We start from the raw sequence: 129465 nt of genomic DNA on the forward strand, positions 1-129465 counted from the left end.
CGAAGGCCTCTTGGCATTCCTTGGCCTATTAGAAGTTTTTCGAAGGCTTCAGGGCCTTGAAGAATGGGAGGCAACACTCTTCCGATTTGGAGATAAATCTCGCAAGTGTAGCTATCCAACCAGTCAAGCCTTGGACTTTCTTGGCAATCCTTGGTGGCTACATCTCTTGCACTGCTTGGATCTTCTCCGACTTTGCCTCGATTCCCCGTTGCATCACCATGAATCCTAAAAATTTTTCTAAGGTGACTCCGAAGGCACTTCATCAGGCTGAGCTTCATCTAGTACTTCTTGAGGATCACGAAGGTCTCTTTCAGGTCAGTATGTGCTGCCTCTCTGCTCGGCTATTCACGAGCATATCATCCACATACTTCTCCATATTTCAACTGATTTGCTTCTTGAAAATTTTGTTGAAAAGGCGTTGGTAAGTCGCCCCTACATTTTTTAACCCAAAGGGCATTATCTTGTAGCAGTAAAGGCCCTTGTTAATAAGAAAGATAGTTTTTTCCTCGTCCTCGAACACTATTTGGATCTGGTTGTACCCGAAGAATGCATCCATGAAGGTTAGTAGCTGATTTTTTGGGGTCCTATTTATGAGCTGGTCAATCGTCGAGAGTGGGAAGCTATCTTTTGGGTAGGCCTTGTTCAAGTCGATGAAGTCGATGCAGATTCGCTACTTTTCATTAGCTCTTTTAACAAGCACAACATTGGCCAGCCAATTAGGGTAGTGTATCTTGCGGACGAAGCCAGCCTCCAAGAGTTTGTCAACCTCTTGGTCTATGACTTGTTGCCTTTTCATGACGAAGTTTCTTTTTTTATGCCGCACAGGTTGGAGAGCTGGGTCCATGTTGATCTTGTGAACCATCAACTCGGGGCTGATATTTGGTATATCGGCAGTCAACCAAGCGAAGACATAGGCATTGGCATAGAGAAAGCCGAACATCTTGGCCCAATTTTCTTCATCTAGGCTCTAGTCAATTTGCATAGTTCGGTCAGGCTCATTTTTTCTTAGAGGGACTGCACTAGCTCCTCGGTCAGTTCTCCTCACTGCTCTTTGAGCTCGTCCCTTGTGTCCATCCCTTCAATTGGAAGAGTCTTCATCGACTTCTTTCCTTTGAGGGTGGCCATGTAATATTGGTGAGCCATCATCTGGTCATCTCAGATTTCTCCGACTCTGCTTCTTATGGGGAACCAGACAAGTGAATGGTAAGTAGACAGCCAGCTTGGAAGGCATTGAGGCCAAGTCGGCCCAAGATCACATTATAGGTTGTGGGGACCTAGACCACCAAGAAGTCTAGCCTCAAAGTGTTGTTTCGGGGTCCTTGTCCTACGGTGACTGGCAAATTGATCCTGCCTTCCAAAGGACAGAGTCTCTCGAGAGGCAAACCAGGGGTGCACTAACCTTCTGGACTTGTTCGATAGGTAGCTTCATATGTTGGAAAGTATCGTAGAACAACACATCGGCCGAACTTTCATTATCAACAAGATTCTTTTTACATCTTATTTTGCAATTGTAAGACAAATGACTACAGCATCATTATGAGGAGTCTGCACTCCTTCTAGCTCAGCATCGAAGAAAGAAATGACGTCTTCCATACGCTCTCTTCAAGATAGCCTCAGCCGCATGAGGAGCTTGGTTGCCCAAAGCATTTGAAACCTCAGCAGGTTCGCTAGCAATGGTGTTGATGATACCTGTTGTCAGATGATTGTCGATTGGCTCCAGGGGTGGCGGACTAGAGGCCGAAGCAGAAGCTTCTCAATCATGCCGAGCACATACATATCAATCCAGCTGCCCATGTTAGATGAGTGCCTTGATTTTGTCCATGAGTTGGATGCACTCCTCGGTGTCGTGGGCATGGTCACAATGGAAGCAACAATACTTCTTCTTGTCTCTTTTGATCATTGGGGCCTTCATCCGATATGGAGGGCGCAAGTAGCCTCGACCTTCAATTTTTATTAGGATCTAAGTCCTAGAAGCAGTGAGAGAAGTGTACCTTTTAAATTTTTGAAGAGGCCTCTTGGATTGTCGTGGCCCCTTTCATGCGAGGTGAAACACTCCTCCGCTCCCTTCGCCCCTCGCACCCCCTCTTGCCTCCTCATGGGGGTCCCCCACTAGAGCCTCGCGATAGAAGGCCATGGCTTCCTCCGCATTGGCAAACTTTTCTGCTCATGCCAACATTTTGGCGAAGTCTGCGGAAAATCGCTTCTCCAAGAAGAAGAGGAAGAGAGATGACTGTAAGCTGCTCTTCATTGCTGACATCGTGACCGACCATTCCAGGTTGCAGACTTCCAGTATCGCCGCATTGAAGAAGCTAATATAGTTCATAAGGGAGTCTTTCTTCTTCTGCTTGATGTCAAGTAGTGCATCCGAACCATGATGTCGCCATCGACTGGAGATGAAGTGCACCACAAAGAGGCGAGCGAGCTACTCGAAGGAGTGGATGGATTCGGGTCGAAGCCCTAAGAACCAAAATCAAGCTGCCTTTGCACTTGATCTTTGGTACACTTGGGGCCCTTCTTCTAGCACCAATTTGTTGCCGCTGAATCTCGAATCGAGGTCAGAGCACAGTTAGATGACCCTGAGATTGGTAGGAGCCAAGCTGAACTGGTTGGCCGAGGTGTGAAAAATTGATCTCCTTAAAAAATGGCATGCAACAAGTCTGCCTGTCGGAGAGTTTCTGGCGAGGAACTTTTCGATACCTAAGTTAGGATAGAAAAGCAACAATATGAAAGGGAGAGATTTCAACAGACTTGAGTTCTCTCTAAACGATATCGCATACCTGAGGTCCTTCGGACTATCCCTTTATATAGAAGAGTCTATTTTGTTAGTTACCTGGGTTGGTGCGACGTGCATGAGTCGCCAAGCAACGGCCAATCATACGTTTACGATGTGGACATCATTTCACGTGGGCGGTGTACGGTACTAACTACGCATCGAATGCAGATCGAGTTGCCACAACTACCGGTTGGTGGAATTATCGTTCTTATCGGCATGTGTTAATTAGCTCCTCGGCTGGGACCAAAGTCGCTCATCTCGGTTTATATCCGAAGTTAAGGAGGTCGGTCCAGTCCAAAGATGAGGTATTCAATATTTCCCCATCACAACATAGTGTGTTTTCTTTATTCTTTATGAACAAAAACAAGATGAGACCTCACCTTTTTATTCAAAACAAAGAAGGAAAAAAAATTACAATCTACAATAAGTTAAGAGAAAAACTAAACAAGAAGAGGCTGAGACAAATTTCCCCTGTAGCAGAAAATTCAACAAACTGTTTGATAAAGTTGAAGGAAGTTGCTGCTGGAGGGGAGTCCTTGGATGTTCTCTACACGCTTAAGAACTATTGGTTGACTGTAGTTGATGGAGAGGTCAATGAGAGATGGAAAGAAGGCTAAAGATCGAAAAGGACTTGATAAAATAAAGGTAATAAACAAATTCTAATATTCGATCTAGCTTTATAAATCTTTCATCCACTGCATGATCGAAAACACCAACAAAAAACGATGAAGGAGTGGCCGTGGCGTCGAGGGCTAAAAGGATTCCGTGGTGTCGAGGTTGCCGAACCCCGTGATGCTGGAGAGCTTGTTCGGCCAGTTTTGTTGTCATCGAAGCGGGAGAGGAGCAAGACGACATCACGAGCCGGACCGCGGCTGGCGAGCGAGGGGACATCCCAGGTTCCCATGCCATCCACCTTGTGGGACCCATGCACGTTGGTACGTTATGATTAGGTTTTGGGTGCCAGGTCTGGGCCTTTGCTCAATTCCATGATGACACGGTTGCAAGTATTTCTCAAAGGTCCCTATCTGACACCCCTACTTTAGTTTTCTCTTTTTGTACTCCTATCATTTTCTGATACATATTTGAAACTATTCTAACTCTGGTACATATTTGAAATTATTCTACCTCTTTAAATAGTTAGGTAGAGAGAGAGAGAGAGAGAAAGAGAGTGTGTGGGGGTAGAGGGGAGTGCTATCATTGGAGATGGCATTGGGGTGAAAGAGCCTAAAGGCATTACAAATTTGATGGGGTCCCTTGTAAGTTCCTTGTTATCATCAGATTTGATTGGTTTATCTTAAAAAAGGGAGGTAGATTAATACATGTTGTGAAGATAGATAGGTTGATTGGTTGTTGGACCTTCAACAGTTATGATTATGATCATTAATGATGATTTTCAAAGTGCCATCAGTTATAGCTGACATTAGTCTAGGTTTAGTTCGCACCACGCTATGGTGTAGTCGACGACTTGTTATTGAGCACAAAGTAGGGACATGTAGGCTGGTTTTCCATCCTTCTTGTTGTGGCTAAGAGGTCCATAAATTAATGCTTCTTGATCATGCCCTAGTAGGTGAATGACTAAATTTTGGCTTACATCTAGGCAAAGAAGAAAACAAAAGAATATGATTATTTGTATTAATTTTTCAAGAGGTTTTGGAAGTATTTTAGCCATAATTGTTGATCAAGAAAGTATATATATATATATATATATTGTTAGTAAATAGAATATGAATGACATACGAGTAGAGAGAGAGAGAGAGGAACATTAGTAGTAGTCCTATTGGAAGGTAGAGGACATGAGTTAATCATTGACCTCCAGTGGATAATGTGTAACCAATTTATAGAGTCGGATCGTCGATGTGGAACCTCCTTTTCCGATCAAAATCTGATTGAATTTTTGATTGAATTTTAATAGAGATCTACTTGAGTGCAATCAAATCAAATACACACGCAAACACAAATAAACATACATACATAAAAGCACGCATATATACATAAGACACACACATGTATGTATGTGTATGTATCAATGTATGTACGTGCATATGCGTTAAAATGTATGAGTCTATATGTGTAGATATGTGTATATATGGGTGTGTATATATATGTATAAGGGAATGGATAGATATACGAATGTATATATGCATGTATATATAAATATATGCGTGTGCATATTCACAAACACAGACATTTTGTCACAATAAATGCATTTGCATGAGAAACCATAAAACACATCATATGAAAATGCATTACACTAACATGCAGCTCTCTCTTTTTATATCCTATTAGTGATCAGTATATAATGACGGCCATGGTCGTAATATAGTTTGATTTCCAGCTAATAGGAAATAATTGAAATGATAAGAATTGAAATGAGCATACTTCAGACTCTATACTCGACTAGCCTAAGGTCCGAGGCAAACGAGGATCAAGGAATGCCACTATGCTTCGACCTGGTAGCTGGTGTTTTAAAAACATCTACATGTACGACTTTGATTCATGATTCCATACTCTATAAAAGCATTTCACCTCTCTCGTGCTGTGAACATTAATAAGACTCTCACTTAGCCTGTCAAATGGCCTAACATATGGTATAAAAAATTGTCTACGTAGGCTATATGCCTCCAGCCCACGGCTACCCACTAGCTTCAGAGCTGTGCAAAGGTGAGTATGGGTTGGCACAAGGACGCTTTCAGTAGTGATCATAGGAGAACATACTGAAATGGTGTAAAAATTAATCCCTAGGTGGCTTTCCTATTGGCATATAATTAATGCATCAGGGGGGATCCTAGCAGCTGGTGTCAAGAAGTAAACCAGTATACCTTGACACAAAGCACCATACACCTCACTGTAGTTTTTGCCGCCTAGTTAGAGTTTATGGCCCTATTCCATGCAGCCCTATCGCAGGAAAGGCTCGATGACTAATTGCTTCATTCTTTAGCCAAGCCCCAGCAATTTCGGGTCGACCTAATGTTGATACATGGATGAGAGCAGGACGACCAATTATATCATTTTAGAGGTAGCGCTTAACTAGCCTGACTAGGGCTCAGACTCTATCCTATTTTTCAACTTCGAGGTGGCGCTTCACCCTATCCATACAAAGCTAAGTTCATCAGTTCTTTGGACCTACCCTAAGGACTTAGATGTTAGCATATGTTAATTGTACATCTTGGTTTAACCGCATACCAGAAAGTTCATCAGTTCCGACAAACCACCGCTGTCGTTGAATTAGGTGTAAACACTACTGTTAGCTTGTTCGGACTGAAATGATTTACTGTAAACAATAACAACAGGCTTGTTTAGGTGTGAAAAGGCTATAGATACAGTTGCAGAGCCAAGTTCCCCAATTTACTGCCCTTGATAGCATTCCCGAGCATCAGCATACCCCCAAGCTCCTAATTTTCATACACCATATTGACATTTCCCAAGCTTCCCACCTTAGTCACAGTATTTATTCTCAAAGTAATTGGAAAAAATGACCAATTGATACAGGCAATATAGTTTCCAATTGCGCAAGGAAACTAAGATACAAGTATACAATTTCTTGAATTCATGTTGGTCTGTCTGCACTGAAACCATATAGTTATTTTCCCAATTTCCCGGCGATGTAGGTATGTGCAGAATTTGATGTCCCAAATTATCATAATTGGCAGCGCAACTAGGAAGCTCTTGTGATAGGTTTTCAGAGATTTCTTAATAACCATTTATTGAGACTGAGTTAAGTGGCTAGGTGTAAGGTTCATGCATGCTTCTATTGTTTCAATGTTGCAGGCTGTAGGAGAATATGAATGCAAATGGACCAGATCACAGGGCAAAATTTATATGGAAATTTAAGCAGATCCTGAGCCCAGGATGTACACCCATTTCCATATCTACAGAGCAAGCCACAGGATAAGCAGATCATGATGAATTGTTTGGAACAATGGCAGATCTGATCTCCATAAGATATTAGTGAAGACTGCAATTTTTGGGCTACATGATTCCTTTTCCCTGACATCTTTTTACAAAATGATGAACTCAAAATTATCATTTGAGTTCCCAGCATACTGATAAAGATGGTGAACGACCAGTAATAGGAATAAGCATTATTGCGATTGAAGGACCGTGTCGCCTTCTAGTTAGTCTCAAACAAAAAAAAAAGTGCTATTAGGACTATTAGTTTGTGAAACCATGTGTTTAGCCATGTGCCAATGAAATCTTCAGATGCCTACAAGATCCAATCATAACATGATGGTAAAATGGCAGATATCTGAGCAATCTGAATCTAGAAAACCAAACTAAGAGAAGGAAAAAAAGATTTTATACAGTACACTGCCAGCCATTTCGCTAGCCAGAGGAAAATTTGATCCGAGTCTGTATTTCTGCAGCTCAACCGTATTGTGAATCCAAAAACTCAATTCATATGAGCAAAGGGATAATCAGCTCGAATAAGAAAAACGCAGTGATGCTATCAGACTCTCAGGCCAAAGTTCTGTTGAGGAAACTCCCCAAGTCAGTAATACATCCATAATGGAAAAGTCTAGCAGTCAGGTACCCAGGCAGACTGACCGATCTAGTAGAAATTCACCTTAGAATCACTTGAAATAACCAAGTTTGCTTCGACCTGTGATTCGAATGAGCATAGAAGATCTCATCACAGAGCACATTCAGCAGGCCTGGCATCATGCAGATTCAAGGCTTGCTGCGGACCTGTGGTTGGAGAGCAGACTCTACCAAGTCATCAACACAGGACAAAAGAAATCATTCAGAGAACTAGAATTCTCTAATTTGAACAGCATTTGATGCAAACCATGTTAAATAGTTCATCACCTGGGTATCTTTAAGGAAATAGCAACACTCACTTTATCAGAGTTATGGTATCTTATCTGTAATACCTCATACCTGACCACCATCTTTGCAACATATCAGTTGCTAGATCAGTTGACAACTAATTTTCTGTTACTTGACAGTTTCCAGAGTGCTCACCGCAACTTTAGTAAATTAAAGTAGATCAGACAATAAGGGGAGATCAGAAGCCTTTATCGGTGTAGTTGTCATGACGTACTTTTCGAGTATGTCGGAAAAATTATGGAGAGTCAAAAACATACAGAAAAACAGGGACAAGGGACATGCTTCAGAGAGACCTTAAAGAATAAATCAGAGAAATATACAGTATACACCATCCTTTCAGGCACCAGAAGCCTTTCCACCTACCCCATATATCTTGAGGCCCTTCTTATGCTACAGATCCTAGTATATCATCAAAGTCGATAATGTGCAAAGCTGCCAAGCATCTTTTGCTGAAACTTCAGGAGACTCAGCTACTGCCGGACAAGGGTGAAAAATGCAAACCGAAGAACATCATGTTAGGTCTGACTGAATTTGCTAAGATAAATCACCAGTCACTGAGATGGAAGGCATAAGCAGAATGCATCAGTAGGGATGCACCATCGCCCTTCAATTCCGTTGCAGTAATACTAAGTTGCAACATGCATGTCTTTATGATGGTACATTCATAAATCCGAATTGGGTTTGGATAGCAAGAACCTGGCAACTGCCTGATAAAGTTGCTGTTCTTCAAAGGGCTTGGAGACATAATCATCCATTCCACATTTCATGCATTCCTCATATGTTGCCTGAATGACATCAGCAGTCATAGCCAGAATTGGCAGGTGCCACTCAGCCCTTTCAGAACCTTCGTCAGCTTCTCCACATTTATTTTGCTCATTTGCTTTGCTCTCCATTAGCCGAATTTGTCGAGTTGCTTCAAATCTGTGACAAAGGGGAAACCTTGTAATCTACATATCGTGCTCCTATTTTACCTAAATATTTTGATGTTTTGTTAGCAACTTAAAACGAATAGAATTAGCTAATCGGGGATCTCAATCAGTATTAATGGCTTCTCTTTAAGAAATTGTCAGCAACAGCTGAAAAAAGTACACCAGTTCACTGGTTAACAAAAAAGGGGATATACAGAATCACTTAAAAAAAAATCTTATAATTAAATTCCGAAGGTATTTGCAAAACTCTCAGAATTTAGACCGTAATGTTCAGTCAATATTTCTGATCATTTAAGTTTTGATTTAGAAGCCTCTGTGGCTGAGCCTACAAGTAATCAAGTAACCAAGTATTACTCACCATCTGTTTCCCACAAAAACAGACTAGTTATTTGGTACCTGATTGAAACCCATCCTCTATAATATGTGCAAAGCTTGCTGTTAGGGGTGTCAAAAACACATGTTGGATTCATGCTGGTTTTGGCTAGTGGCTAATATCCATCCATAAACACAAATTATATGAGCCAATCCAAGTCAAGGCTGTCACAAACAACCACGTAGGCGCCTGGGTAACCCCACTCCAAGGTGTCTGATGCTTTCCATGTTTCCAGGTGAGGTGGCTACCAAGGTTGGCTGGCACCTAGGCGGGTGCCTGACCATCTATAAGCTGTGTTTCTACAAGGCAGGCACCTATTTATGATATTATTGATCACTTTAAGTTCCAGCCTTCTTTCTTTGTATATTTTATACACTATCTCATAAGTTTGGGATGATATTTTATGAGTCTTGAATGTATTTACATCATAGCCATCCATATTTGGTGTCCCCTCAGGCATCTAATAATAGTCTTCCATCTAGACCTCCATCGATCTGCCTTAACTATTTTTGGTGTTTTTAACATGCTCTCAAAGATATTGCTTGATGCAAGATCATATTATGATTAAAAGTAATTACCTACCTATCATTTATGAAATGATGTTCTCGTAAGTGTTTGTATGAACCAAATATATCTTTTGTGACAATTTGATTATAGAAGACTATCATCTTAATTTTATTATTCTTTTCAAAGATTTCTCAACTCCTAGCCCCACCTAAGACTGCCTAGGTAATTTGAGAACCTTGATCCAAACCCAAATGGAAGCCAGCTTTATACTTTACACCCATATCAATACTTGTAACAACCCAGAACCTCACCCAAAATGGCTAGTCAGAAGTTATTATTTGGGTTCCTTGATCCTGTATAAGTACCCAAGATCTACCCAGCAAATAACCGATGTGGGACTAAACGCACACCCGCACGGGTCCGCATATACTCCCTCTGTTCAAGCCCTAACGTCCTCATCAAACTAAGGGTTCAAATCCATTCAAAGCTAATCACAAACACCATGATCGGCCTATGGTCAGCCCCAATAGCTACGTGTTGCAGTGTCCCCTAGTCCTAATAGTTTATGTGCCAGGTCTGCTCTGATACCATTTGTAACAACCCAAAATCTCACTTAAAATGGCTAGCCGGAAGTTATTATTTGAATTTCTTAATCCTGTATAAGTACCCAAGATCTACCCAGCAAATAACCGATGTGGGACTAAACACACGCCCGCACGGGTCCTCACAATACTAAACCCAACAATAACCATGTAGGGTTTCAGGGTCCTTATTGGATATCAATTAGTCTAATTCAGGCTTTGTTTGCCATTATTAGGTGAGGTAAAAGGCTAGTTTAAGGGTAGACCAGCCAAGAGATGAGGAAGAGAGTCATCATTCTGCTGTTTTTTCATTTATTGCATAAATGCTCAATAAATAGCTGTTGATCCTTTCACCATGAGGAAAGAAGAATCTGAGGATACGCTAGAGTGGGAAAGATAAATAACATTTTCTTTTTATTGACATGAGAAAATAGAAAAGAAACACTAAAACTATTATACATGAGGACACATATTATATGATCAGGTCAGCTTTTGGGTATGGTTCAGCATATATCCAAACCCAACACAATAAGTCAGATTCTGAGACCCAAAGCCAAGTAAATAGCCTACCAGGCCTACTCTTCATATTCAATCCCTATATTTCTGGTTGGTTAGTAGATATTTGCCCCCATTGACACCCTAATTTGCTGTATATTTGGAATGAAAATTTGTTTTTTTTTTTCTCTTTGATTAAGTGTTAGTTTTGAGTCAACGATTAAAGAGCCTATATACTGTGCCAGCAAATTGTCAACAAGGTACAGGGTACACAGCTTTGTGCCTTGTGTGCTAGTCTATGTATGTACCAAGGGGCTGTTTGGTTGCCTACAATTGGCAGGTTGCAGTTGCAGTTGGCAGAAATTGAATTGTAGGCATCCAAATCAAGTGTTTGGATCCCTGCAATTGCAATTTCAGGCTACAGTGCCCTAAAATTCATAAATTGGGTTGGAGCCAAAATTCGTCACATCAGCTACAAGGAATCTTGTAATTGAGAAAGCCCTTTGGAAGGGGTCTCCTCGCTCCTGTAACTATTCCCTTTCTACTCCATGATATCCTTGTAAACTAAACTAATTCTGTAATGTTATAATAATATTACTATAAATAGCAATGTTATAAGAATATTATAGTATTATAAATTTATAATAATATTAAAATATTATTATCATATTATATAGTGAGTATTCTATTATTATAAATATAGGAATATCATCATAATAATAGTCATATTATATTATACTACTATTATATTATAGTAGTAACAATATGATATTATGAAAATGCTATTATTATTAGAATACCATAATATTATTATAAGCAAGGTCCGTCGTACCGGTACCGGTCGGCGTACCGGTGGCAGCCCGGACCGGTACGTACTGGTTCCGAACCGGTCCCGTACTGGTTCTTCAACAATAAACTATCGGTACCGAATTCCACGCTGATCCGGTACCGGTCTCAGGCCGGACCGGTACATACCGACCTGTACCGGCCGGTATGGCAGACCATGATTATAAGTAATATTGCTACTATAATACTATATTATGATTATAATATTACAATCTATATATAATAATATAATAATATAATAATACATAATAATTAGAAGTTATTATAGTGCATATGGTAGATAATATGTCTAACTATTATAGTATCAAAATATTTTATAGTCATTATTTTTATATTGATCAAATGATAATTTACCAGCAATATTATTTTTCTATTATAATTACAAATCATATGATAAATATTATACTCTAATAGAAAATTGAACAATTCAATGTAACAATATTTCTTTCCACATCAAACAACCTAACAACTATAACCATGTTTGCAAGTTTTCAATTACTGACAACCAAATAAGGCACCTTTCTGCAACTACAATTCCAATTGCAAGCAATTGAACTGTAGCCTGAGCTGCATGCAATTCTACTGCAGACAACCAAATGGCCCCTAACTTGTATTTATGTTATCAGTTCTAATATGAATTTAGATAAGCTGATACATAGTGGTACAGGCTTCTACCTTGGCTTCTTGTTTTAAACATGCACCTAACCATCCTGGCACCTTCTATTTCTACTCTAGGTCGTCACGAGCTCTTCCCTACTAAATTTTCCTTTTCTTTATTCATAAAGATGTGAAAAGGCCAACAGTACATAGTAATGATAAGGATTCATCATAGCTTATTGAAGTAAAGGTTAGAAATGACCATAGCTTAGAAGTTAGTCATATTATTATTAGTATTTGAGCTTCCCAATAGCACTAACATGTCTGAAATACCTAAGTTATAAATATGTCAAAATAGTTAGTTGTTCTCCTATAATTTTTATCACAAATTTTTAGTCTATCTGTAACACACAAGCAAAATAATTGCACAGTGTTACTTTGCATTAAAATTGCTTGAATTTATAGAATGTGCATGGTAAGCAACAATCAGCACATATAGCGACTTATGATCCTAGATTTCCATAATTAGTTTAAACTGTATTTATTCAAAATGTCCATATATGAGTACAAGACAATCATAACCTATCTGTGTTTGGGAAGTTACGAATCCTTTCATATACTTCCGTTACAATGTGTGCAAGTGTCATCATGATATGATATGCATACCATGTGGGCCTATAACCAGCAGAAACATGATAAGCAGCAATTCGACCCATAGGATAATTAATATGTGCTGGTGGTTACTTATGATGCTTGTAGTTTGCATGTGAAATGTTGTTTGCATTTTTGTATTTCCCTCAAAATGCATGCACCAAGTCCATTTGAACTTGGATCTTACAAAACATCAACCCCTTCAAGTTAGATATGGCCAGGCATCCTATTTTCGTCTAACATCGTGTTCCTCCTATCCATAATCATCCCTCATAGGCCTCCCAGAATCTAATATAGAACTGTACAGAATAATAATTCCACTAGTGCCATAAATCCCAGATTTCAAGGCAACTATACCCCACAAGTGAGCGAGCAGAGAGTATGTGAAAAACATAAAGCAATAATAGAATGCTTGACTCTGACTTTCTATAGAAGAATCATGATGTAAAAACACAATCGCTGAAACCATTCACTTCAAATCTGATTTTAAATCAACACAACAATCATGCTCCAAAACATTAACATAGCTTAAATCTTAAAATAATTGTGTTCAAAAATGTTTCTCTGAAAACTAGTATACCGGCTGTTTAAACAGTAAAAGGAACAGCTAAAATTTTTTGAAGCTGAGGAAACCTGATCTGTGAAACATGCTGAACAGATTAGAGATGGCATTATATAGATGAGAAAAAGGTGCACACCAGATTTATGTACATGGCAACACAATCTAAATAAAAAACCAACAATATATAACTCATCTCAATAGCAAAAAAACTTTATCATACATACCCATCCATTTCTGGCATCTGGACATCCATGAAGCAGGCATCAAACTTGTGTGGCAGTTGGAGGAGGGAGAGAGCATCTTTCCCACTTTCAGCACATTCCACCTTTGCCCCATACTTTTTGAGAGCACCTGCAGCAACTCTGAGATTTACTTTGTTATCATCAACCACCAGTATATTTTTTCCCGCTAGTAGGCTGTGAAGAAAAGCTGGTCCATTAGGCATTTCTTTCCTCCCTTGCTTCCCCATTCCTAATGCATGTTGAAGGCATGCTGCCACTGTGCTTGCTCTTAAGGGCTTCATGATCACTGTATCAACAAAAGACCCAACCTTTGCCTTATCAGATTCAGAGGTCACCAAAAGGATGACCTTGGGCACTTCAGGAATCTGACCACACTGTTTCCACTCCAATAGCTGATCATGTAAGTAGACATCCATTCCAGGAGTCCAGGAGTCTTTCTCAATTAACAGTATGTATGGATGCTTTCTGCATATGCCATTAAAAAAATACATATAAAGTAAAATAAGAATGATACTAAAAAAATCCCCAACAGCTCTTAAGGAATTTTCGATCTGTTGGATTGGATTAAAGAACAAGGAGCTGCTCAGTTCGATATGTGCATCTTCCCAATCATTTATGAAATATTAGATTTTTTTTGTTTAAGTAATAAAAATGAACATACAATCATTGATATAGATGCAAGAACAACTGACTCGATGGTTTCAAGGTCACAAATTTATTAAAAAAATGGTGGTCACACAAACAAAGTCCACAGCAAAAAGATGGAACTGACAATTCTCAATATTATCTTGGAGAACTTGTGAGATGCAAAGAAAAGGATCGTAAACACATATCGGAATGCTTACCCAGATCTTAAACAACCATTTTGTTCAGATAATGCATTAAGTGTCATCTTGATAGTACTTGCAACTTCAACAGTTATTCCTAATCTCTGTAGATGGTATCTTGTTACAGCACTTCTGACCGGTCGAGCATCAACAAGAAGTGCTTTCATTCCTTTAGTAGGTAAAGACTCAGAAAGAGTTCTCTTTGGATCGCCACCTGCAATTTTCTTGCATCGTTGGAAAACGGCAGTAAACGTGAATGTGCTTCCAACATTAGGGCGGCTAATGAAGTTTATCTGCCCACCCATAAGTTCAACCAGACATTTACTGATACTCAAGCCAATACCAGTTCCACCATAATTCCTAGATGTTGAACTATCAGCCTGCATAAAAGGTGTGAATACCCGATCCTGGGCTTGCAATGGGATGCCAATCCCAGTATCCTCAACACTTACCATCAGAGTTACATTACTAGAATCCTTACTGCAGGGCATCCCACTTTTGCATTTGTCTGACTGGGGCATCTCATCGGAAAGTAGCAGCTTAAAATTTTCCCAACTGTTCCTTCTATCAGCAGCTTCTAGACCACTTAAAGTGTTGAATGTGCCATCAGATGGAACCATCATATCACTTAAACATCCATTCAAATCTGTATCAACTTTTGCATCCATCACCTTATTTGAATTCTCAATCAAATGAACTTGAACAAAAATGTGGCCATGTTCAGTAAACTGTGACAAGTCACAAATGAATAAATAAGTGTACAATTGGATGAAAGAATTGATCACAAGACATTTTTTCCTTGATAGCTAACTGATGCCAAGTAAAAAAGTATAGTTCAATTTTTTTGTATTTTCCAAAACTTTTAGTTAGGTAATTTTTAGAATTGGATTTAGGGTACTATTTTAAGTCAAATTGGTTTAAAAGAATCTTATATTACGTATATGTTGGGTTAGATGGTCATGATATCATTATTTGATTTTTGATTGGTTTAAAAGAATCTTATATTAGGTATACGTTGGGTTAGACGGTCATGATATCATTAGGATTTGATTTTTGATTGTTTTAGGTGTCGTTCTATATAAGGTTATGTGCTATTTGAATTTGTTCTTTTAGGAAATATTTTAGAGATTAGTTACCTGTCTATCAAGAGTCTTAGTTTGTGGAAACCAAGTCATAGGGTTTATTAGGGTTGAATGAAAAGGTATTATATGTGATTTATTTCGAATGATAAAGGATTTCGTTAGGCTAGGATTGGCCTTCTTATATTTCTCTCTTTCTATCTGTTTTCTCTTCTCTATTTCTTTATTATTCTTCTTCTCTTATTCCTTCACTTTATTTTTCCTTCCTTTCTACTATTCTCTTTTATTTTTGCTGCTATTCTTCTTCTTCACTGGTTCTTGGCAATGCAGATTGAATTTCCGGGATACTAAATCAGATCTATGCTAGAATAAACTATTTTAACCCTCGGTTGTCCTATGTCAATCTAGTATTAGAGCTAAAGGGTCCTACTTCATTCTTGTAGTCCTTTTTCTTGATCCCTTTCTATTTTCTTCTATTCTTTTCCCTTTTCTTGTGTTATAAAATGAGGACTTGAGTTTCAAAATTGATTATCTTCATAAGCATGTCAAATATGAGAAGATATTTGCCCAATGGATAATAGGTTGACATTTATCAATAATGATATGATGTCAACGACTGTTTTACTACAAAAAACTACAACAGCTTTAGGCATCGAAAGCTCTCTAAGGATGAACTATCGATCAAGAATCAGGAGAATGAAAAAGCTAAACCAACACTTCATGAAGAGCTTACAATCAATGCTTCTCAATGTGAAAAGCATACGATTAAACTCCCATCACACAAGATGATGCAATTGAAGATATTTTAATTGTGGATACTGCAAATGATGATCTATTTGGTATTTTGAAGGTAGAAGATTGCAATGATGAAGACTTTATGAAGAGCACTCATGATGAGATCAAGTCACAATCCTAAAGGCAATGTCAGAGATAGAACAATACGAAGATCCATTCCTTACTGATTTGTTGGATTCAATGAAGATCCCCATCAGAAGTATTATCCAAAGCTTGTTAATTGTCAAGCAATGGACACCAAACCAACCAATGAATGGTGGATCACACTTATGAGTGACATCTTGAAGATTTCAAGGTAATGATCCATACAGTGGAAGCAAATGATGAAGAATTTTAAAAAAAAGTGTTGTTCAATTTTTTGTAATTTTTTGAAACTTTTATTTTGGTAATACTTAGAATTGATTTTTGAGTCCTATTTTAAGAGAATTGGCATAAATGGTCTTTAGATTAGGTATATGCTGGGTTGGATAAGTCATGAAACCATTCGGATTTGATTTTTGGTTGTTTTAGGTGTCTTTCTACATAGGCTAATGTGCTATTTGAAATTTGTTTTAGGAAATATTTTGCTGAGTATTTATTTGCTATCAAGAGGGCAAGCCTTGGTGCAATAGTAAGATTGCTCCATTGATACCTCGATGTCATAGGTTCGAAATGTAGAAACAGCCTATGCACATACAAGGGTAAGACCGCATACATTTGACCCTCTCTAGACCCCATAGTGACAAGAGACTTGTGCATTACGATACCCTGTTAGTTACTTGCCTATCAAAAGTTCTAGTTTGGTCTATAGAAAGGTCTATTAGGGTTCGATGAGAGAGTAGTATAAGTGATTTATTTTGAATGAGTGAAGGGATTTATTTAAATCAGATTTGACCCTTCTTATCTTTCTATCTCTATTCACTTCTCTATTTCTTTCTTCTTCTTCTTTTATTACTTTTTCTTTACTTCTTCTCTACTCCCTACTATCCTCTCTTATTTCTGCTACTAGTCTTCTTTCTCACTAAATTGTTGATATTATAGATTGATTTTCTGAAGGATATTAAATCAGATCTATGTTGAAATTAGCTTTCAACTATTTGAACCCCTTGCTGTTCTACATCACCAACACATCTAGTCCAATGTTTTGTTTATTTCAAGTTGAATTCCTATATCCACAGCATCCAACACAAGAATACAGATCTCGGTATACAACAACAGATTTTAAGTGACAAGGCAAAATAGCAGCAAACGATGTCACTGAGCCAAAGGGACTACTTTAACTGAATTTCCAACAAGATTTCAAAAAGGACTACTTACTTTAACTGAATTTCCGACAAGATTTGTAATTATCTGTCTAAATCTCCCTGGATCACCCGTGACAATCTCCGGAACTTTATGTGATACAAATACAGCAAGCTGTAATTTGCCAGTACAGAAGTCACAGTGAGAAGGTTGAAGTGTATGAAAGCAAAGTCAGTTAGTGCATTAGGTATAGCATGTACATCAGCATCTCATAAAGCAGTATGGCAAAGAATGTAAAGTATAATAAATTGGAGAACTATGTCGGCTGATCAACTCACAGTTCAATAAGTGCTAAGGGAACGTGAAACTCACCTCAATACCCTTCTCTCTTGACTTTGAAGAAAATAAAGAGAGAACATCATCTAGGATGGATCGCAGTTCAAATGGCACTGCTTCAATCTCTAGCTTCCCAGCTTCAATTTTTGCCCGGTCAAGCACTTCATTAATCAATGCTATCAATGCTTTTCCACATATTTGGGCAGTTTGTGCATAATCCTTTTGAGTTAAATTCAGATCTGTATCTAAAAGCATGTCCAGCATTCCTAGCATAGACAAATAGCAAAGTATCATTTAGACACAGATCTCAATTATAAATGACAGTGAAGTAATTATAAACAGAGAGTTAAGGATACCAAGGACGCCATTCATGGGTGTTCTTATCTCATGTGAAACAGTAGCAAGAAACTGCCAAGAAAGAAACAAGAGTACATTCAAGTCAAAAACATACAACCAGCCCATATAAGTGTGAGCTTAGATGAGATTCCAGACCTGAGATTTAGCAACATCTGCAGCCTCTGCTTGGACCTTTAGCTCTTCCATCTTTCGACAATCCTCCCTGACATTGTCATAGCGAGTCCAAGCAGCATACAGTATATACCCTGCTAGCATACAGATTACAAAGACACCAGATGGGGTAGTAATGGCTGACAATGGAATGGGAGGCTTCTGACTGTACCTGTGCAGGACCATCAAGTAGTTACAAAGCAAATTAATCATATAAAAATGTTGAAGGCAGCAAGAATTAATTATTTTCATCTGCTTACCTGCACACCATTTGATGCTTCCTGAACGGATCCCCAAAATCAAGCATGCTGACATGCGAAAGTGGCATAAATCCATCTGGATTTTGGGGCCCGTACATGATCAAGGGCTCTGAAATGTTAGTGACATCATACACATTCACCATTATATCTTGATTACCAGCAAGTTGCCTCAGCAAATTTTCCACAAGTGACTCAACATCAAAGGCGCCACCAAGATATCTGCTAAGCATCAATACATTAAGCTAGTAAAAGAAGAAAGGAAATACTTGCTGAACATAGAGATATACTCAACAAAAGAATTAGAGTAAGAAAATTCTTTTTGCAGTACTCGTTTAGCGGAGAATACACTAAAGAGGGTACAAGGGAATGACCTTTTCTTTTCTTTTCTTTTCTTTTCTTTTCTTCTTCATTTTTTTTTTTTTTTTTTTTTTTACGTTGCTGTTTAGCTGAGAGTACACTAAAGAGGGTACAAGGGAATGATCTTTTTTTTTTTTTAAACAACATTGAATTTTTCATCTAAATTACTAAAATTTAGCATTCTCAAAATAGAAACAACTACAAAGCCTCTCCCATATTGAAATTAGTAAAGCAACTATGGAAAGAAAAGAAAGAAAAGAAAGAAAAGAATTGATACATGAAGACTAGTATCACCTGAACATGTAGTTTTCATGTTTAACCACAGAAGATTGAGTAATGTATTAATAATGTAAATAATTTGAATTAAATCTTCTACCAACAAAGAGAATAATTTGAGTTAAATCCAATTAAATCCTAAAACTATGTTATACGCAACGTCGGCGGTTTCACACCAAATAGCCTGGTTCGGGGCGTGTCGAGCCATACCGGCGGCGGACCAGGACGATTTTGACCTTCAAAAAGACAAACCGGCAAAGGAGGAGAAGAGGGAGAAGGAAAGAGAGGAAAAAAGAGAGAAGGGGAGAGAGGGAGGGAGGGAGGAAGAGAGAGGGAGGGTGGCGGACGGCCGGTAGAGACAGGTGGAGGAGGGGCTCCACCCTCCGGTTCCCCTATTTCATTCAAAATAGAGGTCCCAAAGGGAGACCCCTTTTAATTTCGAAGAGTTTAAGTGAAGTCGGCAACTCCCTTGCCGACTTCACTTAAAACTCTTCGAAATAAAAAAGGAACCCCGACTTCACATAAATTCTTCAAAATAAAAAAAGGGACTCCCCTTCAGGACCCTTATTTTGAACAAAACAACGGAACCAAAGGTTGAAGCCCCTTCTCCGCCCCTCCTTGGCCCTCCACCAGCCATTTGCCATCCGCCACCTTCCATCTTTCTCTCCCTCCCTCCCTCTCCATCTCCATCTCCCTCCCTCTCCCTCTCTCTCTCTCTCTGTTCCTCTCTCCTGCTTTCCCTCTACGGCTCTACCCCACCTTCTCTATCATGTCGGGCCGCGCTTCCCCTTCTTCCTCTCTCCCTCCCTTCCTCCCTCTCCCCTCTCTCTCTTTCTCTCTCCCGTTCTCCCTCTCCCCCACCCTCTGCTGTGTCGGTACAGACTTGGCACGAAATGGCACGGGGCGCACCAAACCATCCCGTTGTGCAACCGATACAGGCCTCGGTAATGGCGCAATGATCTTTGGTTTTAACTATTGTTCAATAAACATCAATAACAATATTTACACTGACCCAGGAAAGGATTGTAGTCACAAAAAGTAAACACTAATAATAATTTATTCCCTTTTTCCTCCTCCTCCAATGCTTGTCTTTTCCTTCCTCCAATTCCTTTTCCAATTAATGGCATACGTGTTAAATGCCAATAAGAAGCAACCTCAGATCACTAACCACCACCCCACGTATCATGCGAGAGGATCACAAGCTTTATCAAAATATTATTTTTCAATATATCAAAAAAAACACCTCTATTTAACACATTCGAATTTGCTAGCTTGCTAGCATCTGCCAAATCTTGCCAGATGATGTGCTTTCTTCAATCGCCCTTACACAACAGAACAACACTTATGCCACCAAAAAGCCATACAACGCCAAAAAAAAGCGGAATGATGGGATGGAATGACAAGAAAGTCTGACCTAGCAGGTTCTTGCGACAAATGGCAGATACAAGGGGAAGACAAAAGAAATATGATTCAAAATGTGGAAGAGGAAAAGATCATGTATAATCTCTAGCATCGTATAGAACATGAACTTGCGGACATACATGCAAGCAAATTCTCTCAGAACAATAATTGAATTATAGCAAGAGGCCAATAGAAAGTTCTTTCTTGGACTTGTGTTAATTAAATTCTACCATGTTAATTATATACTACCCCACCAATACATGCAACAACTTGAAAATTAGGAGCTTTCCTAGAGTCCAATTACTTCTTTATCTGGAGTAAAGATGGTTATGGATTAGAATAAGTACCAGATCCTATAGGGGAAACCCATGATTTATACAAGAAAATAACAAATAAGGAAACAACTCTTGAAAAGTAACAAAAACTAACTGATATTAGAAAAATAAAACAAGTGAAACATATATGACAACCTTTACAAAGGAACTATTTACCAGCACAACTTAAACTTAGAACTTTTCACCTGTAATAACAACACTTAACCAATAATACAGAGATTAGAGACAATCTCGAGTAATGTGCAATTAGGAAGACTGAATGATAAAGTGGATGTAAGAACAGTATCTCCTCAGAATCTGATATTCTGCATATATGTAGTCTCAAAAAATGTAAGGCAAGGTATAAAAAAATGCAAAATTTGATAAGTTTCTAATTCTAGAGAAAGTAAAATGGATCATACTAACAAAACATAAAGTGCAGATATCAACTCATGTCCAGTATATTCCTGGGAATGTCTTAATTTCTTTTTCTTTGGCGAAGGGCAATTTTCAACCCAAATAATTGCAGTTAATGAAGTGATTAACATTTATTTCAGCATTATGGTGTCTCATATTTCCAAAATATGCTCTGCCTTTTTGCACTTTTGGTATTATCATCATGTTGACTTATCAATCCTTTCTTTCTATCTATTGTATTTGATGAAGTATCTATATTGAAAAAAGTGTTAAGTAATAACTAAACATGTTCTTTGGATGTTTCAGAGAGCAGTATATATTATCAATGATGCTATAGATGTAAAATTGCTATCTACTGCCGCTTATAGAATACAAGAAAAGATAATAATGCTTACAAAATTGGTAGGATCCTTCATCCATCCATAATGATCATATTACTAACTAACTTGTGTATAAAGTTTGCCTATAAGAGGTTTTTAGCTGCATATACTCTGCATAAGCCACATTCCTCTCGAAGGAAATAAATTCTACAAAGGTTTTATACAACGATCATCGAACTAACCCGAATTGAGTAGTTTGGCCTGTACGGAACTGAACCAACACCAAGTTAGAATAGTTCAGCAAGTCAGATTGGTTTGATTTATGATCCTCCCACTCACTCCACTCACTCACTACACTCAGTGGTTCAAGAGCCTTTGAGGGCTCTCTCATTGCTTTACTGCCAGTTAGCACTCGTTTCCCCCTCTTCGATGCCGGATATTACCGGTAAGCCTCCCCCCCTCTCTTTCTTCCCCTACCATCTTTTTCTCTCCTCAACCTCGAAGACAAGGAGAATGAGAGCGAAATCCTAGAATTTCTCATTTCTTTCTCTTCTCTAACAGCTCCCTATAATGGTGCTTATTGCCTTGAGGTGCCAACAGAAGGCTCCCTCTTCTTGAAAGGTTCCCTCTTGAATGGAGACCGCCATCGTTGGAAGGCTCGCCGTCTTCACCGCCCTCCTCATGGCCTACCAACCTTCACCGGTAAGCTCCCTCTCTCTCTCTCCCTCCCTTCCTCTCTCCCTCCCTCTTCCTCACCCTCCCTCTCCCACTTCCTCTCTCTCTCCCTCTCTCTCCTACTTCCTCTCCACATCCCTCTTTCTGTTTTGGTACATTCCGCAATGGCATGGTATGGGCCCATACCAAACTGGTCACCGGCCGGTCCAAGGCCCAGTACCGGTTTAGCAGATGTTGGTCTTATGATGCAAGTGTTAGGAAAAAATAAATGATTCTGCAGCAGAACTGTAGCTTAGCATAAAACGGAAAGGATATTAAACAAAGCTCAGTAAAAGCTGAGAAAAGCAATCAAGCAACTGTTGACAGGTTTATGGTTCATTACTGCATCAACTTACTTACATTCCATCTTATTATATATCCCAAGTCAACAATCAACTAGCTACTAAATTTGGTCCTCACTTAGCACCATCTTATTAATTGCTGAAGTGAAGATCTAGTACGCCTGAAGAAGATAAATGGCATTAAAAGGGCAGGTAAACAATAAAAAACCAAATTTCAGCAAGTTATCCCACCCTGCAGTTGCTTTTACACGTTGTTCTACAGTTGCATCTGCAGGAAGACCCGCATGGTACACAGGAAATGTCAGAACCACACCCAGATGGTTGGACCCAAGCAGCCTAAATGGGTTTGTAAGAACAGCCTTGCCGGTAGCCCTAGCCCGTAAGATATTTTCTCGGTCCTCCTATACAGAAAACATAACGAAATGAACAGTCAATAGCCAATAAAATAAGAAGAGCAGCTTTGAGAAGTAACGCAAACCTCTCCAGACATCATATCGAGGGCCTCAATATAGGAGACAGTCTCCTGAGAGAATATCACAGGGGCATACTCATCTTGCACTGGTGATGGCTCCTGTTTCATGGTCTTGATTGTCCACCCTTGCTGACTCTCAAACTTTCCTCTCTCAGAATGAACAACCCGCTGGGCGTATGCCACCCCATTCAACAACGGCCGCTCGAATGCTGTCTTGGCTGTGTAAAAGGCAAATGTCTCCTGAAACCAAAATTCAAAATTAAGAAAGAACAACCCAATAGACAAAATAATCCAACTGCATGCATTTCAGATTATCCACAGTCAAATGAATAAAATCCAAATCCCCCCCCCCCCGGAAGTATGAAACCAACCAACATCGATAACAATAAAACTAGCAGGTGCTATCAATATCGACCTTTAAATTTCCCGGGAAATCAAGGAAATCTATGAAAACCTCAACGAAAATTGCACCCAAACAACCAAAAAACGGAAAAAGAAAAACAAATCATAAAACATAAAGACAAAGAAAGAATCTTTCTATCCTTCACTTCTCCCCGACAATTTCAAAATATAAAGAAAGAATGCAAACCCAAAAAATACTATATAAGAGAGAACTCCACAATGAGTAATATCCATCGGTGATGCTATTGACTTCTGCATATGAATTTCTATGGAAAATCCAGACCAGGAAAGCAGTAGAACGAGAATAACAGCAGTCCATGGGAGAAACTAAAGGGAAGATATCCTTGTATCATCCCTGACTAACTTAAAAATGGAGAAAACAAACTCAACAACAGTATATAATAATAGAAAAATATAGAGAGAATATATGAAGTAGACCTGATCAATGGCAGATGGCTGCTTCCGGTAGTGGAAGGTGGAGACGAGGATCGCGAGAGCATGAACATGGTTGACGCTCACGGCGAACTGGTCCTGCAGCATCCTTGCCCGCTCTTCGCACATGCTCTCCAGCGCCTCCTCAGCCTTCCTCATGCTCACCGTCCGGATATACCAATGGAGCCCCACCCAGATCCCCACCGACACCACAACCCACACCACCACCATCGCCGTCCGGTTCAGCCACCACCTCCTCCTCCCCCCAGCCGCCGCCATTCCCGCAACCATGTCAACCCAATCCCAGCTTCACTCTCTTCCTCCTTCCTCTCAAACCAACCTCGCTCCACAGAAAATCCCAACTTTTAAGAGCCTTCACTCCTTTGCACTGCACCAAGGGGAGACCTGTAGCATTCTATGCTCCTGTTACTGCTACCACAACAACTGCTATCATTCGGTCATTGATCTGCGAGCTGTGCGATAAAGAAAATTAAAGAAGGAAAGATGGTGGAGTGGGATTCTTACTCCTAGTTCGAAGGCGTGGTCTGAGGCCTTCTCAAAAGAAGAGAAGGGAATGAGACACCCCCGTTCTTCTCTTCTCTCCCTTGGAATAAAAAACTCGGCCGATCTCGGGCATGTCCGGTTGGGAACCGCGCTGCCGTTGGGGATTGGGGACAAAACCAGAGCACGCTCTCCTGCTCTCGGATTAAAAAAAAGACCAAGCGAGCGAAGCCGAGGGGGTGCGACGAAAGAGAGAATATAGCAGAGAAATCTCTCTCTCAAATTCTCTCCTCATGGGATTGCAGCGCATGGAGGGGAGCAAATATTCGAGACATCGCCCTTTTCCGAAGCAGGCAACCAGCTGAATACAATTCATTAGATATCTCCAGATACGCTGCAATACGCTGCAATTATTAAAAAAAAAACTTGCTTCCTCTTGCTCTAATATAATACTTTCCTTTCCCTTCTCGCTTCCTCTTGCTTTTCTCGCTCCCGCCCTGGAACCAACCGAACCGGAGAAAACCGCAGTACTTTGGGGTTTTGGCCTCCTCCGAGCTCGGATGGACTGCAAAGACGCCGGATTTCAAAGTTCTCGGAAGCGATCTTGGGTCCGCTCTCAAATGCCGCTGGTTGCCGAGGCCTCGGAGTCAAGTTGGGAGATTCTTCGAGCCAGTCCGTGTTCAGAGCCTCCTTTTCTTCGCATTTTCCGCCATTGTTGCAGCTCTTTGGTTCTACTCTCTTTCTCCTACAGAGAGATCACAAGGCGGAGATTGGAGCTTGAATACTTCCTTCTGCGCTCCAACTCGCATGCTGCACTGCGGTCAAAAAGAAGAGATGCTTCGGTCCGTACTCGGCTCAGCTTTAATGGCGGGAGGGATCGAGGGAGCGCCAGAGCTAGGTTTAGGGGTTATATATATATATATATATATATATATATATATATCGAGTTAGGGCTCTTCGCTTCTTTTGCTCGCGAGCAGAAGGGCCCAAAAGAATCGGGGTTGGAGATCTCCACGACAGCGACGCCTGACACTGGGAGAAGAAAGGGAAGGGACCGTCACGTGATCTCCTGAGGTCAGAATTACCAAAATGCTCCCATTCCAACTTCTCTTGGCTTTACCATGGAGGGTATTTTCGTCAATGTGGAGATGAGGAGTTCACCCCTTGGGGAGTTAGGCCGAGTTGGAGAGGAGCGCGGTGACATGAGAGCAGGTCAGAATGACTAAATTGCCCTCGTACTTTCTTGCACTGAAGCGTGGGCCGACAGTGTTCGGGCTACGAGGTAGCGTTGGGTTGACGAGTAATAAAGTGGGACTGATTTGTCATTAAGGTAAAAACTGATAGGAAATGGGCCCATTTGTAATAAATATGGTCTTGCTCGCGGGTGAGCATGAGGCGAACTGCGCCAACGAGGTTTCGCCATATGGCCACACAAGCCATGTCAGCATAAGTCAAGAGAAGAGTTCACCCTCGGCCCCTCCAACCATTGCCCCGGCTGCCACCTCCCTTGCCAACCTCGAGGGCGGAGGGCGGCGTCCTGCCGCTACTCGCCGTCCTCCACGCCAATGTCGCCTTCCTCATCATCGCAAGCCTCGCTGACGCCCCAATGCACCTTTACAACTGTCTCGCCGCCCTCGTCGCATGGATGGCCGCCCATGACCCCATTGCCAAAGAGGCGCTCGCCGGCGAGAATGCCATCCGCCCCCTCGTCTCCCTCCTTGATGCCTTCTCAATTCCAAGAAGGCTAGGGTTTTCTCATCAGGAAGAGCGGAGCAAGCAGAGCGCTAATGTTGTTCGCTTGGCTTTGTGGCAAAATCTCACTGGCATGGTGCAAGGTATAATTTGGATGGCTATCATAATAGCCAATTTAATTTTAAAATTTTTTGCATGAATACCTTTCTAAATATCAAATTTTGTATGAATATTCTTCTAAAATTGATATTTACATGTATACCCTCGTAAAACTCTGTTATTGTACAAATGTCCGTAATATAACGATTATTCTAATGGTATTACGAAAAATCATATTTATATTAATTAAAAATAAAATAAAATTTTAAAATTACACTATTGTCCTTGTCTTCTTTTCTTGCTATCGGGATCACGATCTATTTGTATATCTATTCATTAAGGGTATTTTAGTTATTTTATTTTGAAATTGTTAATTTTTTAATGTCGTTAGATAGTATGGGTACATATGCAAAAACAAAAATAAAAAAAATAATAGAATGATAAAACAAGTGTTTTACGAAAGTATGCATGCAAATATCAATTTTGAAAAAATATTTATGTAAAATCTTATTTTTAGAATGGTATTCATGCAAAAAAAAAAACTCTTAAATTTATGTTTTATTAAGAAAGATGACCAAGAGACAAGTAGGGCCTTAAAAAGGTCAAGTCGGACCATATATGCTTGACTCTGATCCAATTTTATGTTCAAGCCATGATTTTAGACCGTACCCATTCCATCAACTAATTAGGTTAAGTATGCTTTGGTCCATGGAAAAGATTTTAGATCAGATTAATCATTTGGATCAAGCATGAACCACATCCAACTTGAAATGTTCAGAGTCATGTGATACCGAGTTGGATCAAGTTTGCAGTTTGAGTCAAAACTTCTAATTATTCTTTTATAACTAAAATATAATAACTAATAATTCAATATAAAAGTACTAAAATTTTAAATAAAATAAAAAAATCAACTAAAACTTGAACTTTCATTCAAAATTTTTTAATTTTATCAAAGTAATTAATCATTCTAAAGTTTATGAACTATGATTTTTTTAAAATATATAGTGATATGCTTGGGAGCATTATAAATAAGAAATCACCAAAGCAAATAATAAAATTTGAATGTTTAAGTATAATTAAATGGGAATAAATGAGAGAAGATGTGGTTGTTGAAATGAAAAAGGGAAATTAGTTAAATAAGAATTCATTTGATGCATTAGAAAAAATATTTGGATCAGGTGGAATTGAGTTCGAGTTCGAATCAGGTTGAAAAAGACAAGATCCATACTTAGTCTGGTCAAACTTTTGAACTCGACCCAACCCATGAGTATTCAAATACAGATCGGGTCAGGGCCAAATTGGGGACTCGACCCATTTGTAACTCTAGAGACAAGCATAATGTCTGAGTTATCGTTATGAGGCAAGTGGATAGCTATGATTGTCCACTTATTTGAAGCATTATTTGATTTAGCTATTCAAAGCTTCTCCTACGATCTAGGATTTGTTTGGAGTAGCCATCTTGTAAATTGCTAGATATTTAAATAACTATGTAAGATTTATACGTAAGGATCTAGTTTAATGATGGGAAATGATTATAAGTGCACCCCTAGGGAAGAAAGAAAGTGGGGAGATAGATGGCAAAGATTAGGAGAGGTAAAAGTTTTCCTATGACTTCTCAAATTCTAACCTAATCCTAAGAGATTTTTTCTATGATTTCTTATCTGAATTTTGGAATAGAGAAGGAGGTATTTATAGGGAGAGATGAGGGATCGTAGGGTTAGGATTAGATGAGAGGTAAGGCTGTCCTAAATCTTAAGTCTAGGAACCTAAGGCTAGTAGTAAAGAAATGATATAAGAGAATCACCAGACTCGATGTGGACCATTTTAACTACTACGGATAGGGCTGGACAGATTTTAGGAGTAAGATCCACCATATCAGAAAGCCAAATCGCGTATTAAAATTTTGAAGGATATAACATAGTCATAAGATGCCCAATTGAGGTTTTCTTTTTTTTATTGAATAACTTTTCATGATCTACGATGCAGCACCAATCTCTAAAAGAGATTAAAATGGGTTGAAATTCCATCATCTGAGTCTCGAAATGGGTTTGTTAAACCAAAATTTTTTTTTTTAGAAAAGATCTTGATCGAGCATATCTCCTAACTCGAGAAGAATTAGGTAGAGTAATAGAAGGCAAAGTTGATATAGGAGTCGAGATATACCTCTTGTAGAATTTTAGTTTTTTTATGTTTATTTTTACTAGTCATATTTATTTTTAGAAAGTTAGTTCTATTTGAACTAAGACAAGAATCCGATTCGAATTGTACGACGATAGACCTTACTACTATTATTAATTGTACCTAAATTTTGATTTATTAATTGAATCATCAATTAATCAATAAAAAAAGAGCATCTAAACTCTCTTTTCATGAATTTTTTATTTTTTTATTATTTTTTTTGCGAGATTTGAGTTGAGTATGTTGATAGAATTCTTTCTTGTTTCTAATCAAATTAAACTAGTATTAGAGCCTCGGTCCTTTACATCTATGGAAGTCTTAGTTTGTAGTCTAGATGCACGAGCAATTGTAGATGGGAGAATGGATATCAATGCTTGAAGTATGTTGAAGGATAAAGACAAATCTAGCTCTTAGTTCTACTTCAAAGGATGATGAAATAAAGAGATGTTGCATACATTTAGAAGAGAAAATTGCCTACTATGAGATCATATCTCGATTGGTGATGCCTTCAACATAAACACTAGCAGGTCCTATAGTGAAATTGTCTCTTACATCTGGGGATGAGAATTTACAATCTAACAAAGAAAAGCAAGGCCAAAAACCATCCTCAAGTAAAACTAAATAGTTTAGTTGTGAGGTAGGAAAGTAAGCATTATCCCACCTACAATTTTGATTTAGCAGAATCTAAGTCTCCTAAATATGAGGAGTCCTAATCTAGGAGATTCATCAAATTTGATATGGTTTACTTTGGCTACTATAGGTAGGGTTGGACAGAATTTTGGAGGAAGATTCATCATATCGGAAAGTTGAATTGTATGCCAAAATTTCAGAGGCATAACTTAGTCATATGATATCTGATTAAGATATTTTTTTTTCACATTGGATAACCTTTCGAGATCTATGGCATAGTACCAACATCTAAAAACAATTGAGATGAGCTGAAATTCTATGATTTGGGCTTCAAAACGAGTCGGCCAAAATAAATATTTCTTTTTTAAAAAAATTCTATTTGTAGGAAAGTCTTTAAGTGTATCTTCCAATTCAAGAGAAATTGGTCAGAGCAACAATAGAAAAAGTTAATGTAGGAGTCGAGATTTACTTTCTATTAGATTTTAGTTTTTTTTAATATTTATTTCTACTACTCATATTTATATTTGAAAAGTTAGTTTTATTTGAACTAGAAGAAAAATCTGATCTAAATTGTGTAAGAGTGGACCATACTACTATTGTAAATAGAGGCCATGTACCTCATTTTTGATTCATCAATTGATCAATAAAAGAAAAGGTAACATAAACTCTACTTTCGTCAATTTTTTATATTTTTTAATTTTTTTTGAGAGATTTAAGCTCAGTGGGTTGACAAAAATTCTTTCTTCTCTCTAATTGGATCAAAGATTAAGTGACTTAATCTTATTAGCTAAAAAGTTTGAAGGGAGATTGGTGAGATGGCATAAATGTGGGTTGAGATGACAGAAGATTATTCTTTAGGAGGGCTAGGATTGTCTAGAGTGGGAAGAGATTAGTTGAAGGGCTAAGATTCAATCCTTAAGTGTTTAAGGGTTATGATGAATTTAAGATGGCAAGATTCTATTGGCTAGAGAATATGAAGTGAGGATTGAAGATGTAGATGATAGATATTTGAGGAGGGTGTATTTGTGTGATTCTATTTTTTGTAAGGCTGGGATTAAAAGAAAGAAGAGAGGGCTAGCATTAAGGGAGAGATTTTGATCTAAGGGTGATGAGGGAAGCTAGATAGAGAAATTTGATTGGATCTTCTCCTATGCACATGTGTAGGCTCACTCTGAATGGGATAGAAAGCAACAACAAATAGATGGTTTGTTATGGTGAAGTATTTATTAAAGTTGGAAGTTTTGTTTATTCTCTCCTTGATACTAACAATAATTATCAATCCAAAATGTTGTTGAGACATATTCAAAGTACATCAACCAACAAATATTTATTATTTTAGGCTTAGTATAAATAATGGAGTCTTGTTTGGTAATGTGTACCTTGGATTGGTAATACATGTGTTTATACCTCATCTCAATAATCTAGCTTATGTTCCTAAGCAAGTGCCATGCATATTAAGTTCAATCGAATGAAAGCAGGTGAGAATCATGTAACTTTTGCTAAGTCTAGATAAAGTTCGGCTATGAAAATTATGGAAAGGAAAAAACCTAGGCAGAATGATAGAATATAGTCATAATTATGAGGATAAGCAAATCGAAAGATCAAGTCCTGACCATGAAAGATGGCCAATAGAAGACCGAGACGATCACACCGATCCTAGATTTCTAAGAATAGAGGATTATATTGTAGGTTGAATAAGAGAGATAGCCAACATATGCTATGTAAGGATAAGTTAAACACTGATATAGCATTACTATTGGTCTAGTAGTTACAGAATGATCGTGCTTGTATGCATACATGGTAAGAAGATAGTTGGTAGAAATTACTAGAATATGGAAAGCAACTGTTGGAGTAGACAATTATTATATTTGAGAGTAGCTCTTATGTATTAGTATAATAAGTATAATTATACTGTATAAAATTTTTTTTGACAATAAGTCCAATCAATTTATTTTATCTTTATCTTTAGCTTAGTCTTTTATTCTAGGCATAACCTAGATTATCTATTGTAGCTCAATGCAACACCCTTGCCTTGCACCCCTATTCATTTCTATCTCTTTTGAACGATGGTATGACAGTGATAAAAGTTTTTGAAAATCAATGTATGTAGATTTGTTCTATACTATCCTCCTTTCGACCTATATCTTTTCGATTAGGCCAATGGTGGTGCACTCATCCTGACCTTGCCAAGGCTAGCTTGATGATCCATCCTCTGCCTTGAAAAATTGAATTTTCTAGGGATCAAAATCTCGGAACTAGATGGAAAGGGTGGCGACATGGTAGCACACTTCCAAGAAAAAAATCATATAATAGTGGTAACATCTTGAATATGTAGAAACCATTATACTACAACGATTGTATATTTTAGGCTGGTATAAAATTTGTAAATTGTTGCAAATACGAATATGCTCCATTTGCTTTTGATTATAGAACTATCCTTTTTCTTGTGCACCATTCTTTTATCTTACAGAATAAACTTACTCTCAAAGAGTTAATCTTGGATCATATGTATACATGGACTGAGGTTGCTTTCAGTATTTTATACATTTCTCTGTAGCACCATTGGCTATTTTTGGATGATTTTAATTGTTGGTGATACAAATGTCAAAAAAATTATAAAATTTAAACAAGAATACTAGGCTATTTGGAGAGGCCACAATTTGAATTTGAGTTCAATTTGAGCTTATTTGCTATAATTCTAGAAATAGCTAGATTAATTGACATCATGAAGAGGTGATATTGGAGGTCAAATAGAGAAAAATTGGCTTGGGTTAGTGAACTAACCTAAATGAACTGAATTAGACAAACCAATTCAAGTGAAATTAGCAGAGTTAGCGAAATTGTGCTTAATTGAACCCAAAATTGATCAATTGGGATTGGTATTATGTTGGAGAGCAGATGAATTGTGTTTAGAATGAAGCATAATAAGAGAATTAAATTGGAAGATGGTGATGTGCATCCCAGTTAGGGGAAACCACTCTATTGATGCAGTTGAGTGCAATTTGGTTCGATCAAGTATGCAATTGATTAAATAAAGGCAAGGTATTTACCAATTTGAAGCTAAATTGAAGGGGAGAAAGGTAAGTTAGTGAGATGAAGATTCATTGAAATCAAGAAATTTTGTTCAAATTCCTTCTCACTAGTTTTTGAGCCTAAAAGTTTTAAAAGAAATGTTCGGTGGTATCTATGATAAAAACATTTTAATCTATAAAATCGACAACTTCAACTCACAAAAAAATCATCGTGATATTTCAAACTTCCATAAATGCACTCTAAAATAGTTTGCAAATATTTAGTATGTACTTGTTGTCCACATAAATATTTTTTTATAAGTAATTTTGATGCCAAGCATATGAAAGAAAAGATCGTTATCTTATTATGGCTTTTAGCAATTGGATCCTAGGAGAGGTAGACCGGGGACAAATTTATAGCCCTAGCTTTTTTTTTTTTCTATACACTAAATTATAGCCCTTTATGTTAAAAATATTTATGACAATATAATCCGGTTGACAAATCATGAAATCTTTGCAAATAACCAATTGATTTGCCCTGTCATTTTCCCTTTCCTTAAAATTTCCTTATAAATTTATTTAAAAAAGAGTATTCAAATATAACAAAATCAAATGAGTAATACTGCGGGGAGTTGCTTATAGGATTTCTATGAACCATGTACCAAACGTCAAAGCGTCTCCAAGTCAAATCCCAAGCGTCAAAATAGCTTTCTTATCATGAAAGGTAAGTATATTGACATGCATATCCTGCCCCTTTTTTAATTCATTGAATGGTGATACAGTAGAAGGTATGAGATATATAAGGCAAAAGGAACGTCGAAATAATTACCAGAATAGGACACGCTCGCTGCGGCCTTGCCACCTTCCTTTCCTTAAACCCCTCCCCTCCGAATTCCCGAAGGTCTCCTCGGCTCTGTCCGTCGATCGCATTCGAAACCCTAAATTCCCCTCCCCTCCCAAATCCATCTCCGTTCCCGTCACCTCCCTTCCTCCTTCCTACGATGGAGGTGCAGCCTCACTTTCTCCGCCGCCACCAGCACCACAACCACCCCTCCGTTCTAATCGTTCTCATCGCCGCCGTCCTCCTCTCCGCCGGCCGCTTGGCGGCGGCCCAAACCGACGCCGGCGACGCGGCCACAATGCGGACCCTCGCCAAGGCTCTTGATCCGTCCGGAAAGCTCAACTGGTCGGCCTCCTCCGACCCCTGCACCAGCTGGGGCGGCGTCCGCTGCACCAGCGGCCGCGTCACCGGCGTCCTAGTCAGCAACAGTGGCATCTCCGGCTCCCTCCCGCCGGACGTCCGCAACCTCTCCGCCCTCACCCGCCTCGAGCTCATGATCAACAAACTGTCCGGTCCTCTCCCCTCGCTCGCCGGCCTCGGCGCTCTTACCACCCTCTTCCTGGCCAACAATAGCTTCTCCTCCATCCCGGAAGACTTCTTCTCCGGCCTCAACTCCCTCACCAACGTCTACCTCGACACCAACCCCCTCGCCTCCTGGACGATCCCATCATCACTCCGCACCGCCTCCGGCCTTGTCAACTTCTCCGCCAACGGCGTCAACCTCACCGGCACCATACCGGACTTCCTCGGCACCGGCTTCCCGAGTTTTTACCACCTGGCCCTCGCCGGCAATAACCTCACAGGCCCGATTCCGTCGAGCTTCGGCGCCTCCCCGCTCAACTCCCTGTGGCTCAACAACCAGAAGGGAAGCGGCCTCTCGGGCCGCATCGATGTCATCCAGAACATGACAAATCTCAAGCTGCTCTATCTTATGTCCAATTCCTTCTCCGGCCCGATTCCCGATCTCTCCCGCCTCGAAAACCTCTATGATTTGGATCTCCGGGACAACCAGCTCACCGGCCCCGTGCCGAGCTCGCTGACTTCGCTCAAATCTCTTAAGAGAGTCGTCTTGACCAATAATCTTCTTCAAGGGCAGGTGCCTGTCTTCCCCAATACGGTGGAGGTGGAACTGGATGCAGATACTGAGAGATTCTGCCTCACGAACGGCACCGCCTGCGATCCCCGGGTGAATGTTTTGCTCTCCATTGCCAAGTCCTTTTACTATCCAACGTACCTGGCCAACCAGTGGAAAGGGAATGATCCGTGCAATGGTTTTACGGGCATTACGTGCGATCCGAGTGGTAACATCACCTCCGTCGTATTGCAGAAATTGGCTTTCAACGGTACGATCTCGCCGGATTTTCAGTTGCTGCCTAAGCTGCAGAAGCTGATTCTCTCCGGTAATAATCTAACCGGCACTATTCCATCGGAGCTTACCAATTTGAAGTATCTCCAGTTATTGGATGTTTCTAATAATGCCCTGTGGGGGAAGGTTCCAAGTTTTGGTGGAAATGTTTCGGTGAACACGGATGGGAACCCGAATATCGGAAAGGATACTGGGAATGGTGGCACTCCAGGTACGAATTCTCCAAATTCTGGGAATTCTGGTGATGGTGGAAGAAAGAAGTCCACAGGAGTTATCATGGGCTCCATCGTTGCCGCAGTATGTGGTGCTCTCTTCATCGGGTTTTTAGGATTTTGGTGTTGGAAGAGAAAGAAGCACATTAAAGTTCAGAAGACTAATGATATGGTGATAGACCTAAAGCATTCCGGTTCCGATACCCAGTTGTCGAAGGTCGACAGTGGACTGATTATAGCTGAGCCAGGGAGCATGGTTGTTTCAATACAATTACTAAGGGAGGTTACAAACAACTTCAGTGAGGTTAATATCTTAGGTCGTGGAGGGTTCGGGACAGTCTATAAGGGGGAGCTCCATGATGGCTCCATGATCGCAGTGAAGCGAATGGAGACTGGAGTGATGGGGTCGAAGGGTCTGAATGAGTTCAAGTCAGAAATTTCGGTCCTTACCAAGGTCCGGCATCGGAATCTGGTCTCCCTTCTTGGCTACTGCTTGGAAGAAAACGAGAGGATTTTGGTTTATGAGCACATGCCTCAGGGTACGCTCAGTCACCATCTTTTTGATTGGATGGAATTGGAATTGAAGCCGTTGGAATGGAAAAAGAGATTGACCATTGCTTTGGATGTTGCACGCGGTGTTGAGTATCTACACAGTCTGGCTAATCAGACCTTCATACACAGGGATTTGAAGCCCTCCAACATTCTGCTTGGAGATAATATGAGAGCTAAGGTTGCTGATTTTGGGTTAGTTCGACTTGCACCGGAAGATAACCGTTCCATTGAAACAAGGCTTGCGGGAACTTTTGGGTACCTTGCACCAGAGTATGCAGGTATGTTTTCATTGTACTACTTGTTTATATCTTATTTTTTTTGGTGCTTAATGATTGAATAGAAGTATCTTAATTCTCCATTAAAGACAATTATGTTAATTTTGGTGTTTCGACCTTCCATTCAGCTTTTAGAAAATGGTTTACTATTTGCTTAGTACCACATTGATGCATGTTGCAGAGGAACATTCTTACGTGCCCTGCACCTCTAATGGATGATTTGTTGAAGTGAAATGCTTATTAAAGTTGAAGGTTTGTTTATTTGATCAATGATATCGACAATATATTATCAACCCATATTGTTGTTGTAATCCCATCTCAAGTGCATCAACAAGCAACTGCATATTGTTTTAAGTTCAGTTTAAACAATTGTGTCCTGTTCATGACTATGTTCCTTAGGGTGGAGATACAGGGCAACCCAATTTGAAGGAAAAATCTTTTTACAGTGATAACATCTTCGACATTTAGAAATTATTACGCTATTATGACAGTAAATCACCAACTGATGAATATGTCTGCAAAGTGAACAAAAAACTAGGAAAGGTATGAGAATTTGATAAATTGTTACAGATATGAATCTAGTTCATTTGGTTTTGACCATAGAAGATACATCTTCATTTTTCTTTTGTATTTTGTGCACAGCTTGCAGTTGTATCTGATTATGTAACATACTTGCTGTGAGAAAGTGTATGTCTCAGATTGTGTGTATGAATGAAATGACGATGCTTGAGTGTTCTATCTATCTGTTTATGGCATAGTTCTTCCTAGAGCAATGGTTGACTGTGAAAAATGGACTAAACAACTATGCCATCGTAGGATAAAAGTGACTTGAAGTTCTGAATCATGTAACTTTTATGTAATCTTCCATCTCAATTGATTTTGTTGCTTATGCATTCTTGCCTTCGAGTTTTAATAGTTAATAACAACCAGCTCTTACGTTTTTCATCCTAAACCATAAATTAACTTGACCGGTTTGAAGTTGTGGCCTGTAATATTGGTTTATAGGTTTAATTCATGAATGGATTAGGTGTCTAAACCAAATTTTGAAAAGTTTCCTCACTATTCTTGCTTCTATATATATATATATATTTTATTTTATTTTTTCAAATGTGAAAATTTGTTTAATGTGAGTCGCAATGCCAATTGACGGTCTCATCTTCTGATCAGTGATGGGGCGTGTAACCACCAAAGCTGATGTTTTTAGCTTCGGAGTGATACTCATGGAGCTGATCACGAGTAGGAAAGCAATTGTCACTACCCAGCCAGAGGAGAGCATGCATTTGGCGACTTGGTTCCGGAGGATGCACCTCAACAAAGATGCCTTCCAGAAGGCCATTGACCCAAATATCATTCTTGACGAGGAGACCTTGGAGAGCATAAAGACAGTTGCTAACTTGGCTGGCCACTGCACTATGAGAGAACCCTATCAGAGGCCTGACATGGCATATGCTGTCAATGTCCTGTCCTCGCTTGCTGAAATCTGGAAGCCAACCGATGCTTACTCTGATGATGGTTATGGAATCGACCTTGAAACTCCATTACCAGAGGTGCTTAAGAAGTGGCAGGAATCCACAGAAAGTAGCCAAATGGATGGCACCATGCCATTGCCATATATTCCTAGTTCTGAGAACTCCCAGAGTAGCTTTGCAGGAACCTTAACCTCAGCAAATGCAAGATAGTTTAATAAAAGAGGATGTAGTTGAAAAGCCTGTTGTGTGGCTTGTTCATTTCCTATCCTAGCTTGAGTTTGGAAGTCTCGTTTCTTCTTTTCCTTTATACAGTCTCTGATCTTAGTTTTACCTTTTAGTTTTTACTCCTTAATAAGCTTGATTCCTTTTCTTATTTTTCTTTTTGCAAGTTTAGTTAATGGAAAAAAAGCTTTACTTTAAAAAACTGTGGTTTCCTACTTCATGATTTCGGTTTGTTGATATCCAAATGATTCCACCGCATTGTTTGGTAAATATCATTTCCTGCATGTGTTCAGGTATTTGTTTGAAGTTTGGTAAATATATTTTTAACATTTTTTTGATAATATAGCTTGATCTATATATTGATGAGGAAAAGTCACTACTCTTTTTTTTTTCATCATCGACGTGATTGAGACAAACTATGAAATATCTTAACATATATCTGCATCTTCCTTTGATGAATGTTTTTAGACTGATCATTAACAGGTGGGACTAGCACTTCGGACAGGGCCTTTGCTGAAGCATTAGGTGGATAAGTTTAATGAGGGGTGGACATGCATTTAGGACTTACTGTTTGCATCACAACAGCTGGTCATATGCACACCTGACATTTTACCCCCTATAGTTAGATACATATTTTACTTGCTATAATCAAAACTTTCTTTTTCTTTTGTTGATTTATCTTTCTTTACATCCTGCTCGAAACTTTGGTAATGAATGAACTTCTCTATCTGTGCTCTTGAAAGCAAGTTTAACCATTTTCTTTTGAGACAGAGCTCCATTTATGGGATCTCGTCAAAACAAATTTCAAGCCATCAAAGTGTCTTCATACTAAAACACCTTTTATCTACACCCTTGTTCTACTGTACTATATAATGTGTCACAACTTCTCTGGCAAAAGCAGCGATCTGCATGTGATGCACACACAACTAAGGAAGCTACATCAATTCTAAAACAAGCATGATGCCTCAAATATCACATTAGGGATGTGTGGAATGGTGCCTCTGCTATCAGAAGTAGCATGTGGTTCACCTCATTGGGTTATTCAAGTGGCAGGGTGATGTGCAGAGGGGTTTCCTGATGAAGAGAATAGCAGCACTGGGAATTTATTATTGGCTTCTTTGGAAGTGGTAATGGTGAGAAGAAAGGGAAGTCATTGAGTATTCAGCTTAAAAGCATATTGTTACATATTGAAAGCATTGGACTGAAAAAAGAGAAGTCTCTACTCTCTACCAGCTCTTGGTATGGCCCACGCAAGTTGTGGTTGAACCTCATTTAGGGATAATTGATGAACATAATGCCTGGTGATCCAAGAAGATCATCGAACATGTTTTGGACCAGTTCAGCCATATTGGGCTGGTCTAGGCAAGGTTTGGAAGCAAGCTCCACCAAATACAAGATTGAATTGCAAACATGAACTTCTGAGGACCGTGGCTTTCCCATTTGACATCCAATTAAGGTACTTTCTTCTTCAAATGGGTAATTTTTCGAGTGATCGCCCCAAGGAGTTCATTGCATACTGTTGATGTAGAGTTTTCATGATATATAGATCTCTAAAAGGGATATCAATGTTTCTATTTTGGATAACATTTTGATCTGGCATACCTTCCAATCTCGGAGGAACTAAGCAATGTGAAAGAAAAAAGCAAAATTAATGTTGAACTCGAGATCCAGTTCTAGGATGATTTTATTCTTAACATGATTTTTTAATTAGTCAGGTTATTATTTCAGAAAATTTTATCCTCTTTTGACTAGAAAAGGAATTCATCTTGGATTTAGGAGACATGAATCTCATTAGTATAAATAGAAGCATTTCAACATAGTTTTATTATTAACATTAATGAAAGGGCTAAGAACCTTTTTTTCAAATATCACTAATGAAAGGGCTAAGAACCTTATTTTATAATATCTTAATATTCTTACTTATTTTACTATAAGAGATTTGAGTTAAAGGGGGTTATAAAAAAAAAATTCTCGCTACTCTTGATTAGATCGCTTGAATGTATATTTAGATAGTTATAGAAGCTGCAATGAAAGGAAAAATGCTTATCACATACAAACTGGCATCTAATAAATAGGTGATCAGATAACTATAAAATAGAAGCAGCAAAGAGAATTAGCCATCTAATATGCTGAAGTAGCCTCAGATAACTCAATTGTCCCTCTAATCTGCCTTCATTTTCTGAACTGTGGTTAGCCAGCTGGTAAGCAACCTGATTGGGTTCCTGGTTGGAGCTAGGGGAAAGCTTCAGCTATGCAAGTGAACATGCACAACTTAACATGTCAGGAAGTGGTTGATGTTGACTATTGGTTATTGTGCCAACATTGATGCAACATATATGTCTGTCATCGAGTCACATTTAGGGCTGGATGTCAATTGAATTGACTCAATTCCAATCCGAAACCAATCTGAAATAATTTGGTCCAATTTGAATTGAAATTATTTGGATTAGGCCTGGATTTAGAAACATGACCTATTTCTGATTTGGATTCTTATATTCCCAGTGAAATTGAACAAAATTGATTCAAAATTAGTGATATTACATATTTCAAAACCTTCCTTGGATATGAGAAAAAAGTCTTCTTTCTATAATATAATTTGTTAATAATTTAAATTGTTGATTATAATTATGTGCAGTTATCAATCAAATCTTATATAGAATATTTTTTTTTATTATAATGTTAACATGTTGCTTGCTATTATTTTATTACATAATATGTTTGTGTTATAATTAGATAAGCAACTAATATATGTTTACCATGTTTGGTTATGAAATTAATATCAAGTCCGATCAAGATCCAGCCGGAAGAGAATTGGCTTAGGTATGGATTCAATTTTTGACCTCATTTAATTATAAATTGGATGTTGGTTGTGCCCATCCCAAATCCAAGCTGACCGAAATAGCTACCTAGAGTTAACTTTGGTCCTTTTTGGTAATTCTTATGTTTTCTAGTTATGTGAAAAATCCAAGGAGAACAATGAACTAGATGAGATGCACCATGAAACTCTTCTGTTTTTTTTATTAAAGTCAATTGTAAAATATTTAGCACTTTTGGAAGCAAAATTTTATTGCCTTCAAAAATTAGTAAAGATAAAAGCAAGGGATAGAAAAAAATTTGTAAGGATGTTTTTTTCAACATGAAGCTCCATGTGATAATTTTACTAATATGTACATAAATGAAAACACAAAAAGAACAATGGCTGCAAGCCCTTAGCAAATGGAATGAGAAAGTATACTTGAAATGTCAAGTGTATGGGTTTACTGGCATTAACATACCCCTTACTTTTGTACGTTGCTCCATCCAAATGAGTAGATGAATTCATGTTGCCAATAAAATTGACTTTGAGGTTATGGAGGGGAGGGATGATCCAGAAGGATCACCAAACTTATTCTGGAGCATTTTGGCAACTTCAAACAGATATAGACAGGATTCAAGAGCAAAATACACTATATTAGATAACAATTCATGCATCAAAACTTCCACAAGGCATAACACTCAAATATTGGTCCGCTTTTGGTGGTTCTTTGTTTTTTTTTTTAAAAAAATGGGTAATTTCAAGATCTAGATGTAGTGACTAGCTATGAGTGCATCAAGCTCTAGATGATTTCGTTTCTCTAAAATACCCGATCAAACGAAATTTTATGTTTCTAGTAATCTTTAGCCTAGTCATATCATCCAATCAAGGAGGGATTAGGTGATGTAATAATAGATAAAATTGATATATGAGTCTAGTTCTAGCTCCAAGGTGATTTTTCCTACTAGTTACTCTTTTAAGAAACCTCTAATTTCTTTTAACTAGAAGAAGAATTCAAGCAGGATTTGGGGAATTAAATCTCACTAGTAAAAATTAGTGGAATTGTAATAAGTTCGATAATTCAATAATGGAAAAAGAATGGTTAGAGCGCTCTACTTTCACAATTTTATTAACTGTATATTATTTTTTGTAAAAGCTTTGCAATGAGCGGATAGGACTTGCTTCCCACTCTATCCGAATGGATCAATTTTGTATGGATATTCCTATCTGTGGAATTTGAGATTATAGACTCATGGGAAACACAAAAAACAGGGAAGAAGAGCTCCCAATTATCAAAATTAATCGAAGGACGGAGACGAGGATGGCTTCCATCTCCATGGTAGATGATGATGTGAATAGATTTTAGATGTCTTCACAATCTAAAGGAGAAGATCAATTAACTCATAGAGATCGTGATTTAATTGATGCATTCAACTCTGCCACCACAATTCCTATCACAAGATTGTCTTGAACATTGTTGATGATCAATTATTTAATAAAGCAAAGGATCAACATGTAAGTACCCGAAATCCTCCTCTTCAACCTTTCAGAATGTGCCCATAAAGAAAGAGAAGAGTGATTTTTTTATCATTTCATATACAATACAAAATATTTTATCTAGTTATAAATTATAAAATATATTTGATTAGATAAGTTCATATTTTTTCTTTTTCCTCTTACATAAATACAATATTATATCTAATGGAAACTTTCAAGATTGATCATAACTATTCATCAAACAACCCTTCTTGAAATAAATCACTTGTACTTGATGGACGATCACATAATTCATGCTCCCCCTCATCTGCATTACAAGTGCATGAGATTTTTTTTGTTTAAAATAAATACTTATTCTAATATTTTTGAAATTTAAGAAATATTATCATTATTGAATATTAGGACCATGTTATTTCCAATATCCGAAATTTTTTTTAACAAACAAATCCATAAATGCAATAAATATTTTAAATATTTAATTTATATAAAGTAATATATATATCTTTATAATTTATGCAAAATACCCTGACCCTTTTCTCAACTGGATAATTGGTCATACTCCTTTGTTCCTACTTAAAACCAATCTTCTACTTTTATGGTAATAAATTTTGCATAAACCCAATTTGGTACCAGTTTTTTCCTATTTTTATTTTTAAAAGTAAAAAATATGAAATCCGATGAGTAAAAGCTCGGCAGAAGTTCAAGATATAATCCACTACAGTTCCTTCAGATAAATACAATCAATATTAAGTGAAGTTCAAGGCCATGGAATACCTCATCCATTGCATAGTATAACTTGCCCAAACATCATACTTTTTGACTTTCAAAAATTTAAATCTTTTATAGAGAATTGTTGGAGTTTTAATTTAAAAAAGATTTAAATTTTAAAAATAAACCAACATTATCCCTTAAAATTTTAGTTGGTTTAAATATTTTAAAATACCTTCTATTTTTTTTAGTCCCACATCGGATATGTGAAAATAAGACCTCTTGCTTAAATGGAAATCGGACTTTGAGCAGGAACCCGAATGTAGAGGTGAATCATGTTCTTAGGAAAATGCACCTCATACACTTTGATCTAGGCAAGATCTTTTTAATTTTTTTAAGTTTTTGCTTTATAATATTTTCTTTTATAATATTGCTTTTGGAAAATATAAATTAATATACAAATTAGCAACAGTAATTTCTAGATGTAAATTCCGCCGACAATAAATCCCATATGGTAGGACCTATCTCTCCATCACATGGTCCTTCTTAATTGAGGTTAGTTGTTAAACCGGTTATTAACTAGTCGTCTTATCCTCCATTAAAACATTAGAGAAATACAGAGTTTGCTTGTATGCAGCAAGCACTCCAAACCATTCTCCTTTTAACAAGGGAATTTGACAGCCAGTCTTCAAGTTTCAGCTGTTAATCCCTCACTCCAGAGTCCAGCCACAGCAGTGTCAGCCAGCCGGGCATTCCTTCCACCTGATAATAATCTTGAGCTGGATCCGTGGGCAAAAGAACACCAAATGGCGTCAGATGCAATCCCTTGGAGTTGAACAAGTCCTCTCCTGACTCAGTTGGTTCCCAGTCCATAGTTAGCTGTTGAATGAGGAAGGAATCAGGCGCCGTCCTTTGTGGTGCTGACTAAGCCAAATACCGACCGAACGCGTTGACCACTGCTTGCTGTCTTACTGTGGTTCCAACCGACCACGTAAAACTTGCTTAGATGTAACATGTTAGAAGTTCAACATTTGAATTGGTCATATATTTGTAATCACATACATTGTTTCAAACTTCGACTATCTTAGCAAAGGTACAAGGACGACCAGAATGCTGAAAGAGACTGGTGTTATACAAGAAATTATAGTGCAAAATTAGGAGTAGCTATCATTTTTCATTGTAAGGAGCATGGTGTAGAAGAACCAGAATTTGATTAAATTTATGAAATGATAACAAGGAGGTGAAGGGGATAACCTCAGAGGAATTCAATTGAAAGCAGAAAAAGAAGCAAGGAAAGAAAATATAAAGAAAAATATTTTGGACTAGTTATATATCAATTTGTTTGTTGGTTTTAATATTAATAAGTTTCCAAAAAATCTATAATAATAAGAGAGAGAAGAAAAAAGTGCCAAGAAAATATTAGCTAAGATCTGGAAGCCATATCTGCTGCGATCTTGCAAAAATATTAGTTTAGATCCACCCAGACAATAACTAGGACTGCATGTTTTATTTTAACTTGTGTTGGCGAGTGCTAGATATCATTACAAAATGACCAAGATGATGATAACTATAGTTTTTTCAGAATAATGAGGATAACTGTAATTAGCCCAGCTAGGATCCAACTTTCCAGCATCTGAAATTTGGTTCAGAAATCAAATGTCTTGGTAATCTAGATATTCAAGTAACAACTTTTACTCCAGGCTTAGCAATTTTTGGCCTCCATTGCCATCAGAAAATTAAGAATTAGAATGAAGGGAGAAGGACTACTTTTCTTCCGGCTATTCAAATTAACATTTGATATGTTTGTTTCCTTGTGCTATTCTGTTTAATCTATGACACTTAATTGGCATTGAATGATAAAGATAATATATGGGTAAAATGATTAGACTGAAAGAGAAAAATTTTAGAAATAGTTCAGAATTATTAATACGACTAAAACAAAAACCCTTGGTAGAAGTAATTTTGATCATGCACAAGTGCATGTGGGATGCGAACAGTACAAGAAACAGCGACAGCAGCAACAGTCATAATAATAATAATAATAATAATAATAATAATAAAAGTTTATGATCAAAAATCAGAACAATCAGAAGAAAACTAATGTTAGTAACCTTTATATTAATCATTAAATTTGGATAATAATTTGATTAGAATCATTATGTTGTTGAGTAATCCATCAATAGTGATTGAATTATCATGTAATTCAGAAATTGTGACTATGGCTATAACAAGGCAAGCTATTAGTTCTATATGCCATAGATCGTAGAATCACTACAATAGCACCATTGTTTAAAGACATCACAAACCATTTTACTTTGCAGGAAACAATGGATTTATTTGTATTCTCTAACAAAACAATCTGTGTATCTTTGTCCACTGAATATTCACAAAATCTAAAAAGTCTACATGTTCTCTCTTTTCCTCCTGTATCAATCATGTGAAAGATTAGAAGGGTCTCTTTAGTCCTTTCAAATCCACAGTTTCAATGCATTCCCCTCTTCCCCTGAAGCCATTCAAAAGCTTCAACAGCTCGCTTGCCTTCCCTTTGGTTGCACCAGTGCATCCCACCTGCAGTAGGAGCAGCAGCTTCTGAAATGCCCCCACTTGCAGAGCCTCCACCAAGCATCCTTCCCCTTCTCTCTCCCCTCTTTCCTGGTTGTAACTCCGGCAGAGCTTCCACAGGGCCGAGACGGCAAACTCGGTGGCCATGTCCGAAACCCGAAACATCTTCTTAACCAAGACGGGCATGGCCAGTGAATGATCATAAGCTGTATCTCTGGCTTTCTTGCACTTAAGAACTCCATCAAGGACCGCAAGGGCCTTCTCGCACATACTCTTATCGGAATCAACAAGGATCTCTAGAAGAAGGGAGACCAACCCCATCTCCACAAACTTCATGGCCGCCTTCTCGCCCCTCGAGGAAAGCAAATAGAAGGTAACCACCAAAGAGGCCTTTGTTGTTTGAGGTGAAATGGGCTTCTCGATGAGCTTGACCAATGCTTCGATCAATCCTTCGGTCTCTGCCACGACATTGATGCGGTCGGTATCGAACGAAGAGACGAGCTCTTTTAGCATCAAGACAGCGTTAAGCCTTCCTGCCAAATCTCTGGAATTTAAGATCGAGACGAAGGATTTCAGAGACTCCGGTGATCCAAGCTGCCGGCGAGCCACCTCATCAAGTGGAGAGAAAGCAGCCAGCGCCGACAGGATCTCCTCCAATACTCCTGAGGTTGAGCTCTCAAGAGATCCTGCAGCCAATTCGCTGAAAGAGGCAGAGAGGACACGGCCAGCACCACCCGAGACGATGCACCGCCGGTTCCGCTCGCTCTCCCTCCCCAAAGCTTTGATCTTTCCCACCAACTCTCGGCACCGGGCATGGTCTCCCCGCCGGCTGGCTGAAGCGATCTCCGATAGCAGCTCCGCTACCTGAGCCGGACTCGCCGGGATCCTCGGCGTGGGTATTCTTTCCACGCCTAACGAGCGATTCGCGACGCACCAATCTTGTATCATCCTCCTTAGCGAGTGGTTGGGAATGAGGTCTTCGCTCTTTAGCACCATGTTGGTGACCGGGCATGTCTGGTTCCCATGCTCGAACCATGTCTCGATGCTCTGTCGATCGTAGGTGATTCCGGTGGACACGGTCACCGGATCCTTCATGAGGTCCAGCGATATCGGGCAGCGGAAATGCGTCGGGATCGATGGCTCCATGAACGGATTCCCGACGGGGCTCCTCTTGACGAAGGGGATCTTCTGGCCGCGTTTCAGGGCCCTCCAAGTTGTGGCCATGGTAAGACAGCGAGAAGAAGAGAAAGGGAGGCTATGAAGGAGCTAGAATGGAACAAGATGGATTCAGAGGACTCGGACTTGGGATGAGGATGAGGAGGAAGAGAGCAAAGGGGTATTTGTATATGTGCGAGAGAGGATTTAGACTTTGGAGGAGAATGGGAACCGGGAGAAGTCTCAAATAGCGTTGTAAACGCGGAAGGGTTCAAAGGATGGAGCAGAGGCCGAAGCTTTGAATTTTGACCGTTGAACGTTGTGAGCCGCGGAAACGGTATAAGGTCTTGAATATTTTATTATTTTTGTAAAGAGTCGGTAAGGAGTTTAAATGCGAGTTGCAAATTTGACCCGCGCTTGACCAAGCCAGAGTCAACCAGTCGGTGGTCATCCAGGCATGCACAAATTTTGAAGATGATCTTATGGTGCATATCGGTACATAATTTCGCCAATAAATCTATAGTTAAGGTAAAGATTTAGCATTATTATTGATGGTTCCAAAATAAATACAGTTAGGTTCAATATAAACCTTTTAAGCTTTTTTGAAATAGCAATTTTAGCTTATGCATGCATATGCATGCGTATATACATACAGGCAGGATCTATGATATTTATATTGATTGCAAACCAAAGATGAGTATTTTTCTATTTGACAATATAATATTATTTTTCAGTTTGATCTATAGTTTAGAAATATTTAAATTAGATGAAATTTATTATATAAATATATTTAGAATATTTAAATCGAAATTGGTGATTTGAAAGTATAAATTATATAATTCATGCCATAAATTGCTACTATTCTTTTCTTTTTGGGCCAGCTTGATGTATGGGCAAGACAGATCCAAATAAAAAATTAGTTTTCAAATATTTTATATATTTTAGATCATGATCAATAATATGCTGATTTTCTTTTCTTTGGATGTAATAATATGCTAATTTTCATTCTGAATGATCATTCATTATTTTTGAATAAAAAGTATTTGGCACCAAATACTTTCAAGTGCATCTCTTGAGTCTATGCAATTTCATATTTGTACATACTTTTATGGAAAAATTATAGTGACACTCTCTCAATTTTGGTCATTTTTTTAGAGGTAATCTATTAGCTATATATATGAAAAATAGGTATCTAATATCAATTGCTATTTCCAATACCACTATCTAATTAATATCAAAACTTTGGTAGACTAGTAGAAAATGCCGAGCTGGATAGGCCAACAGCCTGATTCCTATAGGATATATCTACAAGATTATCCAACGAATCCCTAAGTCGGCCAAACCTAATAGGCCTAATTTTGTGAGATGTACAGCCAAACTCGATGCGGATAAAGTTGGATTGAATTAGGCCAGCATGATTAACATGCACCACGCTAGGAGACGACGGTCGGGTTGTCATGTTGATGAGCTCAAATTTAGCCACTGGTATACAGCTGAGGTCGCGTTGTTCATTTCTCATCTAACCAATTTGATTGAGCTGTACTGGTCTTCCCTCATGAGTTGTTTTAATGGTGGCAAAGAAAATTGGGCCAAGTTAGATACAGATTAGAAAAATAGCCTCAAGTTGTAGTTTTCTATGTGACTTGGACATTGTTTTTGAATGGCATTGCATGTCTAGTGAATGGCATATATTCTATTCTTTTCATTTTAAAAAAGTCAATATCAACTAATTATAATAAATTAGTCTTAATATTGCATCAATTGAGATTAGGTGGTTACATACTAATGCATGATATTTTGAAGAAATCATAACCGACCACTTGTCATTCATATGGGAAGTCATGCAAGAGCTTCTATATCGCTCTTGTACAAATTCATTGTCCAATGAGAGATGGTTCTTGAAGAAATTTACTGGTAGTTATTGTCCAAAGGGTCATTGTTTGTTTAGCTATTTTATTTAACATAAAAGGATGAAGAGGACTTCATTGGGCTATCACAATAACAAAACCATATATGGTCATGTATCAGGGGGCTCTTAGTCATGTATTTTTGATATAGCATTTAGTATTTGTCTCTTGCTCTAGTGTTTATCATGCTTGGTCTTTCTCAAATGATCTTGTAGTCATTCATTTTCCTTAAATGAAAAGGTCTTCTCATTCAGATGACATTCAAGAGCTCCTAATGAGAACATGATAATTTTAAAACATAAAATATTTTGAATGTAAATGGAAGGCATGTTTAGGTTCTTGGTTCAAGGTTTGCTTGCGAATCCATTTAAAAGGCTTAAAAATAAACATGTAGATCATAGGAGAAATGAAAATTCCCCACACTAGGGGGTTAGAAGGTAAGTAAGAATCTATGGAGGTATTGGTAATCCTTTTATGGCATGCTCGACCATCCAAGAACTTCTAGGCAGGAAGCATCTATAGATCAAAAAGCTTTCGAATTTAGTCAACCCGATCCTATCTTCTTCTTCACCTGGTTTTAAAGCCTTAATAGTGAGGACCCCATTTCTTCATATCACTCAACCAAGACCTACAATAAGTATCTAGATGTTTGGATTTGCATACTTGATTCTCTAATAATAACATAGATTATCTTCTAAAAGAGTGTTTGGTGACTTTAGCTTTTTGAGATTAATGAAAGAATGAGACAGGTTTTATCTTAGAAAATTTGCATCATCCTTTCTCCAGATGGAACGCATCTTTAGTTTCCTTCAAGATGCACCTGCGGGAGTGGCAAACCAGACCCCTTCAGCCCCAGGACCTTGAGAAGGGATGGAGAGGAGGCCAAGATCATAGTATAGAGGCCACTTCCTCAGCATACAGCCAATTATGTTTTCTGCTAGAACATGCAAGTTTCAAGTAGAGATTAAATATGCTAATTCGCCAAAACCCAACTCACATGTGTGATATTATTACATGATGGAGAATAGTATGATAAAAAGATTAATAACATAGATAATATTCTAGAAGAGTGTTTGGTGAAAGAATGCAAGGGCGTGGTAGGCGCAGATAGATGATAGGCGAATTTGTTGCTACCCGTCAAGTGAACAAGTTTTTCCCTTGGCAAATAGATAGTGATTACTTGTTGCAAAATCTTCTGTGCAGTGATCATTTACTTTCAGAGCATGTTTTAGAAGAATCTCTAGATCGATGTGAACTACTCTGGCCACTACGAGTAGGACTGAATAGGGTCCAGAAGCAAAATCCGCCATATCGGAAAGCCTAGTCGCAAAGCAAATTTTTGGAGGACATAACTTGGTTATATAATGTCCGATTAAGATGATCTTTTTTCTTTTTTTTTTAATCGAGCAGTTTTTCAAGATTTACAATATGATGCCACGCCCTTCAGGGGGCGGTGCCCCTAGCAATCAAACACGTATTTTATCGTTTGGGGTCTGAAACGGGCCCGTCAAAGTGAAAGTTTTCTTTTCAAGTAAAATTTGTCTAGGCGTAGCTCTCTATCCTAGAAGAATTAGGCAGAGCGATAGAAGACAGAGTTGATGTAGAAGTTGATATCCATCACCTTAAGAATTTTAACATTTGTTTTAGAAGATTTTTACTAGTGATGTTTATTTTAGGAAAGAGAATCCTATTAGGATCAGGAAGAGGAAAGATAGTTCTACTAGGATTAGAAAGAGGAATTTGACCTAAATTGTGGAAGGGTGGACCACCCTCACCATTATAAATAGTGGTTATGTACCTCGATTTTTTTAATCATCAATGAAAGAAAAGAAAACTTAAGCTCTACTTTCACAATTCTTCTATCTTCTTCTATTTATCTTTTAAGAGATCTGAGTTGAGCAGGTTGAAAGAAATCTGCTTTCTTCCAGATCGGATCAGAGTATAAGAAATGGCAGCCATACAAGAAGCAACTTTCAATAAGTCTGTTCTATAGAGAAGCCACCCTTACTGGGAAAAAAATGGAACCACCACCCAGAGGGATGTGCTTGGAACCACCTTTAAACGAGTTCGAATATGGATTGGAGAAGTTTTATGGATTCCTTATCAATTGTTATTCCCGAACTCGTTGGGCCTTAGGTCTAAGTTTTATACTGTATATAATCCATTAAAGGATTGGATGGGTTTAGGTAGACTAGACTTATTTAATAAAAATGACATAAAACCCATCAAATCTTCGAGTTGCCTCAGATATTCTTACCATGTACCAAACATTTATCTTTAAAAAAATTAATCAAACCAAGCACACCTATACGCTGAAAGTTTATCAATAAAATATTCAATCATATAATCCAAAAAATAAAATCATAAGCAACAAACATTTGATAGAAACTATTTAACAACGATTGACAAATAATTGAAAAAATACACTTAATCTAAAATTAGGTGCATCAAACCATTCTAACATATGATCGTTCTTAAGTGCCCTATTAATTTATATTATAAAGAATCAAGTTTAGAAATTGAAGGGTGAAAAAATAAAACTAATATCATACATAAAAATCCAGACAATTAATCAGAAACGTGTCTGGACCCATTACCTCATCAATTCATAGATGAACCAAGGTTAGGTCCAGGTTTGCAAGAGTACCGGCCCTATGGACAATGCTGACGACGTTGGCAATATCAATGGTAAAATCCATCTAATACAGAGGCTCATAGAACTAAAACAAGCTGGAAATCGACAGTAAAAATAAGAATGCTGCTCTCGAACAAGCAGTAGAAGAAGTAAATCGCTACTGAAACATTTGAACTGAATGTCCAATATTTCACATGAACACCAGCAAAAGAAACTTAAGAAATTAATTGTAATCCTCTGCATCACATAGTTACGGAGTACTGCTGCGTCCAGTATACAATAGAAAATAGAAAATTCAGCCAAACAGCCCTTAGTAGAACAGGGAACTTTCCTATTCCCTTAAATATGACCCATAGAAAGACAGAGTCAAATCTTGGCTCCAATCCATGTTCTAGTTAATCGCCGTGAATTGTGTAGCGCTCCCACTTCTTTGTTGGATCATATATCTGGAGAACAACATACAAGATCACAGTTTTAATGGTGCTGGTAGAAAAAAAAATAAGGGACAGAACCCACACAAATCCAAAACCATCTCGTTGTCCATTGACCTAGAAAAGTGACGGGCACAGAGCGCGAAAAGAGCAAGGAAGAGATGTACCTCCCATCTTGAAGCAGGGAATATGTGCTTGTTTTTCTCATACCAATGCCTCTCCACGACCTTGCCAGCATGGGACTGCAAACACGAGAGCCGAAATTAGTGTAAAACAACAATTAAGCCAAACTGTAACTTAAACCTGAATTTCAAAAAGTGGATCCAAGGTCTAACTAATGTTGCCACTTGCAGAGCTTGAAGGAAGTGAAGCAGGTGGTTAGAAGTGAGCAAGCTCGACAGGACCGCAGGGTAGCCGAGACCGACAATCAGCCTATCAGCGATGCTGATTATGAAGTGTATAAGTAGTTTGATCCTGATGATTTGGAGGGTATTGATGTGCAAGGCCATCCAACTCTTTGAGCAGGCATAGTGAGAATATGAGACCATGAGATATCAGTGAACCTTCGCACTACGAGATGGGTGGTAGGTCCTGTGCATCTAGGAGAAGGCATATAGATAGAGGCATCATTGAGCTACATCGGATTTGGTTAGCGACAGTGGTGGAGGCATCAGATCCCTATTCAGTTCATTTCAAAAGGAAAAGGGAAAGAACACCAGATTAGGTCCCACCATTCATCATTCAATCCATGTGCCTACCCAGACCCAACAGCTAAGCAGCTATTGATGGATGACTAAATGAAGATGGACAAGAAGCATCTGATAGGGGCTGCCATAGCCAGGTGGTTCTACTATGGTCAGATATTGGCTTGGGCTGTAGCGAACAGTTTCTTCTAAAAAACATGATCATTGAAGTGCAGAGGTGACGTCCGGATATTAAGCCTCCCACTTCTTAAGATACACAAGGCCAAGGCTGAGGGTCTAAAATGTTGGATTTACGGATATGCCTTGGTATGAGTTATACAGCATGGAAATTACATTAGCCAAAATAACCATAACAATCAAGCCTTGTCCAGAATATCCAAAGCTGGTCTTATGAGTCCTTTGCCAAGCATTCCTATTTGATATGATTTTTAATATTATTTCAAGCTTTTCGAATCCTTTTATCAACATCCACCCACCTTACTCGAAGTTTTCTCCCTCCTCTTATGAAATCCTTTTGAGAGATATTCAAGCACCCTTTCCTTACTGAAGTCCCCTAGGATTTTTTTATACAATCTCATACTATGCGGATCCATTCTCATCAGTTTTACCCTTGACATACTTGTTCCTCCCAATATCCTTGCTAGCTCTACCATACATCTATATCAACATCCTCATTCTGCTTACGTTCAGCTAATGACATCAAGAAATACAATCCAATCACATAAATAATAAGTCAAGCTAAAATTTATTGATTCAGGCCAAAGTTGCTTAGCTTAAATTTTATTTAGGAAAACTAATAAAAGGCTGAATGGGTAGAATATACCTCATCTTTCTCTATTGTTGCGTCAGCAATTGTTCGCACATCCTCGTGAACATCAAAGTGGAAAAGCTGGAAAAAAAAGAGAGAAGGGAGCAAGTTATACACTTCAAACAAGGCGAGTTTCAAAAAAAAAAAAAAAACAATTATTGTTAAAACAAGCATTATGGTTATAGAGATTAAAAAGGACAAGAAAACTGTCATTGTTTATTTATATGAGCAGATATTATGGCAGTTATTTTCCATGTAACCAAGAGAAAACTACAATATCCAAAGATTAAGTAATTGCTTCAACTAGCTGACAAGATAGTGAAAGACTGAAATAATATTCAGGAAAGGAACTCACTACCTTCCCATGAGGATTACAAAATTGTCATACGAAATGCAAAGTTTACATACTGAATTCCAGCTATCAAAGATTAACATATGACACTGACATTTTGAGAAAAAGAAACAACTGCTCATACACTTTTGTAAGAAATGCAAGTTATTTCAATCTGCTGACCCCATGAGCTAGCAATTATAGACCAGAAATGGCCCAAATTATCACAGTAAAGTTAGATCAATGATTTTCCTTTTTACTTGTAGACTATAGAGAATTCATCCACAATTTAGAAGACCTATAGCACCACAATAAGAACCCTCCAGTTCAGCTAAAAGTGCCCATTATCTTGTATATACCTAATAAAAAATGTTAAAAAAGAAAAATTATAGAGATCTGCAAATAGGAAAGTTAACCAGAAACGCGTGGCAATTTAACAGTAAGAACTGCAGATAAAATAATTGAATATTTACAAGCTAAGCATTACCGGTCCACTCTTTCCCCTTGCTTTGTTGATGATTAACTCGTAAAAACTGTGTTGCTGAGATTTAAAACACATAGTATAAAGGAAGGCAAATTAGATTTGCATAACCAAACATAGCATAAGAGTATGACCAAGAGGAATAATAAAAGTTGAGAAAATAAGTTACATGAGGAATGATCAAATCTTCTTTCACGTAGAGCAGGTTCTCCACTGATGTTGTCCGTATCTCTCTAAACTCAGGTGCAAGTTGCTGCTGAACAGCTCGAAGGAATTCTCCAATGGTATCACCTTTGCGAACCTAAGAACCCAAATAACTAATGAATTCTAGTGGAAATCCATCAGCAATAATAACAGAGCCCAGGGCAGATCACTGAGATCGAGAACAAATTTACTAGCCTGGATCACTCTTCTGTGGCCTGCTCCATCCCAGTAGCTATAAGTAATTTCTAGAGGCTCATCTGAATTGCAGTAGAAAGAAGTTTAGCATATTACATTAATTAGCAACCACAAGATAGCAACGCCACTAGAACATGGTGATACTTTTAATCATTTCCTGCTCACGAAGCCACTGCCTGCGCAATTGTTCTCGCACTGCTTGCTCCTCTGCTTCTCTCTCTCTGAAAGATCATTCTTGGCACCGCCAACTCAGAAATTAAAACCCAAGCAAGTGATATAATAACACTATATTGCTTCTTTCACAATACCAGCAAATGCAACTAAGTATATGCCATACCTGTCAGGTAAAAAGCTCGTCTCAACAGTTGGATCTTTCCTGACTTTAACAAGGACAGGCTTTTTTATCTCTTGATTTTCTTCTGTACACAGATAAGTGTTGTAAGTTGAAAGGAACACAAGATAAACTAACATGTTTCAATGTAATTTATCATCATTTTCAAATAGAACACTACATCCTGAATTTATAAGAAATAATAAGAGAATAGTTATAATAAACAGCATCAGATATAGGAAGATTTCCTAACAACCTTGTTCTAGTTTCGGTGTCATTTCATTGGAAATTAAAATACATTCAGGTACACACTTTGTTGGATTTATTATTGTTGCAGCATGCATTATCACTTATACAAGCATATACAAAATTGAATACACCTAATATCTACACTATTTAATGCTACTGCATGGCGTGAAGTTTCATCTAAAACTCCAAAACTGAAAGTGAAAGATGCCATTAGCTCCATTGTTTTATACTATAGAAGAGCATGATCAAGTGAAATTGAAAGGGACGGCAAGGATGTTGTAGATTAAGTACCATAATAGACATTAAATAAGTCATGGGATGACATGAAGACAGTCATGAAGCTTTGTGCTTCCAACTTACATGCCAGCAGGCACATTATCAGTTAGACGCAACTAGTGAAAGAGAACTTGATAGAAGAGGAGAACCTTATTAATTGCACAACCTAGCAACATGTGCAGACTTCTTTTGGAATGAAGATGTCATGATTTTGATAAAAATATCCTCAGTTAACTAAACAATCCCAATTCAAATAAGAAGTGTTTGGTCACTTAATTTAGGAGATGGACCCATCAATATGGTGTATGGACTCATCAATATAGTGTAGTGCAATGTGCTGCTAGTAAAACTGCATCATATCTTGTTGGGTAGACAATGATCTCTTTACTGTAATGTACAACAACAATATAAGGCTGCACCAAGTCCTATTTTAATTAATATGGAGACCTATAGATCAGATTCATGCTGGCTTGAAATTTGCAAGTGATAAAGCTTAAAATGTTCTCATTAAATGTGTGGCTTCAAGAGGAAATGATATTCTAGGTTCCTTCCTTAACATGATGAAGTCAAGTTATCAAAAGATTGGCACTTGATGTAATTTCTGTGGAGGAAAGACATTTATTTCCTTGGGTGCAAAAGTCATAAGATGCAGTAGCATGAGAGATTTGAAAAGAAACCATTAGCTCATTGTTTTGGACAAGAGCTTGATTGAATGATCGAACAACCAAAGGAAGCAATCAAATATGCATCCAAGTCTTGGGCACAAAATTGGGCTAGCATCAGAGTTCCAATTATTCACCCAAAAGCCCATATTATTCACAGATTTTGAGAAGTTCAACAATCAAAGATTCTAGAACTTGATTGCCGATCCTATTTTTAATACTTTTTCCTGAGTTATTTCATATTAGAAAATGTTAGTATCCTAGGCATATGTACTTTGTTTTTCTTTATTTGTTAGTATCCTAGTTTTAATAGTTTTTTCCTAATTTGTTTTAGATTAGAAAATGGAAACATCCCAAGCATGTCTACTTTGTTTCTCTTTATTTGACAGGTTACAAATAGGGCATTATTTGTTGCCCTATTTGCCATGCTATTCCCACCAAGGTATGCCATACAGTACCAAACCAGACGGTATGGAGCATACTATATCGTACTGGTTCAGTAACGGTACATGGTATAGAGGGCGTACCGACACTCAGTATTGCCAAATCGGCCCTCGTACGGGGTGTACCAATACAATAATAGGATGGCACCGATATGAGGCCCGATACTGAAATAGCGTAACTTGATTCCCACTATAGTTAGATTTACCAACAAATGATGATTTTTTTTCTTGGTTGTAGACTCCTAACTAGATTCATGTAGGTAACTTTGTGGTTGACTTTTAACCTATATAAGAGTGTTACCACTAGTTGTTAGGATATTGGTAATTGGGTTATTTTTGAGAGGAGCATAAAGTTGAAAGCTTGGTATAGTTGTTTCTCCCATCTCTTTGCTATACTTTTCTTCTTTCTCCTCTCTCTCCATCAAGGTTTGTCGTACAATTACAAGGCACCTTTCTGGTAGCTTACTAGAACGGTACGGGTTGGTATGATATATGTCCTTCTACTGATATATGGTATGCTGCTAGCAGTGAGACTGCAATTGTACCTTGTGCCAGTAGAGTGCTGTATTAAGCTGTCATCCTATACTAGTACGGCACGGCCGGTACTAGGTCGTATAGTTTGGTAAAGAAAACCTCTCTCTATATATGTTTGTATGTGTGTATGTACATACATATATACACTGTACATGCATATACATATAAATACACCTCTCGTTGTGTATTGCTATTTTCCCTGGAATTATTGCACTGCACCCAGATTTAAGATTTGGGTTTGACATGATCCAAGACTACTATTTTTATGCATTGCTGAATCAATAGGCACCATAACAATTCCTCCAATGAATGTAAACCCTATTATACAATAATATTCCCATTTAGTTCCTTATTTCTTACTTGATTCATTATATTTCTATGCACGGTTTCCAAAATCCATGCACAATTACAATAATTGTATTAATCTGACCTTTTTACTAGTATATCTCGACCACTGAAACCAATGGGCAGTTTATTCTACTCTCTTTCTTGCTTTAAATTAGAAAAGGTTCCAGAACTGTCTTTGTCCCAGTTCAGGACAATCACCCAAGTCAATTAACCCTATTAATCCTCCTTTTCCATGCACTGTTTCCAAAATCCATGAACAATCACCATAAACGGATTGATCTGAACTTTGAAGCTTCAAAACACCCTTTTCCTGTAGCTCATTAGCTCTATTTACATTGTCTACTAGTATATCTCGACCACTGAAATCACTAGGTAGTTTATCCTACTCTCTTTCTCACTTTAAATTAGAAAAGGTTCCAGAACTGTCTTTGTCCCAGTTCAGGACAATCATCTAAATCAATATAACCCTATTAATCCTCCTTTCTTTGGCCAACCATTGATTAGGGTGTTGCATTATTGTCCGTGGTTGCTGATTAAGAAAACAGCACTACTACTTATGCTATTTCCATAGTAGTTCTGACCAACTAGAGATACGTTAGGCCAACAAGCATATCCAAGTGCCAAGAACTAAGGCAAGCAACTTACTTAAGCAAGTAGAAATACTGCTCATCCATAAATGTGAATATCATTGACATCATTAAATCAAATTAGTTGAGTGATCAGCGCTTTTTTTAACATAACCATATTGCTCCTTCATAACACTACTAGGCCCCCCATATTCCTTACACTGTCAAATTACACGTTAAAAGCCTCCTCTACTCTCCATCCTAAGAGTTCTCTTTGACTTGTTCTCAATTCATTTCATGAACTTTGTTCACTTATAAGAATCTCAAAGATTCTCCATAATCCTCCAAACCTGCTCATTTGATATTTCCATCAGATTGCATAGGCTCAATCTAGAAATTGACTATTCAATGTTCACTGAAGATTCAGCCATTATTCCATCATTCTATTGGAACTTCATAGGATTTATTTGTTCTTCTTAATCAATAATTTTGTAATTAATAAGGAAGAAAAATCAATAAATTAGTGTTGCAAGTCCTTCGGCTCCCACTTTTTTCTTTCCTTTTCTTTTTGAATATGTGGTAGAGAACTCTTTTTAAAAATTATATTAAGCCAGAAAAGGATAATCTATACAGTGATTGTGTCCCACCATCAAGGTCATACAGTGCATGTACAAAATTAAGGATACAGGTTTTGGTGTCAGCAGCCTGCACAACATGATATTTTTGTTGCACCATGTGGAATTGAAAAAAAAAGGATTTAGTTTAAAATTTTAAAACGTAAACAGGGGTGGTGTTAACTTAACACACAACATTGGCCTAGCATGGTATTTGCAGCTGGACTTGAAATCTTGTTCAAAACTGTGATCATTTATTCAGAATAAAATTGATCGAATAAATTGATTTTGAAAAGTGAGCATGATATTTCAACCAAATGCTGATAAGTACATATAATGCAGAACAAAACAACATAAAAGAGAGATCTCCAGAAAATGTATAAGAAGGAGAATCAAGATTTTATGAAACCAACAGTTCGAAAAATTACAGGAAAAAATAACAAATTATATTAGAAAGTTTGTGAGTTAGCATGGTTTTCCAGTAGGCATGTACAACAGCAAACATATTGAAAGATACAAGAGAAATGAGCGCACTATTTTCTGCATCGTCCTCATCACTTCCATTCTCAATATCATCAGCAAAGGATAGTCGTGGATCTCCCTTTATCCTCCTCTTTTTCCGTTTTTGTAACTCAAGTTCTTCTTCCCTAGACAGTCAACAAACATATTTAATATAAGAACTATGTCACTTAAAGCCTTGTAACATCATAAAAAGAAGAAATTCAGAAAAAACTCAACCCACTCTTTTTGCAATTTTTGAAGCTTCTCTTTCTCTTCCTCCTCAATTTTGTTCCGGATGTTAACTCTCTACCAAAAAGAAAACATTAATAAGTACCTGGGATACATGTCCTTTTTTTTTACCCAAGAATCAACATAAGAATTTGTAGTTTGATGCAGTAAAATGATGGGGCCCCCTTACCTTCTCAACATATTGTTCCCTTGTTACTAGACCAACAGTTTCCTTTTTAAAAGCAGTCTCAAGAATCTGAAACCCAGTCCAACAAACATAAGTCAGTTGTAAATACTAGAGAAAGGTGCAGAAGTATTCATAAACACATAGAAGATGCGGAAAGTATCTGGAATCAAACATGCCCAGCTATAACATCAAATAGAATCAATTTAAGTGAAACATGCAAGATAATTCATTACCTAGAAATTCAGAAGGTTGATAGAGAACAATATTTCATAATTAGATGATTTAGAGAATTTATAATTAGATGATTTAGGGAAAACTTAATGATTAAGGAAGAAAAATTTTAAGCATATCTATATTTGTTATAAACGGATAATGATACAAATTGGATATTAAGCATATATATATTTGTTATAAATGGATAATGATACAAATCAGATATTAAGCATATCTATATATGTTATAAACGGATACGGATACGAATTGGATATTAAACATATCTATATTTTTTTACTCGAATACAGATATAAATCAGATACTTTTTCAGATATTAATCAAATTTAAGCAAAATTCAATGATAAAAACTAGCAATAAAGACATGATCATAAAAAAAAGATTCAATTAAAAAATATAATTTTAACAAGCATTTATCAATAATAAAAACTAAAAATTTTATAAAGAATATACCGCTCAAGGTTGCTTGTCACCAAAGTAGACGTGATCTATGGTGCCTCCAAGGCATCTCATGACTATAGCCGGTCGCAATCGCCAAGTAGAAACTATGAGATGGACGAGACCTTCAAAACCTTGGTTGCTTGACGATGACAAAGAAGAAAGAGGGATGAAACGGATGAACGAGAGATTGGAGCTTTTCAGGCATATGGGGTGATTCAAAGGATTTTATTTGAATCAGCTATTTCGTATTTGGATTACTATCTTAAGTGATGGTCATTCAATATCTAAATTTCTTTTAGTTTAGATTTGGTTAATCACTTAATTAGTTTCTTGATTTAACTTAACTTAAACTTCTTCTTTTCACTTACTCTTGTTATACGGATATCTAAAACCGGATCCGAATCCGAAAAAATCATGTGTATCCATATTTGAAAAATTTTTGAACTGACTATCCGAATCCGATCGGACCAAAAAAACAGTATCTAAATCTAATCCGAATCAGATACAAAAACAAATACAGTCCGATATAATCTGACCCGCTTTCAACCCTAGCATCCCCACATTATAATAGAATGGTACAGATATGGGGTCCGGTATCGAGATGGCAAACCTTGCTGCTGATGTATCTCTCTTTTCCAAAAGAAATGGGTAGGGGAAGAGAAAGAGGAAAAAAAATTAAAACAACTAAGGCAACTACAAGTAGACATGACATTGACTTAAAAACAGCAAAATGACACTAAATCAAGGCATACCTCCTAAATGGTTTCCTTTTAATCCAAAGGCCTAATTTTAAACTCATACATCAAAAAGGGTCAGCCTAAAATTAATTAGCATCATCCGGTAGAGCATCCATGCATCAGTAAGGTCAATTTGGGGTTTATCTAACTTGAAATTTGGTCGAAGTAGGGGCAGCCTCTCACCTAGCCCAACGACTAAATTCATACAATATAGAACATATTTGATGTACACACCATTTATGTTTCTTACATGAGAAAACCATAACCCCTTGCTACTTTTTCTTGCCCTTCTTATTCCTCCCCTCCACTCCTTAGATCCTCTCCTTTCTATCCATATTCATCTTTGCACCAGACCCCCATGCCAAATGCATTTCTAGCCTTTTCAGTCTTAGCTTTGATCCTAGCCATTGCCATACTACCCAACCCTCTCCCAACTCATGCTCGCTCACTTCCCTCTTGAGAAGGTTGAGCCCAAAAAAGCTTCACTTTAGCTCATGTATTAAATAAAAATACTCTGAACCAAGGTCAAACCTAGCCAAAATTTTATACAAGATCTTAAACCACATCCAAGCATGACCCAAGCACAAAAAACAAGGCTAGGCTATGGTTAACTACCTTGAGATTGGCAAATTTCCAAACCTAAATGCTTAATGATGTGAAGCCTAGCAAAATGGGACAACCAAGGGGGAATAAATATAGTGATAGAAGCATGGAGGTACTATGAGTAAGAATAGAAAAATCCTAATTCCCTACATTGGACTTAAATTTTGTAAAGATATATAAACTAGTTGTAGTCTAAACATACTCTTGGGGAAGCCCCAATTTGTAATCCAGCAGGCAATTTACTTAAATTTAAAGCAACATAAGACAATCAAGGCCTCCGATTCACAAAAATATAATCCCACAGTGGATGCCATCAAACTCTGCGGGACACTTCCATTCTCGTGGAATAGGATCTCGGAAGAAAGAGTTTCATGGGGAAACCCTACTCCCTCGACCTTATCCCATTTTGCTATGAGAATCGCAAAAACTTTATGCCCAAGATGATCTGAAGCAGAAGTCCCCTGCTTTGCTCTTGTGCATCCCATACTTTCATCACGACCGCGAATTCTCTTTTATACATCGACCTATATTAGCTTTTCTTCCTACCAAAATCCAATTTTTTTATTTATACTCGCTATAAACATTCATTCCAAGAGCTGTAACACCTAATTCATTAATTATCCTGAAGAACTGTATCGACAAAGCAATAGTAGCAGTTCTTCATCAAATTCTGTGATTATTTAGCATTAAAAATCGATAACCTATTAAAAAAAATCATGAAGGCGGAGAAAAAAAAAAATCAAAGCCTAAGGTAGGTAGGAAATGGTAGAGAACGAGCGAGAGAGATGGAATTAATACCTCGGAGGTGCTGGAGCCGAACTGGAGGAGACCGGTCTGGCCGCCGGCGGAGGCGGTCTTATTCTTGAGCTCCTCGATCTTGCGGCGCTCCGCCTCGCGCTGCTTCTCCAGCCGCCGGATCCTCACCGCGTCCTGGGCCGTGCCCACGTACCCATCCCCCATCCCCGCCATCTTCCGCTCTCTTTCTCTCTCTCGCTCTCGCTGCTCCTCCTCGGCCTGCCCTTCTTCCTTGCGCTCTTTCCACCCCTCACGAGGCTCGACTCGATGGAGGGCTGGATAGCTGCTTATATAAGTCGAAGCTGGTCAGGTTTTGGGTTCGGCTTCGGCTTCGGCTTCGGATCGGGTGTGTGGTGTGCTCTCACTAGCTAATCGGATTCCAACCCGCTGATACGTCATATATATATGATTTATTAAATAATTTCCTATAAATTTTTATCAGTCTACTTCTTGCTATTTTTGAAGTTAGTATCAGTACAACATCAACCTGGATCTAATTATTGAGAAGCTTCTTATCCCTGATGTTAGTCGCAATCAATCCGGAAATCTACTCCTAACCTACTTATCTTCGTGATAGGGCAAATCAAAAAGACGAGCCTCACCCGTTCATTCGTATCAGCTGACAAATTAAGAGAATAAAAATTTAAAAAATTTAGACACGTACAATGTAGACCGCACTAGTTCAAAAAAATAATTTGATAAATAGAGAATAAAAGAAGGGTAGAGGCAAAACGAACATTACATGAGATGAGATGATATGGTAAGAAATAATTAGATATCGCTACATCTTTCAGAAAATGCAGCTATAAACAAAATAAAATGGGAAGAAAATATTTATGCAGTCGATTCCAACTATTTTGGGATTAAGAATTGGTTTGCTTGAGTTGTAGATATAGTCCAAGATATTCCGACCGAGCTCCCTTATTTGTCATATGATGGAGTTTATCATCTCCTATGATTGTTCCTTGAAAAACGATAAAAAAGAAAACCTGGAATGTTCAATTTTGACCTCTTATTCTTGCAAAGGCGTATGTCGCTCCTGGCCTTGGTTCAAAGCTCTTAGAGAAGATGCAATTATATAAATAACTTCGCCTTTGCTTAGACGAGCAAGTGCACCCATGTCACCATATATAGGTAAGATCATAAACATGGGAAGGCATAGATGGTCCATGAGGAAGCTCAACAGAGGCAGGTTTCTGGTCTTCTCTCCTCCCATGAGAACATTTTGTAATGAAATTTATGGCTGTTGCTGGTGGTCCAAACCGAGAACGATTGGCACTGCGGTGTGAACGGGGTTCCGTCTGAGTTGTCTTGGTTGGTGTTGGTTGCGCTCCACCTTCCGCCAAGAAACCTGCAAACAAGCCTTGCACCACCACCAGGGTGGTGATGGCCCTCCGACGGTCAAGTCAGAGGAGATTGGAGGAGGAGGAGAGGTGATAATCGCAAGTAAGAGAGTGCTCTGGGAGATATTGCTCACCCCCCCCTTTCTCCCCCCAGCCGCATATATACCTGGCTGGGGGGTCTCTCAGGGGGGTTCGTTATCGTGGGGCACGATGGTGTGGCCACGGACATGGCCGTTACAGGGCGTCGTGGAGCAGCACCGGGTACGGCCACGTCAGGGCATAGTGGGGCTCCGCTTTGTACGGCTGATGCAGGAGATCGTGGAGCAGCATCGGATACAGCCGTTGCAGGGAGTAGTGGAGCAGGAGGCCGCGGCGTGCCTCTGGGGAATAGCCTGTCGTTATCAAGAGATCTCCGACTCGGGGTCGGAGCGCTGGATCAAGGGGCAGCCGACTCGGGGTCGGGCTGCGGAGCCGAGGATATCCGACTCGGGGTCGGATTGCTGGATCAAAGGGCAGCCGACTCGGGGTCGGGCTGCGGAGCCGAGGACGTCCGACTCGGGGTCGGAGCGCTGGATCAAAGGGCAGCCGACTCGGGGTCGGGCTGCGGAGCCGAGAATGTCCGACTCGGGGTCGGATTGCTGGATCAAAGGGCAGCCGTAGTCTTCCTGGGCGCGCGTGCCGGTCACGTGGGGCATGGCGGCTTATTTCCCCCGTAACAGTAGCCCCCCACTTCCGAGCCTGGAACCAGAAGGGGAACAGGTGAAGGAAGTGATGTTTCGGGATTGCCGCCGTTCCTCGGAGAGGCGCGCGCGCTTCGAGCTCCCCGCCCTTTTTATGGCATATGGCGGTTATTGCTGACCTGGCAGTCTGAGGATTTCGGCGGACATCCTTCCTTAATGGTGTCGATTCGCCTTTGGGGCGCGAGCGACCCTTCGGCAGCCAGGCGTCCTCTGGCGTCATCGAGGCGTCACTTGCCTTTCCGCCTATTTAATCGGGGGCCTTTCCCCGTCCGTCTTCTTCTTTACAGATATTTTCAAGTTTCTCCTTTGCGCAGCTGTTGCTGCCGTCGGACTGTTCACTTGTTTCTCCTTTGGCGCTCTCGGAGCCGTTCTTACCTCTTTTCCGGTGAGTTTTCCCCATTCTTCTACTTAGGGCTCTCCATACTTTCCCCTCTTATACTAGTGTACTCCAGTCGCTCCGGTCTTTCCCCCCTTCCTGTCCCCGTCCTGACCGTAGGTTTATTGGCCATTAGGAATGGGCGAAGTGAGAGCAGACCAAATTAAGTCGGAGCTGGTCGCCACAGACTTAGACAGACTCGTGGCTCGGTACCACCTTCCCGAGACCTGCAACGCCACGCTCCCGGGGCCTGAGGAGAGGATGTCCCATCCTCCTCCAGGGAAGATCGCCATCAATGAGGGCATTCTCCAGGCCGGGTTCCGCTTTCCCCCTTCGGACTTGGTCATGCAGGTGCTACGGGGTTTAAGAGTGGCACCGACGCAACTGGTGCCGAACTCGTGGCGGGCCCTGACGGTCTTCCAGGTTCTCTGCCGTATGCACGAGATCCCCGCCACCCTGAATGTTTTTTGGGAGTTCTACCCCCAGGACAAAGGGTGGTGGTGCTTCGCAGCGCGGCGAGGATGCGGCCTTGTCAAGGAGGCTCCTACCTCCATTCACAAATGGAAGGAGCGCTTCTTTTTTGTTGATGCAGATCCCTCTTGGGAAATCAGGGCGACCTGGGAGACCCCGATGAAGTCTCCGATTGGCCTATCGAGACTGTCAAGGGAGGAGTCCGATGGCTTGGCCGCCTTGAAGGGGTTGGTTGCCGAGGGCCAGCTCCCCCCGGTGGCCCGCCTTATTTCCGAGGATACTTTGGTGAATGTCGGTCTGAGCTCGGTCCCCACCGACCGTGAGTCCGCCACCGATTCTTTCTTGACTTTTTCCCTTCTTTCGTCCCGTTCTTTCCTTTGGTTTCTCCGTCTCCGACTATCCCGTCCTTTTTGCAGAGGTCGACGACGTCATGCGGTCGGTGAAGACAAAGGCTGTTGGTAGGGCGTCCCTGCTGGAAGCAGCCCAGAGGAGGAAACGAGCTCTTCCGAGCGGGGCCCCACCGGCGAAGAAGTCCCGTAAGGAGGTGCCTCCGATGCCGACCGACGAGTCCGGGCCCACCGATCAGGGAGACGTCGTGGGCACGGACCGGCAGCTGACGCTGTATCAGCCCTCCGGTGGTAAGATTGCCGCTACTCCGGAGGTATCATCCGAGCCTGCCCGAGACGGACGGGTCGGACGTGATCGGTCCCCGACCCGGCCTTCGACTCGGTCGGCTCCTGATGACTCGAGGAGGGACGCGCCGAGGCCCCGACCGAGCGGGACCCTATCAATTCCTGGGGTGACCCCCGCCCCGAGCGCGATCGGCCGGACTCTTCCCCAGGCGATGGATAGGGGTAAGGCTGCAGAACCACCGTCCGGCTCTGGGGAGAAATCGGGGTCTGCCTTCACTACCGATGGCGCCCGAAATCTCATCGAAACAGTGCTGCTGGAGAAGGACCGTCGGCGGGTCCGGGAGTTGGAGGTCTCTGACGTTGGGGCTGCCATCTGTGTCTGTCTCATGTCGGTGAGTGTTCTTCTGGCCGCTTTTCACCATTTACTGGCTCTGTTGTTCTCCGCCTGACTCCCTTATTTTTCCTATTTCTTAGCTCGCCCAGTACATGATCCGTCTGGAGGAGTGCTACAAGGAACAGGCGGGGCTTCTGGCGAAGGCCGAGGACCGGCTGAAAGCAGTGGAAAAGGGAGGCCAGGCTGTGGCAGGCAGGACGACCGGGGACTTCGAGGCGAGGCTCCGGGAGGCCGAAGAGCGGGCACTCGGCTTTGCTGCCCTCGAGAAGCAACTGTTGGAGGCTCAGGAGCAGCTCAAGGTTGCCTCGGGTCTCGAGGGCGAGGTCAAGAAGGCGGATGAGCGGGCCGAGAAGCAGTCCCGGAAGGCTGCCGACTACCGGGAGAGGTGGGAGAAGGCCCAGCGGTCAGCCGACAACGCCCGCAACCGAACCCGGTCTCTTGAAGCTAAGCTGGGCGAATTGGAGTCGGCCTTGGAGAAGTCCCGTGCGAGCGATCAGGAGCTTCATTCGCGCCTGACGGAGGCTGAGGCTGCTCGCATTGCTGCCGAAGCGAAGCACAAGGAGGCTCGGGCTGAGCTGCTGAGGGTCTCCACCGAGGCGGAAGGCCGGATTGTGGCGAAGGTCTTGGAGGCGAAAGCCCAGATTATGGAGCGGGCAGAGGCGGCGCTGGCCGAGAGGAGTGCGGAAATCGGGCGTCAGGCGGTAGAGGCTTATCGCCAGTCCGCCGAGTTCGCTCATGATATGTCGGAGGCAGTACAGGCCTATCGTCAGTCCGACGAGTTTGTCCGTGACGCGTCGGACGCGGGGGCCGAAGCCTTTGTCTTAGGCTTCGAGGAGGGCCTGGCAAGGGTGTCGGCTAAGTACCCCGAAGTTGACCTGAGCGAGATCTCCCTTCTCGACTCCTCTCCGGCGCCATTGCCTGTTGGTTCTCCTGCTGCTTCCCTACCTCCTGCGGACGAGCCCGACGTTCCCGACCCGGGAGTTCCTCCAAGCTGACCTCTTGTACCTTTCGTTGTCTTCTTTTTTTTTGTATACCGGCGTTTTGCCAAATTGTATGGGCCTCGGCCCTGAAACAATGAAAATTAATGCAAGTTGAATGTTTCTTCATCTCGCCTTCGTCCTTCTTTTTCTTTTAACTCTCGGTAGCGTCTTGCTGACTCCTGGCTCCCGAAATTCTTCCGGCGCTAGGCGAGGCATCCGAGGGTTAGGCCCCAGGAAATTCTTCCGGCGCTAAGCCAGGCATCCGAGGGTTAGGCCTCAGGAAACTCTTCCGGCGCTAAGCCAGGCATCCGAGGGTTAGGCCTCAGGAAATTCTTCCGGCGCTAAGCCAGGCATCCGAGGGTTAGGCCTCAGGAAATTCTTCCGGCGCTAAGCCAGGCATCCGAGGGTTAGGCCCCAGGAAATTCTTCCGGCGCTAAGCCAGGCATCCGAGGGTTAGGCCTCAGGAAATTCTTCCGGCGCTAAGCCAGGCATCCGAGGGTTAGGCCCCAGGAAATTCTTCCGGCGCTAAGCCAGGCATCCGAGGGTTAGGCCCCAGGAAATTCTTCCGGCGCTAAGCCAGGCATCCGAGGGTTAGGCCTCAGGAAATTCTTCCGGCGCTAAGCCAGGCATTCGAGGGTTAGGCCTCAGGAAACTCTTCCGGCGCTAAGCCAGGCATCCGAGGGTTAGGCCTCAGGAAATTCTTCCGGCGCTAAGCCAGGCATCCGAGGGTTAGGCCTCAGGAAATTCTTCCGGCGCTAAGCCGGGCATCCGAGGGTTAGGCCTCAGGAAATTCCACTCGTTGGTCGACCAAGGCTGGCGCATGCCGAGGCAACTGGTCGGGGCTTCAGGCTAGTCTGCTCTCGGGATGGTCATCGGGTTAGCCTGGCATCCGAGGGCCGAGCCTCGGGACCTTCCACTCGTTGGTCGGCCAAGGCTGGCGCAAGCCGAGGCGACCGGTCGGGGCTTCCGGCTAGTCTGCTCCCGGGATGATCATCGGGCTAGCCAGGCATCCGAGGGCCGTCAAGCCTCAGGAAATTCCGCTCGTTGGTCGGCCAAGGCTGGCGCAAGCCGAGGCGACCGGTCGGGGCTTCAGGCTAGTCTGCTCCCGGGATGATCGTCGGGTTAGCCTGGCATCCGAGGGTTGTCAAGCCTCAGAAAATTCCACTCGTTGGTCGGCCAAGGCTGGCGCGAGCCGAGGCGACCGGTCGGGGCTTCAGGCTAGTCTGCTTCCGGGATGATCGTCGGGTTAGCCTGGCATCCGAGGGCCGAGCCTCGGGACATTCCGCTCGTTGGTCGGCCAAGGCTGGCGCAAGCCGAGGCGACCGGTCGGGGCTTCAGGCTAGTCTGCTCCCGGGATGATCGTCGGGTTAGCCTGGCATCCGAGGGCCGAGCCTCGGGACATTCCGCTCGTTGGTCGGCCAAGGCTGGCGCAAGCCGAGGCGACCGGTCGGGGCTTCAGGCTAGTCTGCTCCCGGGATGATCATCGGGTTAGCCTGGCATCCGAGGGCCGAGCCTCGGGACATTCCACTCGTTGGTCGGCCAAGGCTGGCGCATGCCGAGGCAACTGGTCGGGGCTTCAGGCTAGTCTGCTCCCGGGATGGTCATCGGGTTAGCCTGGCATCCGAGGGCCGAGCCTCGGGACCTTCCACTCGTTGGTCGGCCAAGGCTGGCGCAAGCCGAGGCGACCGGTCGGGGCTTCCGGCTAGTCTGCTCCCGGGATGATCATCGGGCTAGCCAGGCATCCGAGGGCCGTCAAGCCTCAGGAAATTCCGCTCGTTGGTCGGCCAAGGCTGGCGCAAGCCGAGGCGACCGGTCGGGGCTTCAGGCTAGTCTGCTCCCGGGATGATCGTCGGGTTAGCCTGGCATCCGAGGGTTGTCAAGCCTCAGGAAATTCCACTCGTTGGTCGGCCAAGGCTGGCGCGAGCCGAGGCGACCGGTCGGGGCTTCAGGCTAGTCTGCTCCCGGGATGATCGTCGGGTTAGCCTGGCATCCGAGGGCCGAGCCTCGGGACATTCCGCTCGTTGGTCGGCCAAGGCTGGCGCAAGCCGAGGCGACCGGTCGGGGCTTCAGGCTAGTCTGCTCCCGGGATGATCGTCGGGTTAGCCTGGCATCCGAGGGCCGAGCCTCGGGACATTCCGCTCGTTGGTCGGCCAAGGCTGGCGCAAGCCGAGGCGACCGGTCGGGGCTTCAGGCTAGTCTGCTCCCGGGATGATCATCGGGTTAGCCTGGCATCCGAGGGCCGAGCCTCGGGACATTCCACTCGTTGGTCGGCCAAGGCTGGCGCAAGCCGAGGCGACCGGTCGGGGCTTCCGGCTAGTCTGCTCCCGGGATGATCATCGGGCTAGCCAGGCATCCGAGGGCCGAGCCTCGGGACATTCCACTAACCGGAGCCGAGCTTCCAAGTCGAGGTTGGCACCGACCCGGACCGTGCGGTCCGGGCGGCCTTCTTCGAGGGGAACTTCGATTACGCCCTCGGCCGGCTCCCCGTGCCGCAAGGCCACTTCGTCTCTGGCGTCAAGGGACTCGACGCTTAGGGCCTCCATGGGCTTCTTCCCTTTGAGAGTTGCTAGGAAACACTGCCGTGCGGTTGGTTGGTCACCTCGGACCTCTCCAATCCCGGCCGCCGTGGGGAACCGCATGAGCAAATGGTAGGTAGAAACCACCGCGCGAAGGGCGTTCAGTCCGGGTCGTCCGAGGATAGCGTTGTAGGCCGAGGGGACACGGACGACCAAGAACCCAAGTCGCACCGTGGCTTCTGCGGGTGCAACGCCCGCAGTCACAGGCAGCTCAATGACACCTTCGGCCGAGATAGCGTCTCCAGTGAATCCTATGAGGGGGGTGGATGTTTTGTGCAACAATTGTCGGGACAAGCTCATCTTTTGGAAGGCCTCGTAATACAAAATATCAGCTGAGCTTCCACTATCCACAAGAACACGCCTTACATCATAGTTCGCCATAGTGAGAGAGATCACCATGGCGTCATCGTGGGGAGTCTGAACCCCCTTTACATCTTCATCACAAAAAGCGATTACATTTCCGACCCGCTGCCTCTTCGCGACGGCCACTCCTGATGCTTCCGCCGAGCCCCCTGCGTTCCTCACGGGCCGAGAGCAGCCCCCAGTGATGGTGTGGATCACTCCCGCAACGGGTCGATTCTGCTCCCGAGGCTCCTGAGGGGCCGGGTCGGCCGGACGCGGGTCTGCCGGGGGACGTCGGTCGTTTACATATCGACCGAGACGCCCTCGGCGAATGAGAGCCTCGATCTCGTCCCGAAGCTGGAAGCAGTCTTCGGTATCGTGGCCGTGGTCTCGGTGGTACTCACAGTACGCCCGAGAAGGCCTCCTCCCAGGGATCTTCTTCATCTGCCTCGGGACCGGGAGGTCCTCCCGCCCCTTGACCTCCATGAGGATCTGGGCCCGGGGGGCCAGGAGTGGGGTGTACCGGTTGAAGCGTCGGTGCGGAGAACGAGGGCGTGTGGCGCCGTGGTTCCTTGCTGGTGACGGGCTTCTGCGCCGGCGTTGAGGCGTCGGGCTCCTCCTCTGGGGTGCCTCTTTTCGCCTTTTCTTCCCGGGCTTTAGAGGGGCCTCGGCGGCCTCCTTGTTCCGGTGGGAGGCTGCCTCCTCGGCGTCTGCATACTGGTTTGCCCGAGATAACAGCTCCGGGAAGCTCCGCGGCAGGCGTTTGTCCAGGGAGAAGGTGAGTCTGCCCTTCCGGAAGCCACGCTTCAGGGCTGAGAGAGCCACTTCCTGGCTCAGGTTCCGGACCTCCAGTGTAGCCTTGTTGAAGCGGGTGAGATAATCCCGCAGGCTTTCTCCCTCGTTTTGCCGGACATCAAAGAGGGAGTCGGAGACCAGTCGCCGCCTGCTACTGACGACGAAATGGCTGATGAAGAAGCGGGTGAACTGGTCGAAGGACTGGATGGAGTTAGCCTCCAGGCCGGCGAACCATGCCCTTGCCGGGCCACGGAGGGTCGCCGGGAAGGCCTTGCAGAGGAGCGGATCCGATGCTCCATGGAGGAGCATAAGAGTCCTGAAACTCTCCACGTGGTCCCGCGGGTCCGCCGCCCCGTCGTAGGGTTCGATCGCCGGCATTTTGAACCCCGGCGGGTTCGGGGTCCGCAGGATCCTCGAGGCAAGCGCCGGCTGGGAGGAGATCTCCAAGTCAGCGAAGGGATCTTTGGAGTGGCCCTTCAGGACCTGGAGTTGTCTGTGGAGATCGTCCACCCGCCGGTCCAGGGAGCGCGACCGGTGGGTGGGGGACAAGGAGCGGCGCGAGGGGGACCGACTGGAGTGCGGGCCCCTCGAGGACTGGGGTGTCTGAGAACGCGCCCGGGTCCGCCTCTCGTACCCCGCACAGCTCCGATGAGAAGGTCCTGGCAGAATGGACCGCACTCGAGAATCCTCCTCGCGCCGGCGCTCCTCTCCATGGGAGAGGAAGGAGCGCGGGTTGTGAGGAAGAGGCGAGTGCTCGGGGGGCAGCGGCTCCTGAGCCCGTTGCGGCACCCGAGAGATCACACCCTGCAGATTCTGCACTGCCTCCGCGAGGGTGCGAACCTGCTGGGCTAGCTGGTCGAACTGAGCAGCTTCGACCGTCTGAATGGGAGAAGGGGCGGTGGAGTGCTGCTGAGAGTGCGTTGGGGACGCAGCAGCCTCTCGGCCGGAGGCGCGAGAGGCTCCGCGACCGGAAGCATTGGAAGCTCCACGACCACCTCGCCGTGCCATTACGATCGTTCTAAGATTCGGCCCTTCCTCTAGCGCCAACTGTTGCTGGTGGTCCAAACCGAGAACGATTGGCACTGCGGTGTGAACGGGGTTCCGTCTGAGTTGTCTTGGTTGGTGTTGGTTGCGCTCCACCTTCCGCCAAGAAACCTGCAAACAAGCCTTGCACCACCACCAGGGTGGTGATGGCCCTCCGACGGTCAAGTCAGAGGAGATTGGAGGAGGAGGAGAGGTGATAATCGCAAGTAAGAGAGTGCTCTGGGAGATATTGCTCACCCCCCCCTTTCTCCCCCCAGCCGCATATATACCTGGCTGGGGGGTCTCTCAGGGGGGTTCGTTATCGTGGGGCACGATGGTGTGGCCACTGACATGGCCGTTACAGGGCGTCGTGGAGCAGCACCGGGTACGGCCACGTCAGGGCATAGTGGGGCTCCGCTTTGTACGGCTGATGCAGGAGATCGTGGAGCAGCATCGGATACAGCCGTTGCAGGGAGTAGTGGAGCAGGAGGCCGCGGCGTGCCTCTGGGGAATAGCCTGTCGTTATCAAGAGATCTCCGACTCGGGGTCGGAGCGCTGGATCAAGGGGCAGCCGACTCGGGGTCGGGCTGCGGAGCCGAGGATATCCGACTCGGGGTCGGATTGCTGGATCAAAGGGCAGCCGACTCGGGGTCGGGCTGCGGAGCCGAGGACGTCCGACTCGGGGTCGGAGCGCTGGATCAAAGGGCAGCCGACTCGGGGTCGGGCTGCGGAGCCGAGGATGTCCGACTCGGGGTCGGATTGCTGGATCAAAGGGCAGCCGTAGTCTTCCTGGGCGCGCGTGCCGGTCACGTGGGGCATGGCGGCTTATTTCCCCCGTAACAATGGCCATTATGGTTACTTTTCTCTGCAGGTGAACTTGGTCATTCAGGTACCATGGCGAACTTCATGATCTTAGCTATCAAGCGTAAGGGCTTATTTGTCATCAGAAAGAAGAGGAGCCCAAAATAATATTGCAGCTTCCACAGGATTTAACTCTTTCATCAACAGATATAGTCATCTCCACTACGCCTGGTTCAAATCATCAAGAACTCCCCTCCTTAGTGAAGCTAGATAGATGCCTCGTTTCCTTCGATTGGTTTATAGAGCATCCATTTTTTTTTACTAGTTCCACTATCAAAAGTTACAGTTAGACCACTTCCCTTTCTTGCTGAAAGAAAATGAGAAGAAGATCACCAACAAACCTTCAGATTTGAAGACTCGCAAAGCTATGGTGGAATGAAGCCCCAACATCAGAAGACTCAACTGCCACCATGGTCGGAAAACTCAGATACGTTCATTCCAAGCTAAAAAAATGGAACAAAAGCAAAAGCGGTAACATCATCCAAAGGATTAAGGATCTCAAGCAAGCAATTCTAGACATAGACATCCAAGAAGAATAACGAATGCGCTCACAATAGAAGAGGGAGCCAAAAGATCTATAACCCAAGACTTCAACTAAAAAAACTAGTTGGTGCAGCAATTTGAAATTCTTATTAAGCTAAAAAAGCTCATATTCTTCTTTACAATTTTTTTATAGTCACAGAAAGCATAGTTCGAATGGAGGGATGTGAAATTTATGCAGCTAGTAGTTAGTTAGCTAGTTCTCTCTTTTATTTTGCTAATACCGATGGATATCTGAAACTTTCTAATCGAACTAGTTGATTATTTAATATAAGTGGCATTATTGGATTGATTTGATCATAATTGTTAGTATTATGTGGATATTGTTCATCTTAGATCTAACATATTCTCTTGAGCTCTGCCTAGAGAGTACGGCCATGTCACGCGGTCGGACCCGGGTGCCGGAATCAGGGCGTGACAAAAACTCTAGACTTAATCCTCAAGCAGGAGGAGACAGCACTCAAGAATCAATTGGTTCAGGTATAACGATTGAAACAACAGGTATTTTCACATTACTGCCAGCTCTAGAAAGACAGAATATAATCTGCAGCATCATGCACGGAGGCAAAATAACTACAGATTCAGACTGCATCAAAGAAGCATTTTTCAGCTATTATACCGAGCTCCTTGTTTCTTCTGAAAACATGCCCATGTCAGTGGATTGGAAAGAACTATTTCCAGATCATAACTATGACCTTTTGGACCTAGTATGCTGTTTTCGGTTTGCCGATCGAAGGGCAAAGCGCCAGGACTTTATGGATTCCTGGCTTCATTCTACCAGATTTTTTGGGATTCAATCAAAACAGACCTGTACGCAAGTTCTTCATTGACATAAATTCTAACGAAACCGACATCTCTAGACACAACTTCTCTTTCATCTCCCTCGCTCCGAGGCAGCAAGAATGCACATCCATTAGAGACCACCGAGCAATAAGTCTTGTAAATGGAATTCTGAAAATTTTATGCAAAGTGCTTAGCATCAGGTTGGCTGAGCATCTAGATTCACTGACATCCGAAGGGCAATCCACATTCGTGGAGGGGAAACAGATATCACACAGCTTCATAAGTGCAATGGAGATTTTATCCTACTGCAACAGAACTAAAACCAAGGGACTTATGCTCAAAATTGACTTCAAAAAAAGCATTTGACAATATTAAATGGAGTTTCTCAATAAAGATACTCAGGGCACGAGGCTTTGGGAAACGTTGGTGCAACTGGATCTCAAACATTCTTCAAACAAGCTTGCTTTAATGATCAATGGCGAACCCACAAACTGGCTTCTAGTAAGGAAGGGTCTCAAACAAGGGGACCCTTCCATCCCTCATGCTCTTCATTCCTGTGATCGACATCCTAGAAAGAATGCTGAAATTGGCTTCACACAGTAAACGAATCGTTGGTATCGGAGCAATGGAGAAAACAGGTGCTATCAACTGTATCCAATATGCAGATGATAACAGTTATCATGTGCAGAGCTGAAAGGAAATGCGTTAGCAAACTCAAATTTATCCTCTACTCAATGGAACTCCTCATAGGTCTTAAAATCAATTTCGAAAAAAAGAATCCTTCCACTTACCATCGCCACTTACTATTGGCCTGGGTTGATTGCAATCGCCACTTACTATTCGACCAACAGGAGTCCTTCCACTTGGTTCAACTGCATAGCAGAAGATGTGGGTCGCTCTCAGTTCTCCACAATTTGTAAGGCTCAACCGTAGCCTGTGCTTTGTCTTAACCAGGGATTTCTGTACCGTACAATAAGCCCAGAACTAGCATCTCATCAATCAGAATAAGCACATCCTTATGATGGGTCCGGAGTTTGCTATTAGCTCGCCCAACCAAATGAAATCACTCAGTAAAATAGGTTCCTAGGCTCAAGAATAACTATATATGAAGTTCGTAGACATAATTCAGGATTATCAGAGAGCACAATATACCAGTAATTGTCTAAACATGTCAGTTTAACATAATCCATATAATTTGGGAATGCAAATCTGAATAATGTTAGTGTTCCAGACAAGGTACGCGGAACCGACCGAACCGACGTACCGGTGAAGACCGGTACCGGTCCGGTTCTAAAAAAAAAAAGGGCGGACACGCGCGCGTCGCGTTATGCTGCAGGGTAGCATTTAATGCCACTATGTCGCATTAAAAGCGCCTACACGGGGCAGCGCGTGGGCTCGCTACCCCGCACGGTGAGCCTGCGTGGTTCCCTGCGCGTGGACTACGATTCCCACCGCGTGGAATGCGTGCGGGCACGAGTCGGGGACGCGTTTCCCCACTCGCGCCTGCGTCCCCGCGCGCGGGCGTGCGCTCCCCGCGGCCTCTCTCTCTCTTTTTCTTCCTCCTCTTCTTCCTGAGCTCCTCTTTTCTTCCCTCTCTCCTCCTCTCTTCTCCTCTCTTTCCCCCTTCTCCTACAAGCAAAGGAGCTCTTGTTCCCCGCAAGGTGCTCGGGAGGAAGAAAGAGGCCCGGTAGCGCGAGAGGTCTTCTTCCCCTCTCTCCTCCTCTCTTCTCCTCTCTTCCCCCCTTCTTCCCCGCGAGTACCGGTGGGAACCAGTGCGGTTTGCACCGGTACCAGGCTTGTACTAGTGCGAGCCGTACCGATTCGCACCGGTACGGGCAAGGAACTGTTTGGTTTTGACCTCTTTGGGGTCGGAACCAAATTCCACCGTTTTACCGTACCGGTGGAGGCTGGTACCGGTACAGTACAGGTTCCGACCAGTTCAGCAGATCATGATTCCAGAAAATATCTCTACTCCCTTTTTAGATAAGTAATTCGAACTATAGCACAAAAACACCTACCTACAGTTTACATTATCTGGGAGCCTGCTACCTGGGCCCGGGTTGAGGGAGGCAAATAAACTCCGCAAGGACAGAGTAGAAAAGTAGAATACTCTGGAGTGGTAATGAATTTATGGATTGGAGTATATTGCATAATATAGCAATTTATGCATTTAAGTTGCAGCATCTAACAACTCCATTTGACTATGAGTGAGTATCGATGGATGCAATATTTGAGACAAATATAGCCAGAGGAGCTTTCTTCTCATTGCATTCAAATAAGGCAATGGCAACTTCTATCAGGTGTCATTCCTGCTTATTTCCAGAGGTAGAAACCTCAGTGCTGCAGATTGGACATACCTGCACCAAATCAAAAAGATGTGATGGGTCAGTTTCATCTGAACCCTGAGAAAAAAATAAAAACAATAATCAGAATATAAGATTGATCTGAAATAGTTAGTGTTATAGAAAATACAGCATCGTATCAGATAAAAACTGGTGCAATTTCTAATGGACTTTCCTGCCCAATTCCAATCATCTTAACATGTCTCCGATTGCACAAAGTTTTGAAGATGTATCCTGCAAACATCTTCTCATGATCTAAATTTAGGCATAAGTGGAAACCCTGCTCATCTGGTACTAGTAATTCAGGTTCATGATATCCTGCCCATCTGCTACTAGTAATTCAGGTTCATGATACGTTTGAACTGAAAAGGAAAGCTCAAATTTTAATTCATAAAACAAAGTCCTTCAATTCTCCCTGGGTCAAATAAAAGTTAAAGACCAGGTAAGGATTACAATTAATCGACTGCTGACTGAAGGGGCAATAACTAAGAGGGAATGCTGCAGAGAAGCAAACAGGAGAGGTTAATGCCAAAATAGTGGCTGTGAGATAATTGACACCATTTTGGGTAATATTTTCAGGTGAGAAGGTGGAAAATAAAGCACTGGGCAGAGCAAGGTCACATGGGGTACACTTGTTTCCAATGAAAACATTTAGAAATATATTTTCCGATAGAACAAAATTTAATAACAGACAAACTAAGTTGCCAATCAAAATTTGATAACAGACAAATCCAAGGTCCGCCATACCGAATCCGGTAGGCGCACCGGTTGCCTACCGGACCGGTACGGTTTCGGTTCGTAAGAAAATCGGGCGGTACGAACCGAGAAGTCTTTCCCGCCGGAGCCGGGAAAGAAGAAGAGAACGAGAGAGAGCGCGGGGGAGAGAGGGAGGGAGACCACCTGTGGCCGCCATCGGAGAGCCGCGGAGGGGCGACGGAGGCCGGTGGGGGGCGGGGAAACCGCGGGGGCGCGGCGGAGGATGAGGCCGCGGCCAAGAAACAGGGGACACGGCAGCGGCCTCCGCCGCGCCCCGGCGGGTTCCCCCGCCCCCGCCGGGCTCCGCCGCCTCCCACTGGCCTCCGACGCCCCTCCGCGGCTCTCCGATGGCGGCCACAGGTGGTCTCCCTCCCTCCCTTCCCCGTGCTCTCTCTTTTTCTCTTCGTCTTCTTCGTCTCCGGCATGAAACCGGCCTGTACCGGTTTTCACGGCTCTGGCGTACCGGTAGCTGGCCGGACCGGTTCGTACCGGCCGATACGGGCCGGTTCGGCATACCATGGACAAACAAAATATCGCCGTCTCGGTATCGGACCCCATACCAGTGCCACACTAGCGTAGTGTCCGTATGGTATGGTACGAAATTTTTTTGGCGTACCAAGTGTCGGTATGCCATCCGTATCAGATACCAATACGCCATCCATACCGGGTATTGGTAACGAACCGGTACGGTACAATACGCCTTGTATCGCTCAGTTCGGGCCGGGATAGCATACTTGAGACAAAGTAAGTTGTCCATCTGCTAGGTGGTTTCATTACACAAAATAGTAGTGGGAGAATATTTGGGTCAGGTGCCAAGAAGCAACATCTCTCAAGGAGAGAAAAGAGAAAAAAACAGAACAAAAAAAAGATGTACTCAAGAAGCAAGTGCATGAGCAAGTTTCCAACAAGAATTCAATATTAATGCAACAGCCTGTGTAGAACTTTTCATCCTTAGTTGCTAGAATCAGGAGCAAGAATGGAAGTGGATGTTCAAAAAAGTAAAAACACTTCAAGGTGGCTCTTAGGAAGTGGGTACAAATTCAAGTTTCCAGGGGGTTTCTGATGCATGTACGTTTCCCTAGACGGTAGTTTCCATCTACTAAGGTCAATTGTACTGCTTGTCAGAAATGATGTAGTTCAAGTCATATAACAAAAAGAAAAAGGGAAAAGAAGGTTACATCATGGTACTAAAACTTCTAGATGCATTAAGACAATATTGTTTAGCACTTGAAATAGTTAAAAGTTGTTGCCATGACAACAAAAATCCACGAAGAAGTTGCAAATGTGTTGATACACATATAGTCTATGTAAATAGCATACAATTTCCGGGTTCTAAGGACTGCTGTGCCATGCTTAAATATCCCAAAGGGTTGGCATCTGGAAATCTTAAAAATTCAAATTCCCAAGCAGCATTGCAAGAGAGCTAAAGCTACAGATAAGTGCTAGTCTAGATCAAAGACAATAATTGTGAAGAGTTTGAAATCCAAAAAGCAATGAGCAAAGAATATGGTTAGGGGATTAGCAAGTGGTCAAACTATGTTAGCGTTCTAAAAAAATAATAAAAAAAAAAACTTACAAATGCCACTTCAAAGGCTTGGGAACCGGTTCATGCGGATGGCCTCCAAGGCCTGATGGTTCACAAATTCAGTGTGTCAAGAAAAAAAGAGGACTTCCAAGAATCTAGGGACTGGGAAAGGAGACAGGAACATTCATAAGGAAACAAGATCAAAGGAAGAGTCCACCAATTAGGATTTCTTGAATGGTAATGCAGAGACTCTACACCAATTTACAGTGAACTAAATTTGATGAGGTATTGATGGAATCCCCTAATAACTGATCAAACCTGAATCTTTAACATGGTTCCAATTGTATTCCGAATGGTTTGCCAACCAATAACAAATATATTGCAAAGATGATCCAGCTAAAACAACCAACAAAGACAGAAATGAAAAACTTGAGAATGTCGCATCCATTAGTGAAAACCAAGGAAAAGCAGATATCTTACAAGTAACCATCGAATTTTCATCATAACCTAGTAGAATGACTAAGACATGCAATATCCACCGAGAATATGTATATAAACAACCATGACTCTTCACATCTTATCCAGTCAAACAAACATTTATGCGACATTATAACCAATTAGATCAGAAACAACTGGACCCAGTCATTTTTTCCATAAGGACAAGGTTAGGTAGCAAGAATTTTGTTTCCCGAGTTGTTTAGACATTGTTACATTACTAGCACTGAATAAATATCAAATGGTCAAGGCATATCATATATATGGTAACCTAGTAAATCATATTATTCCGAACAAAAAATGTTGATAAATGTTTGAATTTTAATAAAAAAGAATTAAGAAGCACACTAAGTGCTAATAAAATAACTCCAAAGAACAATACTTATCCATGTAAATCTTTTCCAAAGGTAGATGATTATAGTGACTGTTAGGCCTAAAGGTGGAAACTAAATATCCTATGAAAATCTTAATTCAAAAATGAATATTAGAAAAAAATAGTCACTTTCAACCAACAAATGGAATGAATTTTGGCAAAATGTAAAATTATAAGGGGTGGTATCAAGACCTGGCAAAACTAAGCAAATGAGAAGTATAACAACAATATTAATCAGTCTTTAACAACAGCTGTGCCAACATATGTTCCATCCCATGTTAACTAGTTTGTCATTAAAAGAAAAACTAAAATGTACAGTGATCTTAATCAAACAAATGAAAATATAGAAAATCATGAAAATATGGAAGTACAATTATAACTGTCTTGTATTAACAATATCATACCTTGTTTATTTGAAGCCACTTGTATATACACTCAGAATGATATGCATGCTTGCATGAGAGCACAACTATGGATTCACCATCCTCATACTCCAGTCGGCAAATAACACACCTAAAAAATATAAATAATCATCAAATTTACAACATATTATCAACCCTCATGATAAAGGATGCTAGAAGTCTGTAAGAGCCTGCGCATACTGATCAGTGTTGCCATCTTGCACGCTTCCTGCCTTGTAGTTGACTGAAGGCAGAGAGGCAATTGTGACAGCAGATAGGCCTCTGCTCTCAGTTCCAACGACCTCACCCAATGCAACTAGTTCCTGATATAACAAAAACATTATAAAAGACCAATTCATATGCAAGATTCGAAGTTTAAATGTGAAACATCATGTAATGAAATTTATCTTACCTCATAAGAGTATTCATCTGGATCAACCTCTTCCCAAGCATCCTGAGATAGATAGAAGATAAAGGGTAAGGGCTGAAAATTTACATCTGAAGTCTTGGCTACCCAAATCACAAGGTATTAATACAGTTTGTATTGATTACACTATAAACTCTCTGAAACTCATAAGTAATTGCCTGCAAAAGGAATCTTAAGTAGCTAGTATCAAATCCTGTTATTACATACAGGTGACAGGGCCCCCTGTTATTATTTACATTTATGTTCTTATAGATAACAATCAGAAAATCTCAGAAATGTAGTTTCAGTCATCAAGTAACGTATTATAGTTAAAAACGTTGCGGAATTCATAATTCATTGTTTTGCAGAAGAGGATATTGTTTCTTATAGATAGCATTTGAAGCAAGGGGTAGTACAATCTTGTGCACCAAGTAAGGCGTCCTGAAAGGACATAGTGACAGCATTAAAGACAATTGTGGCTGTCCAGAATAAACATTTTTTTATATAAATATTAAATCACCCAAGCCAAGATCAAAATTAGACATATAAAGCAATGTAATGTCGCAATAGCTTGTTTCTTCAAGTAATGTAAGTTTTATTCAGTAGGTAAGAATTCCTTATGCTTAACATGGTGATAACCACATCTTTCACTTCATGTGAACAGCATTGGATATTCTCTTGAGTTTAAATTTGACTAGGCTGTATGCTAGTTGGGGAATAAGACATTTGGATTATGCAAGAACAACTATACTTAACAATACTTGTGATTCTAATGAAAAGGATAAGATTTTATACATGGTTTCCCTAACTTCTCCTTATGGTTCAACCAAAATGAGAATTCACTCAGATTTCTGTAGATTCAAGTTCAAGATCTGAAATATACCTTATTCTCCATATGCTAATAGCAATCACAAACAATCTTATACCCTTAGAATTAACGTAACCAATCCAAAACTTAAAATGAAGTTTTGTGCTAAATAATTTGTTTAAACATTAGCATTTGATTTTCCATTTACAGCAGAAGAAATGTAGTTGATGTTCTTATCAATTTGATCAAGCAAGATGAAATAGTTGGACTTTTGTAAAATCATGTTATGGCACAATCATATAATCAGAGTAGGTTTGAAACAATAATGGCTCACAAATAAGTGGGTTAAAAGTGAGTCTCATTATTGGTTGTAAATGTCTCTGATATTCTAAGAACTTAAATAACAGATACATCCAGAAAATGAAAGAAAATAACAGATATTAGTTTAATCATTCTGTTCATTCCATAATTTCCATTTATCACCTTTCACTACCACACAAGGGGAATGAATTTCAATCTAAATCAATATTCATTTGATTCCCTTATTTCAGAATCCTTCATCACACCCCATGTTGTGTGAAACTTTAAACATTACTATTTAAAACTAATCTGTTTCAAGTGTAGAATAGTCCACATTCCCCAACTTTCTTAGCCAGAAAACATTGCAAATTAACTTTTTAAAAGTGTAGAAACATATGCAACCTAGTACTCTCGGACATCCAGCATAATGCACTTGCAGCTAAGAACCTCTAAAAGATATTCTCAATTTGTCATGATAAAGACCTGAAATGAGACAACTATTTGATGTGAATGCTTCAATCTCAGATGATGCAAAAGTTACAAAATCTGATCTTACATCTGCGGCAAAAACACTGCAACAATGGAATTACTATAAATTTGTAAGCATCATTGTCAACAAAATAAAATCACAGGTAACATCCTTCTAACCCCTCTCACCGGAAACCTAATTTGTTAATAAATCCTAAAATTTACTTAAATTTCTCTTGCAATCCCAAAGCTCAACCTAATTCTACAATACAAATCATTTGGCTGCATTGCCCCATCAAGAAGAGAAAAGGAAAAACTTACTTCAGCCCTTAGGTAGTCAAGTTTTTCTTGGTCCTTTCACTGATCAAGTTTCTCCTGCAGTGGCTCTCTTCTCCCACACGTTTGATTTCTTAGCAAATCACTCACTCTTATTATCTTACATTACACTAAGGGCACGTTTGGTTCACAACCAGAATTGAAATCGGAACGGATGGAAACAAAAGTCGGAATGGTTATATTCTCCGATGCATTTGGTTCGTGACCAGAATTAGAATCAGAATCGGAATCGGAATAGGATTTGAATAGTATAGGAGAGTAGGGATTGGATTTGAGAGATTGTGGCATTCCCATTCCTCCTAGAATCGGAATGGAAATGGGATTCCCTCCAACCAAATGGTTGGAATGGGAGTCACTCATTCTAATTCCCATTTCAGAGTCCAACTCCCTTCAACCAAACATGCCTTAAATTAAGATAACAGCCCCAAACCTTTACACTCACTAGCAAAGAGCTCTCTACAATGCTCAAAAATTACAAATGCCCTGGAATTCAAGAACCCCCACGTAGTTATGTAGATCCTATCTACTGAACTTTCACCAAATATCTTTCAGTTTATATTCCCTAGTTTTAGATCTTTAAAATAATCTCATTTATAAAATCAATGCTGCCATCGTATACATATCTCCCTTCTATTTTTAAATCCGCCCCTGCATAACTAAGACAGCTTTATCCATTTTATACTTATTTGATTTGGAGTAGGGTTTCAGGTAGAACATTCATAACCTTTCCTTCAATATCTCACTTAGTTATGTCATAACGTAAGCATAGTTAGCTCACATGTATACCCCCATTCAACCTAGTATTCATGTGAGCTTCATATAAAAGTTACTTAGATCAAAACTTAAAAGGTACTTCGCTGACTTTTGTTACCTAACACCTTTCATTTTATGACATAACTCTAGTGATACCCTTTAGTTCTACATAAGCAAAGGTAGTCTAAAACCCTGACATAATAAGGTGTTTCTTCCTGTTTAACCTTAGAAGCTAAGCAAACTGAGGTTCCAGTAGAGGATGTGAATCTAATGTTACCTATAAGATATAACAAAACATGCAACATACAATCCAAAATACTTCAATGCAACATAAAGTTAATGACTTGTAATGCTTCTCTCTTTGGTTTTTCACACTACTCATGGATGATTATAGGCAAACACCAGTTTTCTAAATTCTAATAGATAAATACATCTCCAGGTACCTGATAAATTACTTCAAACATGCAAAAAACAAGATGACCAACAGAGATCGTCCATCCATGACTAATGAAAATGCTAAGCTTTGTAATAAAATAGATCGAAATGATTCAAGAGCCGTTTCTCATTATGAACTGATAAAAAACCTAAATTTCGTACTTCTAACAACTTTGTAGTTCTTGGTGGATCAGTGAATACAGCGGTCTTCAGTAACTGAAGCAATCACAAACAAAAATTTACCGATCTCTCACCTGAGAGTGATTGCCATGGTCCCCGTGATTCTCCACACCCCCTAAAAATAACAAATTTCAGATCAATTCAAGATCCAACACTATAATAGATGACAGTAAGAAAGAAAATATGAAAGATTTTCTCACAGTCGTTCAATCCGGCAAGGGCCATCAACCGGACGGCCACCTCTCGCTCCTCAGCGTCCTGCAATGCCCTCGCGAAGGCCTCATCACTCTCAAATTCGGCAGAATCGATAGACCGGTCGTTGGCATCGAATGCGTCCTCGCCGTAATCGCTCCCCTCGGCGCTCCCCGCCTCCTGGATACGGTGGTCTGGATCGTCGCCGTCATCGTTCTCGTCGCTCGCACCGTCGGAGCTCTCGTAATCGCTGCCCTCTCCGCCGTTCATCCGCAGCATCATGTACGCCCGCTCCTGGACGAAGAATTCCCCAAACCCAAGAACCTCAGAAAACCTAGCGCGAATCCCTAAAGCAAAGATCCAACGATAGGGGGAGGGAGAGGGTCAAGGGGGCTCACTTGTTCTTGAAGCGCACGGGCGAGGGCGAGGTCGGCGTCGACCTGGCTGAGGCCGGTGAAGGGCGTCCGGGCGGGCGGCCGCGGAGGCGGTGGCGCCAACCCTGCAGCGGGCTCGGCCTCGGCATCCGCCGGTGTTGGGGTTTTCGGGCTATGGTTTTCGTCGGCAATCTTGTCTCCGGTGCCGCTCTCCTTCGCGTTCTCCATCGGGGAGCGAACGCGAGAGAGAGAAAAAGGGGGGATACGGAAAAGATATGCGATTTAAACCCGACTTTAAATGGAAAACTGGAAGTGCAATACTACGAGGCTTTGTGGCAATTTTATACCGGACTTCTGAATTCGAGTTCTAATTCTAATTAAGCCGTTGCGGAGAAGAATAGGAGTGGGAGGTTTAACGTTATTAAGAAGTGGAGCAGTTTAAGAAAGGAGTTTGAGGGGAATACTGGATTCGTGTGGGGCCTGTCGTAGGTGGAGGGGTTGGTGCATCACGAAGGTGAAGTACCCTGCGCACGCACAAAAGTAGATCGGTCTGGTTTTATTTTAAGGTGAAAACCAAAAAAATCAAAGCAAACGGACTCCTCTACCATCCATCCCATGACTTAATATATATATATATATATTCATTTTTTCTCGTCACCAGGCTTCTCTTATTTCTCCATTCATCCACGGAGCCATCCTACCCCTCTCTAAGTCTTTTTCTCCTCCACCAAAATTAAGAACCTCTTTCTCTCCAATGGCTATGGACTATATTTACCGGTACAAAAAAATAGTATACACTTGGCATATTTCTAATATATGCTTTAAGCTTCTTTTTTTTTTAATAAATCGGATAAATTAAACCAAATAAGTATAAATATATATATATATGAAAATCGGCAAACAAAATATTTAACAACAATTCAGGAAGATTTGTCGTAATATCCTATTATGTTGATCTTATGATTGGCCATATAAGATGCTATTCAATCGGCAACAATATTAGTTTTTTTGAATATGTGAGAAATCTCAAAAGAGATTAATGTATGCAACAAATGCTAGCAATTCTGAAGAATAGAATGAAGACTAGATTTAGCAAGTGGTGAATTTGAAAGCTATCTAATAACTGTTAAAGAATCTTAATTCAAGAAAGCATTGGTCGCTCTCAATGTTGGAACAATAAAATTCAATCTTCCCCATGCCACACACAATTCCGCTATTGGAATAGTTGTATCATAGATCTTAACTCCATCACAGTCACTAAAACATCACTAGCACCTCTAATGAGAAATACTGCTCCACCAAAAGTACTTCTCTCCTACACACTGCTATCAAAGTTGACATTAAGAAAATAAGGGGTGGTAGCTTTCAAGTAACATAAAATATCTTTTACGATGCAGAAATTGTCTGAGAAGAGACACAAATTGCCCCTACTATCAACGGACCTTTTGAAGTAGTATTCTAGAGGAAATTCATGAGCTTGTGTGGAAGCTTTTAGCAAAATTAATGAAGCACTTTGTCCAAAATCTTAAAAAATACGTTCATTTCTTGCTAGCCATATATAATAAGCAATATAACAAATTAAAACTGCTTTAGAGTGTCTCATATTAAAAGAAGATCATTCTTGAATTAAGTTGAAGAAATTCATCCAAAGTTAAAGAAGAGAATGTTGATAAGTACTGAACTGGAGCCAGTCTTCATACCTAAAAAGACTCTACCTTTGAGATGCAGCAGTGACCCAATATATACCTTCAGGCAAATTAATACACATCCAAATAAATTAATACATAGTTTTCAAAAAGTCATGTTTACCAATACATAATATATGTCTATAGTTTTCAAAAAGTCATGTTTACTAATACATAATATATGTCTAGGTGATACACACTCGATGAATTTTTAATATATACTCTAGCTTCTTTGACCATACTCAACAATAACACAATACATACCTTCAAGCAAATTGATATATATCTAGGCAAATCGATGTAAAGTTTCTAAAACATCATATTAACAAGTACACAATACATGTTTTTATGATACATACTCAATGGGTTTCTAATACGTACTACCTTGATATATACCCAATAGTGACTTAATAGATATATTTAAGAAAATTGATGTATATCCAGGCAAATTGATATACACTTTTCAAAATATCGTGCTCACTATACACAATATATATTCAGGTGATACAGACTCAACAAATTTTTAATGTATATTTTAAACTTCTTTGATACATATCCAACAACGATACAATACATACTTCCAAGCAAATCGATACATAGTTTTTAGAATATAGTATTTGCTAGTACACGGTTTATGGCCACTTGATACACGCATGGGACATATGCCTTCATGAGAAAGAAGATTTGAAGGAGAAAAGAACTTGAGGAGGAGAAGGCTGCATGGATAAATGGAGAGAAAAAGACGACTTTATAAGAAAAAAGAAGGGATAAAGGCAGACGACCTAATGGATGATGCTTCACGTATTTTTTTTTAATTTTTTAAGTCAAGGGATGAATGGACTCCGTCAGTAGGAGAAGTTCTATCCCACTTTGACTCTTTAGTTTCCACTTTAACAATAAGATTTGTGGCAAAATATGAAGATTGCTCCATACGATCTCCTTTAGTGTGTGCACCAGAGGATGTTTGTTCGTACACGATGTACATAATCGAGATAATATGGATGGCTGTGATGCAATGGGTGGTTTGCACATGGAACAAATTTAAGCATATTTGGACCATGTATCTCGGGCTCTAGTTGATGTTTTAAGATTTTTGCAGGCTCGGATGTTCTAGTTTGAGATTGTTACTTTTGGCAGAGCTGTGTATATGTGGTGTATGTCACGTGTTGCATATGCTATGTGTGATAGTAATGCAAAATGCCATTGAACTTTTTTTTTTACTAGAAAAATTTTAGATGCGGATAGAAGTGTTTGTTCATTGCAAGCTTGGGATAGAATGAATTAGAAAATCTAGAGTCCGCGTATTTTTAAAAACAAAATGATAGAGAAAGAGAAAGTGAGATATATATACACACACAAATGTATAATCGGCTATGCTTCTTTTTAAAAGTAGCAAGGTCACTCTAATTGCCAAACATAGTTTTTCTCCCAACTAGATCCTAACATGCTGATGAATAAATTAGTATATATTTAAAGTTTGACATCTTAAAAATTTAGAGTCAAGCCTTTGTTTAAGAGCTTTAGACACAACCAGATTGTGTCCCAAGATTATATTTATATCTTTGGACTTGTACTAGTTCGTAGGTATATAAGTTTGGGTCGGGTCAGGATCAACTTCAAATAGGATCTGGACCAACTGATCTAGCTAAATGACAACTCTAAGTATAATCAGAAACACGTATAAATTAGTAAAGTGTCCATAATTTTATATTTTAAAGTTTTTAAGAAGTAACCCTAGAGTCCTTTTAAGTATTTGATATTTTTAAATATTTTAATTTATTTATATAGGTCATACATAAAGAGTCGCTATATATGTAGCAATATAGTTCAATCTGTTCATAATGGAATAATTAGTGAAGAAATGAGAAATGCTACATATTTCTTTTTATGGATTGAGATTATGCTTCTTGCTTCAACTGCCCTTACTATATATCCCTTCCATCTTATACATTCATGAGGAAGAGTGCTACTAAGGTAGGACAAATCATGTCTTATTCGGCCAAAGTTATGGCATATGCTTGCCAAGTTATTTTTGGATCATTGTAGAAAGCTTGGCATAGAACATATATTAGCTTAAATATAGGTTAAGATTAGACAATTAAGTAGTGATTCTAAAAGTGTAGCCCAACCTGGTTTGAGTTTTGCATACGCACAAGTTCTTGTGAATGAACTTATATAGATTTCTATAATGTATACTAGTTATTGTGTAAGAAGAGAAAAATTTTGGCCATCAATTTTTAGTTATACTTCTCATTTTCTCGATAAATTAGAGGACTTGTTTGGAGAGAAAATGCTCAAGACGGTCAAAATAAGTGCCACTAAATAGCAGAGATTTGGGACAATGTCCCTTTCTTAGTTAAAGTATTAAGTCTGTATTATCTCTTTTAACTCAACCATCCTTTAACTTTGTTATACTTTGTATTGGTTGGTTAGCCTAGCATCATGGACTTACAACCCAAAAGCCTAAGCTGTTAGGAGGAGGACTGGCCCAAGTTAATAAACCCATGTGGCATCCCCTTTATTAGTTAATGTAGGACTATAACAATCTCCCCCACCTAATCTTTTGACACCTTCATCACGGGTGGCTCCTCCTTGAGAGTGGGGAAGACCCATCTATAGCTTAGGTCTTACTCAACCCTATTGGATCTTTTTAGATCCAAGTATCCCTCAGTAGGGATCCACATAACTAATAAAAGTTGTGACATACAATAAGACTACTTCGATAACAGCTATCACAAACTTAGCCCAAAAGTTTAAACAGTTAGGATAAGGACCGGCCTAGACTAGTAAAAATCTATGTGGCACTCTTTTTATTAGTTTATGTGGGACTATAACACTATGCTAAGCTTGACTTCTTTTTTTTCTAATAAACTCAGATGGGACTTTGCTCAATTCTTGTCTCAAAGAAAATCAATTAAAAGACTTGGTTTCTTAGCAAAAGAAAGAAAAAGCTAGAGGAATTTTATAGTCTAATTCTTCTTTCTCAATAAATTAAAATAAAATTGCCAGACATAAATTCACATTCTTAATTTTCCTTGAAAAGTATACATTATTCCTATTGATATATAGTTTTAATTAAAAATTAAAGTCCCAATTATTTAGAAACAAAAAGGATACTTCCTGCATGTGATACCTACCTTGACTCTTTGCCCCCTACTCCCTCCTCCTTAGGACGAAAAAGGACTTTTTAATGCATGCACGACATACCCAATTTTCGGGCAAAGTGCCTTCTCCATCCAAATAAAAGAAAAGAGAGTATTTTGGGGTAAGAACTAACTGGAAACCTAACCTATTTTAATTGCATGGCTTAAATCTTTTCTCCTTTCTATTAATGAGCAAAGACGTAACCATAGAAGTAAAAATGTTTTTGACCATTATCTACAAGGAATTAACAGGGAGAAACAAAGAATTGCCAAAGGCATTTTAGTTTTTGGTAGCAACAACTAAAGAAAATGCCCCTTAATAGAAAAAAAAATACTTCTCTCATCCCTGTTGGCGGTGTATCTTTCGCACGAATCCACCATTGGATCATTCGCTAGTCATTTTGAAACCGGTGTAGGCAGATGAGTGACTAGAGTTTGAAGCGCTTTGAGATTTATGTGGTGGGTGATCTAACGGTGAATTTGCATGAAAGAAAACAAATCCATATTTTGCATGAAAGATACACCCCCAATCCATACGTGGGATGGTCCATGAGGTCAGCCCACCTATCATCAATGTGACTGTGATGCATCATCCAAATTCTTGACTGCCATGAGAGACTAGTGCTCTTAGCATGAAATGAAGGGATGCTAGGAAGCAACTCTCTAACTAGAATATGTCATAAAATGTTAAAAAGGGGTGACATTATGATTCCAGTACAAGTCCAACATAGCCAAGATGTGTAAGATCAAGTATGTATCATGAAAAGTACCCAATGATTGGAGCAAATAATAATTAGTTCAAAGCTTCTAGTCTTGGATCTTGGTCAAGTAAAATTTGGGCCAAAACCAAACCATTTCAGGTCTTTGCATGACCAGTCTTCAGTTAAGGACGATCTTACAGGATTCATGATCAAGTGACTTAAGGACATTACTATGCGTTTCTTTTTGAGCAACTTAGAATGCCATTATCCGAGCAAGAAGCTACCAATTTGTGATCCAAATCTAAAGTATGTCACAACATGCCAAGGTCAAGGTCTCATCATGCATGTGCCAGTTTTGCCATCGGTCTACCCTACTTAATCTAAAGTTGCCTCATGAATGATTCATTTGTCTGACCATAACAACAACAACTACTACAACAAGAGCAAAAAGAATGCTATTTGATTAAACATTTGATGGCTTATTCCTCTTATATTTGATTAAAGAAGGATAGAAAAATTATGGGTAATTTGAATATTAAAACTCTAAAATTATAGAGTTGGTAAGTTATTGATTAATAAATATTATTAGTGGTTGATTGACCATAATTAATTGAATATTTTAGGTGAGGACCGGTAAATATTGTCACTGAGTTTCTATAGAGGCAAGAATCCTTGAATACATCATCTGTATCTCTCTTCTGGTTCTAATGAGCCTCAATTCTCTCTCCCTGTAACCTATGCTCGAAGAGAAGTGGACAAAGGGAAAGGATCCGAGGCCGCTGCTCGCCATCCAGACTTCATACATAGCAGAATTGAGGGGGAAAACATTTATCCCTTGGTATTTTTCTTTTACAATCTCCGCCATCTTATCTATTTGCCTCCACCGGATTGATTTTTTTTTTCCAAATATTATTTTTTTAAAAAATCGATTTCTATTTTTTTCATCATCTGCAACAGCAATATTCTCTTTGTATTTTCTCTTTTCATTTTTCTAGGAAGAAATGTACGAGAAAGGGGAAAAAGTAATTATCCCTTCCTCCATTATCCGCCTCACCCGAAAGATAACAAATCATGAAATTTTTTCTAAAAGATTTCATCCGTTCTCTATAAATATGCCCTATTTTTTTTGGAACGTTTTTTTTTCTCGGTCAACTCTTTTTGTTTGCCATCAAAAATCATTGATTTGCTTAAAACAAATTAGCAAAAAAATTTTGAGAGTTTTCAAAAAAAAAATGGATTGCGGCATCCAGTACCATTTGTCTCTAACACAGGAGGCGCATCAAACCTGTTCGCTGATGAATGCAGGCACCTAGCCTGAATGCCATATGTGCAGTAACAGAAAGGACATTTTTTTATTTTTTTTATTTTTTGTTAAGACGGATGATTCATACATATCTGGCACGAATACATTCAATAAAGTCAGAAAATAAAAAATTCCGACGCACTCTAAACAGCTTCCTTCTCCAACCCACAAGATGCCTCCAAAGTGATTGGCCAATCCGCGGCTTCCTTTGTTTTTCTGAATATATGCTCAATCTATAAGGCCACATTACCGCTCACCGTAGCTAGAATATTTTTTTAATTAATTTTTTTCTCAATATACACTATTTCCCCTACTTTCAAATGTGGAACCATGAGATGTGGAAGGCTATCTTTGAGAGCAACCCCCATCTGCACCTGGCCGCACTCAAAATGGAGAGAAAAATGATAAGGGAGAAGTGGGACCTACGTCCTAGGCTTGGAAAGCAACGGCCTGAGGAGAGGAAACAGATGCGGACCTACTATGGCACGCATCCCCGATCTTTGTTCTCATCATTTGCTACTAAACCGCTAGTACCGAAATGGCACTGGGTGACGTACTCATACATGGGTGTTGATTCCAGTGGGAGGAGCCCACGAATCAAAGAAGGTACGCGAAAATTTGCGATCTGTATCGAACATTTTTTGGTGGAAGGGAGGTCCAGTTGGGGCTGCTGCGCGGGTGAGGTTCTCTTCTCGCTTCTTCTATTTTTGACAAAAAAAAAAAAGAAGAAAAAAGAGTTGATCAATATCTCTTGTCCTGGAGCCACAAGGGCAAGTTTAAGGCATTAGGCTGGTACAGGCTGCATTCCAAACATTGACGTGCACATGCCTATCTCATTCGAAAATGGACGCATGACAAGTTTAAGGCATTCCAATGGATAGATGCCTGAGACATGCATGTAAATAAGATATACATTGTCTTTTCTTTCTCTCTATCTAATGCTAAATTTTTTTTCTTATCAATATATATTATGTTTTTTTTTTCCTCATGCTAAGCTATTCTACTACGTGACACTCCGCTCCCTCTCAACATCATGCATGCATCCTTCCTCGATCGGATCAGCATGCATGACTCCAACCGCCGGCCACACTTTATCGTGCACGAGGGGTTTTGTATTTTCCTTTAATGTATATTTTATTTATGTTACTCTTGCATAAACTTCTAAGTTGCGTGGCATTGAGGGCTCCTGAAACATTCCACTCAATCCATATACCCATTGAAGTTACATTTTGGTAGCTGTTTTTTTATCTCTTAGAGAAATTGTTTTCCTAAACCCTGAATCCTAAACTTCCAGACGGTCTTGTCCGTATGAAACCACTTGTTTCTCTCCAGAAAAAGCCTCGTATCGTGTTGAGTCGACCATCCAAAAGGGTGATGGGAACACAAGATATATAAAAATTCATGAGATAAAATAACTAGTTAGATTTAACTGGTTAATTTTTAGCAAAGTTTCTTCACAAAATATGGGTTGTCGATCAGCACTTCCATGACCTTCAACCTATTAGCTATAGCTAGCCATCCTTTCTTTCAAATTTTGAGGCTTGCTTCCTGTGTCACTCGTATATCACTATGTTTTTTTCTTCAAGAAAATTTTATGTCATTGTAGAAATACTATAGTTATTGGAATATCAGTGTCATAAATTACCCCGTCTCATGCGCATGCATACATAAACAAAAACAACCAACGTAATAAATAAGAACTCACGCGCTTACACTGTATTCATTATAAATAACGTACATAAAAAACTGGGAACTTTGCATTACAGGTATTTGAAATCCAAAGACAAGCGCATTTACTTTCGAAAAAAAAGAAAAATTATTAGAGGTTTTTGGGAACCATCCAAATATGAACTCGAACCCTACTTGGGTTCTAACAAGAGGTAAACAGCAAACATCACTCTAGCTACAAGCAATATAGAGCTTCTAAGCATTTGCAGTAGTCCTTATCATCATAGAGAATCCAATTATGCTGGAGGGCTTGGGCAAGGGCCAGTGTTCTTATTCGAACTAGTGCAACCCGAGGGACCTGATGGTGGTACTAGACCTTTTGTGAGGGACTCCAATGCCAAACTTCTCTCAGCAAGCCACATTTGCCGTGCTGATGGCCTCGCAGCTGTAGAAAAAGGATGTGGGGTGGCAACCAACAAGAATAGTAACATGAATCCAAGCATTTGTCCTCTCCACGCACTCATTTCTTCCAATGTTTCTATACGCTTACAAAGGAAGTGTGGGTTTTTTCGTCTTAATTGGCTAGAATGTATCTCTTCTATCTAATGTGGCTTTGGTGCTGTGAAGAACCTCAAGCAGAGGGGGGTTTATATAGATTGTAACATGAATCTTTGGTCCTTCAAATCTTAGCCGAGTCTCAAGTCCAAACATTGGAATGAAGAATATATCGACTGGACCCATGCAATGAGGAATTTCCCTATCTTTTCACTATTGTATGAATGTTTGAATTAAACATCGGCAAAATGTGTTACATGGTTAGACTGAAATGGTTGAAGAGAGCACTTAACAACTTTAACATGAGCCGAGACTTAGACCATTCAAAGTTTATGAAATGGGTCGCAGCTAGTATCATACAGAAATTACTAAGATGACTTGACCTTCATGTATTCGATCGGGTGGTCTAGTGTAGTTTCTAAGTAGAAGTATGTCGCACTATAAGAAATTTTGTTTAGTTGGTTTGCGAGGAAATTTTGGACACTACTCTTAAGGAAAATTTTATCTATTTGATAAATTGCTCATTTCATTTATACTTCAATACATTCATCATATATTCTGCATATTATGTACCACTAATGAATATATACCAATTACATATGCCATAAAATTAACTAAAAATTAGAATTAATCTAAAGCTGAATTTTTCAGTTAGGTCATTAATTGAAGTATTTATGCCAAGGAATTTCCAAAGAAACATGTAATTACCACCGGTAGCTTAGCTTTAGTTTCTCAACTTGAAGGAAGTGTTAAATTGGAGTCCTATTTAGTAGAATCTGTTGTAGTTCAACCATCAAGGGTACCTGGACACCTTGCACCCAACAAGAAGATAAATTAATTGAGCTGGACCTTAACCGTGTCCATGATCTAATTTTGCAGTCAAGTATATCGAAGTTTGAGGAAGATCCCATAAACATTTTGACCAAAGTTTGGTTTGGTATAGACGTACATACCCAAGATTTACATGCACGATACTCTTACTTTACACACACATGTTCAAGTTAGAAACATCAAAGAAAATCTTAAATTTCTGTATATATTTCAATTTGGATTAGGAGATCCTGTTACATGATTGCTAGATCTAAAATTAAGATTTTAGGTCATTTATGTCAAATGAGTCCACTATGATGTTGGAAAGTAAACACGAATTAAATGAATTATTCTTAAGAAGTATTAATTGCATGAATGTATAATTAAGCTAATAAAGTTTACATGATGTGTCTTTTAGTTTCTTCAAGAATTGTCTTTCAGGTTTCATACGAATATCTATTGCCTTGTTTTGTGAGGTTGAATGGAGATTTCAAGTGACTTATTACTCAACAAAGTGAAGATACTTCACATATTCACTACACGCTAATAGAGATAGTCCTGAATATTGCTACATTTAAAACCACTGGATATTGGATTTAAGAGATATTGGTTTCCAAACCCCTTTATGTTGAAGCTAAAACTGATGCTTTGAGTGACAGGTGTCAACCAATTATTCTGAATGAAATATTTATTAGAAGAACAATTACGAGTGCTATTGGGTCAGGTCTGATTTATGGTAGGGATTGGGTTAGGTAGAAACGGGATACTAGTCCATGTTGGATCAAGCATAGAAAAAGACTAAGTATTGAGTAGATACTATTATTGGAAAAAACTATTCAGTTCAAACTTTATGGAGGCGTTTGGTATAGGGTGATCATTCCAAGATTAAGAGTGATATGGGTAGAGGTGATGATATCACTGTATTTAGTTGGACCACGATGATCCTACGATTAATAAAGATATTATAATATATTTTATATGATTAATAAATATATTTTTATGGAATATATAAGGCGTAATTTGGTATTATATGGTGATTAATCTTAGATTCTCATGGATTACCAAATAAGTTATTTGGACTCGTAGGTAATCTTAGACTAATAGGTGATTGATCTTAGAAAATATATATGTTCAATGACCTAGACCCAAAATTATATTTATATCTTTGGAATCGTACTAGTTCATAGTTATATAAGACATGTTCGTTTAACATTTCTCAATATTTATTTTAGATATATAGGTTTTATTGTTATAATTCAACGAGATAGCATATATTTTTTGGGACAACCAAAGGAACATTTACTTCTTATCAAAATGATAACTTCTTTATAAGAATTCATGAAGCATACAATCACAAGGAATGATATTTGTGAGCTAGGGTGATCTTTTGTACATGTCTTACAAATATCATACAAGTATTTTTTGGCTAATTGATGAGCTAACCTTAATTAATAACATCTTAGGAACTTTGCTTTATTCAAAATGTTGGTGCATGCCAATTATACTTAAACCAATCTCCAAGTCACATCTTGTCAGGCTGAAATGAGCATCTAAACCTGCATTCTGGATGGAATTCAATTAGACCTTTCTTTTAGAAAAGGATTTAGTGTCTATCCAATTGAGGAAGCTTGAGTTTGTATTGCCCTATTGTATTCTATGTTTCCACTCCCATAAGGAGGCCTACATTATTGTGCTCCTATTATTTGCGATGGGTTCAGCCCATGAGTTCCCTCACTCAAGTGAAATGGCTCGATGTTTGCAGTGATAGGATAAGAAAGAAAAGTTCATCTAGGGGTTTGCTAGAAAGGAAGAGAGGAGTTCTTGTATCCCAGTTAGGAGAAGACTTGGAGAATAGAGCAAGGAGTGTCATTTCTCTGTCTAGAGAAATTGGGTGAGGAGTCACTCTAGGGTGAGAGCAAAAAGGGGAGGTAATTCTTATATGTCTCAATCTATTGTAATACTCCAAAACCTAGGATGAAGTTTTGGAAGATTGTTCTTTTCTTATCTGAGGCTGGGGTTCAGGGACCTTACATTAGCTTCTGTACAAAACCTTCACGTGAGACTTTTAAATTATTCCAGAAGACTAGTTGTTTAGAAACTCGGTCCCTTCTGCTACTCTCTCTCAGCACACATTTATATGCTTGCTTTTCAGACATTACAACACAAACAAAAGAGTCAAAATTAAATAGCAAATGTTAAGAGTGTTTATTGATTTATGAATAAGCAGTGACATTTGCATGAACAGGTAATAAACTAGGTGCTAGGAATACTCAAATGACGAATTATTAGCTATGGCCATGCTTTCTATCAAATTTTGAGGCTAGCTTTCTGTGTAACTTATATATCACTGTGTTTTTTTCTTCAAGAAAATTTTATATCACTGTAGAAATACTATATTTATTGGAATATCAATGTCTTAAATTTCTCCGTCTTCTGCGCATACATACATAAACAAAAACAACTAACCTAATAAATAAGATCTCACATGCTGACACTGTATTCATTAAACAGAAACAGAATATATATATATAACTGGGTACTTTGCATTACAGGTATCTGAAACCCAAAGAGAAGCGGATTTATTTTCCAAAAGAAAAAAGAAAAATTATTCAAGGTTTACGGGAACCATCAAATTATGAACTTGAACCCTACATGGGTTCTGACAAGACGTAACAGCAAACATCACTCTAGCTACAAGCAATATAGAGCTTCTAAGCATTCGCAGTCGTCCTTATCATCATAGAGAATCCAATTATGCTGGTGGGCATGGGCAAGGGCAACTCGGCTTCTTATTCGAACTAGTGCAACACGAGGGACATGATGGTGGTGATGGACCTTTTGGGAGGGACTCCAATGCCAAACTTCTCTCAGCAAGCCACATTTGCCATGCTGATGGCCTCGCAGCTGTACAGAAAGGCTGTGGGGTAGCAACCAACAAGAATAGTAACATGAATCCTAGCATATGTCCTCTCCAGGCACTCATTTCTTCCAGTGTTTCTATACGCTTACAAAGGAAGAGTGGGTGTTTTTTTTTTTTTTGGGTGTGTGTCTTCTATCTAGTGTGGCTTTGGTGTTGTGAAGAACCTTAAACAGAGGGGCGTTTATATAGATTGTAACATGAATCTTTGGTCGTTTACATTCTACGTTTCAAGTCTAAACATTAGAATGAAGAATCGACTGGACGCAACAAGTAATTTCTCAGTCATTTCTCTATTATATGAATGTTTGAATTGAATATCGGTAAAATACGTTGCTCTTTAAGACTGAAATGGTTCAAGAGAGCATCTAACAACTTAGCATGAGTCGAGAATTAGACCTTTCAAATCCATGAAATGGGTTACAGCTAGTATCATACGTTAACTACTGAGATGACTTGACCTTCACGTACTGTGGCATACCAAGGTCTAGTCAAGTTTCAAAATAGAAGAATGTTAAATTGTAGAAAATTTGTTTAGTTGTGTTTCCGGGAAATTTTAGATATTACTTTAAAGAGAATTCGGTCAATTTGATAAGTTGCTACTTTCATTTATACTCCAATACATGCATCATAAATTCTGCATACTTTGTACCACTAACAAATATACACCTATGACATGTGCCATAAAATTAACAAAAAATTAGAATTAATCTAATTTCGATTTTTTTTTTAGTTAGGTCACTCAAGTATTAATGCCAAGGAATTTCCAAGAAACTTGTGACTACATATAGCTTAGCTTCTGTGCCTCAACTTGAACAAAGTGTGAAATTTGAGTCTGATGTAGCAGAACCTATTATACTTCAATGCTCAAGTATACATGTACCCTGATCCAATAGAGACACCAACAAAGTTTGGTTTGGTAACATTGACCTTGTACATGCACAATACTTTTACTTTATACACACATGTTCTGGTTAGAAACATCAAAGAGTATCTTAAGTTACAATATTTATTTCAATTTGGATTAGGAGATCCGGTAACATGATCACTAGATCTAAAATTAAGCTTTTAGGTCATTTCGGTCAAATGAGCCCACCATGACGTTGGATAGTAAACAAGAATTACCTGAATTATTCTTTAGAAGTATTAATTGCATGAATGTCTTAATTAAGCTAATAAAGTTTACATGATGTTTCTTTTAGTTTCTTCAAGAATTTTCTTCTAGGTTTCATATGAATATCTATTGCCTCGTCTAGTGAGGATGAATGGAGATTTCAAGTGAGTTATTACTCAACAAAGTGAAGATACTTCACATATTCTACACACTAATAGAGATAGCCTTGAATATTGCTGCATTTAAATTCATGTCTTACCTCTTATAAATTCATGAGGAATAGTGATACTAAGGTAGGTCAAATCATGTCTTATTCAGCCAAAGTTATGATATGCTTGCCAAGTCATTTTTCGATCATTGTAGAAAGCTTGGTATAGAACATCTAGTCGCTTGAATATAGGCTAAGTTTAGGCAATTTAGTAATAATTCTTAAAATGCGGTTCAAGCTCGTTTGAGTTTCACATATGCAAAAGTTCTTGTCAATGAACTTATATAGATTTCTATTATGTATACTAGATATTGCATAAAAAGAGGAAAATTTTGGCTATCAATCTTTAGTTGTACTTTGCATTTTCTAAATAAATTAGAAGACTTGTTTGGAGAGAAATGCTCAACATTTTGAAACAAGCGGAACTAAATGGCAGAGCCTCGAGATGGTATTCCTTTCTTGGTTAAAGTATTAAGACCGTACTAGCTATTTTAACTCAACCATCTTTTTAACTTTGTTGTTGTACTTTGTATTGGTTGGTTCGCCTACAAGGACTCACGGCCCAAAACAATAACTGTAACAACTCAGGACCTCACCCAAAATAGCTAGTCAGAAGTTATTGTTTGAGTTCCTTTATCCTGTATAAGTACCCAAGATCTACCCAGTGAATAACCGATGTGGGACTAAACACATGCCCGCACGGGTCGTCACATACTCCTCCCGTTCAAGCCCTGACGTCATCGTCAGGCTAAGAATTCAAATCCATTCAAATCTGATCACAAATACCACGATCGGTCCGTGGTCAGTCCTAATGGATCCGTGCTGCAGTGTCCTCTAGTCCACATAAGTTATGAGCCGGATCCGCTCTGATACCATTTGTAATAACTCAGGACCTCACCCAAAATTGCTAGCTGGAAGTTATTGTTTGGGTTTTTTGATCCTGTATAAGTACCCAAGATCTACCTAGCGAATAACCGATGTAGGACTAAACACACGTCCGCACGGGTCCTCACAATAACAATCTAAAATATGAGAAGTAGAACAGTCTCCCCATGTGGCATCCTTTTATTGGTCAATGTAGAACTATAACAGCCTCCACCCTATTTAGGGTCTATTCAGATCAAATGCTACAGTCATAGCATACAAAAAATCACTCCTACCTCACCTCATTAGTCTAGAATTTTATATCTAATGAACAAAGTAATCTTTTTATGACATGCACTTCCATTGATGGGGCCATTTGCGCACACCCCAAGTGCACTTTAAAGTGGTGTTGGGTGGCGCTTTGGCGGATGAATGATGTAGCTTAAGGGGTGAGTTTATATGGGTTTCATTTGTATGGCTTGAATCTTTTTTCCTTTCTATTAATAAGCAAAGATGTAACCGTAAGTAAAAATGTTTTTGACCATTATCGACAAGGAACTAACGGCTAGAACCAAACAATTGCCAAAGGAGTTTTAGTTTTTGGCATCAATAACTAAAGAAAAATGCCTCTTAATAGAAAAAAGGGAAAAATGCTTCCCCATACTACTCTAATCCCAGCTTCATTCCTTGCATTCGGTAATTGGTGGGTGGTCAGGGGTGTATCTTTCGCACGAATCCACCATTGGATCATTCACTAATCATTTTGAGATCGGTGTAGGCAGATGACTGACTATAGTTTGAAGCATTTTGAGATTTGTATGGTGCATGATCTAACGGTGGATTTGCATGAAAGAAAGCACATTCTTCTTTCGCATGAAAGCTACACCCCCGATCCATTTTGGGATGGAACACGAGATCAGCCCACTCGTCATCAATGTAGGACGATCTTACCCGATTCATGGTCAAGTGACTTAACGACATTACTATGCCTTTGTTTTTTAGCAACTTAAAATGTCATTACCCGAGCAAGAAGCTACTAATTTGTGGTCTAAATCTAAAGTATATCACAACATGCCAAGGTCAGGGTCTTATCATGCATGTGCCAGTTTTTCCATCTGTCTTCACTACTTAAGCTAAAGTTTCTTCATGAATGATTCATTTGTCTGACCACAAGATCAACAACTACAACAACAACAACAACAAACAGAATGCAATTTGATTAAAGATGGCTTATTCCTCTTATATTTCAATATGGCTTCCCTTTTTCCTTCCATACGTGAAAAAATAAAATGGATTATGGGTGCTCCTCCGTTCACTATCTAGTTCCCTTAAAACATTATGTCTAGAAAAATTTACATTTTCTAATTTGTGGAGCCACAGTCTCAAATTAAGCTTGGGTTTCTGGCTAGGGATCAAAATTCATATTTGCCATTTTCTCCATCAAATGGTTTGAATCTTCATTATCTTAACATTTCCATGGTACTTATATCTGCATTTCGCTAGTGTGGACATGATAATTTACTGCAATAATAGTTGATAAGTTATGACAAAGGAAAGCACTACCTCAGGAGACTAAAACATCCAAAAATGTGAAAGTGGGGCCTTAGCAAAAAGATTGCCTCTCACCAGAACCTTTGTTAAACAAACAAAATGGTTGCAAATTCCTTCCAGTTGAAAAGTAGACCAAATCCCTAAAGAATTTGAAATGAAAATAAAGATATGTATAACTTGAATAATGTAAGATGATTCATACATTTGTACCATGGAAAGGATACATTGATATCTATAGATTATAGAGTTCGCTTTCTAGAAGATGTATATATAGGAGGTGATTTCTTGGCAGTCTCTGGAACAAGTGCATGCAAGCTTTTCCAGCATATTGAAGCCATCAACTGAATGCTTCAAACAAGCTGAGTGACATAAATCAGCTCCTTTAAGTATGTCGTTCGGTGCAATAATTAGAAGCCTGACATGTAGTGAAACAGCTCAACCAATTCATCATGTGTGTCAGCTTCTGGTGAGCTAGAATTCCTGAGTTAGTGAATAAGTTCTCTAACATGTCATGCATTAGGTCTCTCTTTCAACAAGTGAAACATAATGTAAAGCAGGAAATAGCAACAACTGGTCCAGAGAATTGCATAATAAGGTAACCTCATTTGCAGCCTCATTTATGAGCAAAGAATTACGATTAACTTTCGATCATAAATATTTTTTAAAGCTCAATCAAGAAAATTAATAAGTCAAAAACTGTTACTTTGAGAATCATCACATTCAGCATATAGAATATTCACAAAATACTGCAGTAACCACAGGCTTATCAACTCATCTTGAGCTCTTCTTGGATCAGTTGCTTATATATTCCAGAATCTTTTATATTTACATTTGAATACCTCACTAATTTAAGGGACTTATAACGACATTATAATGCTGCAGCTTGAATCAAACGATTCGGCATAACATCATGAGGGAAACTGGCTGAGAAATTGCTTCAGCATAGACTTCCAAGTAGCTTGACATCGGGGGCTCCAGATGCATTCAATTCAGCACCCATATCTCCAGTGAAGTTACATTTTGGGTAGTTGTTTTCTAAAATAGTGGGTTTTCTCTGAGAGAAATTGCTTCCAGCATGTCTTGTTTTGTGAAAAAACCTCCTATTGTGTTGAGGCCATCCAAAAGGGTAATAGGAACACAAGATCAAAATCCATGAGACAAAATAACTGGTTAGATGTAACTGGTTAATTATTAGCAAAGTTTCTTCACAAATTAACCTAGTAGCTATAGCCATCCTTAATTTCCATCAAATTTTGAGGCTGGCTTTCTGTATCACTTGTATTTTATTGTGTTTTTTTCTTCAAGAAAATTTTATATCACTGCAGAAATTCCATATTTATTGGAATATCAGTGTCATAAATTACCCCATCTCATGCGCATACATACGTAACAAAAACAAGTAACCTATAAATAAGATCTCACAAGCTGACACTGTATTTATTTTATATATATATATATATATATATATATATATATATATATATATATATATATATATATATATATATATATATATATAACTGGGAACTTTGCATTACAGGCATTTGAAATCCAAAGACAAGCGGATCTATTTTCGAAAAAAAAAAAAGAAAAATTATTAGAGGTTTTTGGGAAGCATCAAATTATGAACTCGAACCCTACTTGGGTTCTAACAAGAGGTAACAGCAAACATCACTCTAGCTACAAGCAATATAGAGCTTCTAAGCATTTGTAGTAGTCCTTGTCATCATAGAGAATCCAATTATGCTGGTGGCCGGGGTGGGCAAGGGCCACTCTTGTGATTGGAACTGGTGCAACCCGAGGGACCTGATGGTGGTGCTGGACCTTTTGGGAGGGACTCCAATGCCAAACTTCTCTCAGCAAGCCACATTTGCCATGCTGATGGCCTCGCAGCTGTAGAGAAAGGCTGTGGGGTAGCAACCAACAAGAATAGTAACATGAATCCTAGCATATGTCCTCTCCATGCATTCATTCTTCCAATGTTTCTATACGCTTACAAAGGAAATGTGGGTGTCTTTTTTTTTTGGAGTGTCTTAGTGGGCTAGAATGTATCTCTTCTATCTAGAGTGGCTTTGGTGCTGTGCAGAACCTTAAACAGAGGGGGGTTTATATAGATTGTAACATGAATTTTTGGTCGTTTAGATTCTACGTTCCAAGTCTAGACATTAGAATGAAGAATCGACTGGACCCAACAAGTAATTTCTCAGTCTTTTCTCTATTATATGAATGTTTGAATTGAATATCGGTAAAATATGTTGGTTTTTAAGACTGAAATGGTTCGAGAGAGCATCTAACAACTTAGCATGAGTCGAGAATTAAAACTTTCAAACCCATGAAATGGGTCACAACTAGTATCATACGTTAACTACTAAGATGACTCGACCTTCATGTACTGTGGCATACAAAGGTCTAGTCAAGTTTCTAAATAGAAGTATGTTAAACTGTAGAAAATTTGTTTAGCTGTTTTTCGAGGAAATTTTAGATATTACTTTAAAGAGAATTTGGCCTATTTGATAAATTGCTATTTTCATTGATACTTCAATACGTGCATCATAAATTCTGCATAATTTGTACCGCTAACAAATATATACCTATGACATATACCATGAAATTAACTAAAAATTAGAAGTAATCTAATTTTGATTTTTTTTAGTTAGGTCACTCAAGTATTTTGCCAAGAAATTTCCAAGTAACTAGTTACTACATGTAGCTTAGCTTCTGTGCCTCAACTTGAACAAAGTGTTAAATTTGAGTCCTATGTAGCAGAACCTATAATACTTCAATACTCAAGTATACTTGCACACCAATCCCCAACAAGAAGCTAATTTAAACTGAGCTGGACCCTAACCGACTCCAAGATCTAATTTTTAAGTCAAGTATGTCGGAGTTCAAGGAAGATCCAATAAAGACTCTGACAAAGTTTGGTATGGTATAGACATACCCAACATTCACCTTGTACATGCATGGTACTTTTACTTTATACAGACATATTCAGGTTAGAAAGATCAAAGAGTATCTTAAGTTACTGTATATATTTCAATGTGGATTTGGATCCTGTAACATGATAACTAGATCTAAAATTAAGCTTTTAGGTCATTTCCATCAAATGAGCCCACTATGATGTTGGAAAGTAAACACGGATTAAATGAATTATTCTTTGGAAGTATTAATTGCATGAATGTCTTAATTAAACTAATAAAGTTTACATGATGTTTCTTTTAGTTTCTTCAAGAATTTTCTTCTAGGTTTCATATGAATATCTATTGCCTCGTCTTGTGAGGATGATTGGAGATTTTCACATATTCTACACACTAATAGTGACAACCTTGAATATTGCTGCATTTAAAAACACTGGATATTGGATTTAAGAGATATTGGTTTCCAAACCCCTTTATGTCGAAGCTACAACTGATGCTTCGAGTCCAGGAGCGGCTCAATATATTTGAAGCTCTAAGGCGAACTCACTAAGAGGGCCTTTTTTTTATATTTTGTCTTTGAGGTCTTTTCTGTAGTGGGCCGGCCTAAGGCAAACTCATTAAGGAGGGTCTTTTGCTTTCTATTTTGTTTTTAAGGCCTTCTTTGTGGTGGGTCTTCTTTGGGTCAGGGCCTTAAGCGACCACCTCAGTCGCCTAAGGATTGGGCCGGCCCTGTTTGAGTGGCAGATGTCAACCAATTATTTTAAATAAAATATTTGTTAGAAGTACATTTAGGAGTGCTATTGGGACATGTCTGATTTATGGTAGGGATTGGGTTAGGTAGAAAGTAGAAACTGGACAGTAGTCCTTGTTGGATCGAGCATCCAAAAAGACTTAGTTCAAGTCTTGAGTTGTTACCATCATTTGAAAAAATTAATTCAGTTCATACTTTAAGGAGGCGCTTGGTATAAGTTAATCATACCAAGATCAAGAGTGATATAGGTAGAGGTGATGATGTCACTATGTTTGGTTGCACCACGCTAATCCTACATGGTAATGATCCCAAATCACCCCCACCTCTCAAATCACAGCCCAACCTAGTGATGGATGCCCATCCTTAAAATCGAAAATTCAAGATCACTCCAGAGCAGAGATCTTGAGCTAAAAGTTGCGGACAATTTTTTTTTTTTTTTTGTGCAGCAAAAAAAAATTGTATATCAATATATCGTTAATATTTTTATCAATATTATATATGATATGATATTATATTGATATTAAATATTATATTTATGATATTTTACATTATAATATATTATATTATAATATATGATTAATCATATTATTGTCATACTATTATTCAATGATAATTTTAAATTATAGTACAAATATATTATTGTACTTTATATTTATACAATGAAAGTATTTAATATCTTACTTCTATTTGTCTTATTTTTCTAATCAAAAAAATATTAATATTAAAAATATATTATAAGTATAGATAAAAATATTAATTCTATAATAATATTTAATATATCTTAAAGGATTAATAATTTATAGAACTAATAAATATATTTTATAGACTATATAAATAATTAGTAATATAAATAAGTATATTAATATTTTATTATAATATGTTCTATATGTTTAATAAATATATTTTTATAGATTATATCAGGGATAATTTTTGTATTATATTGTGAGTGATCTTAGATTCTTATGGCATACCAAATAGATTATTTATGGATACATTAAAATCTCTAGTCATTGGAACATAGCATACCAATCACAATGGTCTTAAATCTTCAGATATTAGATTATTTGGGACAAGGATCACCAATAATCTAAGATCACCTTGGTTAAGCTATTTGGTTCACCAAACGCTACGCAAAGTTATTCATGAATGAGAAACTCAAAGTAAAGTATTATATGAAATAAAAGAGATATAAGCGTAAAAATTATATAGATTGCTACAACGTATTCTAGATATTGAAAAAAAAGAGAAAAAATTTAGCCATTAATTTTTATATCATTGTAGAAATACTATATTTATTGGAATATCAACGTCTTAAATTACTTCGTCTCATGCGCATACATGCATAAACAAAAACAACTAACCTAATAAATAAGATCTCACGCGTTGACACTGTAATCATTAAAAAGAATATATATCTCTCTATGTATATATAACTGGGAACTTTGCATTACAGGTATTTGAAATCCAAAGACAGGCGGATTTGTTTTCGAAAAAAAAAGAAGAAAAAATATTAAAGGATTTTGGGAACCATCAAATTATGAACTTGAACCATCAAATTATATACTTGCAAAGGAAGTGTGGGATTTTTTTGTCTTAATTGGCTAGCTAGAATGTATCTCTTCTATCTAATGTGGCTTTGGTGCTGTGAAGAACCTCAAACATAGGGGGGTTTATATAGATTGTAACATTTATCTTTGGTCCCTTAAATCTTACCCGAGTCTCAAGTCCAAACATTGGAATGAAAAATATATCGACCGGACCCATGCAATGAGGAATTTCCATATCTTTTCACTATTGTATGAATGTTTGAATTAAACATCGGTAAAATGTGTTTCATTTTAGACTGAAATGGTTCAAGAGCACATTTAACAACTTCATGCGTGGAGACTTAGACCATTCAATGTTTATGAATTGGGTCACAGCTAGTTTCATACGGAAACTACCAAGATGACTTGACCTTCATGTACTCTGGCATTCCAAGGTCTAATCTATTTCTAATTCGAAGATGACTTGGGCTATCAGCATGGAATAAAGGGTTGCCTAGAAGCAGCTCTCTATCTAAAATATATCATTAAATGCTCCAAGAGGTAAAATTATAATTTCAATACAAGTCCAACATAGTTGAGACGTGTATCTAGTTGAAAAGTTTCAAGCCTTGGGTCTACATCAGGTAAAATTTGGGCCAAAACCAAACCATTTCAAATCTTTGCATGACCAGTCTTCAGTTTTATAGGATGATCTCGCAGGAAAAAAGAAAAAAGGCTTATGAGTGCTCCTTCATTCACTATGTGGTTCCATTTAAAACATTAAATCGAGAAAAAAATTACATTTTCTAGTTTTGTGGAGCCGAATCATATTATTAGACTAATGTAACCTGAATTCACTTTTGAGCATGAGCATAGGCTAAATCTCAAATTGTGCTTGGGTTTTTGGTCAGGGATCAAAATTCACATTTGCCATTTTTCTCCATCAAGATCTTCATTGTCTTAACATTTTTCACTATTTATTTTAGATATATAGTATTTATAGTTATAATTGATATGTACTAGGTAACCTACATTTTTAGGGACAACCGATGGATCGTTTACTTCATATCATAATGATAACTACATTATAAGAAATCATGATGCATACATTCTTCAGCAATGAACTTTGCAAACTAGGGTGATCTTTTGTCCATGTCTTACGAATATCATACAAGTAATGTTTGGCTAACTAATAACCTAACCTCAATTAATAACATCTTAGGAACTTCACTTTATTCGAAATGTTGGTGCATGCCAATTGCACTTAAACTAGTATCCAAGTCACAGCTTTTCCTACTGAAATGAGCATCTAGACCTGGATTCTGGATATAATTTAATTAGACCTTTCTTTTAGAAAAGGACTTAGTAAATTAGCTCGTTGAATCACTCCATTTCCCTCTCTGAGAATAGACAGCCTTTGTTTTGGTGACCCAGGCCCTAAGATCTAGTGGCAAAACAGGCTATTGGGTGTACGCCATTTGGGTCCAGCCCTTTGAGGAAGCTTGAGTTTGTATTGCCCTATTTGTTCTATGGTGGAGTTAACTCTCAACTGTCTCAATCTATTGTAATACTTCAAAACCTAGAATGAAGTTTTGAAAGATTGAACTCTTATTATCTGAGGGTCGGGACCCCTATATTAGATTCTGTACTATACTTTCATGTGAATCTCTTAAATTATTCTAGAAGACTAGTTTTTTTTTTTTTTTTTTTTTTTTTTTTGGTAAAAACGGCTACTCATATCATATAGTGCGAACGTGAGTACAGCCCTCCAAGTCACGGGAGAGTAAAAGGTACAACTGTGAAGGGACGTCTACATCAGACGTCCACAAAAAAGCACCTGAGTGCCGAGCGACAAAGGAGGCGACCCAATCTGCTGCCCGGTTCGCCTCCCTAAACACGTGTGCTGCCTGAAAATCAGCCATCATCTGAGCCATCCTACGGGTCTCTCGAATGAGGGGATGGCCATCCCCAAACCGATCCACACCCCGAATCAGATCAATGACCACCGATGAATCACCCTCGAGGTACACCCGCTCGGCCCCGGCTAACTACCTCGCAAAGGATAAGCCCTCCCAGGCTGCCTGTAGCTCTGCACCAACCACAGTAAATCCAGGCGTACGCCGTCCTCCTGCTGCTACCATCCTGCCACAATGGTCCCTGACCACAAAATCGACCCCTCCGCACAAGCCATCTACCGACCTACTCCCATCAAAGTTCACCTTGAGATAGCCAGGGGGTGGGGGTGCCCAAGAAACAATGGCAAACCGTGGCGCTGAAACAGCGTGGTGAACACCCCAGATATCCCTGACCAGCCCAGAAGTGACTACCGAAGTCGCCCCAACAACCTCCCTCGCAAGCAGCAGCGCCCGGTCTACCACCAACCTCGGAGGCGCCCTCCTCCCCTCAAATATACCAGTATTCCTGTCCAACCATATATGGTAGGACAGGTATGCTACACAGATCCCTGCCTCAACAGATCTGGGATGCCGCATGGAAACTCTCAGCAGATGGATCAGATCCTGCATCAGCATCACCGAGGCCGGTAACTGTATCGGTGACCTCCTCCATATGTCTCGGGCCCTAGGGCACTGCAGCAAAACATGCTCCATAGTCTCCTCAATATCTGCACAATCCTCACAAAACTGAGGGATCCTCATGCCACGCCGCGCTAGCACACTCCTAGTCGGAAGGCAGCCCCACGCCACCTTCCAGATGAAGAGTGCCACGCGCGGGTGCACCCACATCCTCCATATCCACCGCCCCTCAAACTGTCGGACTGGCTCCCTCCTGAACACTGCATGAAGATCCCTAGCTCGCACCCGTGATCGCCCCGTCGGTATCCATACCAGCCTATCCGCCTCCCCCCCTAGGGGTCGCTCGGGCTAGAACCAACTCTGCCAACTGCTCTCCAAAAACCTCCCGAACCAACCCCTCTCTCCATCGCCCTCCCTCGGCATCCAGTAAGTCACTGACCCTCCACCCTGCTAATCTCGCCGAGTCCACCATGGTCGGCATACTGCATAGCGGTACCTCAGTCACCCATCTGTCCTCCATCACATCGATAGACAGACCGTCGCCAATAGCCCATCCGATCTCCGGAAGCACCACCGTAGCTCTGGCACACATCTCCCTCCACACCGGGGAATGACGACGACCCCCACGCACGCCCGGTACCAAGGCGCCATACTTAGCCCTCATCAGCGAGGACCATAGACTCTCGGGCTCAAGCACAAATCTGGCCACATGTCTGGCTAGCAGAATCTCACGCCTCGCTGCCAATGCCTGAACCCCCAAACCACCACAGCTAGTAGGCTGGCACACCACCTCCCATGCCATCAAGTGAACACCACCTCGACCACTGCTCCTCCCCCATATGAAGTCCCTGAACAACCGCTCCAGGGATCGCAGGAATCTCACCGGAACAATGGCATTAGTAAGCAAATAGATAGGGACTGACGACAGAACCGAACGCACCAAGGTGATCCTCCCTACCATAGACAGAGCATGCATTTGCTGGGAATCCTTGTACGCTCTCTCTCAACAACATTTATATACATGCTTTTCAAATATTCGAACACCAACAAAAGACATTTCCAGTTGGATTGTTTCTCATATATGCGCAATTGAAATGAATGAATTTTTCGCTAGAGAAAGCCTCTTTTATTAGTGAAGAAAGGAAGAATTCATTAATGACCTCTTAATCTCCTCCACTTGGGACTTGTCAAGAACTTTACTTTATAAGTAGAAAACTCTTCTCAAAGGTAGTAAATAACACATAAAAACTTCCTAAAAAAATCTTTGTTTTATCTTCTTTCTCTTGTCCTCCTTGTTCCTCATCTACATTACGGTGGTTTGGAGACGTCCGAAAAGCTCCGAAAGAGAAGATAGCCTATAATAAAAGGTAGTTCGAGTAGGGAAGCCTACAAAAGAAGAGGAACCTTCACTGATGGACGGTCACTGCAGAATCTTTCATTCCTATGGTCTTTCAATTGCTTCAAAGCTATTCCCGATTGAGTCGGAGAATAATACACTTTGTTTTTTGCTTCAAGGAGATGCTCTTGGGGGCCCTCCCTGCCCCCCGAACCCCATCTTATCGGACTAGACATGGCATCCCAAACTAGTATATACCATCTCTGCCCCAAAGATGGCATCCCATACCGGACCTGCCTCCCGAACCCCACTGGCCTGGGCTCTCTTGCCTAGCGGAGTCAGCCCTTAATGGACAATAATAGGCAAACCAAAGATTGCACATCGTAGTCTAAGCATACTTGCTTTGTGCACCAGCACGGTAGAATTCAGGCCTACCATTACGACATATGTGAAGGATTTTGTGCGGATGTGCGACGCCTCCTAGAGGCCCATTAAGCGCCATGGATGCAACATTGACACAGAGAGAATCGTCAATCTTAGCGAGTTTTCTAGGGTTTTTTTGGTATTCCTTCTTGAGCTTCTATTTCTTCCGTTAAGGGAGATTCGGGAAAAGATAGAGGAGCAAACAAATCTTTTTTGAAAAACTCCGAGAACATCACGGGTTTGAATCAAGCGAAAGTAGATTCGAGAAAAAATACTGGAGCGCAACAGATTCGATGCTCGAACAAAGGTTCGGGGCCCAATGGTAACTGCTCACGCAGCTGAGAAAGCATTAAGACTCGGCGGAATTCCGATTTATCTTTTTAAGTTGTGTTTTGATTTGACTGAACACTTACTTCTAAGCCGATTGAGAAAGCCTAAGGCTAGTCACAGACAGTTCAGAGAGAAGTTACACGTTGGAGTCGAGCCGAAGGGATTCGGTGCCCGACTACTGACTCCTTCCGAAATTGCGTTATTGGAGTCGAGCCGGGAATAGCCACCTACCACTTTTCACCGGTTGGAGAGGTAAAGAAAATAGCAAATGTTATTGTTTGTTAATTTAAGAACAAACCAGTAAGATTTGAAAAAAGGAGCAACATTGCAAACCCAATAGAAGCATACTTATCTTCAGAAATAAAAACACGAAAACAAAGTATAAGAAACTTACAACAACCATCAGAACATGGACTTGAACCCTACTTAGGTTCTAACCAAAGCTAACAACAAATATATATCACCCTAAAAACAACGTACGTAGCATTCATCTGATTATTTCATGTAGGCCTTATCATCATAGTGCATCCATTTATCATTTGGGTGGGCAATTGCCACCCTTGTTGTTGTTGTTGCTAGTGCAATTCGAAGGATCTGACGATGGCCCACCTTTCGGGAGGGACTCCAACGCCAAAGTTCTCTCCACGAGCCAATTATGCCCTTCAAATGGCCTTGCAATAGAAAGAGGCTGTGAACCAACAACCAACATCACAAGAAACAACACTTCCACCATATGCCTTCCTCTCCACGTACTCATCTCTTCCAATGTATCTACGTCCTCAAGGAATAAGAAGTTTTTTCTGTTCTCCTCGTGTATTGGCTAGAATATTTCTCTTCTATCCAACTTGTTTGGCTTTGGTGCTGTGAAGAATTAACCTTAGGTGGAGAGGGTTTATATAGAGGTTGTAACATGAAACGTTGGTCCATTAGTCAGTCTTGCCAGTCTTAGCATGGGCATTGGAATGTTTCAACCAGATCCCAAGGTGAATTTCTGCATCCTTTCTCTCTTGTATGAATACTTGAAACATGGATGAAATGTGTTGCATGTTAAGACTAACTTGTCTGATACGAGAAGTTAACATGCACCAAGATTTGCGACCGTTTCAAAGTTGATGAAATTGGTCACTGAAAATATGGTAAGGAACTACGCTAATTGAGGAAAGCCTTTCTTAATTCCTCTCCATGTCATTCAATGTTCTCTATGAAAATGGCGACAGGTCACTGTTGCTCATGACCAAACACAAGGAGAAAGAAGGACGATGCTACCACAGGGTTGGATCGCTCGTAGTCGTCTATTTCATACCCAAGAACTGGAGTCATACAGAGTTAGTTAAGCTTCGTGACCTCAAGTTGAGATCAAGTAAAATTTGGACCAGATCAAAGTCTTAAGTTTTATAGACTGACTTCTGTGAGAGTTCACAGTCAAATGAAGAATATAAAGACTTGTAGTACTCCCTTTGGCACGAGATAATTGCTAATATTGTTCTAAATTAATTTGAGTCACACCACATGCCAAGGTCAGGTTCTCGTGTATCCATATAGTCAAATATTTATGCACTAGTAGGAAATTTTATTTCCACTAGAGGATTTTCGATATTGTGTCACCATTACATTTACCTTGTAATATTACATAATTATTAGACTTAAGACCACATCAGAAAAATGTATGCAACTATTTGGTCAGGTCACATAGGAGGTTGGTGTTATAGAATGTGCCCATGTCGCTAAAGGACTGGTGATGAGATATATCAATTTGTTTGATATGCGTTAATTATGTCCGCTAGACTTACTAGCCTAATAGCAAAGATATGGGATTGGATCCTGACTTCATAATGTTGTTTAGTTTCAGAGCAAGGTTTGTGAGATATCAATCGTAACCATATGATCAACATCCTTGGGTACGATATAAGAAAAACATATCCGCCCTGTTATCTTAGCTGATAAAATCAATAAAATCCAAGATATCGATCAATAAGATATTATTCATCTCAAATGATATGTTTAATCATTCCTTTTTTAAATAGATTTAGTTAACTAATATATTTTGAAAATAATATTTAAATATTAGTTGATAGTGTTGGATTTACTATATAGTTTGAGTAGTTATAAAATATCGGTTGAAATCTTGCAAATTCCCATGGTCTCGGTCACTCATGGAGGTAAATGATATATTAGGATTTTAAACCATCGTTTACTCCCACTATACCTAGTTTAAAAATTGCGTCTAACAAATCTTTTTATTAACATCTTTTTAAAACTATAAAAATTCATACAAATTCCAACAGAAGATCCTAAAAAAAGCCCAAACATTGATAACTGCACCATGGTGCACGAGGCTTCCACCATTATAAGTTTTGGAAAGGATTAAATGTATAAAATATTATTTTTAAGTTTAGAGAAGTTTTTTACGTGCTTCGAAGCAGTGACCTTCAAGTCACAATACAACTTTACCATTACAACAAAGCTCATCCTCAGTATCATGACACATGCGATAAATGTATCTGGACACCTTTTATTACACATGCGATAATTGTGTGGGTCCCATGTTAAGGCATGGACATGGTCATATTTTTTCCTTATCAAAATGATCTTCCATGCCATGTAGCAGCACTGATCTGAATGTGATATACATTTGAATAATGTTAAAAATTTTAAATTGAGCTTGAATCAACTTATATTTAGATCTAATTGCAATAGATTTAAGATTTGACTCATCAAGTGATTAGGTTTTCTTTGGGCAAATTAGATCATATTTAAGATTTACACACAAGCACAATCTATAGATTTAATCTACAACCCTCTTATTTTGTTATGTACTCTTTCCAGTGGAATCTGATAACTAATATTCATATTTTGTTTGTCACGTTTCTTATTTTTAAAATTTTCTATTTTCTATTTTATAATTTTTAGCTGATTTGCTTTTAATCCTTTATTTTGTATTTATATTCTTCATTATTTCAACAAAGGGAGGCAATGCTTAATTCGTTTAACTTTATTTTAACTAGTTGTAGATCAGATTAGTTTACTTGTTTAATAAAATAATTATGTTTAGATTTGGATTTTTGACCGGCTTAATAAAAAAGTGAGGTCAAGGTTGGCAAGTTCTTGACTTATCTTGGTATCCGGTTTGATTGAGCTGATTCGGTTGTCACTCCTATTCTTAACTTGTTAATGGTAAAAAAAATTTTCACTTTCTTGATTTTTATATAGTTTTCATTATTTATTTATAATGTTTGACTTTTTCCATCTTTTGGGTGGGGGTTAGAGAGGTATACTTGTGATCAAGCTTAAGCCAAGCCAGGGAGTTGCCATCCTGATAGTTGATTTAGAGCCTCCATCTTTTGTAGGGGGGGTCACGAATTTAACTTGCTACAATCTCAAGACAGTAAGCTGAACTCAAATAACTCCACAAAGCGTTTCTCAAGAAAACAACTTAAAATGGAAGATGCAATTATGTTAAATAGTTCAGAGCTGGAGAGATCCAAGCTGTTGATTTGGATGGTGATGATTGAATTACTCATACGGATGAATGGGACCGGGGAAATCATCAACCTTTTTTTTTTTTCCTTTTTTTCCTATTGCTCAGGTCCCGGTGGTGTGCATTTTGCACGATAGAGCAGTGTAATTATTTGATCATAAAGATGGATGGCTATCAAATAAAATATAGTATACAGTATACAGTATACAAAAACTATTATATATGACATGCGATATTTATCTTGTTTCATAACTATGTATTCATAAATCGATGACGTGATGGTCATCCAAGATTGCACAACTGATTGTGGAGGAAATCCTCCACCATGGAGGATGAACTCTGTGGAATATAGGAGGATGGTGACGAGGATGGTGTAGAATTAGTTAGAGGGGTTTGTTCTTCACAAAAAAACAACTCTATTAAGTTGAGACTCCGGGCTTCTTCTCTTGTTTTATTTGCCGAGAGTTTCCTCCCAATTTGTGGGCAAAATTGGGTTCTCAAATCTCCCTTCCGTTTCTTCCTACGCGCTTGACCCCGGAGTCGACCCCTTCGTGCCGGTCTGGAGAAGTCGTTGCCAAATCCCCGAATCTCGGCAAAACCTCGCGCCTGCCGCTCGCCTTGCCGTGCCAATAGCTTGCCCGCCCGGGGAGTAGCACTCAACGGGAGGAAGACCCGGCCCCATGGGTCAGTCCTCTACTGTCTGTGTCTTGAATTAGAGAGACAGATAAGGACCACCAATTTATTACAGATTGGCTGATGATTGGATAGAAGGAACAGGCATTAGTAATACTTGTTTTGGGTAACTACAATTCAATTAAAACTAACAGGTTGCTAATTGTGGGCAAAATAAACAGCCCCTTGATGGGGGATGCAGTTAAAAACATAGAAGATAAGCTTCTAATTATAATTTAGTTGCTTTTATACTAAATGTCAAATGATAGGCAAGGGTCAAAAGTAGAACTCAAAAGTGTAAATAACTAGTTTGAAAAAATTAATGAAAATGAAAATATATTAACTAGTTTTCTTGGAAGGTAAAATAAGGTGGCACACAATTCTTACTTCTTAGCAAATTAACTAAAGCAACATTTTTTGAGCAAGAATCATTTAAAAAGAATCTGATTTCAATTTGGATTAGGAGATCTTGTAACATGATCACCAGATCACAACTGGATTCGCTAGCAGATTTTAGGTTTAGGCTTGGGTCAAGTGAGCGTGCTATCACGATGGAAAGTTTATTTAGAACTATTAGTTGCGTGCTTGCACATGAATATGTCTTCTAGTTTTTTTAAGATTTGTCTTTGCACGTCGCCAATAATAATAAAATAATAATAATAATAATAATAATAATAAATTTATAGTGCAGAAAATAATACAATTATTAATGTGACTCATGAGTCATTTCAAGGTGGCCATGGTCCAATTTATGTCTATTTCAATATAGCCATGGACATAAAGCCTGATCCGCCTTACTTAATATCTAAAAGTGATGACCAGCATTAAGCTGATTCTTGTTGGATGCCTCGTCCGTCTCGAACATGTTTTGGAAAGAGCCCGAGTTTGATTCATATGTTGATGATGGGCGGTAAGCTTGACTCACATTATTTTAATATGTAACAATGAGACAGGCTCATATGATAGCTGTGATTATGAGCCCGAGTTTGATTCATATGTTGATGATGGGCAGTAAGCTTGACTCACATTATTTTAATATGTAACAATGAGACAGGCTCATATGATAGCTGTGATTATGAGCCCGAGTTTGATTCATATGTTGATGATGGGCAGTAAGCTTGACTCACATTATTTTAATATGTAACAATGAGACAGGCTCATATGATAGCTGTGATTATGCCCGGTCACATTATTTTAGTATCAAGCTCGACTCATACATGCTTGGTAGCGAGCTTGAGTCTAAACTCGAATTTCTTGATGGCTAATAGAAAGTTTAGTCATGGTTCCGCTCAACTTGTGTCCAATAGCTGAGGTTGGACTTAAGTTGGTCCCCAACTCCAAGAATCCTAGGGTTCAAAGACTATGGCCATGCAAAATCTACATGCATGCATGGTGTTTCCATGGAAGAGCCTAAGGGATGGGGGTAGCCTAATTAGCTTTAGAGATAAAGTTTGAAGTTCCCTCCATAGGATTGATTCCAAATGCGATAAGGGGATCTATCATTTTAAAGGAATACATAAATAGCAAATGTTGAGTTTGTTTATTAATTCAAGAACAAATCAGTCAAATTTTGCATGAAAAGGTATTTGAAGGGGACAACATTCTAAACCCCAATAGAAAGGTATTTGAAAGGAACATTGGCGAGGGAAATACTGGAAACCCCGACCTCGAGCCCGATCAACCTCTCTTTCCTCGGATGTTAACCGAGGTGAATGACTTCGGCTTTGACTGAAGAGTCGCCAGCTGCAAAGAACAATTGGCACGCGTGGACAAAAGCTGACAGCCCCAGCAACCGACAGCCCTATTAGCCCTACATCTCACATCAGACCTGCAACGCACTTTGCCCACATAGACTAAACCGTACGCCGCCATCATACCACCAGCCGTTGTCTGGCATTATTACACGTCATGTCGGCCTAGATAACGATAAGGTTGGCTCAAGGGATCTGAGGTACGTAATACGCTACCCTTCTCACAGAGCCCTCACACTGTTGAAATCTCTTCCTTCCATACTGTTGTCTCGTTGTTCTGACTTAGGCATTAGAAGATCCCCCACCTAAAATACTTCGACAAATGAACTTCTTTCAAGCAACCCAGCAGAGGAGTCCACAATCCAACACCTCAACCAACCTGTTCAGCCCATCGCTAGCAGACCTCAGGATCGTCTGAGTTGCACTCCTACCTCAGTTCGGATACGGAGGCAACAGATTGGCGCTAGAGGAAGGGCCATCCCTAGCAACATCAACCTCAATCGAAACGAGAAACAACCAGCATGAAGTTGCGAGGAACTCGCGGTGTGGCGCGTGCTTCACAACGCCATGCTCCGACTTCCCGAGGATCATTACAGGCCCCAAACCAGCTCCACCGAAACAAGCGCCCGAACCCACTCCACGAGAACATGCGCTCGAACCTGCTCCACCGGAACAGGCGTCCAAATCTATTCCACTGAAGCATTCCACTGCACTTGTAGACAAGGGGCAGTTCAATCTGCTCACTCAGCAGGTGTAGATATTGACCACGACAGTTTAGGATCTGCAGCAAGCGATAGCTCAATCGAAGTCAGCCCGACCGAAATCTGGCCAACCCAGCCCCCACTCTCAATCATCGGTGTGCCACACATGCCCGGTCAGCCTTCGCCCCTAAGACTAAGATCCTGAGCGGTTGCATCAGAGTCGACATTCTTGGCGGAGCACCCCTGGTTGGAATGGGAGACAACGCACTTCAAGTCCTCACTCCGACGAGGATTTTGTCCAAATCCTCTCGTCTATTCGCCTTTTTTCAGCAAATCATGGAGGAGCACCTCTTTTTTCGGCAAATCATGGAGAAACTGATCCCACATCGGCTCAAGATGCCTCAAGTGGAGCCGTATGACGGCACCTCAGATCTCTTGGACTACCTTGAGAGCTTCAAAATTCTCATGATGCTATAAGGAGCCACCGATGCCATGCTTTGCATGGCATTCCCTGCGACCCTTCGTAAGGCGACTCGGCTCTAGTTCTTTAAGCTTGGGCCTGAGCATATCCCCTTCGTAAGGCGACTCAGCTCCAGTTAAAGATAACGCTGCGGCTCGAATGTGCTACTCGACATCCAGCAGAGGGAGAGGGAATCCCTCAGAGAATATGTCGGCCGCTTCAACATAGCGACATTGGAGGTCCACAACCTAGACCAATCAGTCGCGATGTCTGCAATGAAAAGCAGCCTATAGCCATCGAGCTTCCTCTTCTCGCTAGAAAAGTGCTTCCCCAATGACTTCACCAAAATGTTGTCACGAGCCGACAAATATACTAATGCCAAGGAAGCCATGGCCTTCCACTGCAAATCTACTGACGGGAGACTCCCCCAAGGAACCAAGAGGGGATACGATGAGTGAAAAGAAACCGAGGAGTGTCTCGCCTTAGGATGAGAGGGGCCCACAATGGCCCAAGAGCCTTCCTCAGAAGTTCGAGAGGTACACTTCTTTCACCGCTCTGTGGACCTAGATTCTCATGAAAATTGAAGACGGAGGCTACCTACACCCCCCTCGTCGGATGAAGGCAACGGTGTTCAATGGGGACAAGAAGAAGTACTGTTATTTCCACCGAGACCATGGCCCGACACCGAGGAGTGTCTCCAGCACAGAGATGAGATTGAGGCGCTCATCCGACGCGGACGATTGGGTCGGTACGTCTATGCTTGGCATGACCGAAAAGTGCCTACTTCCTCCTCTGGCCGCCACCCTCGGAGCAATCAACAACCGCCTGACGGCCAACATTATCAACACCATCGCTGGCAGTACCTTGGGCAACCAAACTCCTCAATAGAAAGACCACGGAGCAGCCATGAGTCATGCACATGGATAGGTCATCGAGCTTGGGGGGAAGCAAAGTTGGTCGCATTCTCACCGACCTTAGTGGAGTACGACCCTCGATTCGAATCTTCTGCCCCGAGTAGTGAAGCTAAGTGCAAGGCGCTCATCTCTAGACTAAAGCTTTTGAAGAATCTCAGAGACTAATGGATGAAATGGTAGCACGGCAAGACTAATGGTCCAAGAGACCAGTTAATGTGTGTCTGAGATTTGTGACCATTCAAAGTTCATGAAATTTCTCACTGGAAATTTGGCAGGGAAAGCCTTTGTTTCCTCTTGTATTATTTCATGTTTTCCATAAAAATGGTGGCCTAGGTTTATATGGAGGTCGTATTGGTCCATTACTTTGTCAGTCTTCTGGCGTTGGAATTGGGAATGTTTCAAGTGAACTGAGAGGAATTTCTGCATCCTTGCTCTACCGTATGAAGGATTGAAACATGGATGAAATTTGTAGCACGTCAAGACTAAAATGGTCCGAGAGACCAGTTAATGTGTGTCTGAGATTCGTGACCATTCAAAGTTCACGAAATTTCTCACTGGAAATTTGGCAGGGAAAACCTTTGTTTTCTCCTTGTATGATTTCATGTTCTCCATAAAAATGGTGGTGACCTAGGTTTCTCACAAAAAATAAGGAAAGAAACAATACGTAGTCATGACTTGACCATCACGTACTATGGAATAACGAAGTGATTTGACCTATACTCAAAGTCGAAGTATCTTGTACTAATGAGAATTGTTTTCGGCAGTCTCTAAGGAAATTTTGGACATCACTCCAAGAAAATTTGGCCTTCCATAAAAAGCTCATATTATTCAAAGTTTATCAGATAAATCCATGCATGCATCATAACTTGGGCATTCCACGAAGTACGAACCAATTCAAAATCACACGTGCCATAAAAATTAAAATTAAACCAGAAATCAGAATTGGCTAATGTCACAAACTTTAGCTAGATCATGGAAGCATTAGCACGGAGTTTCCAAAATACATGTCACTGGAGATAGCTTGGACATGTCTGTTGATGTGGCTGATCAACTTGTTTGATGATATGGCAGCGAGAAAACACATAGAAAATGATAGTTGCAGCGAGAACAAAGTTCAAAGAGAAGGCAACCAAAGGTCGACGATCCTCGTGGACGGAGGTACTATTGAAGAGGAGCAATTGTGTTGCCCAGATAGACAACCCAAGAGGGGGGGTGAATTGGGTTTTAAAATAATTTAGATAATTAAAACGATGTGGTTGACTAATTAAAAACTATTGCAAGTTATTTAATTAATGCTAAGTGCTGTGAGTGATGTGAGGGGAAGAAGAAGAGAGACAATCCAACACAAACACAAGGTTTTATAGTGGTTCGGAGCTAACCCTTGCTCCTACGTCCACTCCCCAAGTCTCACTTGGGAATTCACTATAACCCCCTTGGATTACAGCCGGTTGTTTTCCAAGCTCACAACCAAACTTGTTGTTTTACGAGCTCACAACGAACTCGGTCGGTTTTTCCAGGCTCACCGACTAGAACCGCCCCGATTATTTTCCCGGGATCACAATCAAACCCTTACACACGTTGGTTTTAACTCGGCTCACCAACCAACCTCAATCCCCTTGATTCAATCCCCGATTAAACCAAGTAAATACAAGTTGTAGAAAGAAAACAGAAAATGAGCTTCTCAAAAAGCAGATGAAAACAATATGAACAATAAATGAAGTTAAGAAGCCTCAAACGCTTTTAGATTGGAGATAAGGAATGGCTTCTTAAACTTCTGGTCTCCTCTTGAAAGAGTAGTCGACTTGAATGCAGGAGAAGGAGGCTTTAATTGCTGGGAAGATGTAGTTGGAAGCAGTAAATGCAGATCTTCCTCTTTTTCGTTGAAGAGCACGTTGCAGAGCTTGAATGCTTGATTAGTTGGAATGGAATGGTTGTTCTCTGCCTTGCTACAGTCCTCTGTGGCTATTTAAGCCAACCCCCACGGAAACTAGCCGTTAGAGTGCTTTTTCTGCCCGTTCTGCACACTCTGCGCAGCCTGACAATATGTCCGTTGGTGGGTTGGAGTCGACTCGTGCGATCAGGAGTCGACTCGGCTGTAGCGGGAGTCGACTCAAGCTTTTCCGGAGTCGACTCGGCAACTGTTCCAAATTTGAATTAAAGTTGCCTTCACGACTGGGAGTCGACTCGTCTTGACCCGGAGTCGACTCGCCAACTTTTGGAGCTGACTTGGCAATTTTGGAGTCGGCTCATCCACTGAAGTCCGTGGATCCAATTTTGAATTTTGTCCACTCGAGTCGACTCGACTGTCCTGGGAGTCGACTCGAATCTCAGAGCCCGAACTCCCGATCCTCTGTCTTTTGGCTCGTCCAGTCTTGGAGTCGACTCGAACTTCCTTGGAGTCGACTCGGCTCTCAGTTTCCGAAAGTTGGTCTTCTGCCTTTTGACGTGAAGCTGTCTTGGAGTCGACTCGAGCTGTCTGGGAGTCGACTCGAATCTCAGAGGCAGTAACTTGGTTTTCTGTCTGTCCTGGGGTCGCGGTGTCTTGGAGTCGACTCGCGTATTGCGGGAGTCGACTCGAATCTCAGAGTCCATAAAAATGCTCTCTGACTTTTTCTTTGTGTTCCGCTGAGAGTCGACTCATGCTTTCTTTGGAGTCGACTTGCCAACCATTGGAGTCGACTCGCGTTCCACTGGAGTCGACTCGAATCTCAGACCCAAAAACTGCTCTCTGACTTTTCTGCCTGTGTCTGCTTGGAGTCGACTCTTACTACCCTGGAGTCGACTCGAGCTCGTGCCAGTGAACTTGATACGCTTGGAGTCGACTCGTGAAACTCGGGAGTCGACTCGAGTCTCAGACTTTGGTTCAAACTGACTTCTTAACTTATCCAAAAATTATGAACCAAGTCTAGAGACACTTAGACAGGATTTTCACTGAAACACTCAATTGAATTCATTAGTAATTAAAAGATATACTCAAATGCTTTGAGCTCATCAAAATCAAATAGGGTTATGATCAATCACTCCACAATCTCCCCCTTTTTGATGATGACAAAACATTGAGTATATGTAAAGTGAATTGCACAATGAACAATGAAATAAAATCCATAAATGAATTCAAATGTCTGGTAATTCAATTTATCCAAGCTTGAAAGGAGTGAAACAATAAATTTCGGAGTTAAAGCTCCCCCTTTCATTTGGAATTATATAAGCCTTCATATTATGCAATCAATTGTTTGGCTTATATGTCATTAATGATTTAGCTTGATTAAAATTCAGATTCTCCCCCTCAACATATGCATTCTACTATGTTTTGATTCTCTGAATTTTCTTTTAATGCTTTGAAGTTTTTGAACTGAATTTTTTTATTTTTAGAGGGAAAATCTGTCAATTTGTTCTTGAGTAGGATTCAGCTAATCTCCGAATATCCCTTGAATAGATTCTGGATATTACTCCATTAGGAGCCCCAAAAGAGAGATAATGAGCCTCGAGGTACCGAATCCACTTAGAACAAATTTGTGTGTGTTTTTAAGAGTTTATCTTTTTTTTGATTTCCATTGATTTCTTTTACATATTTCATCCATATTTCTCCCCTTTTACATATTTTATACATATTTCTCCCCCTTTTTGTCATCATACCAAAAAAGGAGGTAATCACACATAATCAATGGCACAACAAAGCAATCATCAAATGGCACATAATTGAAGAAAAATGCGGCTACTCATTGTATTAATTTGTATGTAAGTACATTTGAGCATACAATAAGTAAAGTAAAGCAAGACAAAACACAAAAACATCTATGGCCTCCTCGAGGATGAGGCACCTCCTCTCGAGGATGTGGGTCCTCCTCTCGTGGATGTGGCTCCTCCTCTCAATCGGCTCTGCTCCATGAGAAGGGTGACTGCATCTGTAACATGGCCAAGCTGCGTGATAATAGACGTAGTGGCTCTGCTATGTGTAGTGGAGAGCTCAGTCACCGACGTCTGAAGTGCATCCAGCTTGTCGATGAGTACATTCGACAAGCGCTCGGCCCCCTCGGTGGTGGTGTGCATGTCACGACCTATGTCCTCTCGCATCTGTCGAGTGGTGCTCGTGACCTCACTCATGCTGTGGAACTGGGCCTGAACCAAACTCCGGACATTGTAGATCTCTTCCTGTACATGAGCCGTCATGTCAGTCACGGCTGTCAAGGAAGGGACCAACTGAGAAGATACGGGTGCAGGAGTGGGAGCAGGCACCGAGCCTCGGAGCTCCCGAAGCAGCTCATCCCTCACATCTCTGACTATCTCCTGTCGCAACTCCCGGAGCTGCTCAGGATCAATCCGGACCTCCATGGATGGTGGAGCCGAGGAGGAAGGTCCGGCGGAGGTGGTAGGAGCAGGAGGAGTGGATGGAAGGTCTGGATGGTCTGAAAGGTCTGGGTAGTCTGAATCGGGCTCAGAACTGGGTGAAGGTCTGGTGGTCTGAGCGGTGAGGGTAGACTTCCTAACCCATACCCCCTCTCTCTTCCGAAACCCCATCCTGTGTAGGGTCCCCGCACGCGTGCGATCAGTCCATCGCAAAGCGCGAAAGGGCTCCCCCTCAGGAATGGGAACCTCGTACTCCCTAAAAAGAAGGGTGAAAATCATGCCGTATGGGAGGGTGAGCCTAGGTCTATCTAGGGGCTCACACATATACCTATAGATGAGTTTGGGGAAGTTGATCGGGGTGTCCTGAAGGATATAAAACATAAGAGCTAGGTCTCTCTCATTTACAAAATCAAATCTCCCTGTCTTAGGGAAGATGGACCTAGACAAAATACTCAAAAGGATTCTCACTTCAATCGGAAGTGAGCTAGCGGAAACCTCGTCTAGAGGTGACTGGGGTGGATGCCCTAGAACGGCCGTAAGGGCCTCAACCCGGTCCTCGGGGTGTGTGGGAGCCACCCCTACGTGTGGAAGGTGGAGGATGTGGGCAATCATATCCTCCGTAACGAACAGAGGGACACCGGCTACTGTGCCCTCGATATACCCATCTCCCCGATGGACGGTACCATAGAACTCTCTAACAAGGCCTGGATATGTGGGAAGGTCCAAAGTGAGGAAGTACTCTAGGCCCTGGGCTCTAAGCCTATCACCTATGGTGAACCCTTCCCGGGAGAGATAGTCGAAGTCGACATACCTCCCGGTGGTGACGGCCTTCCCGGCCAACGGCCTTGCGGGAACCGCCCTAGGCGGGGAACGAGCCGGAGGTGGTTGCCTCGCGGGATCGTGCCGCGCCTTGGAGCGCCGCTCGGGACCGGCCTCGGGTCGGGACCTCTTCCTAACTACGGTCTTACGCGGCATTTTGACCTAAAATGGGAGGAAAAACCTAGAGGACGGTGAAGGACCGACGGAAAAGACTCGGAACCGACCGGGAATGACCTAGGAAGGGAGGAGAACTCAATGTCCGGCTAAGAATCGACGGGAAAATGGCTTGGAGACGATCGGGGACGACCTAGGAGTCGGCTCTAGGGCTTTTTGAACAGTGGCGGCTTGAAAGAAAAGTATTTTCGAAACGACAAATCTAGGGTTAAAAAGTCGGATCCCGACTGCGAGTCGACTCTACTGAGTCGCGAGTCGACTCGACCTCGAGTCGACTCCAGAATATGCGCGAGTCGACTCTCCTTATGCGCCTGTGGACCTCGAGTCGACTCCCGACAGTATGCGAGTCGACTCCCCCTCTGCTGCCATCTTTGCGAGTCGACTCCCGCCAATGCGCGAGTCGACTCCCCCTTAGGAGCCGGCTCTGAAACTTACTCGAGTCGTCTCTAACCTTGGCACGCACCTAAAAATCATGCTATAATCGTGCCAAATGAGGAAAAATCACCTAATTAAGATCTGATTTGATGATCATTGAAAAGGAACTCTATTTTAACCACATTGTAATCATCAAAATCAATGAATCTAGTGGAAACTACCACTAGGATGGATCAATCACTCCTAATCCCCTCCTAAGCACACTAAACCTCTCTTCACTTAGGGGTTTTGTAAAAATATCTGCTAATTGATTATCAGTACAAACAAATTGGAGTGTCACATCACCATTCAATACATGATCTCTTATGAAGTGATGTCTTATCTCAATGTGTTTAGTTCTTGAATGTTGAATTGGATTTTTAGTTAGATTTATGGCACTTGTATTATCACAATTAATGGGAATTTTATCTTGTTTAATGCCATAATCTTCTAATTGTTGTTTAATCCATAAGATTTGAGCACAGCAACTCCCGGCTGCAACATATTCAGCTTCAGCAGTAGACAATGCAACCGAGTTTTGTTTCTTGCTAAACCATGAGATAAGATTTTCTCCTAGAAATTGACACGACCCGCTGGTACTTTTTCTATCAAGCTTACATCCAGCGAAGTCTGAATCTGTGTATCCTATTAAGTTTAGGCTAGATTCTTTAGAGTACCATAGCCCTATGTTCTTAGTTCCTATTAAGTATTTAAAAATTCTCTTAACTGCAGCTAGGTGTGATTCTTTAGGATTAGCCTGATATCTAGCACACATGCACACACTAAACATAATATCAGGTCTACTTGTAGTAAGATACAGTAAAGATCCTATCATACCTCTATAAAGTTTTTGATCTACAGATTTACCTGATTCATCTTGGTCTAACTTGCATGATGAGCTCATGGGGGTGCTGATTGATTTGTTTCCCTCCATATCAAACTTCTTGAGCATCTCCTTGATATATTTGGCTTGATTGATTAAGATGCCTCCTTCTGACTGTTTGATTTGTAGCCCGAGGAAGTAGTTCAGCTCTCCCATCATGCTCATCTCAAACTCACTCTGCATCAAATCAGCAAACTCTTCGCAGAGGCGATTGTTAGTAGCACCGAAAATGATATCATCAACATAAATCTATACTAATAACATATCTTTATTTTGCTTTTTCAGAAATAATGTTGTGTCTACATTTCTCCTAGAGAATTCATGTTCTAATAGAAATTTGCTAAGCCTCTCATACCATGCTCTAGGTGCTTGTTTTAAGCCATAAAGTGCTTTGTTCAGTTTATATACATGATTAGGGTATTGATGATTTTCAAAACCAGGAGGTTGTTCTACATATACCTCCTCATTAATATACCCATTTAAAAATGCACTTTTTACATCCATTTGAAATAGTTTGAAGTCCTTAGAGCATGCATATGCTAATAGTAGTCTAATCGCCTCAAGTCTAGCTACGGGAGCAAAGGTTTCATCAAAATCTATACCTTCTTCTTGATTATACCCCTTTGCTACTAGTCTAGCCTTATTCCTTATAACAATTTCATTTTCATCAAGTTTATTTTTATAAATCCATTTAGTACCAATAATTGGATATTCAGAAGGTCTCTCTACTAGATTCCACACTTTGTTTCTAGTAAATTGGTTTAGTTCTTCTTGCATTGCATTTATCCAATTTACATCATTTTCGGCTTCTTCTATGTGTTTGGGCTCAAAGTGTGAAACAAAAGCTAGATGGTTATTCAAATTCCTAAGGGATGCTCTAGTCCTAACGGGTTGAGATGGATCATCTAGAATTAGTTCCTTAGGATGCCCATGAGCATACCTCCAAGCTTTAGTTAGCCCATGATCCACAATAGCCTCTTGGCTTGATGATTCTCCTTCAATCAACTTTTGATTATCATCTTGTAATCCCATCTCATCTATCTTTTCTTCAAGTATTTCAACATCATCATCAAAATTAACCTTCTTACTAGACGAGATGTCACTAGAGTCATCAAAAACAACATGTATAGATTCTTCTATAACTAAGGTTCTTTTATTAAAGACTCTATAGGCTTTACTAGTTGTAGAATAACCTAAGAATATTCCTTCATCAGATTTAGGGTCAAATTTCCCTAGATTATCTTTTCCATTATTATGCACAAAACACCTACATCCAAAAACATGAAAATAATTAACCTTTGGTTTTCTGTTTTTCCACAGTTCATAAGGTGTTTTCTTTATAATGGGTCTCAATAGAACTCTATTTAGTATGTGACAAGAGGTATTAATGGCTTCTCCCCAAAAGTACTTAGGGAGGTTACTTTCACATAACATAGTTCTAGCCATTTCCTCTAGTGTTCTATTCTTCCTTTCCACCACTCCATTTTGTTGTGGTGTCCTAGGTGCTGAGAAATTATGGGTTATCCCCTTCTTACTACAAAATTCATTAAATGACTGATTTTCGAATTCGGTACCATGATCACTTCTAATGGCTATGACTGAAGACTCTCTAGCATTTGTTACTTCCTTATGGAACTTCTTAAACATAGAAAATGCTTGATCCTTATGCACTAGGAATATGACCCATGTGTACCTAGAGTAATCATCTACTATAACTAGACCATATTTATTTCCACCTAGGCTTGTTGTTCTAGTTGGACCAAATAGGTCCATGTGTAATAATTCTAGAGGCCTAGAGGTAGAGACACATTTTATGGATTTAAAAGAGTTCCTAGATTGTTTGCCAAATTGACATGCTTCACATATTTTGTTCTTTTCAAATTTTAATTTTGGCAAACCTATCACGGAGTCTCTTTTAACTAGTTTAGTTATTGTGTCCATGCTTGCATGACCTAACTTACGGTGTCATAACCAACTAGCATCATTATCTTTAGTTTCATTTACAACTAGACATTGGTTATGTTTTGCAAGATCTTCTAGGTCTACAACATATACATTTCCACGTCTAATTCCTTTAAAAACTAAACTATTGTCATTAGGGTTTGTTATAATGCACAGTGATGGTTTAAACATAACATCATACCCTTTATCACATAATTGACTAATGCTTAATAGGTTATGCTTAAGACCATCAACATATCTAACATTATCAATAAAAGTAGAAGGGGTGATTTGAACTTTACCAATACCAATGATGTGACCTTGGTTGTTGTCTCCAAAAGTCATAGCACCTCCCTTCTTGGCTTCAAGGGTGAAAAATTGATCTTTATCACCCGTCATGTGCCTTGAGCAGCTACTATCCAAATACCAGCAGTTTTTGTTGACCTTGGCTGCAAGACACTCCTACACAAGCAAATCATGTCATCTTAGGTACCCAAGTTTTCTTGGGTCCTTCATGGTTAGTCAAGTTGGTTCCTTTTGGAACCCATACCCTTTTAATTTTCCTTTTTGTTTTACTTTTCCTATAGTCACATGCATTTGCCTTATGTCCTATAGTTCCACAACAAAAGCAGGTTATTTTCTTAGTTTTAGTTTCTCCAGCTTTAACAAAGAAGTTACTAAGAAGTTTTTGTTTATTTCTTGGTTTATACCCTAAACCCGCTTTATTAAATACTGCTCGTTGACTATTTAGTATCATGTTTAATTTTTCAGAACTATATGTAAATTTTTCAACTAAGGGTTTGTATTTATTAAGTTCTTTAGTTAGTGTTTGATTTTCTGCTTTTAGATCATTAAGTTCTTTTGTAAGATCCTTATCTAAGGTTTGTTTATATTTTTTAAGTTCTGAAAATTCCTTAGTTAGTTTTTCATTATCTTTAGTTAAGGTGTTAGTCTTTTGAGTTAAAAGTTGGTTGCTTGTTTTAAGTTCTATATTTTCTTTGGTGATTAAATCCTTATCCTTAACTAATTTATCGTATTTATGTAGGTATGATTGATTAGCTATTTTCAGTTCTTTATTCTTAAGATTTATAGCCTTATATTCTACCATTAATTCATTAAATGCATCATAAAGTTCATCAAAAGAAAAATCAGGATGCGTATCGGAAGTTACCTCGTTTTCATTGGCCATGAAGCAGAAATTGGCCTTCTCTTCTTGTTCATCATCTGATGAGGAGGATGATGAGTCGGAGTCGGATAGTGTTGTGACAAGAGCCTTCTTCTTCTTGTACTTACTCCCCTTCTTCAGTAAGGGGCACTCAGCTCTTATGTGACCCGGCTTCTTGCACTCGTAACACCCAATCCCCTCATTTTCCCTTTCCTTACCTTTGTCCTTGCGGTAGGAATTTGAGGGGCCTCTCCTTTGATGATAGGACTTCTTGTGGTTGATGAATTTCTTGAACTTGCGCACAAGAAGAGCCTCACCATCATCTTCCTCATTCTCTTCTTCGTCACTGCTGCTACTGCAAGACAAGTCCTTGTTAGATGAAGTAGACTTAAGAGCTATTACCTTTTTCTTGTGGGAGGACTCCTCTTCGCTGTGTTGCTTCATGGTTAGCTCGTGAGTCATTAGGGATCCAAGGAGCTCTTCAAGTGGAAGCTTGTTCAAGTCTTTAGCTTCTTGGATTGCCGTCACCTTGGCTTCCCATGACCTTGGTAGGCAGCGAAGTATTTTCCTGACAAGATCACTGTTAGTATAGCTCTTGCCAAGGCTTTTTGGCCATTGACAATGTCAGTAAACCTAGTGAACATGCTAGTGATTGTCTCATTAGAATCCATTTTAAATAGTTCATACTTATGAACCAATATATTAATTTTGGATTCTTTAACTTGATTCGTGCCCTCATGGGTCACTTCAAGTCTATCCCAAATCTCTTTTGCAGAGTTGCAAGTAGAGACCCTATTGAATTCATTTCTATCCAAGGCACAATAAAACACATTCATAGCTTTAGAGTTTAGTTGTGCCTTCCTCATGTCATGTTCATCCCAATCCTTTTCTAGTTTGGGTACCTTGACACCCTCTACATATATGGATGGGATGTATGGGCCATTTACTACAATGGTCCACATCTCATAGTCTTGGGCTTGGATGAATATTCTCATCCTAGCCTTCCAGTATGAGTAGTCGGATCCATTAAAGAAAGGGGGTCTTTGGGTGGACTGACCCTCAATGTGGGAAGATCCAAATGGGGTTGTCATTTTGATCTTTTAACTCTTGGGTGGAAGAGTTTAGGCTCTGATACCACTTGTTGCCCAGATAGACAACCCAAGAGGGGGGGGGGGGTGAATTGGGTTTTAAAATAATTAGATAATTAAAACGATGTGGTTGACTAATTAAAAACTATTGCAAGTTATTTAATTAATGCTAAGTGCTGTGAGTGATGTGAGGGGAAGAAGAAGAGAGACAATCCAACACAAACACAAGGTTTTATAGTGGTTCGGAGCTAACCCTTGCTCCTACGTCCACTCCCCAAGTCTCACTTGGGAATTCACTATAACCCCCTTGGATTACAGCCGGTTGTTTTCCAAGCTCACAACCAAACTTGTTGTTTTACGAGCTCACAACGAACTCGGTCGGTTTTCCCAGGCTCACCGACTAGAACCGCCCCGATTGTTTTCCCGGGATCACAATCAAACCCTTACACACGTTGGTTTTAACTCGGCTCACCAACCAACCTCAATCCCCTTGATTCAATCCCCGATTAAACCAAGTAAATACATGTTGTAGAAAGAAAACAGAAAATGAGCTTCTCAAAAAGCAGATGAAAACAATATGAACAATAAATGAAGTTAAGAAGCCTCAAACGCTTTTAGATTGGAGATAAGGAATGGCTTCTTAAACTTCTGGTCTCCTCTTGAAAGAGTAGTCGACTTGAATGCAGGAGAAGGAGGCTTTAATTGCTGGAAAGATGTAGTTGGAAGCAGTAAATGCAGATCTTCCTCTTTTTCGTTGAAGAGCACGTTGCAGAGCTTGAATGCTTGATTAGTTGGAATGGAATGGTTGTTCTCTGCCTTGCTACAGTCCTCTGTGGCTATTTAAGCCAACCCCCACGGAAACTAGCCGTTAGAGTGCTTTTTCTGCCCGTTCTGCACACTCTGCGCAGCCTGACAATATGTCCGTTGGTGGGTTGGAGTCGACTCGTGCGATCAGGAGTCGACTCGGCTGTAGCGGGAGTCGACTCAAGCTTTTCCGGAGTCGACTCGGCAACTGTTCCAAATTTGAATTAAAGTTGCCTTCACGACTGGGAGTCGACTCGTCTTGACCCGGAGTCGACTCGCCAACTTTTGGAGCTGACTTGGCAATTTTGGAGTCGGCTCATCCACTGAAGTCCGTGGATCCAATTTTGAATTTTGTCCACTCGAGTCGACTCGACTGTCCTGGGAGTCGACTCGAATCTCAGAGCCCGAACTCCCGATCCTCTGTCTTTTGGCTCGTCCAGTCTTGGAGTCGACTCGAACTTCCTTGGAGTCGACTCGGCTCTCAGTTTCCGAAAGT

The 129465-nt window shown here is 40.3% G+C and overlaps 6 protein-coding genes across 9 annotated transcripts; 1 reads left to right on the top strand and 5 right to left on the bottom strand.

Moving 5' to 3' along the window:
- Positions 1–7776: 7776 nt before the first annotated feature.
- On the bottom strand, positions 7777–25206 carry LOC120111653 (putative histidine kinase 4). 4 transcript variants are annotated; one of them, XM_039129368.2, is made up of 12 exons: positions 24341–25206; positions 23822–24259; positions 22988–23221; positions 22741–22910; positions 18409–18627; positions 18134–18320; positions 17998–18049; positions 17678–17907; positions 17381–17479; positions 14229–14938; positions 13366–13848; positions 7777–8521 (listed from the first exon to the last, which is right to left on the bottom strand). In XM_039129368.2, the coding sequence occupies exons 2-12, from the start codon at positions 24104–24106 to the stop codon at positions 8263–8265; spliced, it is 2928 nt and encodes a 975-aa protein (XP_038985296.1). In that variant the 5' UTR covers positions 24107–24259; positions 24341–25206; the 3' UTR covers positions 7777–8262. The 4 variants fall into 4 exon arrangements, with proteins under 4 accessions (XP_038985296.1, XP_038985298.1, XP_038985297.1 ...); XM_039129370.2 differs by having other exon boundaries at positions 23822–24220; positions 24341–25203; XM_039129369.2 differs by having other exon boundaries at positions 23822–24244; positions 24341–25195.
- A 7553-nt stretch (positions 25207–32759) lies between these two features.
- On the top strand, positions 32760–37065 carry LOC120111654 (receptor protein kinase TMK1-like). Its single transcript, XM_039129372.2, has 2 exons — positions 32760–35175; positions 36340–37065. Exons 1-2 carry the CDS (start codon positions 32928–32930, stop codon positions 36849–36851), a joined length of 2760 nt encoding a protein of 919 aa, XP_038985300.1. The 5' UTR covers positions 32760–32927; the 3' UTR covers positions 36852–37065.
- A 4674-nt stretch (positions 37066–41739) lies between these two features.
- LOC120111655 (ARM repeat superfamily protein) lies at positions 41740–45785 on the bottom strand. The gene has a single exon (XM_039129373.2). It carries the CDS (start codon positions 45646–45648, stop codon positions 44308–44310), a length of 1341 nt encoding a protein of 446 aa, XP_038985301.1. The 5' UTR covers positions 45649–45785; the 3' UTR covers positions 41740–44307.
- Positions 45786–50264: 4479 nt separating this feature from the next.
- Positions 50265–61293, bottom strand: LOC103711111 (protein XAP5 CIRCADIAN TIMEKEEPER). Its single transcript, XM_008797118.6, has 12 exons — positions 61025–61293; positions 58218–58283; positions 58041–58105; positions 57833–57945; positions 53613–53694; positions 53420–53496; positions 53276–53337; positions 53046–53177; positions 52883–52936; positions 52080–52145; positions 50720–50794; positions 50265–50567 (listed from the first exon to the last, which is right to left on the bottom strand). Exons 1-12 carry the CDS (start codon positions 61193–61195, stop codon positions 50517–50519), a joined length of 1014 nt encoding a protein of 337 aa, XP_008795340.1. The 5' UTR covers positions 61196–61293; the 3' UTR covers positions 50265–50516.
- Positions 61294–61619: 326 nt separating this feature from the next.
- LOC149753435 (uncharacterized) lies at positions 61620–75037 on the bottom strand. Its single transcript, XM_089931124.1, has 3 exons — positions 74896–75037; positions 68705–73914; positions 61620–61640 (listed from the first exon to the last, which is right to left on the bottom strand). Exons 2-3 carry the CDS (start codon positions 70676–70678, stop codon positions 61620–61622), a joined length of 1995 nt encoding a protein of 664 aa, XP_089787250.1. The 5' UTR covers positions 70679–73914; positions 74896–75037.
- On the bottom strand, positions 74972–83357 carry LOC103711113 (E3 ubiquitin ligase BIG BROTHER-related-like). The gene is made up of 7 exons (XM_008797119.5): positions 83046–83357; positions 82656–82941; positions 82530–82570; positions 79182–79223; positions 78971–79092; positions 78773–78881; positions 74972–75234 (listed from the first exon to the last, which is right to left on the bottom strand). Exons 1-7 carry the CDS (start codon positions 83247–83249, stop codon positions 75181–75183), a joined length of 858 nt encoding a protein of 285 aa, XP_008795341.3. The 5' UTR covers positions 83250–83357; the 3' UTR covers positions 74972–75180.
- Positions 83358–129465: the final 46108 nt, after the last annotated feature.

This window comes from Phoenix dactylifera, chromosome 5 (assembly GCF_051530095.1).
Source record: "Phoenix dactylifera cultivar Ajwa chromosome 5, Ajwa_hap1_PhDact_Kaust_v1.1, whole genome shotgun sequence".
NCBI lineage: Eukaryota > Viridiplantae > Streptophyta > Magnoliopsida > Arecales > Arecaceae > Phoenix > Phoenix dactylifera.

Bases quoted from the DNA above. Each gene is read 5' to 3' on its own strand.
- LOC120111653 (XM_039129368.2), bottom strand. From the start codon at position 24,106: ATGGTTGCGGGAATGGCGGCGGCTGGGGGGAGGAGGAGGTGGTGGCTG. The intron at 18,321-18,408 runs GTAAGCAGATGA...GGTCCTGCACAG, and splicing joins AAGCATCAAATGGTGTGCAG to GTACAGTCAGAAGCCTCCCA. The intron at 17,908-17,997 runs GTATCCTTAACT...TGTCTATGCTAG, and splicing joins ACCCATGAATGGCGTCCTTG to GAATGCTGGACATGCTTTTA.
- LOC120111654 (XM_039129372.2), top strand. From the start codon at position 32,928: ATGGAGGTGCAGCCTCACTTTCTCCGCCGCCACCAGCACCACAACCAC. The intron at 35,176-36,339 runs GTATGTTTTCAT...TCTTCTGATCAG, and splicing joins CCTTGCACCAGAGTATGCAG to TGATGGGGCGTGTAACCACC.
- LOC120111655 (XM_039129373.2), bottom strand. From the start codon at position 45,648: ATGGCCACAACTTGGAGGGCCCTGAAACGCGGCCAGAAGATCCCCTTC.
- LOC103711111 (XM_008797118.6), bottom strand. From the start codon at position 61,195: ATGGCGGGGATGGGGGATGGGTACGTGGGCACGGCCCAGGACGCGGTG. The intron at 53,178-53,275 runs GCTAGTAAATTT...TTGGGTTCTTAG, and splicing joins GCCACAGAAGAGTGATCCAG to GTTCGCAAAGGTGATACCAT. The intron at 50,795-52,079 runs GTATATTCTACC...TCGTGTTTGCAG, and splicing joins CAACAATAGAGAAAGATGAG to TCCCATGCTGGCAAGGTCGT.
- LOC149753435 (XM_089931124.1), bottom strand. From the start codon at position 70,678: ATGGCACGGCGAGGTGGTCGTGGAGCTTCCAATGCTTCCGGTCGCGGA. The intron at 61,641-68,704 runs GTGCGACTTGGG...TTAATTTGTCAG, and splicing joins TTGCACCCGCAGAAGCCACG to CTGATACGAATGAACGGGTG.
- LOC103711113 (XM_008797119.5), bottom strand. From the start codon at position 83,249: ATGGAGAACGCGAAGGAGAGCGGCACCGGAGACAAGATTGCCGACGAA. The intron at 79,224-82,529 runs GTGAGAGATCGG...TATCTATCTCAG, and splicing joins ACCATGGCAATCACTCTCAG to GATGCTTGGGAAGAGGTTGA. The intron at 75,235-78,772 runs GTATGATATTGT...GATTTGGTGCAG, and splicing joins AGTGGCTTCAAATAAACAAG to GTATGTCCAATCTGCAGCAC.